The 101,564-nt window shown below is 41.6% G+C and overlaps 3 protein-coding genes across 8 annotated transcripts; 2 read left to right on the top strand and 1 right to left on the bottom strand.

Annotated features, from left to right (window-relative positions):
- Positions 1-1,874: 1,874 nt before the first annotated feature.
- Positions 1,875-19,387, top strand: ZNF483 (zinc finger protein 483). Of its 2 annotated transcripts, XM_032635481.1 has the most exons (6): positions 1,875-1,959; positions 3,621-4,155; positions 4,626-4,714; positions 6,589-6,715; positions 7,089-7,184; positions 14,962-19,387. In XM_032635481.1, the coding sequence occupies exons 2-6, from the start codon at positions 3,768-3,770 to the stop codon at positions 14,967-14,969; spliced, it is 708 nt and encodes a 235-aa protein (XP_032491372.1). In that variant the 5' UTR covers positions 1,875-1,959; positions 3,621-3,767; the 3' UTR covers positions 14,970-19,387. The 2 variants fall into 2 exon arrangements, with proteins under 2 accessions (XP_032491372.1, XP_032491373.1); XM_032635482.1 differs by lacking the exons at positions 1,875-1,959; positions 14,962-19,387 and adding an exon at positions 10,647-12,171 and having other exon boundaries at positions 3,685-4,155.
- A 21,042-nt stretch (positions 19,388-40,429) lies between these two features.
- On the bottom strand, positions 40,430-61,779 carry PTGR1 (prostaglandin reductase 1). Of its 5 annotated transcripts, none has more exons than XR_004350428.1 (8): positions 61,188-61,779; positions 60,466-60,581; positions 59,036-59,081; positions 56,482-56,649; positions 52,901-53,018; positions 50,069-50,224; positions 45,306-47,160; positions 41,730-41,864 (listed from the first exon to the last, which is right to left on the bottom strand). XR_004350428.1 is itself a non-coding variant. In XM_032635479.1 (8 exons), exons 1-8 carry the CDS (start codon positions 61,493-61,495, stop codon positions 41,860-41,862), a joined length of 1,032 nt encoding a protein of 343 aa, XP_032491370.1. In that variant the 5' UTR covers positions 61,496-61,779; the 3' UTR covers positions 41,730-41,859. The 5 variants fall into 5 exon arrangements, 2 of the variants coding, with proteins under 2 accessions (XP_032491371.1, XP_032491370.1); XR_004350429.1 differs by having other exon boundaries at positions 52,901-52,982; XR_004350430.1 differs by lacking the exon at positions 61,188-61,779 and adding an exon at positions 60,944-61,038.
- A 20,771-nt stretch (positions 61,780-82,550) lies between these two features.
- DNAJC25 (DnaJ heat shock protein family (Hsp40) member C25) lies at positions 82,551-100,717 on the top strand. Its single transcript, XM_032634958.1, is given in 7 exon segments — positions 82,551-82,708; positions 82,710-82,814; positions 82,816-82,864; positions 82,867-82,946; positions 95,454-95,606; positions 97,650-98,120; positions 99,502-100,717. Coding segments are annotated over 7 exon segments (1,077 nt in total). The 5' UTR covers positions 82,551-82,612; the 3' UTR covers positions 99,625-100,717.
- The last annotated feature ends 847 nt before the right edge of the window (positions 100,718-101,564 follow it).

The raw sequence follows: 101,564 nt of genomic DNA, 5'->3' as shown, positions 1-101,564 counted from the left end.
CTCTGGGAATCCAAAGTACTCTGTTGGTCTAGCATCTCAACAATAGAAGAGATAATTAGAAAAATTTGCATTCTGATGACTAGAGGAGCACAAAGAATAAGAGATTAACTCTTAAAGGGGTAAAGGCCATGTTTAAATTTCCAACCTACACATTCTCTATTTCTTTTTATTATGATATAGTTCTTTAATAAGAGGTTCCTGTCTTAAGCAATTGAATTTTCTTTTTCTTTTTTTGGCTGCATTAGGTCTTCATTGCTCTGCGTGGGCTTTCTCTAGTTGTGGTGAGCAGGGACTACTCTTCGTTGCGGTGCGCGGTCTCTAGGCGCGCAGGCTTCAGTAGTTGTGGCACACGGGCTTAGTCGTGGCTCGCGGGCTCTAGTGTGCAGGCTCAGTAGTTGTGGTGCACGGGCTTCATTGCTCCACGCGCGGCATTTGGGACCTTCCTGGACCAGGGTTCGAACCCGTGTCACCTGCATTGACAGGCAGATTCTTAACCACAGCGCCACCAGGGAAGCCCCCTCCAGCTTCTCCGTGATGTCCTCTCCATTTTCAGCCAGTCAAGGGGAGGTGGTAGAGGAGAAGAATACGCATTCAGACCTGGGACTGGACAACTTCTTGACTTCGGGCAGCCCCGTTTCCTCGGCTTGCCTTGCTGTCTGTGAGATGAGTGCAGGGGTTCACTTAGTTGAGCTTGTTCTGTTCCTTTAAAGTCTCAGAGCCTTGACTCACCCTGCTCCTTCAGTCTAGAATGCTTTTCTCTCCCAAGGGCACCGCTCCAAAAGTCACTTATTATAGGACACTCCCCGACAATCCTTCTGGAATTCGTCAGCCCTTTTTGCTATTCCCCCAGTAATCCCTGCAAGTACCATTCACATATTCAACAAATATCTGTTGAGCACCTACTACATGCCAGGGCCTGGAGAGTGTATTTCCATGGAACAAACCAGATAAAAATCCTTATCCTTGTGGAATTGATAGTCTAGTGAAAAAAACAGACAATAAGCAGTAATCAAGTAAGAAAATGATATGATATGTTGAAAGGGGAAATAGGAGTGGCGATGGGATTCCACTTTAAGCAGAGAAGTGACAGAGCTTCACTGAGAAGATATGAAAGGATGGGAACGTGAGCCATACAGGATACCTAGGCAGGCAGCAAGTCAGCCATACGTGCCAGGCAGGTTGGAGGGAGAGGGAGAGCAAGGAGACCACTGTGACTAGAGCAGGGAAATGGGGGTAGAAGGTCAGGAAGGTTATGAGTGGCCAGATTCCATCGGCCTTGTAGCCCACTGTAAAAATTAGAATTTCTACCCTCGGTGAAATGGGAAGGCTTTAGCGGGTTTTCAGTAGAGGAAGTCCATAATGTGTTTTTCGTTTTTTAATCATCTCTCTGGCTGCAACGTGAAGAGACAAGAAAAGAAAAGTGAAATCAAGAAGCTATTGCAATAATCCAGGCGAGACACGATGGTGGTTTGAACCATTATGGTGGCAGGTGTGTAAGCCATAAAATTAATATTTGTTTAATTCAAGTTGCGGCATTAATTATGGCTTGCAGTGAATGCATCACTAATATGCTTCTGCGGTGGGTTTTTGCAGCCTGGATTTCGGAGAAGGGTAAGGAAGAGGGGAGGAACGGTTTGAGGTTACCAAGGTAACAGAACATCACAGATCTGAAAACCTGAGACGGCTCTAGGCCTTGAGGCCTCTGGCGCAGCAATAATTCCGCAGCTGAGACCACCAGCGCTTCCCAAAGACCATGCGCAACAGGCCGGGCTGGTAGCCTATGGAAAGCACGGGACTTTCGCAAAGCGGGACAGGCGCATCCCGGGAATCGTAGTTCTGCGCCCCTGCGCAGGCGCAGTGAGCCCCCCGCCGGTGGGGCTTGCGCGCGCAGCTCCTGCAGGACCAGTTTCTAGAAGCTTGTTGCAGTGGCGTGGGTCATGGCTGCGGGTCCTGACGCAGGTAGTGGTAGCCCCGGGCCCTTAATTTGGGGGCTGCGGCCAGGTCGCCGGCTCCGAGGGCGCACCTTGGGCAGGGTGGGGGCCGAGGGCAGTCTCGCTGTGCACACCCAACGGCGCAGCTTCTGCGGGAGGTGGGCGCGCTGCTGGATGGAGCTTTCTTCCATCGCTTCCCTGCGCCCATGGTCTTGCAACTTCGCTACTTTGGTATTTTGGGCGGGAAAATTCATTATGTGAGCATGGGGATAGGGGACTGTCCCGTGTATTACGGGTTGTTAAGCAGCCTTTCTGGCTCCACTCATTAGGTACCCGTAGCATCCCTCCTCCTTAGTCGTGATAGCCAAAATGTCTTCAGACATTGCCAAACGTCCCCTGCGGGGCAAATTCCCCCCCGCACCCCCGTCGTTTGAGAACTTCTTTTTGCCTGCGTCACATTTTCGCAGAGCCTTTATTGTAAGCTCCCTGGAGATCGTGACAGGTGCCTTTCTTAGCCACTGCAGAGTCTCAGGTGTCCAGCGCGGCGCCAGGTACGTGGTGGGCGCCTAATATTTGGCGGAGGAATAAATGACGTCATGCATACTGTGTGGCGGCCTTTGTGCTCGGAGGTGGGTAATTATTGGTATGATAGTTGCAGTTGGAGGACACTGTCCTCACTTGCTGGAGTGAAGCACATCTCAGACTGTATTGTCATTTCTTGGGTGCTCTGTGAGGGTGGGGGCCCTGTCTGACCGCCCATGCCTGTCTCCTTTGTGTCCCGCTCTCAGGTCATTGTATATGGTCAGTTATTTGTGGAATGAGAAAATGCGTGCAACACAGGCTCTGTGTAGAAAAGTACTTGGGGATCAGAGAAAGCCTCATACAAGAGGTGACAGTGGAAAGGAGTCAAGTTTTAATGAGTAAGCTTGGTAGGAGAGGAAAAGAAGGCAGCATTCCAAGTAGAGGGAATGGCTGTAGTGCAAAGGCGGAAGGAGTTAGAGTTTCTGGAAATGGAGAGATACCTTCTTACGGCTGCAGTGTCCATCAGGGGCAGCTAGAGCTGGAGGTGAGGTCATCAGGGCAGGGTTTCTAGACCATCACTTGTAGCTTCAGTGTTTTTTATCTTGAGGCAGTTGGGGAGTGATAGGACCATATCTTGCATATTAGAAGGAATCCTTAGGCTTTGGGGTGAGACTGAATTGAAGAAGGCTGTACTTAGGTAGTTTCAGTAGGAGAGAATGGAGAGGTTCTTATGAAATAAAGCCACCAGAACTTGGTTATTGATTTTGTGAGAACTTTGAGAGTCAAATATGAAGTCAGGTTTCTCAGTTGAGCAGCTGGTGGGAAATTGTGTGGCCATTCATTGAGAGAGGGCAGGAGTGGAATAGGTTTGGATCCTCTTGTAGCAGTGAGCCTTTTCTGATATGTATTGCTGATGAGGAATATTTAGTCTGAAGAAACTGTTTTCTTGAAGGGTACCTTTAATTACCCTCAAGTAACTTCTCAGCTTTTCACCTACAGAGAAAATTATTCTTTTAATATAGTAGGGCAGTTCTAGGCCTCTGAGAATGTGTTTGTGTGTGTGTGTGTGTTTGTGTTTGTGTGTGTGTATCAGAACCAAACTAAGAACAGTGTTTTTTAGGAGTCACAATTTGTTTCATTTATTTCATAACTTATATTTCTTGACAGTTTCTGCAAGACCATAAAGTGGATCCTTGGAACACTTGATATTTTGCTGGAGAGTGCCTTTTGGTGGCCTGTGTTGACACTCAAAGTCTAAAGGGGACTGAATTCCTCCTGGTGATACACATTGCAAGCCGGAGTAGCCTGAACGAGATGACAGCCATCTCCCCAGATCCTCACACTTTGGTCTCAAGTGAACAAAACAAGGTGCTAAGAATGGAGACCTCTGGGGATCAAGAAGCTCTCCTAAGAGGAGACACTGCTGACCCAGAGTTTTTCAGACGGAGGTTCAGGTGGTTTTGTTACTCCGAAGAGGCTGGACCCAGAAAAGCCCTGAATCAACTGTGGGAGCTCTGCATTCAGTGGCTGAGACCAGACATCCACACGAAACAACAGATTCTCGAGCTTTTGGTGTTTGAGCAATTCCTGACCGTTTTGCCAGGGGAGATTAAGGTTTGGGTCAGGTCACAACATCCTGAGAGTAGTGAGGAAGTGGTGACCCTAGTGGAGGAGTTGACCCAAGTGCTTGAAGAAAAGGAAGGTGAGATTAATAGATGGAGGGAGGAAGTGGGAGAGATCTCCTCAAGATATGAAACTAAACTCCCTAAAAGAGCACTTTCATTTAATAAGTGATTCTTGCTCAAGCCACTGTGCAAGGACTATGAAGAACACACATTACTACATAAAACAGATGTGTATTTCATCTTAATATACCTTATAAATATTTCAAAGATTATTATGAAAACTAAATACATTGAAACAGTGGGTATATGGAATGAATGAAATCAGATTTTGTGAGCTTATAAATTGAAAGGATATTTTATGAGGTGGGGGGGAAGCTTGGATTTTAATAGGAAACTGTATCTTTGGCTGTCCTCTGTGTCTTCAAAGCGTAGGGAAAACTTTTTTTCTGTTTTTTCTGACCTTTTTCTCCAGAGTGACATATATAATAATTTCTAGTCTGAGGAGCTCATTTAAAAGGTTGGACTGTTTTTCTTCCCCCCTTCCTAGATATGATCTCTCAAGATTCTGTTATTTCCCAAGAGGAGAACCCTGAAGAAGATAAAACAGTTTCTGTTCCTCCAAATACTGAGTCCCAGGTAAGCTTCCTTTCACTGGTTTTCATTCATTCATTTTTTTTTAACCGTAAATTTTCATTCTTTTTAAGTTAATTTGTTAATTGAGGTCTGATTGACTTACAACATTGTATTAGTTTCAGGTATACGATGTAATGATTCGATATTTGTATATATTGTGAAATAATCACCACAGTAAGTCTAGTTAACATACGTCACCATATATGGTTACAGGTTTTCATTCTTAAGTAGATACTCACTGAGTTCCTCCTGGCTGGTATAAAGATGCTGGAATAATTAAGACAGTCTCCTTTTTCTCACAGTCTTCACGTTCTTAGAGCTCATTCTTCATATGCTATTTTACTTCAGTTACCAGAATTGATCATGTCTGACTCTAATTAAAAACAAAAATATTTATTAAAATTCAACAGTTATTCCTGATAAAATTGGTCAGGTGGAAATAGAATTATATTTCATGAACACGGTAAGAAAATTCTCCAGGTGGATAATGTTGGAAAATTAAAAGCAGTCCTCACAATAAAAAGTAAGAAGATAAGGATGTCTTACCTTACTGCTATTAATGAGTATTTTCTGAGTATTCTAGCCAATACAGTGCTAGAAGAAGGAAATGAGGTAAGTACAGATATGAAAGAAGCAAGTGTATATTACTTACAGATAATGTAGTCTTTTTGGAAAACCTCAGAGAATCAACTGAACATGTACTGAAACTCATACAATAGCTGAGAAAAGTAGCTGGTTACAAATCAGTAAGTTTCCTGTATACCAATAATTATCAGTCAGGAAAAAAAATTCTTATTCACAATGGTAAATGATAGTGCTCTGGTAGGCTGATAATGGCCCCCTGAAATATGTCCACTTCCTAATCCCTGGAACCTGAGAATGTTACTTTATTTGGAAGAAAGGTCTTTGCAGATGTGATAAAATAGGGATTTGAAATGAGGAAATAACTCTGGATTATATGGGTGGGCCCTAAATGCCATCACAAGTGTACTTAGACAGAGAGAGCTTGAACACAGGAACAGGAGAAAGGGACATGGCGATTGGAGTGATAAGGCCGCAAACCAAGGAACACCACGGAATGCTGACAGCCAAGGAAGCTGGAAGAGGCAAGGAATGGACTCTCCCTCAGAGCCTCTGAAGGGCGTGCAGTTCCCACAACACCTGGATTTCAGACTTCTGGCCTCCAGAATTTGGGAGGATAAATTTCTGTTGTCTTAAGCCACCAGAGTTGTGGTAACTTGTTATAGGAGCCACAGGAAGCTTCTCCAAGTGGTAATAGTCGCTCTGCTGTACTGCCTCTCAAAATGTCATGCTGTAGAGGATGCTATGGAAAGTGTGTTTTAATGATTAATTGTGCTCATTTGTAATTTGGAGTAATTGTAAGTGTGAGTTTGTCATCGAATACAGATCCTTGTTTGATTGTGATAGAAAATAATTGCTACTTAGAGCCAGCTAGAAATTACAGTTTAGAATATAGTCACTGATGTTACTCTTACATGTTTAATTATTGCCTGTAGAGCTTACATAAATTCTGCAGATTCTGGGTTTGGGAATGTAATTTGTATCGTTCATTTAATATTTTCTGTTAATCCTAGAAATCAGTGTGTTAGGGTGAATTTGATCAGTGTTAGACATTCCAGAGAATCCTTGTACAGCATTTCACACCAGGAACTAAATGGCAAAGGCAGGGATTGTTTCATAATCTTGTTTTGTGTCACTTGTAATAGATGTATAACAGCCACCTTGAAGTTTGCTTTGGAATTCTCAAAAACTTGAATACCATCAAAACTAGTACTTTATATCCTAACTACTTCTCTGAATTCTTAGGATCTGTTTGGGAATAACCCAATGCAAAAAGGCTGTCTTTGGTGTTCTAGGAATCCATGACACTCAAGGATGTAGCTGTGACCTTTTCCAGAGGAGAGTGGAGGGCACTGGAGCCTTCTCAGAAGGAGATATATAAAGAAGTGCTGCTGGAGAACTATAGGAACCTAGAATTTCTGGGTAAAGACATCTTCTCATAATCTAGCATCTAAGTTGGGTATCTTTTTGTCCATTCTTATTGAAAGATAAGTGCTATTAACTGTTTTGGCTGGGCTTACAGGGGTGATGTGACTAATCCTAAAAATGGGTCCTAAAAATGTACTTTTCTACAGTGTTTTCTCCAAGAAAGAGTCTTTGCTTCATTGAGCTAAAAATGTTGAGCATCATTTTGCTGTTGCCAAGGCCATACCTTCCCTGATGTTCTCCTCAAATGCCAGTATTGAAGTCTCTTTGGCAGCATCTTTTCTTCCCTGGAGAACCAGAAGCTGTGAATGTTGGAATGTCTTTGTTCTAGGCAAAAACAGCCATTTTCTATTCTTTTCTCTATGAGCAGGCTTTCCAGTTTCCAAGTTAGATTTGATTTCCCAGCTAAAGTGGGCTGGACTACCACGGCTGCTGCAAAAACAAGCCTCAAGAGGCTCCAGACCAGGTGAGTTGGTGAAAAGTGGAGGAGGAAGTTGAAGTAGTTGCTTTACCAAACCATTTGGAAGAATTTTGGAAATGTTGGGTGGGCTAGGTGCTAACATAGAAAGATGATTAGAATATCCACCTTGCCTTCCTGGAATGTTCATTTTAACAGGGGAGGCTGTTAGTTTGGGTCCTCGAGAAGCAGGTGCCCAGATACGATTAGCCAGGTCAGAGACTTACTGGGGAGAATTCCAGGGAAGGAAAGCAGGGAGGGGACTGGAAGAGGCTGGGACTGCTGTTCAGAGCATGATGCAGGTCTGACACCTGTGACGAGAGAGGGAAGGAGGGAAGGCTGGGTAGGACGAGTCTTAGAATGAAGTGCAGGTTGAGGAAGTCTTGGCAAAGCCAAAAAAGAGTCTTCCCGCCAAGAGTTACCTATCACAGTCATATGCCTCACGGAAATGGGCCTAGTATCCCTGCCATACTTGTCATTGACTGGGAGCACCCGTGGGAAAGTGACCTTGGTGTGATGCTGTGGTGGTCATTGAGCAGCAGCGGGGGGCTGTTGGGTAAGCACCCCAGAGGAGGAGCTCTTGAGAGGCACGTTCCCATGGATGCCATAGATGCAGACATCAGAACTAAACGTGTTGGTAATGGCATGTATGTCATAACGATGGCATGTCTAAGGAGCAGTGGGAAGATACAGGAGCAAGGGCTTAATTAACAATTGAATTGAGTCTTGGAGAAGAAAGAGTTCATTCAATGGACGGCATGTATAGTATAATCAATTTGTTAAAAGGAAAAAAATGTACACATACATGTATATGTTTAAATGTATAGACACATATGGGATTTACTTTCTGGAGAACATGTTAACCCTGGTTATCATTGAGGGATTACATTTTTTCTTTATTCTTCTCTTCCTTACACTTTAATAATAAACATATTAAGTTTGTATTTTTAAAAATTAAATTATTACTTATATATCAATACCTTGGTTTAAGGAAAAAACCAATAATTTACTTTGCTCTATTCCATCTTATTAACCATTCGTTTTAGTCAACCTATTGGCTGTTTCCAGCATAGTTACACAAATAAAGGACGGCAGTTGTCTTTCTATGTTTAAGTACATTGGGGAGAGTTATTTTGAAAATGGATTCTAAAAATGTTTTGAGTAAAATCTAGCAGCATTGGTATAAATACTGCCTCTCCCCGCAAGATGCTTATGTAAAAGAAGCATCATTTAGATGTACAACTTACTTTAAAAGTCATTTACAACGGAATGGAGAAAAAGGTTTTGACAAAGCCAGAATCAAGGGCTATGATTTATAAAAAGCTCGTGCAAATCAGTAAGGAACACTGAGTATGTTAGAAAAATGATCAAGGAACTTCAGCAGATAGCAAACCAAAATAACTGACAAAAATAAAATTTAAATAGCTGTTAACATGAAAAAAGTATTCCAAATCACTGGTCAACAATGTAACTTACATTTAAGGAACAGTACTATTTATTATGAATCAAATTTGCAAAGGTTTAGAGAAAAAGCATTTGACCATAGATGAGTAGTCAGGTACTTATCATCATGTATTATGTGGTGATAGAATTCTTCTACCCTTTGGTTCAGTGATTCCACTTTTATGACTCAGTTCTGAGGAAATATTAATCATTTGATAAACATGCCATAAAGAAATAACGAAATAGTAATATATTGATATGAGGGATTATTATGTGATTAAAATCGTGAAGAATTAACCAATGAGATGGGAATGGATTATGAATTAAAAAAAGTAACCCTACATATTATACATAGATATTCTATTCTGCAATGTACAGAAAAATTTCCAGAAGAAAAAACACAATTTTTAATAATGGTTAACTTCTGGGTAATAGGATTTCATGTCTTATTTTATTTCTTTATTTTTTGAAAAGCACTCGTTAGCATTTAATGAACCTCCCTCCATGTAGCTTCAGGCTGCCAGGACAGTGCCCCCTCCCACCCCCGCTCCCTGCCAATCTTCTCAGCTCTTCTGCTGAAGAATTTGGCCTTCAGAATGACAGGCTGCTTTAGGAGCTCTCTCTTCCCCAGAACTTTGTAGTAGCCCGATTGCTCCACATTAGTGATAGGAGCAGCTCCAGTCTTGTTTTTGGCAGCATTTAGCGTATCTGCTCACTGACCAAGGTCCACAGTTTATCCAGGTTGACATTGGGGCAGAAGCTCTAGTTCCTTGCTAAGTGGTAATGCCTCGTACCAACTTTCCCAGAGTAACCCTGGGTGATATTTGTTGAAATTGACCCTGTGGTGACATGTGCCACCAGCATTACCCTGGCCTCCCAGATGCGTCTGGTGTTTGCTGATGCGGTCATGACTGTGGCTCATGTGGCCCCCTAAGCTTCCAGGTCTTCCTTAGTCTGGATGGAATGTTGGTGACTGTCAAGTCTTGAGAGCCATCCAGGGTTTCGTATTTTATAGTTATCTGGTTAAAAAAACGGTCTTATGAAAGTGACACTAGAATCTCATAACTAAGAGCCAGGATGAATGATGTGGTTAATAAAGGAATTCAGGGTTCTGAGAGGAGCACATATCTCAAGAGGGTGGTGTTGGAGATTGTGGGACTCGTACCCTAGGCCCTATCAGATTTCTGTGTTTGTGATAGTGAAGGTGCACAGAGATTGAATTCTAGGCAGTATGAAGTATTAAGATGCGGTCGTGTAGTAGGGACACTAAATGGATGCCTGGTTAGAGTATTCATAAAGTTGGTAGGGCCAGATTGTTGTAACCTTTGAAAGTCTAGCATAGGTGTTGTTGAATATCTGTGATGTGATTAACATTGTCTATAAACTTAGTGCTATTTGGCTGCTTTGAGGAGAGGCAGTATGGTATAAGGGTCAAAAGTGTGGGCTTTGGTGTCAGACTGGGTTAAAAGTCTGGCTCTACCACTTATAGTACATGTGACCTTGGGAAAGCTGCTTACACTCTTTGTGCCTAGTTGTCACATCCATAAAACAGGGATAATAATAGGACCTACTTCATAGGGTTATTGTGAAAATTCAGTGAAATACAAGTAAAGTGTTTGGTATGGGACCTGGCATTTGGTAATTATTCAATAAATGATTGCACTATCATTATTATTTGGAAGGAGAATAGATTGGATGGTAAGAGGAATAAGTTTGAACCTATTATAGAAATTTGAAATGAGGGTGAGAACTTGCATCTCTAACTATAAAGCACAAACCTTTCATCTTCCTCAGTATTTTTCCTAAGCTCTAAGTTTCCCCAGTTCCCTCATGTCACTTTTCCCTTCCCTGTTTTATGAGACTCTGAGAATTGTCCATGCCCTGTTCCTTACAGTCTCTACTGTCTCTATTCCTATTTTAGTCCCAAATGCAGCAGCTTCCTTTATTGCAAACAGGAAATATTCTATTTGTTATTTCTTTTAGAGTGTGAACTTAGCGGTGAATTGAAGGAATCTGGTGGAAATCAAGATGTTCTTATGGAAGAATCGACTTTAGATAAAATAATAGAAAGGTATCTAATGAGTGGTGATTGTGACTTGACAGGAGAATCCTGGAAACATGGCAGACTAGAGGAGTGTCGTAGTGATAGGGAACATTCACAAGTAGCAATCACACAAAAGAAAACTCATGGGAGAGGCAATAAGGGTGAGGAATTTGACTCAGAAAAGAGCCCTTTTGGAAATAACTTCAAACCACCTTCAGACCTAATTAAACATCTCAGAGTCTACTTAAGGAAGAAATCTCGGAGGTATAACGAAGGCAAGAAACCCTTCAGTTTTCATTCAGACCTTGTCCCAAACCGCAAGGAACACAGTGGAGAAAAACCACGAAAATGTAATGAAGGCAGGAAAGCCTTAAGTCACTCTTCATCTCTGACTGAACATCAGAAACATCAGAAAATCCACTTGGGGGAAAAGTCCCAGAAGTGCAGTAACTGTGGGGTAGCCTTTACTCAAAACTCATCCCTTAGTAAGAGAAAAAACTCCTCTGCATGCGAAAAATGTTGGAAAGATTTAGGTCAAGATGCAGCCGTAGATAAAGACGAGGGAACTGAGACTGGAGAAAAAACCCATAAATGCAGCAAATGTGGAAAAGCCTTTGGCTATAGCGCCTCACTGACCAAACATAGGAGAATTCACACTGGGGAGAAACCATATATGTGCAATGAGTGTGGAAAAGCCTTCAGTGACAGCTCATCACTCACACCACACCACCGAACCCACAGTGGAGAAAAGCCCTTTAAGTGTGATGATTGTGGAAAATCTTTCACCCTGAGTGCCCACCTCATTAAACATCAGAGAGTCCACACTGGAGAGAAACCCTATAAATGTAAAGAATGTGGGAGGCCCTTCAGTGACAGTTCATCTCTTATTCAGCATCAGCGAATTCATACTGGAGAAAAACCCTACACGTGTAACAACTGTGGAAAATCCTTCAGTCATAGCTCATCCCTTTCCAAACATCAGAGAATTCATACCGGAGAGAAACCCTATAAGTGTGGTGAGTGTGGGAAAGCCTTCAGACAGAATTCTTGCCTTACCCGACATCAGAGGATTCATACTGGAGAAAAGCCGTATTTGTGTAATGATTGCGGGATGACTTTTAGCCATTTTACGTCTGTGATTTATCATCAGAGACTTCATTCAGGAGAAAAACCTTACAAGTGTACCCAGTGTGAGAAAGCCTTCCCTACCCATTCGCTCCTTAGCCGTCATCAGAGAATTCATACGGGCGTAAAGCCTTATAAATGTAAGGACTGTGGGAAATCCTTTAGTCAGAGTTCATCTCTTAACGAACATCATCGAATTCATACTGGAGAGAAACCCTATGAATGTAACTACTGTGGAGCAACCTTTAGTCGAAGCTCAATCCTTGTAGAACACCTGAAAATTCATACCGGAAGGAGAGAATACGAATGCAACGAATGCGAGAAGACGTTCAAAAGTAATTCTGGCCTCATCAGGCATCGGGGATTTCATTCTGCAGAGTAACTCTTGGAAGTATAGTAAGGTGGGGGGGTGGGATTTAGTCACAGTTGTCCCTTATCAAAAACCTGGGGTGTAAACTACCACAACATTGATTACTAGGAAATTTAGTCACAATTGTCCCTTATTAAAAACCGGGGGTGTAAACTACCACAGCATTGGTTAGTAGGAAATTTAGTCACATTAGTCCCTCATTAAAAACCTGGGGTGTAAACTGGTGCAGCATTGATTAGTAGCTGCAACTTTGATGGGTTGGCAGCTAGGAAAAAGATACTTTTTGTCATTCACCCCTCTTTGCAAGGATGTCAACTTTCAGTAGATAGTGATTTGGGTTGGTTAAGTCACATGAAAAGAGAAAAAAGTACTATGAAATGTGAAATGATTCTGAAAAGCCAAATGTGAATTTAAAAAGCAGGAGAGGGGTGCACAGGGCCCATCTTAACTAACCTCTTCAGATTTTCTTCTCTCCTAGCTTCTGATTTCACTACCATCTAGTTTTATAGAAAGAGGACCTGACTGTAGTCAGGTAATCTGGGTTCTGTCCCAATTTGCTGACCAACTTCCTATATAACCTTGGAGAAATCATTTGACCTTTCTGAATTTTAGTTTCTTTACTGGTAAAGTGAAGGGGTGGGACTAATGATTTCTGAGGTTTCTTTCTTTGGTACTTCTTGTACCTTCTGAAGCTGTGGGAACAAGTTAAACATTTTTGACTCTTTGGCATTTTCAAGTTTCCCTAGTAGAAAATAACTCATTTAAGCTACTGAATTTCTGGCTTAGTGACAACACAGTATGCTTTTTGAATACTCGATGCCAAAATTGCTCAAATGCTGTGAACAGGAACAAGTCAATAGAGCTCAAACAAGTTTGCCTTCAGGGAATGTTTTGATTGGACAAAGCACCCCAACCTGTTTTTCCTCTAGACTTTGGCCATGGGGATTGGGAATCTCTGTGGCATGCTCCTGGGCCATCTCAGCCATGAGAGTAACAGTCCTAGAAAATAGGTGAGGGGTTGGGGCGGGGGTAAACGGGTACTGAAAACAGCTATTTTGGATGAATTGTCTTTTGCAAAATAGAATTCTATTTTTTAAAAAGTTTGCCTATACTAAGTACAGCTTCTTATAATCTAAGTGCAAACATTCTGTATGGCAAAGGTCACAAGCTAAGATTGGGCCCTTTTACATGTTTTAGTTGGCCTGTATGGTAAGGTGGTTGTGTGTGTGTGTATGTGTGTAATTAGTTGTCATCATTTAAAAATTAGGAAATTTCATACCCAACCCAAAAAGAGTCTTGTTTTGAAAAATTATAAGGGCTGACAGTACTGGGCCCATATTTCAGTGGGGCAGTCAGCTGGTTTCGGGTGTCAGCTTTTATCGGGTAGCAGCTGCTACCATTAGATGGGGAATCTATTCTTGTACTTGCAAAGTTATCTCATTTATGTAGCTTGACTTGCCCACCGTAGGAAACTGACATTATGATCCCCTACCATCTGGAGAATACATATCCTAAAATCTAAAGGGACTCCACTGATAGTAAACTTCAAGAAAATAATGTAGAAATGATACAGAATAAATTTTCAGTTAAGTTTTCTGTTATGAAATTAGACCTCACAGGAATAGACTATACAGATGTTAGTGGGTTGTGTCTTATGAATGTCGGTGGAGTCTGAATAATAATTTCTGTGAAAAAGGAACTGAAAACCCTGGGTCAGTTAGGTTTGGGTCTCAGGTCATAGGGTTCTAGAGGAGCCCCACTGACTCAGCAGTGATGCAAAGTTCCTAAAGTTGAAATTTGAGGCAGCTCTTACCGAAAGAGAACGAAACGGGTAAACTTTCGGCTTCCGGAAGTGAAGAGATGCTTAATGCTCATCTGAGATTCAGCAATATTTGCTGTGATTTAATGGGTTTAGTTCGCAATGCTACTTCTGGATGATGTTTTTGGCTTCTTCCTTGTGCACCACCCCACAGTAGTTCAGGTGTTGCTGTGGGATAAATTAGTCTGTAGTTATTGCTAAGTGGACCAGCCGGAGACATTCTAGTCATGAAAGGAATATGGCTTATCAGAATTATTCACCCTGGCTTAGGTTTTTTTCTGAAAGGTTAGAAACCTTAGTATTTTTTCTGGAAAGATATAATCTATAGAGAGAATTAAATACGTAAAAATCTTGAGAAGAGGCTTGTTCCAGGATGTTTACTTGTTACATTCTCCAGCATTCACAAGAGGAAGTTTTATATAAATACCAGTTGGGAATCTGGAACATAACCCCCCCCCCCCTTTTTCTTTACTGTGTTATTGAGGTATAAATTATACATTGTAAAAGTCATTAAAATGTATAATTCAGTGAGTTTTAGCCAACTCACTGAGTTGTACAGTTGGCGCCACAATCTGATTTTAGAATATTTTATCATCTTGATAAGATCCCTCACACCCATTTAGAGTAATCCCATCCCCACCCTGATCCTAGGCAACCATTAATCAGTCTACTCTGTCTCCTTACGGTTGCTATTTCTGGACATTTTATTTAAATGTAAACATATGTGGTCGTCTTCAGTTTTTTCATTAACTTGTTTCTGAGTTCATCCATGTGGTTTTCTGAATTCATCTGTGAGGTAGCATATTGGTACTTTAATCCTTTTTATTGTCAAATATTATCTGATTGTATGGATGTGCCATATTTTGTCCATTCACCAGTTGAAGGACATTTGGGTTGTTTCCATTTTCTGGCTGTGAAAAATAATGCTGCTTTGAACATTAGTGTGCAAGTCTTTGTGTGGACATAATGTTTTCATTTTTCCTAGATGCCTGAGTGGAGTTGCTGGGTTATATGGTGAATTTTAGTTCAACTTTTTAAGACGTTGCCAAGTTGTTTTCCAAAGTGACTGTCATTTTACATTCTGAACTTGAGTGTATGAGGGTTCCTGATGAAATTACATCCTCACCAACCCTCGTTATTGTTTGTATTTTTTATTATAGCTAACCTAGTGATTGAAGTGGTATCTCTTTGTGGTTAATGATATTGAGAATCTTTTCATGTGTTCTTTAGCTATTGATGTACCTCCTTTGGTGAAATGTGTTGTCCACACGTTATTTTTATTATTAACTTGCAGTTCTTTTTATTCTACCTATAAGTCCTTTATCCAGTATGAACTTTCTAAATACCATGTACTAACCACAGAAGACAACCTCAAATCCTGCTGTACAATATTCATCAAAAGTTTGGTTTCAGTAACTGCTTACATAAAATTGCCTAAAGGATATTTAGCCTGGCCTATTATCTAAATATTTAAATTCATTTTTGGGGTTATATCAGACCATCAAAAGGTTTTATACTTCTTTGGATTCCTTATAGAATTGCTTTTATTAACCTGTTTTACTTTATGCTCTTTATCTATGACACATTTTACTTGAAAATGAAGAACTTGCATTTAAAAATGTTTCCACTTAATGAGTTTCTATTGAAGAAATTTCTTTTCAGTCTCAGGACAAGACAAGGCTTCTCCTGTGAGTTAATTCACTTTTATTTACTTATTTTAGAGTTCATTTTAAAATTTATTTTTTATTTATTTTTGGCTGCATTGGGTCTTTGTTGCTGCGTGTGGGCTTTCTCTAGTTGTGGCGAGCGGGGGCTACTCTTTGTTGTAGTGCACGGGCTTCTCATTGTGGTGGCTTCTCTTGCTGCAGAGCACGGGCTCTAGGCACATGGGCTTCAGTAGTTGTGGCTTGCAGGCTCTAGAGCACAGGCTCAGTAGTTGTAGCGCACGGGCTTAGTTGCTCTGCAGCATGTGGGATCTTCCCGGACCAGGGCTCGAACCTGTGTCCCCTACGTTCACGGGTGGATTCTTAACCACTCTGCCACCAGGGAAGTCCCTAGAGTTCTTTTTTAATGTGGTAGAATATACATAACATAAAATTGACCATTTTAATTCTTTTTGGGTGTACACTTCAGTGGCATTAAGTACATTCACATTGTTGTGCAATCATTCCCACTATTCATCTCCAGAACTTCTTTTTTTGGCCACACCGCGTGGCATGCGGGATCTTAGTTCCCTGACCAGGGATCGAACCCATGGCCCCTGCAGTGGAAGAATGGAGTCTTAACCACTGGACCGCCAGGGAAGTCCCTCCAGAACTTTTCCATCATTCCTAATTGAAACTTAGTCGTTAACCATTAACTCCCCATTCTTTCCTCCCCCAAGCCCCTGGTAACCACTATTTGACTTTTTTTTCATTCGTCTATGATTTTGACTATTTTAGGCACTAACTATAAATGGAATCATTCAGTACTTGTCCTTTTGTGTCTGGCTTGTTTGACTTAGCATGGTGTTTTTAAGGTTCATGTTGTATCGTGTCAGAATTTCATTTTTTTCATTATTTTAATGCTGAGTAATATTCTGTTGTAAGTATGTACCACATGATTTGTGCATTCATTTTTCAATGGGCGTTTAGGTTATTGCCATCATTTTGGCTCTTGTTAATAACATTGCTATGAACAGTGGTGTGCAAATACTGTTTGAATCCCTGTGTTCAGTTCTTTGAGATACATACCTAGAAGTGGAATTGCTGGATGCCCTCAAGGTTCATCCATGTCATGGCGTACAACAGGATTTCCTTCTTTTTTAAGGATGAATAATATTCTACTGTATGTAGATACCACATTTTCTTTATCCATTCATCCATCAATACACATTTAGGTTGCTTCCATCTTGGCTATTGTGAAAAATGCTGCAGTGAACATGGGTGTGCAAATATATCTTCAAGATCTATTTTCAGTCTTCTGTGTATATACTCAGAAGCAAGATTGCTGAATCATGATAATTCTATTTTTAATTTTGTAAGGAACTTCCATGCTGTTTTCTACTGCAGCTGCACCCATTTCACATTCCTACCAGCGGTGCTTAAAGGGTTCCTGTTTCTCCACATCCTTGCAACACTTAACTATTTTCTGTGTTTTGATAGTGGCCATCCTAACGGGTATGAGATGATATCTTGTGGTTTTGCTTGCATTCCCCTGATGATTAGTGATGTTGAACATTTTTTCATATATTCATTAGACATTTGTATGCCTTCTCTAGAGACATGTCTGTTCAAGTCTTTTGCCTCTTCTTTTAATGAAAAATTACATTTCTTATTCCATTCCTTTTCACTGCTTTGAGTTTCTTTGCTATGTAGAAGTTTTTGTGTTTGATGTAGTCCTATTTGCCTGTTTTTGCTTTGTTTTGCTTGCGTTTTTGGTGTCATAGACAAGAAATCATTGCCAGATCCTATGTCATGAAGTTTTCCTCCTATATTTTCTTTCAGGAATTTTATCGCTTCAGGTCTTAATATTTAGGTCTTTAATCCATTTTGAGTTAATTGTTGTGTGTGGTATATGGGTCCATCTTCATTCTTTTGTCTGTGGGTGTCAAGTTTTCCATGTACCGTTTGTTGAGGAGATTATCCTTTCCACATTGTGTAGTCTTTGTACCCTTGTTGAAAATCATTTGGCCATATGCACTGGTGTGTTTCTGTTCCATTGGTTTGTATGTCTTTATGCCAGTACCATGCTGTTTTAATTACTGTAGCTTTGTAATATGTTTTGAAATCAGGACATGTGAGGCCTCCAGCGTTTTTCTTCTTTCTTGAGATTGTTTTGGCTATTTGGTGTCCTTTAAGATTCCATATGAATTTGGGGATGGTTGCTTGTGTTTCTGCGAAAGACCACTTGGGGTAGTATAAATATTTTAACAATATTAAGTTTTCAAGTCTGTAAACATGGGATGTCTTTCCATTCATTTGTGTCAACTTTTCTTTCAGCAGTGTTTTGTAGTTTCCAGTGTACAAGTCTTTTACTTCTTTGGTTAAGTTTATTCCTAAGTAATTTATTCTTTTTGATGATGGTGTAAATAGAATTGTTTTCTTAATTTCCTTTCTGGATCATTCACTGTTAGGGTTTAGAAATGCAACTGATTTTTGAATTTTGATTTTATATTGTAAAATTTGCTTATTAGTTCAACAGGTTTTTTTTGTGTGTGTATGTGTGTGTGTAATGTTTAGGGTTTTCAACACATAAGATCATGTCATCTGTGAAAAGAGATAATATTACTTCTTTCTTCCTAAGCTGGATGGCTTTTAATTCTTTATCTTGTGTGATTGCTCTGGCTAGGACCCAAGTACTGTGTTGAATAGAAGTGACTAAAGTGGGTATCCTTGTCTTATTCTTGATACTGGAGGAAAAGGTTTCAGTTTTTCACTGTTGAGTATGATGTTAGCTGTGATCTTTTCATTAATGAACTTTATTATGATAAACAGATTTGCTAGATATAGAATCCTCAACCAGCAGTTTTTTTTTCTTTATGCACTTTGAATAAATCAACCCACAGACTTCTGGTCTCCAAGGTCTCTGAGAAGAAATAAGATAGTTTCATTGAGGATCCCTTTTATACGATGAGTTACTTCCTCTTGTTGCTTTCAAGGTTCTTTGTCTTTGGATTTTGACAATTTGATTATAGTTTGTCTAGATTTGTGTATCTTTGTGTTTACAGGCATACCTTGGATATATTGTGGGTTTACTTCCAGACCGCTGCAGTAAAACAAATGTTGCCTAAATTGGATTGCACAAATTTTTTGGTTTCCCAGTGCATATAAAAGTTATGTTCAGGGCTTCCCTGGTGGCGCAGTGGTTGAGAGTCCGCCTTCCGATGCAGGGGACACGGGTTCGTGCCCTGGTCCGGGAAGATCCCACATGCCGCGGAGCTGCTGCGCCCATGAGCCATGGCCGCTGAGCCTGCGCATCCGGAGCCTGTTGCTCCACAATGGGAGAGCCCACAACAGTGAGAGGCCCGTGTACCGCAAAAAAAAAAAGTTATGTTCACACTCTACTGTAGCCTGTTAATTGTGCAATACCATTATGTCTAAAAAACCGATGTGCATACCTTAATTAAAAAATAGTTTATTGCTAAAAAAAAAGCATCTGAGCCTTTAGCAAGTCACAGTCCTTTTGCTGGTGGAGGGTCTTGCCTCATTAATGGCTGCTGACTGATCAGGGTGGTGGTTGCTGAGTTGGGGTGGCTGGGGCGATTTCTTAAAATGAGACAACATTGAAGTTTGCTGTATTGGTTGACTCTTCTTTTCATGAACAATTTCTCAGTAGCTCTCAGTGCTGTTTGATAACATTTTACTCACACCAGAACTTCTTTCAAAATTGGAGGGACTTTCCTGGTGGCGCAGAGGTTAAGAATCGGCCTGCCAAGGCAGGGGAGGCGGGTTTGAGCCCTGGTCTGGGAGGATCCCACATGCCACGGAGCAACTAAGCCCGTGTGCCACAACTACTGAGCCTGTGCTCTAGAGTCCGTGTGCCACAACTACTGAGCCTGCTCGCCTAGAGTCCGTGCTGTGCAACAAGGGAAGCCACTGCAATGAGAAGCCTGCACACCGCAACAAAGAGTAGCCCCCGCTCGCCGCAACTGGAGAAAGCCCGTGCACGGCAACAAAGACCCAACACAGCCCATAATAAATAAATAAATAATAAAAAAATTTGGAATCAGTCCTTTCAAACCCCACTGCTGCTTTAGCCAAGTAAGTTGATGTATGTAATATTCTAAATCCTTTGTTGTCATTTCAGCATTCTTCACCAGGAGTAGATTCCATCTCAAGAAACCACTTTTTTTGCTCATCCAAAAGAAGCATTCCTCATTCCTTAAAAATTTTATTATGAAATTGCAGCAATTGAGTCATATCTTTAAGCTCCACTTGTAATTCTAGTTCTCTTGCTATTTCCACCACACCTGCAGTTACTTCCTCCACTCAAGTCTTAAACTCCTCAAAGTCACCCATGAGGGTTGAAATCAACTTCTTCCAAACTCTTGTTCATGTTGGTATTTTGACCTTGTCCCATGAATCACGAATGTTCTTAGTGGTGTCTAGAATGGTGAATCCTTTCCAGAAGGTTTCAATTCACTGTACCCAGATCCATCAGAAGCACCCATCTCCATCAAGTCATCTTTTCATTCTGTTAGCTCTTAAGTTTCTCCAGGATCCTGTTTTGAAACCCTTCACCACCGCCCCCGCCACTTTTCTGCCATATCCACAATCTCTTTAATCATTTCCTTGGTTGGCTCTGTTGTAAGTTCCATGGAGTCATGCACATCTGGACACAGTTTTCTCTGGCAGGAATTTATTGTTTCAGGCTTGATGGCTTTCATGGCTTTTTCTTTTAACAACGATGGTGTCTTTAATGATGTAATCGTTTCAGACTGTAATGATGTCCTCTCTGTCTAAGTTCTCTTCCATAGCACTGACAGTCCTTTCCGTAGAGTACCATGTGGAATGAGCCTTAAAGGTCCTATGACCCCCTGCTGCAGGGGCTGAATTAGAGATGTTATGGTGGGGACAAGTAGATCACTTTGACTCCTTCATTGTTGAACTCATGGGGTTCTGGGTGGCCAGGGGCATTGTCCAATATCAAAAGAACTTTAAAAGGCGGCCCCTTGTTGGCAGGTTACTTCCTGACTTCAGGGACAAAGCACTGATGGAACCAGTGCAGAAAGTGTTCTTGTCCCGGCTGGTGTTTATCTTTTCCCTTCAAGGTTCCGTGTCAGCAGTTTCATAGTTGAGGGCAGCCCTGATCATAAACTCCACTGCATTTGCACAAAACAGAGTTATCCCGTCCCTTCCTGCCTTAAATCCTGGTGCTTGCTTCTTGTTGTTACTAATAAATGTCCTTTGTGGCATTTTTTCCCATAATACGGCACTTAAACATTTGCATTAAAAACCTGTTTAGGCAGATATTCTTTCTCAACAATTTTCTTAGTGGCATCTGGGGAAGTCTGCTGCCTCTTGGTCAGAAGAAGCTATTTCTGCTGTTACCTTGACATTTTTTTAGGCCAAACCTCTTTCTAAAATTATCAAACCATCCTTTGCAGGTATTAAACTCTCCATCTTTCCATCTTTCAACTTTGTAAGTTGTCACCTGATGACTTTGCTTTTTCTTGAATCATTAAAGTCCATAGATACGCCTGCCTTAAAGCAACCTTGCATCCACATAAAAGCTGCATTTAAGGCTAAAAAGGGGGACTTCCCTGGTGATCCAGTGGTTAAGACTCCGTGCTCCCAATGTGGGGGGCCCGGGTTCGATCCCTGGTCCCACATACTGCAACTAAGCCCGTGCACCACAACGAAGAGCCCGTGCGCCGCAACGAAGAGCCCATGTGCCGCAAGAAAGACCCAGCACAGCCAAAATAAAAATTTTAAAAGGGATTAAAAGGTATGTATTTTGTAAAAAGAGCAAGGTTGAGTGAATATGGTTATGGATTGAGAAAGATTGAAACAGGTATGGGAACATCTAGTTGTTATAGCCTAACCCAGTAGGTAACATCCATAGGCTGTTATTATTGTAGATATAATTGGCAGTGACATGGGATTAAAGAGAAACTGGTTACAGATAAGACCAAAGGGTCTCAGCCATCGTGAACAGACTGGAGTTTCTGGTGACAGATCCAACAGAAAGGTTTTCCCCTTCTGCAACGGATTGGGAGATGTGGACAAGAGTATTGCCTTTCCAAGAAAGGGGGAAAATAAGGTAAGAAACAAGAGCAAGAAAAGGGTATACAGGCCTGGTCTCATCATTTTGGGAAAGCTGTCTCCTTTGGCTGTCGTCTGCTTCAGTTCTTGGAAATCTTCAGGGTGAGGTCACCAGTTGGTGTGCAGGTCCCATAAGGGTTTGAGGCTTCCTTTAGATGAGACACGTGGGTCCAGGAGTCAACTCCTTGGAGTTTGGTGGCACAAGGATTGGTCAGTTACGCTTGATAAAGGCCTTTCCAGCATGGTTGAATAAAGTGTTTTGTGGAGATGTCTTTTCCAATAAAGAAATCTCCAGGCTGCGAAGTGTGGCGTTTGACGTCTTCATCTTTAAAAGGATTGCTCTATTAAAGCATGGTTATTTTTAATAGATGTAATTAGACCTATGCAACATTGCAGTATATCTCATTTCATTAGTTGTAGATGAAAGAGGCAGGAGCTCGATGCATGGGGTGCCCAGCAGTTAGCTCAAAGGGTGAGAGTTTATGAGTTCCAAAGTGAGTGGACTTGAGATTGAGAAGGACCAGAGGCAGTGCTTTTGGCCAAAGTCTTTGGAGGATTTCCACAAAATTTGACTATTGAGGGGGTTTTTTTGTTTTTTTGTTTTTAATTGGGTATAGTTGCTTTACAGTATTGTGTTTCTGCTGTAAATTGAAGTGAATCAGCTATATGTATCCATATATCCCCTCTTTTTTGGATTTCCTTCCCGTTTAGTTCATCAGAGCATTGAGTAGAGTTAGCTGTGCTATACAGCAGGTTCTCATTAGTTGTCTCTTTTACACATAATGGTGTGTATATGTCAATCCCAATCTCGCAATTCATCCCACACCCCTTTCCCCCTTGGTGTCCATACGTTTGTTCTCTGTGTCTCTATTTCTGCTTTGCAAATAGGTTCATCTGTACTTTCCAGATTCCACATACATGCGTTAATACACGATACTTGTTTTTCTCCTGGCTTACTTCACTCTGTATGACAGTCTCTAGGTCCATCCACGTCTCTACAAATGATCCAATTTCGTTCCCTTTTATGGTTGAGTAATATTCCATTATGTATATATACCACATCTTTATCCATTCGTCTGTCGACGGACATTTAGGTTGCTTCCATGTCTTGGCTATTGTAAATAGTGCTGCACTGAACATTGGGGTGCATGTGTCATTTTGAATTATGGTTTTCTCAGGGTATATGCCCCGTAGTGGGATTGCTGGGTCATATGGTAGTTTTATTTTTATATTTTTAAGGAACCTCCATACTGTTCTCCATAGTGGCTTTTTCAATTTACATTCCCACCAACAATTCAAGAGAGTTCCCTTTTCTCTGCACCCTGTTTAGCATTTATTGTTTGTAGATTTTTTTAATGATGGCCATTCTGACCGGTGTGAGGTGATACCTCATTGTAGTTTTTTTTATTTCTTGCGGTATGCGGGCCTCTCACTGTTGTGGCCTCTCCCGTTGCGGAGCACAGGCTCCGGACGCGCAGGCTCAGCAGCCGTGGCTCATGGGCCTAGCTGCTGTGCGGCATGTGGGATCTTCCTGGACTGGGGCATGAACCCGTGCCCCCTGCATTGGCAGGTGGACTCTCAACCACTGCGCCACCAGGGAAGCCCCATCATTGTAGTTTTAATTTGCATTTCTCCAATAATTAGGTTGAACATCTTTTCATGTACCTCTTGGCCATCTGTATGTCTTCTTTGCTGAAAGGCTATTTAGGTCTTCTGCCTAAATAGGATTTTGGATTTTCTTTTTTGTTATTGAGGTGCGTGACCTGTTTGTGTATTGTGGAGATTAATCCCTTGTCAGTTGCTTCATTTGCAAATATTTTCTCGCATTCTGGGGGTTGTCTTTTCGTCTTGTTTATGGTTTGCTTTGCTGTGCAAAAGCTTTTAAGTTTAATTAGGTCCTATTTATTTATTTTTGATTTTATTTTCATTACTTTAGGAGGTAGGTCAAAAAAGATCTTGCTGTAATTTATGTCAAAGAATGTTTTTCCTATGTTTTCCTCTAAGAGTTATGTGAAAGAGTGTTTTTCCTATGTTTTCCTCTAAGAGTTTTGTAGTGTCCGGTCTTAAATTTAGATCCTTAATGCATTTTGAGTTTATGTTTGTGTATGGTGTTAGGGAGTGTTCTAATTTCATTCTTTTACATGTAGCTGTCCAGTTTTCCCAGCACCACTAACTGAAGAGACTGTCTTTTCTCCATTGTATATTCTTGCCTCCTCTGTCATAGATTAGGTGACCCTAGGTGCATGGGTTTATCTCTGGGCTTTCCATCATGTTCCATTGATCTATATTTCTGTTTTTGTGCCAGTACCATATTGTGTTCATTACTGTAGCTTTGTAGTATAGTCTGGAGTCAGGGAGCCTGATTTCCTCCATTCTTCCAGCTCTATTTTTCTTAAGATTGCTTTGGCTATTCGGGGTTTTTTGTGCTTCAATACAAATTGTAAAATCTTTTGTTCTAATTCTATGAAAAATGCCATTGGTAATTTGATAGGGATTATGTTGAGTCTGTAGATAGTCATTTTCACAATATTGATTTTTCCAATCTAAGAACATGGTATATCTCTCCATCTGTTTGTGTCGTCTTTTATTTCTTTCATCAATATCTTAAAGTTTTCTGTATACAGGTCTTTTGCCTCCTTAGGTAGGTTTATTCCCAGGTATTTTATTCTTTTTGTTGCAATGGAAAATAGGATTGTTTCCTTAATTTCTCTTTCTGATCTTTCGTTATTAGGGTATAGGAATGCAAGAGATTTCTGTGCATTAATTTTGTATCCAGCAACTTCACCAGATTCACTGATTAGCTGTAGTAGTTTTCTGGTGGCATCTTAGGATTTTCTGTGTATAGTATTATGTCATTTGCAAACACTGACAGTTTTACTTCTTTTCCAATTTGTGTTCCTTTTATTTCTCTTTCTTCTCTGATTGCTGTGGCTAGGATTTCCAATACTGTGTTGAATAATAGTGGCAAGAGTGGACACCCTTGTTTTGTTCCTGATCTTAGAGGAAATGCTTTCAGTTTTACACCATTGAGAATGATGTTTGCTGTGGGTTTGTCATATGTGGCCTTTATTATGTTGAGGTAGGTTCCCTCTGTGCCCACTTTCTGGAGAGATTTTATCATAAATGGGTGTTGGATTTTGTCAAAAGCTTTTTCTGCATCTATTGAGATGATCATATGGTTTTTATCCTTTAATTTGTTAATATGCTGTATCACATGGATTGTGTTGTGTATACTGAAGAATCCTTGCAACCCTGGGATAAATTCCACTTGATTATGGTGTTTGATCTTTTTAATGTGTTGTTGGATTCTGTATGCTAGTACTTTGTTAAGGATTTTTGTGTCTATGTTCATCAGTGATATTGGTCTGTAATTTTCTTTTTTTGTGATATCTCTGTCTGGTTTTGGTATCAGGGTGATGGTGGCCTTGTAGAACGTGTTTGGGAGTGTTCCTCCCTCTGCAATTTTTTGGAGGAGATTGAGAAGGATAGATGTTAACTCTTCTCTAAGTGTTTGATAGAATTCGCCTGTGAAACCATCTGGTCCTGGAGTTTTGTTTGTTGAAAAAATTTTTTTATCACAGTTTGAATTTCATTATTTGTGATTGGTTTGTTTATATTTTCGAATTCTTCCTGGTTCAGTCTTGGAAAGTTGTACCTTTCCAAGAACTTGTCCATTTCTTCTGGGTTGTCCATTTTATTGGCATGTAGTTGCTTGTGGTAGTCTCTCATGATCCTTTGTATTTCTGCAGTGTCACTTGTAATTTCTCCTTTTTCATTTCTAATTTTATTGATTTGAATCCTCTACCTTTTTTTCTTGATGAGTCTGGCTAAAGGTTTATCAATTTTGTTTATCTTCTCAAAGAACCAACTTTTAGTTTTATTGATCTTTGCTATTGTTTTCTTCATTTCTATTTTATTTATTTCTGTTCTGATCTTTATGATTTCTTTCCTTCTACTAACTTCAGGTTTTCTTTGTTCTTTTTCTAGTTGCTTTAGTTGTAAGGTTAGATTGTTTATTTGAGATTTTTCTTGTTTCTTGAGGTAGGATTGTATTCCTGTAAAACTCTCTCTTAGAACCACTTTTGCTATGTCCCATAGGTTTTTTTTTTTTTTGCTGCATTGGGTCTTTGTTGCTGTGTGTGGGCTTTCTCTGGTTGTGGCGTGCGGGCTTCTCATTGCAGTGGCCTCTCTGGTGCGGGACACGGGCTCCAGGTGCACGGGCTTCAGTAGTTTTGGCACATGGGCTCAGTAGTTGTGGCACGTGGGCTCAGTAGTTGAGGCACGCGAGCTTAGTTGTGGCATGCAAGTTCTAGAGTGCAGGCTCAGTAGCTGTGGTGCACGGGCTTTTGCTCCGAAGCATGTGGGATCTTCCTGGGCCAGGGCTCGAACTCGTGTCCCCTGAATTGGCAGGCGGTTTCTTAATCACTGCGCCACCAGGGAAGCCCATGCATCCCATAGGTTTTGGATTGTCATGTTTTCATTGTCATTTGTTTGTAGGTATTTTTAAATTTTTTCTTTGATTTTTTTCAGTGATCTCTTGGTTATTCAGCAATGTACTGTTTAGCCTCCATGTGTTTCTGTTTTTTACAGTTTTTTTTCTATAATTGGTTTCTAATCTCATAGCATTGTGGTCAGAAAGGCGGCTTGATACAATCTCAATTTTCTTAAATTTTCCAAGGCTTGATTTGTGACCCAAGATGTGAGCTATTCTAGAGAGCATTCCATGTGCACTTGAGAAGAATGTGTATTCTTCTGCTTTGATGTGGAATGTCCTGTAAATAATCAATTAAGTGTGTCTGGTCTGTTGTGTCATTTAAAGCTTGTGTTTCCTTATTTATTTTCTGTCTGCATGATCTGTCTATTGGTGTAAGTGGGGTGTTAAAGTCCCCCACTATTATTGTGTTACTGTTGATTTCTCCTTTTATGGCTGTTAGCATTTGTCTTATGTATTGAGGTGCTCCTATGTTGGGTGCATAAATATTTATAATTGTTATGTTTCCTTCTTGGATTGATCCCTTGATCATTATGTAGTGTCCTTTCTTTTCTCTTGTAACAGTCTTTAAAGTCTATTTTGTCTGATATGAGTATTGCTACTCAAGCTTTCTTTTGATTTCCATTTACATGGAATGTCTTTTTTCATCCCCTCACTTTCAGTCTGTATGTGTCCCTAGGTCTCAAGTGGGCCTCTTGTAGACAGCATATATACGGGTCTTGTTTTTTATCCATTCAGCCAGTCTGTGTCTTTTGGTTGGAGCATTTAATCCATTTACATTCAAGGTGATTTTCGATATGTATGTTCCTGTTACCATTTTCTTAATTGATTTGGGTTTGTTTTTGTGGGTTTTTTCTTCTCTTGTTTCCTGCTTAGAGAAGTTCCTTCATCATTTTTCATAATGCTCTTTGGTGATGCTGAATTCTCTTAGCTTTTGCTTGTCTGTAAAGCTTTTGATTTCTCTGTCAAATCTGAATGAGATCCTTGCTGCATAGAGTAATCTTGGTTATAGGTTTTTCCCTGTCATCATTTTAAATGTATCCTGCCACTCCCTTCTGGCCTGAAGAGCTTCTGCTGAAAAATCAGCTGATAACCTTATGGTGTTTCCCTCATATGTTGTTTTTTGCTTTTCCCTTGCTGCTTTTAATATTTTTTCTTTGAATTTAATTTTTGTTATTTTGATTAATATGTGTCTTGGCATGTTTCTCCTTGGGTTTATCCTGTATGGGACTCGGGACTCTCTGTGCTTCCTGGACTTGGGTGGCTATTTCCTTTCCCATGTTAGGGAAGTTTTCGACTCTGATCTCTTCAAATATTTTTTCAGACCCTTTCTCTTTCTCTTCTTCTGGGACCCCTATAATTTGAATGTTGGTGCTTTAATATTGTCCCAAAGGTCTCTGAGACTGTCCTTGATTCTTTTCATTCTTTTTTCTCTTTTTTTTTTTTTTTTAAGATGTTGGGCATAGGAGTTTATTAATTTATTTATTTTTGCTGTGTTGAGTCTTCGTTTCTGTGCGAGGGCTTTCTCTAGTTGTGGCAAGCAGGGGCCACTCTTCATCGCAGTGTGCGGGCCTCTCACTTTCGCGGCCTCTCTTGTTGCAGAGCACAGGCTCCAGACGCGCAGGCTCAGTAGTTGTGGCTCACGGGCCTAGTTGCTCCACGGCATGTGGGATCTTCCCAGACCAGGGCTCGAACCCACGTCCCCTGCATTAGCAGGCAGATTCTCAACCACTGCGCCACCAGGGAAGCCCCATTCTTTTTTCTTTATTCTGCTCCTCGGCAGTTATTTCCAGCATTCTATCTTCCAGCTCACTTATTCGTTCTTCTGTCTCAGTTATTCTACTATTGATTCCTCCTAGTGTATTTTTCATTTCAGTTATTTGTTGTTCCTCACTGTTTGTTCTTTAGTTCTTGTAGGTCTTTGTTAAACATTTCCTGTATTTTCCTGATCCATACCTCCATTCTGTTTCTGAGATTTTGGATCATATTTACTATTTCTTTGAATTCTGAGGTAGATTGCCTATTTCCTCTCTATATTTTGTTTTGTAGGTTTTTACCTTGCTTCTTCATCTGTAACATATTTTTTTGTCATCTCATTTTTTTTGATGGGTGGGGCTGTGTTCTTGTCTTGCTGGTTGTTCGGCCTGAGGTGTCCAGCACTGGAGTTTGCATGCAGTTTGGTGGAGCCGGGTCTTGGTGCTGAGATGATGACCTCCAGGAGAGCTCACACTGATTAATATTCTCTGGGGCCTAAGGTTCTCTGTTAGTCTAGTGTCTTGGACTCAGTGCTCCCACCACAGGGACTCAGGCCTGAACCCCAGTCTGGTTGTGCAGTGATTCCTCCCATCCCCTTAGGTGTCCAGGGTCCCCCACTAGCACCCAGTAGGTGCTCTGCAAGGATTGCTGCAATGCGTTCTTTTTTTAAATTATTTGTTTATTTATTTAATTTATTTATGGCTGCATTGGGTCCTCATTGCTGCACACAGGCTTTGTTTTAGTTGCTGCGAGTGGGGGCTACTCTTAGTTGCGGTGCATGGGCTTCTTATTGCAGTGGTTTCTCTTGTTGCACAGCACGGGCTCTAGGCACACGGACTTCAGTAGTTGTGGCTCATGGGCTCTAGAGCCCAGGCTCAGTAGTTGTGGCGCATGGGCTTAGTTGCTCTGCGGCATGTGGGATCTTCCCCGATCAGGGCTCAAACCCATGTCCCCTGCATTGGCAGGAGGATTCTTAACTACTCTGCCACCAGGGAAGCCCCTCGATGCATTCCTGTACTTGTGAGGAGATACGAACTCCATGTCCTCCTACTCTGCCATCTTGACTCTGCCGCCCCCCCATTAAGTTTTTTTTTTGAACTCTAGTTTTTGTGTTTCTTAAAAAAAAAATTAATTTACTTATTTATTTTTGGCTGTGTTGGATCTTCGTCGCTGCAGATGGGCCATCTGTAGTTGCGGTGAGCGGGGGCTACTCTTTGTTGCCATGCACGGGCTTCTCATTGCAGTGGCTTCTCTTGTTGAGAAGCACAGGCTCTAGGCGTGCTGACTTCAGTAGTTGTGGCACGTGGGCTCAGTAGTTGTTGCTCGCGGGCTCTAGAGCGCAGGCTCAGTAGTTGTGACACGTGGGCTCAGTTGCTCCTCAGCATGGAGGAGCAAACCCGTTTCCCCTGCATTGGCAGGTGTATTCTTTTTTTTTAAAGGGAACCCTCTGACACTGTTGTTGGGAATGTAAATTGGTGCGGCCACTATGAATTTATTTATTTATTTATTTATTTATTTATTTATTTATGGTTGTGTTGGGTTTTCGCTTCTTGCGAGGGCTTTCTCTAGTTGTGGCAAGCGGGGGCCACTCTTCATCACGGTGCGCAGGCCTCTCACTGTCGTGGCCTCTTGTTGTGGAGCACAGGCTCCAGACGCACAGGCTCAGTAGTTGTGGCTCACGGGCCCAGTTGCTCCGCGGCATGTGGGATCTTCCCGGACCAGGGCTCGAACCCGTATCCCCTGCATTGGCAGGCAGATTCTCAATCACTGCGCCACCTGGGAAGTCCCCCCCCACCCCATTGAGTTTTGATGACACTTAGTTCATTTGATTAGTCCTGAAGCCTGGTGATGATGTGTACAGTGAAAGTACTGAAGATTTGGCCGAACAACACATACTTGCTGTAATATTTGACCAGTAAAACAGGTCCCTTGGTTGCTGTGGAGCTCAAGAGGGGTTCATCAGGTAGGGATATTTTTTTCCAGTAAGTTTTAGCTACTGAAGAAGCAATAGTTTGTCTACGTGGGAAAGCTTGAGTCCAGTGGGAAAACATACAAATCATTACCAAGACATATTTGTATCCATGGGGTGAGGATAGCTGAATAAAGTCCCTTTTCCAACTCTAATGGCAATTTAAAGTGTTTGGGGGCAGTGTGGACAGGTTTCCCCGGATTATATGTTGAACAGGTGGGGCTTCTGTAGGGGGTACAGAGATAATTAGAGGGGATCCCATGATTATTTTTTTGGTGGCCTTAACTAAAAGGACAGTAGCAGGAATGACTCTAAGGCAAAAGGGGTATCGTCGTGCCCAGGGTCCAGCTGCCAACTCTAGTACCCTATGGGGTGATGGTGATCCCCATGCTTTTGGGTAAGTGCTTCTCTCCTTCTCTTGTATGAAGAGGAAAAAGGGAAGTTGATCAACAGTAGGGAGATTTATCAAGCTTTCCTTTAATGTATTAAAAGCTAGATCATTTGATTCATCCAGTTGGCTGTTTTGGTTGCTGCTATCAAGTTCTAGATTTATTGTCTCCTTTTGGCAGAAATGCCAGTATGACATTTTTTCTAAGGAATCTTGGCCCAATAAATGAACAGGGATAGAGGAACTAAAGAGAAAAGGGTAGCTATCTCTTAGCCTAAACCAAAGGAGATAGGTTAACAGATAGGAACCTGGGGAGGTTTATTTTGAGACCCCCCCCCCCCCCACTGAACCATTTTAATCCTCTGAGTCAGGGGCTTTTGAGTAACAGGTTGAGCCCCAAGACTGTAGCTCTGGTGTCAGTGAGGATGGAGGGACTCATTCCCAAGCTGGAGAGTGGTTTCTCTAAGTTGATTGAGGGGAAGGATTGGGGAAAAACCCTGTAATTCCCTGGGAATTGGGGAAGCTGGTTAGAGGATTGAGGGTGCCTGGTGCACTTAAGCTTGTGACAGTCTTTCCTTGAGTGTCCTGGCTTTTTGCACTAATGGCAAAGACCAGGAGGGTTTGTGTTTCATTTAGGGGCCTCTACTTGGTGGAGTTGAAAATTGAGGATATTTTAGTGGTCGGTCTTTTAGTTGAGTCATCTGTGGTGCTGGTGAGCTGATTTGCTGAATTAAATAAATCTGGAGTGGAAATAATTTCCCATTCCATCCTGGTCCTTTTAACTAGAAGAGAAAGATCCCTATTCAACCCATTAATGAACATAGAGTTAAAGGCTACCCCAGGGGCCAGCAAAATTGAGTTTGTTTGGGAATAACAGAGAAATTACAATTTGGGACATGCAAACTATGGTAAACTTATGGACATGTCTGGAGAAGGAAGGTCAGGAGTGTTCTTTTTACAGCGGAATGGAGGAAGTTGGGAGGGGCTGTTTTGAATGAAAGTTCATTGGAGGAGAATGAGAATTCAGGGTTGTGGTGGCTTCTCATTGGCTGAGTTGCAGTGGTTTCTCGTTGGCTGGGCTGTTGGCGAGGGAGAAGTCTTTCTTCCTGCTGAGGAATGTAGAGTAAGCTGGTATGTGCTTGAGAGCTCTCCCTTCAGGGCTTCCAGTCTTCATTTTGCATGAGGTTTTTCTTTTATTTGTTTTCACAACTTCTAAGATTATTTCAGGCTGGAGTCCTTAGGTGTCTCTCCCTATAGAGTGGTTCTGATAACTTACAGCTTTGCTAAATCTACCTGTAGCTCTTCTGGGGCTTTTTCCCATTGATATTCAAGATGTTTACGGGTTTGTTTTTTTTGTAAAGTGCGACCAAGGAGAGCATTCCTTTTTAAATTAATCATTAATGGATACATATTCCCCAGTTTTTGTCTGCTTTGAAGAATCTTCCTCATTTTCTCTCTTGATCTGCCAACACGTTCAGAACCTTCCTTTAGCTCTTTGAGCATATTTGACAGTTATTTTAAAGTCTTTGTCTAGTAGGTCTGAGTTCCTCAGGTATATCTCCTGTTTCTCTGTATGCCTTGTGATTTTTTTTGTTGAAAACTGGACATGTGAATCTTATATAGTCACCCCCCTTATGTGCAGGGGATACGTTCCAAGACCCCCAGTGGATGACTGAACCTGCCGATAGTACTGAACTCGTGTATATACCATGTTTTTTCCTTTGCATACACACCTGTGATAAAGTTTAATTTATAAATTAGTCCCAATAAAATATTAACAATAATAATAAAGTGGAGGGCTTCCCTGGTGGCACAGCGGTTGAGAGTCCGCCTGCCGATGCAGGGGGCACGGGTTCGTGCCCCGGTCCGGGAAGATCCCACATGCCGCGGAGCGGCTAGGCCCGTGTGCCATGGCCGCTGAGCCTGCGCGTCCGGAGCCTGTGCTCCGCAACGGGAGAGGCCACAACAGTGAGAGGCCCGCGTACTGCAAATAATAATAATAATAAAGTGGAATTATAATAACATAGTGTAATAAACTTGTGAATGTGGTTTCTCTCACAAAATATCTTATTCTGCTGTGCATTCTTGTGATGATGATGTGAGATGATAAAATGCCTGTGTAATGAAGTGAGGTGAATGACAGGCAGTGTGACATAGCATTAGGCTACTGCTGACCTTCTGACACTGTGTCAGAAGAAGGGTCATCTGCTTTGGGTGATCCTGGATCACTGAACATGATGTCGATGGATAGATGTTGGGAGCAGAAGATGTTTTTGGTTGGGAATACCGGGCAGGTTGGAGCGGGATGGTGTGAGATTTTATCACACTGTTCAGAATGGTGTGCAATTTAAAAGTGATGAATTGCTTATTTCTGGAATTTTCCATTTAATGTTTTCAGGCTGCAGTTGACAGCTGTTAACAAACTGTGCAGAGCCAGACCATGGATAAGGCAGGGGACTACTGTAGTGTGGTACCTCTGGAAATCAGATTCTCCTTCTCAGGTTTTTTTTTTATTGTTTGTTGTCGTCTCTCTGCCAATGATCGGTCTGTGGTGAATGCTTAGACTTTTCTCAGGTCTTTTCTGAGCCTGTCTTTCTCTGGGCAGAGGCAGAGGCTTTCTAAATTCTCCCATACATGTGGGGATGGTTCAGGTGGTAATGCGAGCGATGGGGAACGATAGATGAAGCTTCGCTGCTCGCTGCCGCTCACCTCCTGCTGTGCGGCCTGGTTCCTAAAAGGCCGTGGACTGGTACCGGTCTCTGGCCCAGGGGTTGGGGACCCCTGCTTTAAATCCCCTGGGAACCACTTTAGCCAGTGGGGGGAGTTGGAAGAATGGCCACTCACCTCTGTCTGCTCTTCCTTCTTGATCAGAAGCAACCATCCACAGTCAGGACCTGGGACCCTGGTATTTGGAGGAAAAGGTCTTTATTGCCCACCTTGGCTCCAGCAAGTCAAACTAGAAATGTTTGGACTGGCTGATGGGGAATGGGTAGCTGCTACTCTGCTAAAGGCTAAAGTCCACCACTGTTCGTTGCAGTTTACCACTTAAGATTTCCCCTGGACACTACAAGCCTTAAAATAGACTCCTGTGTTCCAAATAGTCACTTTAGGTACTTTCTGCCAGTACAGTTGTTGTCTAAGTGGAGAGATGGCTTCCTGGCGCCTCCTACTGCTCCATATTCCCTGACATCATTCCTTCCATGTCTTTGATTTTTATCCTTCTTTTTGGAAGCTGTTGTCAACTTTTATCTTCCAGCTCTACTACTAAATGTTTTGAATGTTTTTATTTTTGTTGTCATATTTATATTTCCAAGTGCATTTTCTGATTCTCTGCTTACTCCTTTTTTAAAAAAATCCTATTCTGTTTGTGTCATGGGTGAAATACTCATTTCTCTGAGGATGCTAATATGGTATCCTTTAGTGTTACCGCTCCCTTCATTATCTTTCCTCTGAGTTGTTTTTACTTGTTTTCTCTCTTTCTCCTTGGAGGCTTTCCTCAAACTTCTGGTGATCTTTGACTACTCATGTTTAAGAAGAGGGCTCTAAAACACCACTTGGAAGGTGTTTCAGTTACTGTGGCACTGTCCGTTAGGAATAGAATGTGAGCCACGTAATAATTTCAGATTTTCTAGTAGCCACTCTAAAAAGGTAAGAAGAGACAGGTGAATAATTTGTTTTACCCAGTATATCCATAATATATCAACATATAATCAGTATAAAAAATTATTGGTGAGGTATTTTATATTATTTTTTTGCACTGTCTCCAAAACCCATGTGTATTTTAGTTGCAGCACATCTCAGTTCATACACTAAATTTTTATTTGAAATACTTGAGCCATATTGAGATTAATAAAACTTAGAGTTGAAAAGTAGATTTACCTAGTTCTTCCAAATGCACTTTGTTGTTAGTCTACATATACCTAAAATTTTCAAGTATCAGAAAATTATTTTCCTTCGATATTTGCATCCACATTTACAAAGTTGTTCATCTTTTTATCGGAAGAATTGACTTGATTTTGAAACAAAAGCATATAGTTTCAAAGCAGTATCTGTTTAAATAAATTCAACTCTTCTGTCAACTCTGTTACTACCATTAAATTCAATGATGTATTGCATAAATGGAAACAAAACAATTTATCAGTATCAACCATTCTTCACATTTTTCTTGTATTTTGCAGCCAATTTATACAATGCTATTGATTACATTGAAAATTTGCATGTTGACTCGTTAGAAAAATGTGTAAAGTCATTTTTTGTTTATATTATGAAATGTTTCAATTTTAACTAATTTTTCTCACCTGAGTAGGTCACAAGTTTTTCCCACTCTAAGAAGCTTCAAATGTAGCTCACTCATATTCAGTGTGATACTGCCACTTTTTGTCTTTGATTTTCGAATACTTAGCAGTCATTCCTTTCATTTCAAGAAAATCTTGAATTGGAATTCCCAGTACAGGAAATCTTTGTAAAATTCTTTTATGATTCAACCAAGGAGTATCAGTAAAGAACACAAGATCATTAAAAACGTTATTTTCAACAGTTTCATAAACTAGCAGTGATTATATCATTTGCACACATGTACGGAAGAATTTTAACATCTGTATTCATGTCTGTCTTCTTGGAGTCTGCTTCAGAAAACTGAACAGATATTTTCAATAGTTACCATATAGTGGAACAAAGCAATGAGGGAAATACCATTCTCTTGCTTTAAAATTCCAGTATATCTGTCTTTGGACCTAACACAGCTTCAGTCTTATCTTTATGATAGAAACGAATTTTTTTCTCTAGCTGAAATTTTTTCTTTATCAGGTGGAAAATTGTCAAAAATATCTGTCATGAGTTTGAGTTTTTAGACAATGAATTGACATTTCTTTATAAATTTCCATGTTCTTTGAGACAGAATGTACTCAAAGTTTTCAGTTGGCAGTGTCTTATATCTTATATTACACACCTAAAGCTAAGTAAGTACTTGAAATTTTTCGAATTTTGAACCAACTGATCTTTGATATTACAAGAAATTTCTTGTCTTCTGTGAGCAAAATTAGGTTAATTTTCAATTTTTATGTGTCTTTTTAAGGCTTCCTCATAATTTTCTAACTAGATTACCATAATTAAAATGGTCATTTCTTTTATCATCTCTCCATCGAAGATTCTTGTGTGTGTGTGTGTGTGTGTGTGTGTGTGCGCGCGCGCACACATGCAAGAATTCAAACCATTTTATAGCTGGCCAAGTATAAGCTTGAAATCCTGTTAAAAATTGTTTAAATTTTTTGTTGGAAATGTAATTCTCGTTTCATAGGACTTATTTCGTGGATTCTTTTTTGACTATTGGGAGAATACTTATCACTGAACTGTTGCTGAAAAAATGAAATAACTATTAGCTGCTGTCTTAAATATTGTCTACTGTATTGAACACTTGTGTACAACAAACAGCCTTCTAATTTTTCTGTGCCTGCAGTGAGTTGCATTTGCTACTCATCATCGAATGTGCCCTGTACCCTCTTGCACTCTTTTTTCTTTGCTGTACTCGTTGTGGTACTAGCTTCTGTATTGCACTGAATTCTGCCTCATTAATATGCCTTCATTAAAAATCTAAATATTTTTCCATATTTTTAATCTAGATAATTTTATTATATTACAGTTAAAATAATAAGTGTCTCAATTTATGATTATGGTTTACATATAGGTGTCACTGTAATTTGTGCTGTCTGCATAGGTGTTCTTTAACTTGTACTATCTACATAAAATATCCAAGTAGACACATTGTGATGTTACTTCAGTGCATAGAAAAAAATCATCTGAACTGAATCAGTCTGTTGATACTGACTAGATTGGTGAAGTGTTTATCTGTAATACTAGAAGTCATGCACGTTCCTGTACAAGCATTACAATACAACAGCAACGTCCTGTGCCGTGCAACAGTTAAAGTGAATTGTAGTTCTACCAAAACAATAAAGTTGTGTTTAATGGAAAAATATTTACTCTGCCTCAGTTTTTTAAACCTTGAAATGTGGCACTCTATCCATATTTCCAGTTCTCAGTCGCCTTAAATAGCTACCGTATTGAACAGTACAGAGTTGGAGTACGCAGTGAGCCACAGAGAACCCAACAAATCAGAGTGACGTTAACTCAGTAAAAGTTTATTTCCGTCAGACTTCCACCTTTTTCTTTCCAACATTTTGTAATCATGCCATCTGGAACATATGGCCTCCAAGGTCCCAGAGGCAAGGAAAGCAAGACCTGGAACGTTATACAATGTTTCTAAGCACTGGCCTGGAAAAGCTTAGAACCTTGGGTCCCATTTTGGTGCAAAGGTGTCCCAGGGCACTGTAGAGAATTCACAAGGGCTTCCTACGATATTTTAAGTTTTAGGGAAACAGCTCTAATTACTGGACATGGCACCAACTAATACTATTACGTTGCTTGGACCTAACTATTTAGCAAATGGAACTGTCAGGTATTTCTTTTAGCCCAGGGACGCTGTGAGAAAAGGATTGTGCTACTAAGGATGCTGTAACCAAGAAAGTTTAGGAACCTCTGGCTTAGAAATCACTTCTACTCTTCATTTGGCCAGACATCAGTCATATGAGCCTCAGCTAACTGCAAGGGAGGCTGAGAAATACAGTTTTCCCCTTGTGAGCACATCCACTGCTTCTGCCCCAGTCTGTCCTGATAACCACACCCTTTCCTTCTTCCCACACCACATGTTGTACATACTTTCCCCAAGAGAGACAGTCCAAAGTCTGATTCAATCCATGTTCCCAGCTCAAAGTCCAGGGTCTCTGGGTTGTAAGTTTGAGTCCATGGGAGCATGGACTTAGGTCAATTGGTGGGCTTCACAGAAGGGTGATGGGGGTGTTCACTTAGATTTTGCCTTTGGGACCCTAAATGTGTCTCTCAGTCCTTGGAGCAGTGTTATTTCTTCAGAAGGGTCTACAGTTTTTCTAGGGAAGGACTTAAGCTGCCAGGCGCCATAAGCCTGGCTATTTTTCTGGAACAGGTGGAAGAAAGCTGCATGGTAGTATGGGGTTGGAGTTCACCCATATACAGAATTCCACTTAATCTGTATTCAGCCTTATGTCCTCCAGGCCCAGGGTCCCCAAGTTAAAAGCCTCTCAAGTTCTCTTTGGTGAAAGATGATACCTCAGATTTCTATGGGGGTGAAATTTTCATAGGGTGATGGACAGTCCCTGACCATGAAGGGTGGGAGTGGCATCTGGGGCTTGAACCGCTCTTATGTGTGTTTTCAAGCACTTTCTCTCCTTTGAGTCCCTGATTTCCTCCACCTTGTGAATCGTCTGGATCTCATCAGTACCTTTTCGGAAGGCAGTCGTGGCTTTTTCTCCTGGTCAGTAAAATTCTTCCAAACGGTATATCTCTTCAAATATTATTGTTTGGGCTTACATATGTCTCTTAATTTTTATATCAGGTTTATTGAGATGGAATTTACATAAAATTCACTTTTCAGATTTTGTCAATCTAGTACAATTGACAAAAATGTAAGTAAAGTATATAACATGATGATTTGATATACATTGTGAAATGAGTCCACACATCCATCACCTCACATATTTACCTTTTTTTTGGCAAGAACATGTAAGTTCTACTCTCAGCAAGTTCCAGCTATACAATATAGTGTTAAAAACTGTAGTCACCATGTTATCCACTAGATCCTCTGACCTTATTCATCTTATAACTCAGTTACACCTTTTGATTAACCACTCCCTATTTTACCCAACCCTGGCAACCACTTTTCTACTTTCTACTCTATGCATTCTTTTTTTTTTGAGTCCACATGTAAGTGGTACTATACAGTGTTTTTCTCTGATTTATTTCACTTAGCATAATGTTCTCCAGGTTCATCCATGTTGCTGCAAATGACAGAAGTTCCTTCTTTTTTTAAGTCTGAATAATATTCTATTGTGTGTGTGTGTGTGTGTGTATATATATATATATATATATATATATATATATATATATATATATACACAATGCTGCAAAAAACTACCTCTTTAAATTTCACCATTTTACATTCCACCAGGAGTGTATAAGTAAATTGGTAAAATCATTGTTTCATCTTTTCACCATCACCTGTTATTTTCTGTCTTTTTTATTACAACATTCTACAGCTTCCCCTAAATTTTTCTTTAAAAATTTTTTGGGGGAGCTGCAACACGTGGTTTGTGGGATCTTATTACCCCGACCAGGGATTGAACCCGGGTCCACAGCAGTGAAAGCCCACGTCTTAACCACTGGACCGCCAGGGAATTCCCCCCAATTTTTGTTTCTTATCATCTGTATTGTTTTGGATTTTCCAGAGGAGAAGGCAGAACTCTTTACTACCTTAAAATTGGAATCCCTGTAGATCTTGCTTAACCTTTTCAGTGGGGCTGATAAAATCTGTCATTGGTGATATCCTGCCTGGTTCTTACCAGGGAATGTCTATGGAATGTTGACCACCACTTTGCTATCAAGATTTCACTGAAAAAGATTTGTACACCTGGGATATACACCAGTTCACAGAACATAAACTAAATGTCTGAGTTGTAGAATAATAGCACATGCCGGCAAAAATCATATTTTCTTGATGCAGTGAGTTGTATCAAGTCCAGTTAGCTACCTGGCAGCAGTTACGGATTTGCCATAAGCATCAGGCTAAAATATTGTGGCAAAAGTTCTAAATGCATTAATCTGAAATACTGTATTCAAAAGAGCAGTGTTTTCTTTAATACTTTATTTCAGAAATGCACAAATTGTGCCTAGATTGATAGGTGTAGTTAAAAACTGTCCAGAACTCCAGCAACAACCAATCAAAAATGTAATGGAGGGACTTCCCTGGCGGTGCAGTGGTTAAGAATCTGCCTGCCAATGGAGGGGACATGGGTTCGAGCCCTGGTCTGGGAAGATCCCACATGCTGCGGAGCAACAAAGCCCGTGTGCCACAACTACTGAAGCCCACGCGCTCTAGGGCCCACATACTGCAACGAAGGGTAGCCCCCCCTCGCTGCAACTAGAGAATGCCCGCAGGCAGCAAAAAAGACCCAACACAGCCATAAATAAATTAATTAAAAATGTAACGGAAAAAACGAACAGATGAGTCTAGATGTGGAACCATGTTATTAATAGATTGTAAAGGAAAGATGGAATATTCCGTAAGTGGTGTATGAAAAACTAGCTTGTCTCTTGGAAAAAGTTACCTATCTTACTGTTGGGCCCAAAATAAATTCTGGAAAGAGATTTAGATGGGCATGGGGGAAACACGAAGATCTTTGTCCTTCCTGTCTCCTCTTAAGGTGAAATATATCAGTGCCCACTTGGGAGGCTTCCCTACAAAGAATGTAACGTGTGATTGTGGATCTTACAGATGTTGGCCTTTCTTTGGCTGTTTATTGTACTTCTTTCTCCCTACAAGTAAGCCAGGAGTCCATAGCACTTTGGTAGCAAGGAAGCTCCTGTCTTGTGGCCTAAATTTTGTACTGGACCTATTTTTCTTCTTTTTAAAAGTTAACTTTATTGACGTATAACTTATATACAATAAGATGCATGCATTTAAATGTACTGTTTAATGAGTTTTGACACACGTCCACCCTTATGCCATCCCTATCCAAACAGAACATTGAAATCACCCCAGAAAATTCTCTTTTGCCCTTTGCAGTCAATCCCAATCCCCTATTCCCTGCTCCATCACAGATCTAACATAAATGCTAAAAGGATAAAACTTACAGAATAAAAATATGGGAGAAAAATTTCATGACCTACAGATAGGCAAATATTTCTTAGGTGAAAGACTAAAAGCACTTAACCATCAAAGAAAAAATGGTAAGTATTGTCAAAATTTTAAATATATCCTCTTGGGAATTCACTGGCAGTCCAGTGGTTAGGACTCTGCACTTTCACTGCCAGGGCATGGGTTCAATCCCTGGTCGAGGAACTAAGATCCAGCAAGCCACACAGGGAGGCCAAAAAAAAAAAACAAAACTAATATATATATATTTATAATATATATATGTGTATATACGTATATAGATACGTACATGCTCTTGACTTCTGGTTTCTGGTCCAGCATGTATTGCGCTTGGGTGTCATCAGTCTGTCCTAACAAAAAGAAAAACATTGAGCATAAAAAAATCAACAACTCTTGAGATCCAGCAGAGACCTTAGGTCACAGGGTAAACCACTGCCCCCAGAGTGGGAGAGTCAGACAGATACCGAGAGTCACAAGCTACTGGGGTAGAAGCCTTAGAACAGAACCCACCACGGGACCCAGTGCCAGGGCAGGAACTCTTCACCTGGAGCTGACACACTGCTGGAGGCTCAAACTTGTGGACAAGTTCGAGAGGTAAAAACACCAGGGGGTGCCCAGCCTTAGGGGTGACCCCACCTTTTCCTGAGTTTTTTCTCATGCATGTTATTCCCCCCATATGGGAAGGGGACACAGAAGCACAGGGACTTTAATTTTTTTAATTGAATTTGTAATAGTGAATAAATTTGTTCATTAGATTCAGAATTCAAAAAGCACAAAAGTGTAGTTTTTCTCTTATCCCCCATCTTTCAGGCACACCTCAGTTCTTGTTATTACATCTTTCCAGAGGTTTTATACACACACACACACAATCGCACTTTTTTCTCTTATTTTTTCCTTGTACTCCAATTTGATCCCTCCTCTATTTGGTAGCAGAATTGATCAACAGAACTGACATTTTCATGATACTGAATCTCCCAGTCCAAGAGCATGGTAACTTCCATATGTTCTGTCTTCTTTTGTGTTTCTTAGTCATGTTTCAAAGCTTTCTTCATAATAATCTCTCACATTTTTGTTGGCTTATAAAGATTCCCATATGTTATCTTTTTTTGTAGCTGTTGTGAGCGATAGATTCCTTCCTTGGTCTGCCACGTTAGACCTGCCCGAAGAGGACCAATGGGGGCTCCCCTGAGTCCCTGTACATCAGCAATGGTTATTTCTCCTTGTGTAACCATAAGCCATAGGGGTGGTGATCTTGACTTCAAATTCACTGATTTCTGCAGGGAGGTAGCTAACACTTACTGAGTACCTAATATATGCCACGTGTTATGCTGGTGTTTTAAATAAATGTATAATATGTATGTGAAGCAGATGTTACTGTCCTCACTTTACAGATGAAAAATCAGAAGTTCAAGGTCACAGAAGCAGTAAACTTTTGGACTCGAGAGCCATTATTTTCTACCATAACCCTGAGGGAACTAGAGCAGGCAGTAAGTTCACTTGGCCATTGTTCAATATGAAATTTTCCCTCTCTCTTGCTAATTATATTCCACTTAAATGTATTTTATTAGGTAGATCAGATGCATTACAATTAATGTTTTTTAGATCATGAAGACAGCATACCTTTTACTAAATGATTATAAAGAAACTAAGTAATCATCCAAATGATTTCTAGATTCCATGTGTCATTTTTGTTCATGCTTTCACTATTGCTTCCCCAAATTCTCTCAGCATTCCCATAAATGCAGCTGGCATGCTTTCAAATCCTTCAGTGATGTGTTCATGGTACTGGATTTTACTCTGTATCAAAACAACAACAAATATAATAGATTAATTTCATATTCTAAATTATATACTCTTCTCACTGTAGCAACAAATTTATCAGTACATCGTGGGAAACTTGGAACTAGGAAGTGGAGACCCTGTCCTCTTTGAACTTATAGTCAATTGGGGGGCATGACCCACATACACAGTGTATGTAACAGATTACAGCACACATAAGAGTTTAATAATAGGCGTCAGATCACAGCATAACAATACGAGAAATGTCACAAGGAAGCAATTAATTAATTTCTAAGTAAATTGAACAAAAAATTTAATAATGTAATGATCTCAGAAGAGGCGGAAGCAGATGGAGCAGGGGACATCCTTGCAGGGTATCATCTGTGTTCATCTTTCCAGTAGCCCAATGCTGTAGCATCATTACCTCTATTTGACCCCTGAAGAGGCAGAACCTGTTCAGGAAATGTAAATACAATGGCAGTCTAAAAATATGTCTTCCCTTCAAGCCAAGATTTGTTCAGTAGGTGTTTAACATTCATTTAGGAGTGTGGGAGGGAAGAGTTCATTTAGTGAAGAAGGATTTTCATTTCTCTTTTTTCTACAAGGCACAGTCTACTAAATAGAACTAATTCACATTCTCACATTATTTTAAAGAGGTCTTATGTGGAGACCTAAGTCACCTTATACTATTTTTCCCTAATGTATCCAGTGATGGTTTAGCATCCTTTATGGATTTATGGAGGGACTATTTATTTGCTTGAGCTCACTCAACTAGTATGTAGGGAAGCTGGGATTTGAACACATAACTATCAATAGAAAGCCCCAGCTCATTCCTGTGCTTGAAGAGGCCAAGAACCTGGAAAGGGTCAAAAGCTATAATCAAAAGTTTAGAGGTTAAAAGTAGAGGGTGAATACTAATATAAAATGTTAATAATATGGGAAATTAGGATATAATAGAATACAGGGTATATGGGAACTCTCTACTCTCAGGAATTTTTCTGTAACTCTAAAACTATTCTAAAATAAAAAGTGTATTAAAAAAGGGGGGAGGGCTTCCCTGGTGGCGCAGTGGTTGCGAGTCCGCCTGCCGATGCAGGGGACACGGGTTCGTGCCCCAGTCTGGGAAGATACCACATGCTGCGGAGCGGCTGGGCCCGTGAGCCATGGCCACTGAGCCTGCGCGTCCAGAGCCTGTGCTCCGCAATGGGAGAGGCCACAACAGTGAGAGGCCCACGTACCGCAAAAAAAAAAAAAAAAAAGGGGGGGGAGGGGGCTTCCCTGGTGGCGCAGTGGTTGAGAGTCCACCTGCTGATGCAGGGGACACGGGTTCGTGCCCCGGTCCGGAAAGATCCCACATGCCGCGGAGCGGCTGGGCCTGTGCGTCCGGAGCCTGTGCTCTGCAAGGGGAGAGGCCACAACAGTGAGAGGCCCGTGTATCACAAAGAAAAAAAAAAAAAAAAAAGAAAGGGGGAGGGATGAGAACGAAATAAGTAGAAGAGAGAGAAATTAAACCAATTCACTAGTTACTTAAAACAAAATTATAATTAGGTTCACTTTGTAGGAAGAAAGCATTTGGGACACCAGCACAGTGGTGCCTGCTGTCAGCTGTGATCATGTTTGATTTCACCAACAGGGACAAAGAGGCTACACACTGGGAACTCTAAACGCATCCCACTCTTCCCAGCTCCCTGGAAAGAGCCCAGCCCAGCACTTGGAGAGTGTTAGACTGGGAAAAACGCCAAGCTCCAGGGGATGCCAGGGGAGCCATCTATGTCTTTGAATTTGGAAATGATCAGGAAGCCAGGAGTTAGGAAGTATGGTACCACTTTTCTCCTGGGAAATGAAAATAATGCCACCTTGGTTATTCAGATTTCTGTTGACTAAAACTCCACATGGTGTAAGGTGGGAAAATGATCACAGCTCAGGACAAAGCGATTGGATTCTTCCTCTGGATCTATAAGGCATGGCTATAAGACGACTCCACTCTAGGACCTGGAAGAGCCATGGCAAAATATACGCCCCTCTAACACTCATTCGTCTGGACAATGTTCATCTAGTGCCTATTCAGACTATCCTGGGTGGTGTGGATACATCAGCAAACAAAATGCGTGAATACTGCTGCCCTCGGGGAGGTTACATTCTCATGCGAGGGAGACAGACAATTAAGTGAATTATAGTGTATATTATGTTAAAAGATGATAATTGCTATGGATCAAAGTAAGATAAGGAGGCTCAACCAGTGAAGGGGGATTGCAATATAAAATAGGGTCATGTTCAAAGCTTCCTCATTCAGAAGGCAGTTTTCAGCAAAAACTTGAAGGAGGGGGTGAGAATTAGGTAAGCAATTACGGAGAAGTGGAGGGGTGTGGGGAGAGACAGTAAGCAATGAAACTAGAGAGGTAACGGAGGCCAGATAGTGTCCAGCCTCGCAGGGTTTATTCTAAGTGAAATGGGGAGCTTTGCAGGGTTTTGAGCGTAAGATGACTTGGTGTGATTTATGCTTTAAAAGATCACTCTGGCTGCTGTGTTGGGAATTGTCTGTAGGGGTGAAAAAGTGGGAGAGCAGCTTAGAGGCCACCACAACATCCAGGCCAGACAAGATGGTGGCCTAGACCAGGATGGTGGCAGTGAAGGAGGGGAAACAGGGCAGATTCTGAATGTATCTCCGAGGTTGGGCCACCAGAATTTGCCGACAGATTAGACATGGATATGAGAGAAAGAAAGGAATCAAAGATAATTTCAACGTTTTTGAATTGAGCAACTAAAAAGGTTGTCATAACTGAGACGGTGCGGTCTATATATAGAGCAAGTTTGGCAGGAAAGATCAAGACATTTTCGGTTTTTAACACTTTAAGACAGAGATGGAGAAGCGTATTGCACATCCAAGCACAGCTGCTGAACAGTCTAGAGCTCAGGGGAGAGATCTAGGCTGGAGACAGACAGTTGGGAGCTGTCAGCATACTGATGATATTTAAAAGCAAGAGCGTGGGGCTTCCCTGGTGGCGCAGTGGTTGAGAGTCCGCCTGCCGATGCAGGGGACACGGTTTCGCGCCCCGGTCCGGGAAGATCCCACGTGCCGCAGAGCAACTAAGCCTGTGCGCCACAACTACTGAGTCTGCACTCTAGAGCCTGCAAGCCACAACTACTGAGCCCGCACACTGCAACTACTGAAGCCTGCGTGCCTAGAGCCCATGCTCCGTAACAAGAGAATCCACCGCAATGAGAAGCCCACGCACCGCAAAGAAGAGTAGCCCCCGCTCACCACAACTAGAGAAAGCCCACCTGCAGCAATGAAGACCCAAAGAAGCCAAAAAAAAAAAAAAAAAGAGAGATAAAGAAGGAAAAGTAGGGCTTTGTCCTGAAGCAAAAGAAACTGATGCAAGATGAGCGAGACACGAGAGGGGAACATCCAAATGCTAGATTAGCCTTGCAGAAAGAGTGCTTCTGCGGACGACTCACCCCAGCCATATTTCTCTTGGGTTAAGAAGTGGAGTCCTCATTTTCTCATCTTGGAAGATGATGAAATACTGTTTCTGGGATTGTGCATGCTGATGGGGATGTGGTCTCTTTATTGCGAGTAGAAAACAAATGTGGCATGAGAGCTGGGAGAAACAAGTACTTGCCTCCGAGCTCTCCTAACAGTGAAATATGTTAGAATTTCTGGAGATCAGAGGCAGAGCAGAATCTCACTTGATTAAAATGGAATGGACAAGGCCAGCTTGTCCACAAGGCCAGATAGGTCTCAAAGACCTGAGCCCTGAGCCGCTGAACTTGTAAAGACTAATTGCTTAAAAGCCTAGATCAAGTTACTGTATCCAAAATATTTGGCTGTCGTCAGGAAAATGCATCCTGGACCTCTGCTCAATTGGCAGGAAGATTTCCCAGGACGCTAGCTTAGCATCAATTAGAAAAATATGGGGGGAAAAAGTCCCTAATAAGATTGCCAGGTGCACCTGGAGTATCCTTCTTGGAGAAAGTAGCGTCTTTGATTTTTCACAACCCAACAGGGAATCTACAAGTGGGCCTTCCTCAGCCTCTTCCACTCCCACCCACCTGTCTCAGTGTAGCCGAGGTGTTGTTAACTAGCAGGGTTATAAGGTTTCATTCCCATGAGTGAAGCCCATCATAGAACAAATAACCCATTTATTTGTGGTTGCCTGGATCCTGATGGTAATCTGGAAGATTCCTTTTTGTTCTTTCTCCTTTTTTTTTTTTTTTTTGCGGCATGTGGGATCTTCCCGGACCAGGGTATGAACCCGTGTCCCCTGCATCGGCAGGTGGACTCTCAACCACTGCGCCACCAGGGAAGCCCTTTCTCCTTTTTTTAATTTTTAGACCGCAGGTAAATCTGTAATCTCACCAACAGCACAGAATCATTTGTAGCAGAAACGACTCTGTATGAGGAGTTCAGAAGATCTGCTTTTATTTTGAGTCTGTCGCTAATAGGATTGAAGGAGTCTCTGGTCCTTTTGGCCATCCATCTCCCCATCTGTAAAATAAGAGGCCTATAGGACATCTCTTAGAAAATTGAGATTTAATGAACATAGTTCTCTAGTTGATACTGCTTTTAGACTTATTTGGGCATGGAGGTGGGAGGGGAAGGTCTCAGCATAAGAGAGTGGAGAAGCGGGGGATGGAGGGCCTGGCAGGGCACAGGAGAAGTGAAACAAGGACGTTCTAGGGATGGAGAGAAAACGCATGCCCCTTTCCCTTGTAGTGGAAATTGTCAGTTTGGTGCTGCTGTAGGAAACTCTGCCCACTACTGTCTGAAGGAAATGGCAGCCTGTTTTCCCTTCACCCACATTAAGCCACTGTCTACCCACCCCCAAACCTCCAGCACATCCCGAATATCCTGAAGAACCCTCATTTTTTCCCAGCCAGGACAACGTGTTCTATTTCTAAATCGAATCATGGCTTTTCACAACTTTGCAGAAAACAGTAGGTAAAAAACTAAAACTTTTAATAACTCTGTTTCTTCCATATTTTCAGCGCCTGTTATTTCTCTATGTCAAAATCCAATAAAAGCTGATTTAGCACAAATATACACAATTCTATATTTTTAGTTTAATAAACACTATTTCATCAAGAATATTAGGAAATCTGTTAAATACTTTGATAGTCACTGGCCTACACCATATCTGTGAATCTCCTCCTTGTCCCGTCTTTCTATACCTGTGATCATGTGCGTGAGCTCATTACCTGGGGGAAAGGGGCCGGTTCTGTTATATGTCGAGATGGGCCCACGTATAGCAATAGCAAGTCTTCCAAATTTCTTAATCTGGGGGATAACAACGTTGGAAAACTCTACACCCACCTAAACAGACAGGGAAACAAAAAACCAAAACCTTTAAATAATCTAAACCCTAGAAGACTCAGGAGAATCATTAACTCACAACGATCATTTCACAATACTTGTTTTAGCAGCAATAACACTGATTAAATTAGCACTGCAGGGCAGAAAATTGCAGTTGGAAAGAGACATTAGAAACTAGGCATTTTCATTTGACTGTAGAAATACACCTTATATAACTTGTAAATTTTACTTCATTATCATTTGGGGTTTTCTGACCAGTTCAGTAATCTCATTGCTTTATCTAAAAGTATGGAAAAATAACTCAGAAGCCATATATCAAGAACAAAGTTGGAGGACTCACAGTTTCCGATCTCAAAACTTACTATGAAGCTACATCAATCAAGACAGTGTGAGAACGGAAATATAGATCAATAGTACTAAATTGAGAGTCCAGAATAAGTCCTTACATTTATAGTCAATTGATTTTTGACAAGAGTGCCAAAACAATTCAACAGGGGAAAAAACAGTCTTTTTAACAAATGGTACAGAACAACTGACATCCACATGGAAAAGAATGAAATAGGACTCCTCCCTTACACGATACACAAAAATTAACTTAAAACATGTCATAGGGCTTCTCTGGTGGCACAGTGGTTGACAGTCCGCCTGCCGATGCAGGGGACACGGGTTCGTGCCCCGGTCCGGGAAGATCCCACGTGCCGCGGAGTGGCTGGGCCCGTGAGCCACGGCCGCTGAGCCCGCGTGTCCGGAGCCTGTGCTCCGCAACGGGAGAGGCCACAACAGTGAGAGGCCCGTGTACCGAAACAAACAAACAAACAAACAAAACGTGTCATAGACCTAAATGTAAGAGCTAAAACGATAAAACTCTTAGGAAAAAACCATAGGAGTAAACCTTTGCGACCTTGGATAAGGCGAAGGCTTCTTAGACATGACATCAAAAGCCTAAGCAACAAAAGAAAAAATAAATTGGACTTCATCAAAAATTTAAAACTTTTGTGTTTCAAAGGACACCATCAAGAAAGTGGAAGAAAAAAACAGAAAGTGAAAGCAACTCGCAGAATGAGAGAAAATGTTTGCAAACCCTATACAGGAGATATTATTACTAATGATCCTCACTGTAAGTATATTCCATAATTGAGAACTGGACTACTTGCTAAAATTTATTTATAACCTCAATACTCATAGAGCTTTCCCTGGTCATCTGCAGACATACACAGAGTGGCGAGTGGCAAAAGAGACACAAAGTTCCCAGCTGAGGTCAAAAAAGGCCAAGGGTCTGCCTTCTTTTTTTAGCTCTCATACCGAGATTACCAGAGGATGAAGACAGTAGTGGGCAGTGCAGAGTGGTTCAAGAAGCTCCAGCTCTGGGGCCAGCTGAATGGAGTATGAATCCCAACTGTGGGAGGATTAGTCCTGGGGCAGCCTCAGACAAGTTACTTAACACTTTTAAACAAAAATTTTCTCTTTTAAAATAAAAGAGAAGTTATAGGAAGGACTAAAGATTGTAATCTATGTAAGATATGTGCATGTGTGTGCACCCTTCCAGTAGGAGCAATGGTTCAGTGTTTGTGGTGACTTTATAGAACATAAAGTTCTATAGGAACTTATAGAACAGGAATACTGAGAATTGACTGTATCTGATAAGGGACTTGGGTCCAGAATATATAAAGAACTCTGACAACTCAACAAATAACACAACTGAAAATGGTCAAAGGATTTGAGCAAACATTTCTCCAAAGAAGACATACAAATGGCCAATAAGCGCATGAAAAGATGCTCAACATCACTAGCCATTGGAGAAATGCAAATCAAAACCACAACAAAATATCACTTCAAACTCACTAGGATAGCCACAATCAAAATGACAGATAATAAACGCTGCTGAAGATTTGGAGAAATTGGAACCCTTACAGATTGCTGATGACAATGTAAAATAGTGCAGCCATTTTGCAAAATAGTATGACAGTTCCTCAAAATATTAAACGTGGAGTTACCATATGACCCAACAATTCTGATTGTAGTCAAGAGAAATGAACACATATATCCACACAAACACTTGTACATGAATGGTCATAGCCAGCATTATACATAATAGCCGAGAAGTGTGAATGACTCAATTGCCCATCAACCGATGGATGGATGAATAAAATGTGATATATCCATACAATGGAATATTATTTGGCCATAAAAACAAATGAGGGACTTCCCTGGTGGTGCAGTGGTTCAGAATCTGCCTGCCAATGCAGGGGACACGGGTTCGATCCCTGGTCCGGGAAGATCCCACATGCCGCGGAGCAAATAAGCCCACGTGCCACAACTACTGAGCCTGTGCATCTAGAGCCTGTGCCACCGCAATGAGAAGCCCACGCACCACAACGAAGAGTAGCCCCTGCTCACCGCAACTAGAGAAAGCCTGCTCGCAGCAACAAAGACCCAATGCAGCCAAAATAAATAAATAAATAAATTTATTTTTAAAAATAGAAAATGAAGTAACATTGTAAATCAACTATATTTCAATAAAAATTTTTTTAAAAAAGGAATGAAAAAATGATACATGCTACAATATGGATGGACCTTGAAAACATGCTAAATGTAAGAAGCCAGTCACAAAATATCACTTTTGGGGGGACAAAGGGGAGTGACTGCTAATGAACACAAGCATTTCTTTTCAGGGTGATGAAAATGTTCTAAAGTTGTGGCAAGGGTTGTACAATTCTGTGAATACACTAAAAATTACTGAGTTCTATGCTTTAAACAGGTAAATTATATCTCAATAAAGCTGTTTTTTAAAAAAGGCATATGTGCTTTCCTCATATATTTTTAGATGGAAACTCTAGAAGTAGATTCCCTCATATAGTACTTCATTGCTTTGCTAGTAAATCAGATATTAAGTCCAATTTGTACTTACATTATCAAAATCACAATCATAACTCTCAGGAGAGGCTTTTTGCAAAGTTTCTTCCAAAGACTTCACTGTTTTGTAGTTAAAGGCAACATCAGATCCATACTTTTCAAGGCAGGCAACCCTTTTGTCAGACCCTGCTGCTCCAACAACTTTGAAGCCCTAAATGGGGAGAAAAATGGAAACCATTTATAAACCACAGGCATGGGCCAAGTCTATCCTCCTAGTCTAGAATGGCCAGGTTCCTCCAGAACACCCTCCTAGGTGCTGAGCCACATATATAATGGGCCAACACACCCCCTAGGCGAAATTCATCCCTAAACTAGCCTATGATACAACCCAATCATAACTTCAGCCTGCCTCTGACCACCCCACCGAACCCTCCTATGTTTAGGTGGTTTGCAGCTCATTTCAACCTGCTGGCTTGACTCTCCTGTTTCTTTATGTTGGGGCTTCTTCTCCCTTGCAATGACTTGCATGCTATCTCCTGGTGCAGTGACTCTTTAGACTATAATTTTGGCTCTGCCCTGGGACTCTCATATCAAAGACGGCCCTCCTGGCAACTGCCCCGTGTTCTGTGATTTGGCCCAAAGCATTGGACTAGGTGCGGCCTAATCATAGAGGAACTGGAGTGCATTCTGAGAAGCACTTTCAGGTTGAGACTAGAGATTATATTGGTACATAGAGAGTAGATCTTCAGAAAGCTCTCTTCTATTCTGAAACTATCGTGAAGACCAGAATATCGGCCTCTGTTCACTCTCAATTGGGGAAAGGCCTTTGGGTTCGTACATGTATCTGTACAAACAACTGCCATATACTTTTTCCATTCCTACACGATTCAAGAAAAAACAATTTTGCAAAATCTCTTATCCTTGGTCCTTTTGCCTTCTAACCTTATACTCTCATAAGATGATCTCATTTACTCTTATGACCTCACTACCACCTTCATGCAGATGATTCCCTTGTTTATTAACTCCAGCCATGCCTCTCTCCTGAGTTCCCAATCAGTATTTCCAACAACCTATAACAATCTTCACTTGGAGAGCCTAAGGGGCCTCATAATCAATGTGTCTAAAATGGAATCTTTTTTTTCCCTTGCTTCTTACCTGTTGTTCCTCCTCTATTCTCTATTGTAGTGGGTGATACCACGCAGTTATCCAAACCTGAAACATGTGGGTCAAAGGAGATGCTTTCCTTTCTCTTGTTAGCCACATCCAATCACCAGGTGTTTGTTCTTTTTCAACAAATATCCTTAAAAGCTGCCTCTGACGTCCCATCTTCACTGTCAGGGCATCATAATTTTCATCTGAATTATTGTAAGAGCATCCTAATCTGACTTCTTGTTTCTAGTATTGTGTCCCTATGAACTGTTCACCTCCCAGGGTCAAAAAGATTTCTCTAAAATGCAGAATTAATCATGTCATTCCTCCAAGGATTAAGCACAAACTTCTTAGCATGGCAGTCTCTAATGGAGTTTATAAAAGAATAGGTTTAAGAATGAGTCCTATCAGGACTTCCCTGGTGGTCCAGTGGTTAAGACTCTGTGCTTCCATGGCAGGGGGCATGGGTTTGATCCCTGGTTGGGGAACGAAGATCCCACATGCTGCATGGCATCAGCCAGAAAAAAGAAAAAGATAAGAAAAGGGAGAAAGACGGCTCTTCCCTAATTAAAAAATATGTCCTATCAAATTTTTGAAATAAAAATCCCTTGAAGTTTTAATAAAACATTTAAAATTTGAATTTTGGAAGTATTACTAATTCATTTTGTAAGTTTTAATAAAACATTTAAAATTTGAATTTTAGAAGTATTACTAATTCATTTTGTTAAGTCTAGCATAACCCAAAGCTAAACACTGATAAGTTCCAAACAAAAAACTTTAAACCAAACTCACCTATGAATATAGATGCAAAAATTCTATATAAAATGTTATTAAATCAAATCCAAAAGTATAAATTCATAATACACCATTGGTAAATAACAATTATTTCAGAATGCTATTATGCTTTAACATTAGAAAACTAATGTAATTCCTTAACTGCAAAATTTGCAACCTGTATGACAGCCTCATCTCTTTATTTGTATTCCAAGCTCCCATTAGCACTGGAGACCAGCCCAAACCCTTGGCTGCTGGTTGTAGTCCTGTACTCATCTGTATTCTCCCTAACTCTTTCCCTGGAAACCAGATCCTGCATCCAACATCCAGCCTCTGGCAAAGGATAAGCCAAACCAGATCACCTTGGAACATTTCCACTATGTGATACATACATCCTGACCATGTGTGAGCTGCCTGATGTCTTGTACCCCTACCATCAAATCAGATCTCTTGAGCACAGACACCTGTCCAGATCAGAGGCAATGTTTCCATGCCCTGCGTGCCTCCCATGAGTTAGTTCCCAAGCTGAGGCCCCACCGCTCTGGGCTGACTGCAGTAGCCTTTGCAATAGGGCTGTGTGGGTGATGACTCTTGGTTGGCTGATCTCAAGTCCCTCTTTTAATTGTTAGGGGCAATCATGAAGAAAGGAGATTAAGTTGTAATAAGAAAAGTTCAGTAAAAACTATGAAAATAGTTACTGCTTACAAATTCACTACTCTAGCAGAGGCCATTCCTGACTTGAGACCTGCAGTGTATCAAATTACAATGTTCAGGTCATCTTTGCTGCGCCATTTTCCCCATTCCCCCCACGTTTCTCAATCATTCCCCATCTCCAGCTTCTCAACGAAATCGACTAGTAGACCAAACTCCCTGAGACGACAAAAGGTCTGGTGTGTTCACCTCTGCATTCCCAGGGCACGCTGTGGGCTCTGAGTAAATGTTTGTTACGGAGGAAGACACTTACCTTGAGCTTAGCGATCTGCCCCACAACGGAGCCCATTGCTCCTGTGGCCACGTTAACCAGCACTGTTTCTCCACCCTGCACACCGGAGATGTCAAGCAGACCAGAGTAGGCTGTTAGGCTAAGGGAAGAAAAGTAAGGCTATGGGGATAAATTTGTTTCTTTCTGTATCTCATTTATATATACCCTGAAGGCCTTCTCAGCAGCTCAGTGCCATGGGTCCAGGTAAAAGACAGAAAATATAGGAAATGGATATTACTAGCCACTAATGGTCCACCTCCTCCTTCCTTACCTCCAGGAGAGGAAAAAAGATGATGGGAACTAGGGAGGGAACAGAGAGGTGGCTGGAAGGGGAAAGCATCCTGTCCACCCCCAGGACAAGTTTCAGGGGTGAAAGAAAATAGATCCCCTTAAACTGTAGGGATCCAAGAACAGAGAGCTTATGCCTCATTCCTATGTAAGTTCTAGGGAGATGGAGAGCTTCATGGGGAAAGCCTCCATGACATCATAAACAGATATAACGGTATATGGTGTCTAGGCCTGAGAGGGTCAGGAAGAAACACCTTGAACTTCCCATGGCTCCAGAGTGGTATGAAAGAACATCTGCAGTCTCCCCACCTCATCCCTAGTGAGATGCCGAAGTTAGCTTGCAGGGAAACGACTAGTGGGCCTGCAAAGATGCAGCTCACATAGCACCAATGGGGATTATTAGGTCAAGAAACCACCACACTTCAGTGGATTTCCAGCTTGGAAGGGGATGTGGCTGAGGACTCAATGAGAAAAGTTACACTTTTTTTTTTTTTTTTTTTTTTTTTGCGGTACGCGGGCCTCTCACCGCCGCAGCCTCTCCCGTTGCGGAGCACAGGCTCCTCCGGACGCGCAGGCTCAGCGGCCATGGCTCACGGGCCCAGCCGCTCCGCGGCATGTGGGATCCTCCCGGACCGGGGCATGAACCCTCGTCCCCTGCATCGGCAGGCGGACTCTCAACCACTGCACCACCAGGGAAGCCCGAGAAAAGTTACACTTTGAGAGGGGGGGACCAACGCACAAGTAAGATCAAAAGCAAGAAGTTGTCCCCCCTCTACTGGGTTTGTGTTAGCCCTGTGAGCTTTGCATCAACCCTACGGAGAAGACAAAGGAAATTATGAGTTTTAAACCTGAAATGATGGGAGAAATCACTGGCTTAACAGAGGTTTTATTTTATTACACCAGTTTGAGATAGAAATGAAGTACAGGAGTAGAAAAATTTTAAGTTCTATTTTCTCACCCCTGAGTCTGAGCCCATGAAATCTGTACCCATTACGGTGATTGTTAAGCCACTGGCAAAATTTCAGACAATTCACATAAAGTCATTTCTGGGTAAAACAAACTACACGTTGGCGTGACTTAAGCTTATTCAGCCGTGACTACATGTGAGGGCTCGTTAGAATTGGGCATTGAAGGGAAAGCAGTGAAAGGCAAACAGCACTTCTTCTGAGGATCCAAATATCTAATATTCCCTTAACCCACTGTTTTCAAAAGATGGATGGAACACCACTTGTCTCAGAATCACCTGGAGCTTTATTAAAAATTTAGATTCCCAGACCCTGCCTCAAACCCACTGATTCAAAAATACTGGGATGTGGATATATGAATTTGAATAGGACTCTAGGTGATTCTTATGAATGCAAGCAACTGAGAACCACCGCCTTAATGAATGCTGATATCCGAGTACGCTAGGCAAGTTAGCCTAACTCCCAAAGAGAAGCAGAAGGTACATTTTCAGATTGGGTCATTCCACCCATGACAGCCCGTACACCCCCTCCCCCAGTCTCCCGTCTAGATGGTTGCAAAATCAGCTTTCAGTTAGACATACTGACCTAAGATGTACAAGGTCTTTCCCAAACATCACCTCCTTTTAAAAGTAAAATGGAGATAGGATGAAGAAGTCAGCAGTAAAGAAATCCTAGAGGGAAAATGAAAGGTATGCTTTGGACGAAGGGGGACTGGATAGAATCAACAGGTTAGAGAGCAAAACACTTGAACTCTTCCAGCTTAACAAGAAGACAGAGATCCTATAGAAGGAAATAATGCAATACTTTGGGAGGATGTTAAATCTTTGGAGCCTGGACAGCTGAAAGACCCTAGGTTTCAAAGTTCAACTTCTTTTATAGTTTATAGTAGAAGTTCCAGCATTCTGGAAGGGTTGACCCATCCCACTGGTAAGGGCGCATAATGGCAGGAATTGTCAAAGAATTGGTGTGCTGCTCATGGAGGCTAGAAACATGGCATATGTAACCCCACCCCCTCAGTCTTTGAGAACCACTGGTATAAGCTGATTACCTGGAGTAGAAGCATACTCCTTAGGGGCTTGAAATGGGTGAATGAGAAATATACCCACAAATGAATACATTATCCTCTGTTTTTAGAATTCAAATCTCCTAATGTTTTACCAATTATTTTCTCTCCAGCTAAGTCACGGGAGACTGGCTCCTTGGTTTCCTCATGTCCACCTTCATCCCCATGCTCCTACCCCCAGCTCACCATTTAGAGAAGGATGGGTGGGATAACAAGGTGGGAGAGGAAGAGCTCTCACTAGTAGAGGGTACAGGCAGGCAGGACAGACCGGAAAGGGCCGTCATTCTGTTTAATGCCTTAAGCATCCTCTAATTTCACAATGTTGTCTCTTGGCTGTGGCAATTCTGAGGAGCTCAAATCCTGTGTGTTATATGAACTTGGGGGGTATGGGACTGGTTTTGCTGGAGGCTGATCATTTGGGGATATATATATTTCCCTTTCATTCTTTAGAAGTCCTTCAAAGGGTGAAAAGAAAGAGGGAGGAAGGGTGGGAAGAAGGAATGAAGAAAGAAAAGGATCACACAACCTGGAGAAATTACTTAGAGAAACTTTCAAGGCTAGGAAAATTTGGGGGACTTCAAAGGGAATTCAGGTGACCTTGCTTCTCCAGGACATGAGAGGAAAACTTGAGGTGCAAAGTGCAGCTGGGCCCTGGAGGGCAGACACAGGATGAACTGACCAGGAGTCTTCCTGAGGGATAAGGCCAAGAGACACTTGAGTGTTTTAAATCTGCACCACACTGACTGTACAACTATACTGGGATTCATCTCGGTTATTTAAACTTCAGATCCCCTGACACCTCTGGAAACTCAGATGTGGAAAGGAGGTGAGGTATCAGAGACAGTACAGAAAGGCCAAGGTACACTGAACTCTTTTTCCCTTTTTAGACTCTGAAATGGAAGCAGACATGAGTGAGGGGTGAAGCCAAGACCTTTCCAGGGACAGAAGGAGCTGGTTTCTTTGTGTCATACCGTTTACAGAGGCTTGAGAGGGACTGTGCTTCCTCTCCCTCCCATGCTGCCCCTCACCGGCACTTTCTCTTTGTACCTGATTTCCCCTCTCTCTCCTTCAGTCCCAAGGCTAACTCTAGCCCCTTTCTTCCCTTCTTAGTCCCATCATCCTTTCTAATCAGCCCCTGAGCCTAGAACGTCTCGAGTCTCTTCTCGTTGATCAAGTTCTGGACCAACCATTTTGGAAAACCAGGATATCAGGTATTCAAATGAGTGAAATAAACCCATGAAACTCACCTGGGCATGCCAACCATTCCCAGAGCCAAAGACAGTGGTAACGTGTCTGGCCACTCTGCAAGCAGCTTTTCCAGGTCTTTCCCATCAGAAATGGAGTGCGCCGTCCAGCCGGAAGGAGCCACTACAGTTGTTCCTATTGGGAAGGCTGAGTTTTTACTTTCCACAACCCTGAAAGAGACAGCACATTCAGACACGGGAAACCCCTTTCCTTTCAAGGGAGTCCGATGCTGCATGGTTAGTGGTCACAAAGGGGTATTGAGTTTCATGTTCCATGATTTAACACCCTACCACATCTCTCCATCTGAATTCTTAGCCATTGGTGCCTCCTCCTCAAGGAAAAATATGGGCCCTCAGAGAGGAATTCTCAACTGGTCCAGCATCTGTCCCTGTCATCACTCACTCTTCTCTCTAAGCAAGAGGTGTTCATCCTCTGTCTCAAGGTGACCTGGACATCAGCCTCTTCTCTTCTTCAGAGGCTACCCTCCATTTCTTAGCCCTTCCTCTCTTTTGAATCCTCAACATTCTCCTCTCTTACTGTCCCTATCTTACAATCTCATCCTATCTCTACCTCGTCTCTCTCTCTCCTTTTTTTTTTTTGTTTGTTTGCATTACACGGGCCTCTCACTGCTGTGGCCTCTCCCGCTGCGGAGCACAGGCTCCGGACACGCCGACCCAGCGGCCGTGGCTCACGGGCCCAGCCGCTCCGCGGCATGTGGGATCCTCCCGGACCGGGGCACAAACCCTCGTCCCCTGCATCGGCAGGCGGACTCTCAACCACTGCACCACCAGGGAAGCCCCTCCCTCTTCTTTTAACAGCCAAATCTCTTCACTTCCCATTCACTTGATAACCCAATGCAACCTGCCTTCCACCCCCACTGTTGGAAGCAACCTAAATGTCCATCAAGAGAGGAATGGATAAAGAAGATGTGGTACATATTTACAATGGAATATTGCTCAACCATAAAAAGGAACAAAACTGGGTCATTTGTAGAGATGTGGATGGACCTAGAGAGTGTCATACAGAGTGAAGTAAGTCAGAAAGAGAAAAATAAATATCGTATATTAACGCATATATGTGGAATCTAGAAAAATGGTATAGATGACCTTATTTGAAAAGCAGAAATAGAGACACAGATGTAGAGAACAAATGTATGGATACCAAGGGGGAAAGCGGGGGGGTGGGAGGAATTAGGATATTGGGATTGACACATACATACTATTGATACTATGTATAAAAGAGACAACTGATGGGAACATACTGTATAGCACAGGGAACTGTACTTAATGCACTGTGGTGTCCTAAATGGGAGGGAAACCCAAAAGGGAGGGGGTATATGTATATGTATGGCTGATTCGTTTTGCTGTGCAGTAGAAGCTAACACAACATTGTAAAGCAACTATACTCCAATAAAAATTAATAAAAAAACAAAACAAAAAAACATAAGCCAGGTACCACTGGGTACTTGTTACCCAAAACACTAGATACACAAAAAGGGATGCTAGTTAACATTTGGAAACATATTTTTTTCACTTTAGATTTTTTTTTTTTTTTTTGTGGTACCCGGGCCTCTCACTGTTTTGGCCTCTCCTGTTGCGGGGCACAGGCTCTGGACGCGCAAGCTCAGCAGCCATGGCTCATGGGCCTAGCCGCTCCGCGGCATGTGGGATCTTCCCGGACCGGGGCACGAACCCGTGTCCCCTGCCTCAGCAGGCGGACTCTCAACCACTGAGCCACCAGGGAAGCCCTCACTTTAGATTTTAATCTCTACCAATCAGCTATGAAAAAAATTATTTAAAAGAATGATGGCTGCATTGTTTACCTAGGCAAAAAGTTACTGAGTCAGTGGCCAGTGAAAGCGTTTATTCTCTCCTCTCCCTGAACTGTTTACTGAGTACACACGTTTGAGTCGACTGCAGATTACCTAAATTAAAAGAATATAGATAGGGCTTCCCTGGTGGCGCAGTGGTTGAGAGTCCGCCTGCCGATGCAGGGGACATGGGTTCGTGCCCCGGTCCAGGAAGATCCCACATGCCACGGAGCGGCTGGTCCCATGAGCCATGGCCACTGAGCCTGCGCTTCCGGAGCCTGTGCTCCACAACGGGAGAGGCACAACAGTGAGAGGCCTGCGTACCGCAAAAAAAAAAAAAAAAAAAAAAAAAAGAATATAGATAAAGGAAAGGCAAGAAAACCTAATTTTAGTCTTAGCGTCTTTCTCTACCCAAATTATTTGCCAGTAGTGAAATGGAGAAATTCGAGCTTGGCTTCTTTCTTCTTTTAAGTTTTTGGGAAGGAATTCTGGTGAACAATGAGAGGTAAATTGTGCACATGAAGATAGGGGATGGTTGTAAAGTAAAGGGGCCAGTGTAATCCCTCACTGCTCTGCTCAGACTTTCGCCTGAAAAAGATGAGCATCCGTGAATCCCATCACTGACATCCTTCTAGGAGAAACGGGGAAGCCATAGCATTTTGAATCAGCTGGATATTTTAAAAGATTGACCACATCAAACTAGAGTCCAGTGCACAACATAAGAATTTTCTGGAGGAAAATAATACCTCATATAAGGATCCACAGTGAAGAACAAAGCTTCCAGCAGGACCTCTACAAAATAAAGCATTCCACAGGCAATTAGAAACCCTGGCCTGATGCCTTGTCTCTGGCCTTCTAAATAAACACAGACAATCTCTCTGCTTCAGGGTTGCCCTCTCATCTGTGCTTTCTACTGAAGAGCCAAAAAGAGCTCTCACCTTGGGCTCAGTCCAGTTAATAAAAGTAAAAATTATTTTTTAAATTTTTAAATAAAATTTAAAATTATGTTTATTTACTCAGCACTCACTCCATGCTTTACATAGATTATTTCATATGATGTTCTGAACAATTATTGTTTCCATTTTATTTAAGCTTAGGTTAAGTATCTTGACCAGGGCCACATTTGTAACCACTGTGTTACAGGGCTCACATAGGGTTTTATTACCAGCCTCAGTTAGTATTAAAAAATACATGCATTTTGCTGGAGTGACCCTCATGCACCCATCCTCTGGAATTTTGGTTCTGAGTTCTAGGTTATCCCAACCTAGATGGGATCGATAACTTTGCCATGCTACTTGATTGCATGCCCTTTTCTCAAAGCTTACCTACCTGAAAATAGCCCTTAAAGACACCCTTTAGCAAGTGCTCTGCAAAGCTTATCTCCAAACATGTGATGGGATGTGTCGCCATTTCTCTCCCTTCAATTACTGCAGGGATATTGTCTGCTCACAGGGATAGTCTGAGGTCTTCACACTGCTGCTAGGCAGTTCTTACCCTACTGTCATCGTGGGGCTCACTGGGACAGAGAGGAAATACTCCCCATGGGCTAGCGAAAGTCAGGAGGAACAATGCACCCAAGCATGCGTTTCAGTTACCAAGGGAAGTAGAGGGATCTTCTAACATGACATTGAGGCTTCACACACACAGCCTTGAAAAGGTCTCTGCGGCCGTTTGCAAAAGGGCCACAGATACCACCCATCCCTGTGTGTGGGCTTCTTTGCTGTCCTCCCATCAAGAAGTCTACTGCCACACCTTGAATCTGGGCTTGCTTTGATGAACATCATATTAGCAAAGATGATATAAGTAGAGGTTTGAAAAGTGCTTGCATATTGGATCTTGCCAATTCTTGCTGCTCTAGATTTATGAAATCACAGTGAAAACAAAGAGCTCAAACCAGCCAGCTAGAGAGGCCACATAGAGGAGAAGTGAGGCGTGCACCTGAGCAGAAAGCCGGCTAACATGACATGTGAGTGATGACCATCCTAAGTTAACCGTTTAGCCCAGATGAGACCTACACAAGGCCCACAACTTAATCCAGCCCAAACTGCCAACCCACAGAATTGTGAACTAATAAATGATTGTTGTTTGAAGTCAATAAATGTGGAGGTAGTTTGTTACCCAGCAAAGGCAAACTGATATAGTCTCTTCCAACTTAAATCTAATGAGTATGACTTACCTCTATTTTTTAAGGGTGGGAGTTCGACCGTCTTCAATTCAAAGTCACTATTAGTAGGGTGGCCTACGAAGTGTTTCTTCAGGGTCCAGCTCTTAGCATGAACCATCCTGAAGCTCCTAGAACACAGTAAACATGTAGTCAATGCCATGAAGTGACTGGATTCTTATGGTTCCCTAAGTGTTGCACTGAGGCCGCACAGCAGGGTCTACCCGTCATCAACTTTATCATTATCATTTAATGTCAATCACGTTTATTTAGTAGTATTCACTGTTTCTATTGGTGTGTTAAGCACGTCATACTTATCATCTCAGTTTACCCTCGTAATTTCCCTATAAGATAGGTATTATCATTGCCAGTGCACAGTTGTGCAGAAGAGGAAACTGAGGCTACCTTAGAAATCTCCAAGGCAAGGAACAATGTTAACCCACAAATTCTTCCTAGCCACTGCTAAGGTTTCGCTAGGGCGCTGAACAACTACCTGGAGTGCAAATATTCCATTTCTCTCCTCATATGAAGCGAATTCTAAGGAAAAGCATCAAACACAAAGAACCGACGTCCATGCACATCTTTTCCCAGGGCCAGAGCGCTGCGTTCTAAGGCAAGCAGTCTCAGGAACACCTGACAACCGCCGGGTGGCGCTGCGCTCAGCCCCATTTTCAGGCGCGAGTTTTCTTTGGCACCAACGGGGAAATCAATTTGGGTCTGTTTCGGTTTAAACTTGCCTGCAGACAAGGCCAAGAGAAGATGATTCAGGCGGCCCTGAGCTCTCAGGGCATTTTCCTTGGAGCGATCGAGGTCGTTCGACCCGAAACCTTCCTGTTCCTACTTGTCTTTTTTTCCCAAAAAAGGCAGCCGCTGAGAATTCTGGACTCGCCATAAGTCCAGAAGCACCCGTGGAAAGGGCGCGACTGCAGAGGCAGGCGAGGATCAGGACGAGCCCCCCTCTCCGCCCCGCTAGAGGAAGGGGGCCAGGTGTGATGCCCGGCCCAGGCGCACTCGCCCCCGGATCCCACCTCCTCGCCGCGCCCATACCCGTCCGTTAAATGAATTCCGACCCCTGCCTTTCTTCTCCTTCCACACTTGTCCCACTTTTGTAGTCCCGCACGTTCCTTCGCCAGCCCCCTCCCAGGTGCAGGCAGCTATGCCAGGCACCCAAAATACTGCCAGGCCACGCCCTTCCCTCCGGCAGCCGTCTCCGATCTCTCCAAGAACCTGCACGGGCCAGGAAGCATCGGCCCGGGCATCCTGCTTCCAGGTTTCTTCCGAGGGCAAGACGCAGAGGTTACTCAGCACTAGGAGAGGGCGAGCAGCACGCAAACGCTCCGCCACAGGGGAGTCTAGATTCTAAAACTGTGGGGTGGGGATATTTACTTACCAACGTCCGCAGGCTCCATTATCTGAAGCAGGGAGTTGGGACTGCGCAGCGGAACTCCGGAAGTCGGGATTTACGGCCGGTCGGGGCCCGGGGAGGGTCAGGAGGGAAACCCAGGGATCGAGGGGTGTGTGTGTGTGTGTGTCTCCAGGGATCGAGGGGTGTGTGTGTGTGTGTGTGTGTGTGTGTCCAGGGATCGAGGGGTGTGTGTGTGTGTGTGTGTGTCCAGGGATCGAGGGGTGTGTGTGTGTGTGTGTGTGTGTCCAGGGATCGAGGGGTGTGTGTGTGTGTGTGTGTGTGTGTGTGTGTGTGTCCAGGGATCGAGGGGTGTGTGTGTGTGTGTGTGTGTGTGTGTACCTGGGGAGCACGGGGACGAAGGCGGGTTCCCCCAGCGGCCGCGGCCGGGGGGCTCCTCCTCAGTCCCGCAGCTTGCCCGGCGTCCCCGCCCCGACCCTGGCACTCGGGTGCTGGCCCGGTGCCCGCCTGCCCCCCAGTCTCCCTGATGAACACCTCTTTACCCTGCAAGAGCCAATTCAAGGCTCACCTACTCAGTGAGTCTCAGACTCTCCCGGGCAGGAGTTAGCGCCCCTGCAGCTAGGGCGCCCTACCCCGCCGCAGCCCTGCAACACCCAGCCCTGGGTAGGGCCTTTCCCCGCCGACTCCTGGAGGAAAGGTGGATCCAGGGAGGCGGTGTGCTTAAGGCAAAGGTGCCCGGGCTCGGTTCCAAGCCTGCGGCCACCACTTCCTAACGGTGCAGCTCTGAATGAGCTACTTAACCCCTTCCTGCCTAATTGACCCATCTGCAAGATAGGGATAAGAGTAGTGCTTTATGAAAATTAAGTCTTTTTAAAGAATAAAATGAGTTAACACCAAGTGCTTAGACTAGTACTGGCGCGTGGTAAGCTCAATAAACACTAGATCCCGGTAACAATCTTTTGACTTCCCCACTGGCCCTGAGTCAGTCCCAGGCACCCCACACTGCATCATTCAATCGTATACCCCCAACTCCGAGCCCAATCCTGGTCGGTCATATAAACAGTGAAATAATGCAAAGATGTTTAAAGAACACTGCCCCTTCTCCTGCATTACCCTCTCCGAAAGGTAACAGATGTTACCAGTCCAGTGTTGACCCTTTCCCTCTCTTCTCCACAGTCGTTCAGACATATACACTTAGAAGGTTCCCCGCCCCCCGCCCCGTTTTCACAAACACGTGATCATTCTAAAGCTGGTACTCTGCATCTTATTTTTTATTTTCCCAGACTGAAAATCTTAGGCCTGGGTTATCTAAATCAGAGATAGGATTCTTTTTAACAAGGCACTGAGTGACAGATTCAGAACTCCAAGAGGATAGCGTTAAGTAATATCAGATGTTAGCTATACAGTATTGCCAGATTCGCAGGAAAGACTGTTTGCTGGCTTCAAAAACTTTCCACAAGAGTTGAAAGAAATGTGGATGTCTCTGAAAGAGTGTATATTGGATTGCTAGGGCTGCCATAACAAAATACCATAGACTCGGTGGCTTAAACAACAGACGTTTATTTCCTCATGGCTATGGAGGCTGGAAGTCCAAGATCAAAGTGTTGGCAGGTTTGGTTTTTCCTGAACCCTTGCTCCTTGGCTTGCAGATGGCGGCCTTCTTTCTGTGTCTTCACATGGCCTTTTCTCAGTGCACATACATCCCAGGTGTCTCTCTCTCTTCTTTAAGGACACCAATCATATTGGATTATAACCTTACCTAACAGTCTCAGTTGGATTTAATCATCTCTTTGAAAGCCCTGTCTCCAGGGACTTCCCTGGTGGCGCAGTGGTTAAGAATCCGCCTGCCAATGCAGGGGACGTGGGTTCGAGCCCTGGTCCAGGAAGATCCCACATGCTGCAGAGCAACTAAGCCCGTGTGCCACAACTACTGAGCATGTGCTCTAGGGCCCGCGAGCCACAACTACTGAAGCCCGCGTGCCTAGAGCCCGTGCTCTGCCACAAACAGAAGCCACCGCAATGAGAAGCCCACACACTGCAACGAAGAGTAGCCCCCGCTCGCCTTCCTGTAGCAATGAAGACCTAAAGCAGCCAAAAATAAATAAATTAAAAAAAAAAGCCCTGTCTCCAGATACATGGATTAGAGCCCACTCATATGATCTCGCTTAAACTTAATTACCTCATTAAATTCCTATCTCCAAAAATGATTATATTCTGAGGTTCTAGGTTTGGGGTTTCAACACGTGAATTTTGGGAGAACATAATTCAGCTCATAACAGAGTGTATGGGTAAAGTGTGGTGGATGTACACTGGGAGGTATTACACAGCTATCAGAAGCACTGGGCTAGATGGACATAAAGCAACCTGGATGGATCCTAAAAACACAATGCTGCATGAGAAAAGAAAGGAACAGAAAGAAGTGTATGACCCGATATCACTTCTATAAACTAAAAGTATGAGCCCTCAGTGAACATTATGCAAGAACATTTACAAAAAATACAAACTACATATTAAATACATCACAATAGTTGCCTATGGTATCAGGAGGAGAAGAGTAGGGAATGGGGATTGCTTTTTAAAGGCACATAAATTAATGAGAGACAGAGGGAGAGAGAGAATTTGGCAGACCAGTGGTGATAATACACTGTAAACTCTGATGAGTATGAAGAACTCAACCCTCTGGCCCTCAGTCCAAAATGAAATATGCGCAGTGAGGAAATCAAGACACCCCTCCCCCATCTTCTTAGCAGAGGGTAGAGAGAGGTTTTGCTACAGTCCAGTGCCATGGACACAAGACAACCTGCTTCCCTCTTTTTATCTGAGACATTGGCCCAAGTGGTGACATCCAGTTGCAACATATGCTTTCCCATTTGTGGCTCAGAAAATGTATGGTTTCCTCTATTCTCTAAGAAATATTGCAAAGTAACCAAAGTAATAAGTATGTACACTTAATGGCAGAGAGCCAGATATAAAAAGATTTCATGCCTGGTATATCCAGTGGCAGACCATGTTGGCTGCCTGTCCAATATCCAATATCCTCTTTGTCCTTCCTACATACATACCCTAATTTTGTTTAGGGTAGCCGTGTACCCAGTTAAAGAACTCTGCTTCCAGGCTCCTTTGTGGCTGGGATTTTGACATAGTTCTGGTCAATGAGACAAGCAGAAATCTAATGGGTAGGGCTTTTAGGAAACATATTGTTTCCCAGTTAAAATAAAAAGGGAGAAACTCAATAGACATGCATCTTTTGTCCTTTGTCTTTCTTCCTGCCTGAAATGTGGAGATGCTGCCCAGTGGTGCAACAAACATTTTGTGACCATGGAGCCACTCACGACAGGTGGCAGTAGAGAAAGGGAAAAGATGTCTGGTTTCCTAAGTAGTTGCATGAGCCCTGGACTTCCTTCTTTGGACTCCTTGTTACATGAAAACAAAAAGTGCTTTTTAAGCCACTGTAGTTTGGGTTTCTGGAACCACTGAATCCAGCCCTGACCCCCTGCAAATGGAGCAGGTGAGCCTGTGCCTCCCTGGTTCCCTGGTGAGAATTGATGAAGTCCATCCTTCTTCCAGATGAAGAGAGGAATATCATGGCAATTGGTCAGGAAGTCCCCTCTGCCTGTGAGGTGTGTTTCCAAAGCTTACCTGGCGTATGTGGCATATGTGGAGTGGATTTTAGGGAAACATCTGTCACGTCCACTACACTATTAAACAGGATTGTTGTAAAGATTGTGTGACATGGGACATAAAGGACTGGCGAGTAGCAAGCCCCCTAAACACCTTCCTTCCTCTCTTCTCTATCATGACTTTTTAAAAATTAAATATTTAAAAATATTGAGCTGTGAACAAAGCATGTTTCAGGTATATCAGAGAATCAGAGATGAGAAAGACACTCTTTGTTACTGGACACTGGCAGTGTTAACAAAATCACTGGTGTGAAGAGTCTTTGGAAAGCAATAAGAATTATAGCAATAAAGTGCCTGGAACAAAGTATCCCTCAAACATTTACTCACTTTTTGTTTTTTTTTTTAAAAAAAACATTTACTCACTTGATTTCAAATAGAAGGTATGGATAAGATTTGGCCACACCAGGTCAAACAGGATCCCAGTCATTGTGACTCTGTCAGGCTTAATCACTGAAATTTGCCAAGTCATGGTGATTAAGCTAAGTCATGGTGGTTAAGTCATCACAGACAGAATTAGAATGTGGGGAAAAGGTCAAGGGAGAGCATTTTCCCTTACTTTGCTCTGAGACAAAACCAAATTCAGTTCAGCCCTCCAGCCTTAGGGTTCTGAGAGCTCTGATCTAGCTAGCTGAGGGAACAATTCACTGTCAAATACAATCACAGAAGTAATAAGAGAATGCATCTTGTCAAATAATTCAGACAATACAGATGCCTACAGTGTAAGAAGCAAAAGTCCTTGTTCTCTGTTTGGGGAGGATTCCTTCTGACGTTTTTCTATGGCAACGCACTTTCAGAATAGACACTCATCTCCTCTTCCTTCTATACAACTTCCATTGCATTGGCCTGGTAAGATAATGCTTGGGAAATAATTATAAAACTGGGTAGTAATATTATTCTCATGATTGAAAGAGCCCCTTAATACATGTAAGACACTGCATTTCAGGAGAGGATGATTATGCCTCTTCCCACAGTACTAGGAGATACATTGGTGCAGCACCATCTGTGAGCCTTATCCTAGAGAAGAGCTTGGTACCTAGTATTTCTTGTCCTTATAACACTTCAGGGAAGCACTTGTTCTTATTATCTTCCTCAGAGCCTAAGGAAACTGAAGTTCTAAGAAGTAAAATAACTTAGACACAATCACATAGCTAGTCAGTCGCAGGGTTGAGATTTGAATCTGAGTTAACAAGCTCCAAAGCCCCATACTTTTCACTGTTCTGTCTTACTTTCCAGTACAGGCAAGACGGATTCCTCTAATAGGTAAGAGCAAATTTAGGAAAGGTCATACTTATGGGATATCTGTAAACTATGATTAGTAATGTTATTTTATTCTTTTTCCTTTTTAAAATATTTATTTATTTTGGCTGTGCCAGCTCTTAGTTGCAGCACGTGGGATCTTTTAGTTGCAGCATGTGGACTTCTCGGTTGTGGCATGCAGACTTCTTAGTTGCGGCATGCAAACTCTTAGCTGCGGCAGGCATGTGGGATCAGTTCCCTGACCGGGGTTTAAACCTGGGGCCCCTGCATTGGGAGAGCAGAGTCTTACTCACTGGACCACCAGGGAAGTCCCAAATAATGTTATTTTATTTTATTTATTTTTTAATTTTTTTAAATTTTTTGTGGCACGTGGGCCTCTCACTGCTGTGGCCTCTCCCGCTGCAGAGCACAGGCTCCGGACGCGCAGGCTCAGCGGCCATGGCTCACAGGCCCAGCTGCCCCACAGCATGTGGGATCTTCCCGAACCAGGGCACGAACCCACGTCCCCTGCATCGGCAGGCGGACTCTCAACCACTGCGCCACCAGGGAAGCCCAATAATGTTATTTGAGACGTGCAAATATGTTACCAAACTCAGGTTCGGCTGCTTGCCGATCAAAAGCCAATACTCAAGAGGCAACTGTTGGTAGAAAGGAAAGTTGCTTTAATTAGAAAACTGGGCAATCTGGGGAGAAGGTGGGCTCATGTCCCAAAACCAACTCTGAAGATTCTGCTTGGCCATGAAAGTGTCTAAAGGGAAAAAGGGAAGTAATCTCAGTCACTGAGACAGGGGATCAGACTCATAGCCATCTCCCACTGCATGCAGGCTTGTTGCCTCCTTGTGATCTCTCTTTTTATGCTATCTTGTTCACACAGTTTGTTTGTGAGATTACTGAAGGTAAAGCTGGGGAAGAGAGCTGGTCATCTGTTAATTACTTATTATTCACTTCTACTTCTTTGATCTATGGAAAGAAAGTTTGGCAAGGTATAATGTGATCAAAAGATTTGAAAGGTGTGCTTGGGCTGGAGATGAGTAGAGCATGGGGTGACTGGTTAAAGGTTAGCTACAATATAGTTTTGCTAAAGAGACAAGACAAAAGGGGCCTCCTGCAGGGAGCTCTTTCCTGCCAAAAGCTGCTTACAAATCCCCACTTGTCAGAACATGATTCCATTTCTACAGGATTATGGGCAAAGGTCCGTCTTCTGTAACTTCTTCATGCTGACATAGGGCACTGTATTCTTAGAGTGGAAAATGTTGACGTGGGTCCGTAGCATCCCTTTGCTGACAATTTTAGTTGCCCGCTTACATATATGGGCAGAACAAGCCACAATTACTTTGATGCCCACAAAGATATAGATTATTATGAGCAGTAGTGTTAATCCCATTCTCTTAAGGCCAGTTCTTGGAATTGTGCTAGCCATACATTCAGTACTGCTCAAGATGGAACAGCTTATGTCATGGCTGCAGTCTGGTCATCATGCAGTTAGCTTTTCCCCTCCGGTGGCAGTTATAGTATCTGTAAAATGACTCCGGAATGTGCACCAGACACTGAAGAATTCTGTGATTCTATTGTCCTCATCATTAACTGTTTTTGAGCCTGCTCATTTAGGACTCAGGGAGGCCTGGGAGATTTCAGCTTTTCTACAAACAAGAGGCAGGGGACACAGAGGGGCCTTTGTACTTGGGAGGGTCCCTGCAGGGTTCTGCTCGCTTCCAAAGACACTGAACATCTTGGAATGTCACTCTCTCATCCTGGCTTCCCCTCTTAGTCCCTCTGCATTCCTCCTATCCACTTGGCTAGGGTCTGATGCAATTCTATGGCAGTCTTCTTTCTGCCTCATGATGGCAGGTGCTGGGGCTGGGGCAGAGAAAATAAAAGATGAACCTGAAACATCATTTTGTACAAGTAAGAAAGTATGTAAAATATGATGGGGACACAAAAGGATAGGGGTCATGTCAAAAGGACATAGAAACCCTCTTAAAGGAGTTGCAATAGGCCAAATCTAAGACAAGTTGAACATCAAAACAAATTCAAAGAATGACTAAACAACAGGGTCCTACTGTATAGCACAGGGAACTATAGTCAATATCCTGTGATAAACCATAATGGAAAAGAACATTAAAAAAGAATGTATGTGTATAACTGAGTCACTTTGCTGTACAGCTGAGGTTGGCACAACTTTGTAAATCAACTATATGTTAATTTAAAAAATAAATAAAAATTAAAAACCCCACAAACGTTATTATGGGCAAAAAAAAGTATATCCTCCCCCCAAATTTAAAATTAACATATTAGCACCCATATGATTAACAATAACAATTATATGTTAATGTAATTAACATATTTTATCACCCATAAAATAAGTTACCATGAGTTCATAAATGTAGAGATAAGGAAAAGATCTTCCTTACAATAGAATACCAACTAATAAATGTGGGTGGAAAGATGGAATTAGAATGTCACCATTTTGCAACCACTATTAATAATTGATTCAGGCAAAAATCATGGAAGCTAGATAAGCAAGTGAAAGTTTGAGGAGGAATAGAATAAGTCTAAAAGTATCTCTTCACAAGTTATTTATTAAAGGGGAAAAGGTCACTTTACAGTAGAATAACAGGACAGATAACGGTTCAAAGTCAACATCAGTGTTGAGGCAAATGGACATTATCTGTGCTTTCTGTTGTGTGTCGAGCACACAACATCATTTCTGTGGTATCCTGATAGAAATGCGTAACATGGATTTCATTATGAGGAAATATCAGACCAACTCCAATTGTAGGACCTCCTATAAAATAACTAGCTGGTAATCTTCAAAAGTGTCCAGGTTGAAGTCAAGGGAAAACTGAGGAATTGATTTTCTGGATTATAGGAGACTAAAGAGACATGAAAATTAAATGCAGTGCAGGAAACTGGATTGGGCTGGGGGCAAAAGGATAGCTATAAAGGGCATGATTGAAACAACTGTGAAATTTGAATATGCCCTACAATTTAGATCAAGAGTTGGCAAAGTACATATGGCCCTCTGGTCAAATCCAGCCTACTGTTTTTGCTTCTTTGGCTGCACTGTGAAGCATGCGGGATCTTAGTTCCCTGACCAGGGATTGAACCCGTGCCCCCTGCAGTGGAAGCGGGGAGTCTTAACAACTGGACCACCAGGGAAGTCCCCCAGCCTACTATTTTTGTATGGTTTGCAAGCTAAGAATGTTTTTTACATTTTAAAAATTTGCTGTGAAAAATGTAACAAAATTTACTATTCTAACAATTTTTAAGTGTATAGTTCACATTACTGTGTAACAGATCTCTAGGACTTTTTCATCTTGGAAAACTGAAACTCTGTACCCACTGAACAACTCCCCATTCCCCTCTCCCCCACCCCCAAACCCTGGCATCCACAATTCTATTGTCTATTTCTATGAGTTTGACTGCTTGAGATGGCTTATACAAGTGACATCATACAGTATTTGTCTTTTTGTGACTAGCTTACTTCACTTAAGAGTAATGTTCTCAAGGTTTATCCATGTTGTATTATGTAACAGGATTTCTTTTTTTAAGGTTGAATAATATTTCATTGTATGTATTTAACACTTTTTTTTTAGTTTGTGTATTACTTTTTTTTTAGTTTTTTGAAATTTTATATTGGAGTATAGTTGATTTACAATGTTGTGTTAGTTTCAGGTGTACAGGAAAGTGATTCAGTTATACATATATATATATATATATATTTTTTTTTTCAGATTCTTTTCCCATATAGGTTATTACAGAGTATTGAGTAGAGTTCCTTGTGCCGTATAGTAGGTCCTTGTTGATTATCTATTTTATATATAGTAGTGTGCATATGTTAATCCCAACCTCCTAATTTATCCCTCCTCCCACCCCACCATTCCCCTTTGGTAACCATAAGTTTGTCTTCTGTGAGTCTGTTTCTGTTTTGTAAATAAGTTCACTTGTATCATTTTTTTTAGATTCCACATGTAAGTGATATCATATATTTGTCTTTCTCTGTCTGACTTCACTTAGTATGATAATCTCTAGGTCCATCCATGTTGCTGCAAATGGCATTATTTCATTCTTTTTTGTGGCTGAGTAACATTCTATTGTATATATGAACCACATCTTCTTTATCCATTCATCTGTCAATGGACCTTTAGGTTGCTTCCATGTCTTGGCTATTGTAAATAGTGGTGCGATGAACATTGGGGTGCATGAATCTTTTCAAATTATTGTGTTCTCTGGATATATGCCCAGGAGTGGGACTACTGGATCATATGGTAGCTCTATTTTTAGTTTTTTAAGGAACCTCCATACTGTTCTCCATAGTGGCTGCACCAATTTACATTCCTACCAACAGTGTAGGAGGGTTCCTTTAAGGCAGTTTTAACCGCCAAGGATTAGAACACTCCCCAGAAGAAAACACAGACAAATGGATAAAGAGATTCAAGAGGGAAGTGTGAGAGCAACAGGACGACAGCAAACCTGTTTCAAATTTTCATTCAAATAACTAGAAAATACAGATTATAGACTGTTACTATTATATAGATTACTACAGATCACCTTTCAGTGGGACCCTTTGATGTATGCACCTGAAACACAGGAAAACTTATTTCCCAGAGTAGATATAAGGAAGGAAGGAAGGAAGGAAGGGAGAAGGGAGGTAGAGAGGGATGGAAGGAAGGAGGGATGGAAGAAAGGAGTCAAAAAGAGGAAGGAAAAAAGAAAAGAAATTCCCCCAAATTTTGGAAGGCAAGGAGGCAGGATTCAGAGACATTTCAAATCTGCCCTAGCTTCTCATTATCATAGAATAAAATCTGTCCCAAAGCTTTTTAAATTTGTTTAAACCAAAAGAACTTTGGGTGAAGGCAAATTATTTTTAGACTGCTCTTGTTATTCAGGTTGAAGTTACTAATGATACAGAACTCATAAATTATACAGTAACAATTTGTTTTCTTATTATAACATTAAAAATAACATAAACCAGTGCAGTATTTTTGTGAATTTGTTGAATGAAAGAAAGATAATTTAAATTGGGAGCCTCCATGCAGTTCTAGTCAAGTTCGAGCAGAAACTCTCTGTATCAGTCTCTGACATGGCAATTTTCTAGGAAAGAAATTCATTTAGGGAATCAATCAGGAATTCATTCGTTATTGTTTGGTTAATATTAACTAAAGATTTAAAAAAAAATCACCCTTGTCTTCTTCATTTGCTTATTTTAAGTGGTGAGTATATGAAAACAATGTTTACTTTTCTTATTGAAGACTGTGCAGAAAGACCCACAGGTATTTGTCTCTGGGTGGGAAGAGCAGAAGATCTGGATCTGAAGGCTGGCCTGGCCTCTTAACTGCTTTGTACCTTTGGGTAAGTCACATCTCTTCTCAGGATCATACATACATATTCATACCCCTGACAGAGTTGTGACACAAGGTACATGGAAACAATCTCCAACTTCAAAGGGCTGTATAAATAATTGTTTATAATTATTAATATAGGGACCAAATTGCTTTGTGATAGGAATAAGCGTCAAAAACACCCACTTTGGGGACTTCCCTGGTGGTGCAGTGGTTAAGAATCTGTCTGCCAATGCAGGGGACATGGGTTCGAGCCCTGGTCTGGGAAGACCCCACATGCTGCGGAGCAACTAAGTCCGTGCGCCACAACCACTGAGCCTGCGCTCTAGAGCCCGTGAGCCACAACTACTGAGCCTATGTGCCACAACTACTGAAGCCTGTGTGCCTAGAGCCCGTGCTTCGCAACAAGAGAAGCCACGGCAATGAGAAGCCCACGCACCACAATGAAGAGTAGCCCCCGCTTGCTGCAACTAGAGAAAGACCGCGTGCAGCAACGAAGACCCAACACAGCCAAAAATAAATAAATACATTTATTAAAAAAATAAAAAGACAACAAAAAACACCCACTTTCAAGGAGAGGCAGGAAGAGCTGACCCTATTTGGATTTTCTCCATTTGCCTTCCAGATCCACTCTCCACCCTGCTTCTCACAAATCCAGCCCCCTTCCCTAAGCTTCTGCTTGGTTTGGGCCGGTCTGGTGTTGATTCTCCCTATAGGTTACTTCGGACTGGCTGTGTCCTTCTAACAAAAGCCACAGCTCCTTCAGGCAGCCCCTGGCACACCTCCCCCCCCTGACCCCTTTGGGCCCAAGGGGTCTTCCCAGGCCCTGTTGGTTTCCTTTTTCCCTGCACACTGCCCTTTGGGTGGGTGTGCCATCTGACTTCTGCTAGGAGGAGGCTGCTCAGTCTAATTAACTTGTGTAATTATTGTAAAAAATATGAAAGTACATTGACTTTGAAAGAAAAAATAAGTAAAAACAGGTAGTTTAGACAAATGTGTGCTCGGCCCCGGGCGTCCCCGGGAGTCCCGACCAGCAGGACAAATCCTTGTGAGTCCGAGGAGGAACCTGTAGGGGTTGAAAAGAGAAGAAGGGGCAGGAGACGCGAAAGAATGGAGGCAAGACAAAATCCTGATCAAGCCTCAAACTTTTATTGCTGCAGTAGCTGTATTTATACAGTACAGAGAAAGGGGGGCGGGATCCAGAATAAGGGAAGTATTTGGCAAATTATCATTGGTGCTGCGTGCGCGGGCTTTCGTTGGAAGCGCGGGCTTTCGTTTTTAGGCGCGGGCTTTTATCTCATTAAGCAGGAAGAGAAGCAGGATGTCGGCCATCTTCTAATGGCGAAAACTTCTTGGCTCCCAACACAAATGGTTTAAATTAACGAAACTGGGAAAAGGAACCCTTCCCAAAGATATATGGATGCAAATGACACCTTGCCACATTACCATTGTGGGGAAATATGCACACCACATTTCTCAATCCAGTAAAGAAAGCTCTGAACTGTAAACAAACAAGCAAACAAAAACCCAGAGTCATCACCCTGCAAACTTCTTTTTTACCTTGCATACTTTTAGTGCCAAAATAAATGAACCTTGAATTTTTCCTGTAAGTTATATACTTACTCCCTGACATAAATCCATCCGTAGCATTTTCAATGCTGACCTTTTGCAGATTTGCAACATTCGGGGCTATCACAATCATGTGAGAAAATATATTTTTCCACTAAGAACATACTGAGTGTAAACTTGGGAATGTTGGCAATCTTGTGATTTTCTTTTCATTTAAATACATGTTGTGTTTGCTAATATAGTGAGCCAGTCCTTTCAAAGCCTGTACTTTCTTTAAACATTTTTATTGCAAACAATCTATGCTTTTTTCCTTTTTGATTCTGTCTTCCTTACACAGTAAGAACTCCAAATCCTATGTTTTAAATAAAAGGAAATAAAATTCTTGGCTTTATTAGGTAAGCATAAATAGAGAGAAGAGTAAAATGTTTTGTTAAATAGTGAATGGAATTAAAAAGGTGATGCTTATCTTTTAAATTAATGATTCTTAAGGTTTGGTGTCTATCAGAATAATCTTTGGGACTTGTTAAAAATAAACATCATGCCCTTTCCATGACTGTCTAGCATTCTGTATCATTATAAAATTCAGTGTTCTCATCTGTGAAATGAGGATAACCTCACAGAGTTATTGTGAGGATTAAGTGGGATAATGTATATAAAGCACCAAAGCACTTAGAACTGCTCTTAATGCACAGTAAGCTATAGGAGTGTAGCTACTATTATTTTTGTTGGGAGACAATTCTCCATGTTTCTGCATGTCCTGGGAACAGAGGCACTGACCACCTTTGTTCTGGACTATTTTCTCCAAGATGTTTGTATAGCAAACAGCCTTGGAAGATACAGGGTCTCCCTCCAGAGCAGGGGGCAGTTTTGTTTTCTTTCTAGTGTAATAATGTCTCCCTTTGGTGGAAATGTCTATTATCAAGATTTGGGCTCCCTGAGCTCAGAGCTCCTCAGCTGTGATGCAAATCCTCGGCAAGCACGGCATTCACATGGGCCCCTCTGTCTTTCCCCTGTGAACTTAGGGGTGGCAAGAGGAAACCAACATGAACATGAACCTCATGCTGCTTGCTGTGCCGTAAGTAATAAAGTCCTTTGTCTCTGACCCAGGAGTTTTGAGTCTTCTACCAGCATCTGTGTGGCAGGCAAAAGGAAGGTTAAAAATCTCAGCCCCTTCACAGTTCTTGACAATTACAGGGTTCAGAAGCATGCAGTCATGTTTAAAGAAGTGCAATTTGTCAACCAAAAGTAATTTAATTAAAGTAATTAAAAAGTAATTTCAGGGAATTCCCTGGTGGTCCAGTAGTTAGGACTCTGTGCTTTCATTGCCAAGGGCCCGGGTTCCATCCCTGGTCAGGGAACTAAGACCCCATGAGCCACGTGGCCAAAAGAAAAAGTAATTTCATTTTTCACTCCCATCTCTAAATGAATATTTGAAAGGATCCAATTCATAGTTTTCTTATTGCACAACCTCGGTACCATCCAGCCGCTCCCACATGCAACCATGGTCCCTGTCTTATCTTCTGGTTTAAAGGGTACTATTAATGACCTTTGGAATCTAAATCCACCTGGCCATTATTCAAAACCACTAATCAGTGGCCAAATGGTAGAGCTGCAGAAGGTTTGAAGAGAATTTGCATTTCTGAACTTCCCCCAGGATCTCAGTTGACCCCTTCCTCACCGTTCCAGCATACAATGCACAATTCCCAGTGTCTTCCTCCAAAACACCTTATTTCATAGCAACTATAGTTTTGCCCCTGTTACTTCCTCAACCCACTCAGCACCACTGACATCTTGATGACTGACTCATTCCTAAGAGAATATAGGCCACCAAGAAGGGAGACCCTCTGGAGGGGCAAACACTATTAGAAGAATGATGACTGGTACTAGCTCCAGAGAGAAAATCCAAGTGGTGGACACTGCCTGGTTCTCCCACCGCAATTTACACATGAGCAAGTCTAAAGCTGGAGGACAGCTACTTGGGTTCTTTCAAAGGATGCAAGTCATCAGGCCAAGGCCCTTTGGACCCAGTGTATCTACTCTGTCTTTTACCATTCTTTGGCATGCCAAATTCAATGAGGGCACACAACAGATAACAAGAGAATGTTATTCAAGAGAAGCTGGACTCATGGTAAATCCCAGCACACAGAGGAATGGTTGTGGGAATGGGTCACCATTAAGAGTACTGGAGCCTTGGGCTTCCCTGGTGGCGCAGTGGTTGAGAGTCTGCCTGCCGATGCAGGGGACACAGGTTCGTGTCCCGGTCTGGGAAGATCCCATATGCCGCGGAGCGGCTGGGCCCATGAGCCATGGCCGCTGAGCCTGTGCGTCTGGAGCCTGTGCTCCTCAACGGGAGAGGCCACAGCAGTGAGAGGCCCACGTACCGCAAAAAAAAAAAAAAATTATCTATTGAATGCTAAGGCATTATGGCCTTAGTGTTTATTTACAGACAAGTTTTGAGAGCAGTTTTAGGTTCACAACAAAATTGAGGGGGGGAAGGTACAGCGAGTTCCCATACACCCCTTTCCCCCACATGCACAGCCTCCCTCATTATCAACATCCCCTCACCAGAGTGGGACATTTGTTACAACTGATGAATCTACACTGACACAACCCGAAATCACCCAAAGTCCATAGTTTACACTAGGGCTCATTCATTCCTGTATAACATTCTATTTGTTTGGACAAATGTATAATGACATGTATCCATCATTATAATATCATACAGAGTATTTTCACTGCCCTAAAAATCCTCTGTTCTTTGTCTATTCATCCCTCCCTCTCCCAACCCTTGACAACCACTGATTTTTTTTTTGCTGTCTCCATAGTTTTGCCTTTTCCAGAATGTCATATAGTTGGAATCATACAGTATGCAGCCTTTGCAAATTGGTTTCTTTCACTCAGTAATATGCATTTAAGCTTCCTTCATGTCTTTTCATGGCTTGATAGCTCACTTCTTTTTAACCCTGAATATTATTCCATCACCTGGATGTACCACATTTATCCATTCACTTACTGAAGGACAAACTTAGTGCTTCCAAGTTTTGGCAGTTATGAATAAAGCTGCTATAAGCATCCACATGCAAGTTTTTGTGTGGACACATTTTGAACTCCTCTGGGTAATACCAGGGAGTGCAACTGCTGGACTGTAAGGTAAGAGTATGTTTAGTTTTATAAGAAAATGCCAAGCTGCCTTCCAGAGTGACTGCACCTTTTCGTGCTTCCGCCAGCAGTGAGCGAGAGCTCCCACTGCTGCACACGCCCCTCAGCGTTTGGTGTTGTCGGTGCTCCGGATTTTAGCCATTCTAGTAGGTGTGTAGTGGTATCTCGTTGTTTCAATTTGCATTTCGCTGATGACATATGATGTGGAACATCTTTTCATATGTTTATTTGCCACCTGTATATCTTCCTTGTTGAGGTGTCTCTTAAGCTTTTTGGCCCATCTTTTAATCAGGTCTTTCATTTTCTCATTGTTGAGTTTTAAGAGTTCTCTGTATATTTTGGCTAACAGTTCTTTATCAGATGCGTCTTTTGCAAATATTTTCTCCCAGTTTGTGGCTTGTCTTCTCATTCTCTCAACACTGTCTTTCACAAAGCAGAAGTTTTAAAATTTTAATGAAGTCCAACTTATCAATCATGTCTTTCATGGATTGTGCTTTTGGTGTTGTATTGGTAAAGTCACCAACATACTCAAGTTGAGATAGCTTTTGAATCTGTGATTTTATTTTTAAATTATATATGCATTGAGCATTTTTCTTCTTCATTTGGAAAAGAAAGATTTTGAGACTTCCTGCAATGTGTGTGAATTAGTTGCGAGTGCACTTGCAAATCTGCAAATGTTACTGTTAATAGAGACTTCTATTTTGGAGTAAGTATGTGTGCTTAGTCTGTGACAAGTTAACGTCAAATGAAATAAAATTAAGTTTATGGAAGTTTCAAGTCCATATTGATACTAGAAAATTAATTGTATTCCATATGACTTTCCAATACTGTTTATCAAAACTTAGAAATGCTGTAGAGGTCAATCTCAGTTACCAGAATCCAAAATTCAGCTGTCATCAAGTTGCTAATCATGAACTCTGTTTTAGGCTATAAGTCTTCTAACTCATTGAGGTCATTTGACTAGAGATTGTCTGTGAGGAAATCACTGTTTACTATGCTATCATTTCTCCTTTTATAAAGAAATCCAAGGAAGAGATAAATAAGGAATAGAATGTATAGGTTACATCTCAAAATCCCGTGTTTGCTCATCTAATCTTGAAATTTGGACTAAAATAGAGCCAAAGGCCAGAGATTAGATAATAAGGATGTTTTGGTTTCAGACGTTATTGCTTAAATAATTTAATATTGGTCAACACAACCCTAACTGTGTTAGGGTTTTGTTGATTTATTGAATGTGTTTTTACCTAAGCAGTTGAGCCACAGGAGGTAATAGCTCTTAAACCCCATTCCCCGGGTTCTAGTATGAAATGAACCAATGATTGACAAGCCTCCCTGCTTCTTCTAGTAGAGCCTTGGGAAAGAAAGTCAGGAAAGAAGAAGTTCTGCTCTGTGGACAACGGTTGTGGGGAAAGGGACTTCCCTGGAGGCGCAGTGGTTAAGACTCCGCACTCCCAATGCAGGGGGCCTGGGTTCGATCCCTGGTCAGGGAACTGGATCCCACATGCATGCTGCAACTAAGAGTTCACATGCCACAACTAAGGAGCCCTCAAGACACAACTAAGGAGCCGGCAAGCCACAACTAAGGAGCCCGTGAGCCACAAGGAAGGAGCCCATCTGCTGCAACTAAGACCCAGCACAACCAAATTTAAAAAAAAAAGGGTTGTGGGGAAAACATGACAAATGGGATAGCCCTGTGGTTGCAGTTAGTAGTACATCCATTCCTATTGGATCAAGATGTAGGGCTTTTTACAAATACTGTTGGATTCAATTAGCTGTCATTATTTTCTTGTTTTACCCTTATCTGGTTTTGGAATCTACATTACACTAACTTCATAAAATGAGTAGGCAGGTTTTGAAAGTTGTCTATTTTTTTTGTAACAATTTGTTCTTTTCAGGAGAACAGTCTGATGACTTTTTCAGTCATCAACAGTCTGATGACAGTCTGATGACTTTTTCAGTTTCCTTAATGTTTATACAAGCACCACTTTTGGCATTTTATATATTTCTAGGAACTTTTGCATCCCATCCATGTTTTCAACTTACTATCTATTTGGTGGTTTTCCTAATATTTTATTCTAGATTCTGTTTCATGGAGTTTTCTACAATGAGAGAGATGAAATGAAACCTGAGCAGGTCAGCACTTTTCAAACACATCGTCCACCTCTCTGAGTAGGGTAATTCTGTCCAGGATGTAGCACCCCCATGACTAGTCTATCATCTGACTCTTACCAGGCCTGGCCCTTCTGTGGTCCTCCCTGGTTGCCATCTAGTTTGTCTTACCTTCTCTCAGAGTTCTAACCCCAGCTTAGGCATCCTCCTTGATGATGCCTCATGGTTAATAACCAAAAGGGGTAAAAGAGAACTCTAAGGGGTATAGAGGAAAGAAGTAGTAAATGCGTGCTTTATAGGTACAGGATTTCCTTCTGGAGTGATGAAAGTTTCTGAAACTAGATTGTGGTGATGGTTGCACCACTTTGTGAAAGTACTTCATGCCTCTAGATTGTACACTCACTTTAAAATGGTATGCCTGAAACTAATATAATACTGCATGTCAATTACACATCAGCATAAATACATACATACATACACTGGTTCAGATGGTAAATTTTGTTATGTATATTTTTCTACAATAAAAAAAATAATCTCAGACTTGGGGCAAGAGCCTCCTCTGCATTTCTTAGTTCCCTATTTATTTCCATTTCCCTCAGTCGCAGGGGTAGTGGCTACCCTTTGTATTTACTATTTTTAAAATTTTCTGTTATGTGTAAACATAAAATCTACCACCTTAGCCATTTTAAAGTGTACACACACTTTTGTTTCACAGTTCTAGAGATTATAAGTCTGAAATCAAGGTGTTGGCAGGGTTGGGTCCTCTTGGGACCTCTGAGGGAGAATCTCTTCCACGCTTCTCTCCTAGGGTTTAGTGGTTGCTGGCAATCCTCGGTGCTCCCTGCCTTGTGGGAGCATAACTCCAATTTCTGCTTCTGGCTTCACATGGTTGTCTTCCCTGTGCGCACGTCTCTGTTTTCTCCTCTTATCAGGTCGCTGGATTCAGTGACTTCATTTTAACTGATTACATCTGCAAAGACCCTGTTTCCAAATAAAGTCATATTCACTGGTACCAGAGGTTAGGACTTGAACATATCTTTTTGGGGAGACACAATTCGACCCACAACAGGAGTCATCATCAATGTGGTGGCAAAGAAAACTGATGCCACACAGAGAAATCTGCACATAGACCTGTTTACTTGAGGAAAAAAAAAAGTCCCCGTTTCCTTTTCCAGCCTTGCAGTGTGCTTCAAGCACCCTCTACTGGCAGAGTTTAACATCCAGCCAGCTGGCAACAGGCAAACGCAGTCTGCAGAGTGCTGCTGTTCCCTGGGGCAAGGGATGATGGGCTTTGCAGCTCAGAGACAATAAATTCATAACAGCCACAGACTAAAGTTCTGTCTGCTTTGAAGTGAGCCTTCCCTACGTTAGTTTTAGCTTGACTACGGAGCTCTAAATCGGCTCTGGGACTAAAACCTGGGAAGGGAAGAGTCCAAAGAGAGGAGATGCTTAGGCTAGGTCTGGTGGGTTATAGGAGGTTGGAAGACCTTGAAGTGGGAAAGGGATGATATTTTACGGAGAGGGACCAGTATGGGCAGAAGCAAAGCATGGGAGACCCTACGTTGTTATGGAATTCTGAAAGCCACGTTAAGGTATTTGAACTCTAATCTGAGGGTGAAGTTGGGTAAGAGTAACATGACCAAATTTGTAATGTAGAAAATTTCCTTTATCTCCAGGCAGCATGGGAACTCCTTCTGTTTGGGAAGGAGAGCCCTGAACAGGCAGCAATGAGCTTCTATAGGAGGAGTGTGCACAAAGGAAGTGGACTGGGAAACCTGCATAGCTGAAGAACCTCATGGGAGACAAGGTTCAATGAGAATCGTCAAATGTTTCAAGTATGGAAACAACATGATCTGATGTGGAGATGGCTGGCATCTCAAAACACAACACGTATCAATGAATGCATCATCTTACACTGTAAGTTTGTGTTCCTTATTTCAGGAATGGCACCTGATTTCCTAATCTAGAAACCTTAGCGTCATCAGGACTCAGTGCTCTCCTTCACTCCTCCACAACCAATGATTAAATACTACCCATTTTGCTTCATAAATGTGTCTCAACTTTTCTCCATTCTCAATGCTACTACCTTGAAACACGCCTGTAGCATCTCTTACTTGGACTCTTATAACTGTCTCATACGGTCTTCCTGATATCTCCCAGCTCGTTTTCTCAGGCAGGGTAATTGTTCTGAAATGCAAATCTTAAGGTGTCACTTTATTACTTAAAAACTCTACGCTGGCTCTCCATTGCTCTTAGGATAAATAGCAATTTCTTCAACATGGAACAAAATGACCCCTCATAATCTGGCTTTTTCCAGTTTCATCCCCTCCACTCCTCATCCCCCAGCCCCACCCCCAGCCCAGCCATATGGATTGTCTTTTTTTTTTTTTTTTTTTGCTGTACGTGGGCCTCTCACTGTTGTGGCCTCTCCCGTTGCGGAGCACAGGCTCCGGACGCGCAGGCCCAGTGGCCATGGCTCACGGGCCCAGCCGCTCTGCGGCACGTGGGATCTTCCCAGACCGGGGCACAAACCGTGTCCCCTGCATCGGCAGGTGGACTCTCAACCACTGCGCCACCAGGGAAGCCCCATACTATAGTTTTAACTTTATTTTGTTCCATTTTCTTAAAAGAATTTATTATTTCTTAAAGTTTATTTGCTTGTTTATTGTCTGTCATCCTCCACCAGAATATATGCTCCTTGAGATTAAGAACCTTGTCTACCTTGCTCACCACTATGTCCTCAGAGCCTACAACAGTGTCTAGTTCATAGTAAAGACTCAAGAAATATTTACTGAGTGAATGATAGAAAACAACTTTTTTGAGGTAAAGTTCTTCATGTTGCTATAGAGTCCCATGCAATATTTTGGACATAATATACTAAAAAAATGTTTATCTGAAATTCAGATTTAACTGAGCGACCTGCATCTTTTCTGGCAGCCGTACCCCCAGAACACATTTGAGAATACGTGGATACATTTTTGATTGTCACGACTGAGGTGGTGGTACTACTGGCATCTAGTGTGTAGAGGCCAGAGATGCTGTTAAACATCGTACAATGCATAGGACAGTCCCTACAAGGAAAGGAATTATCCAGGCCAAATGTCAATAATGCGGAGGCTAAGAAACCCGGAACTAGATGGCCATGAACTTTAAGGCAGAGAGCGCCTAGAATCTCTAAGTTAAATTTCCTTTTGGAAAGGGAGAATGGAGTTAGTGAGACGGAGTCGGGGCTGAGACCCAGCTTTAAAACCCAGGGCACACATCTTGAGGCTGATAACCAGAGGGCAAGAGGGCCAGACTACCAACCAATGGCAGCAAACGAAGTCATGATGCCTAAAAGACTGCCTGGGAAGGGCACTGTGGACAGTAAAGCACTCTGCATACACTGGTTAAGTGCACCTCAGACACAGAGACATCCTTTAGGTCCGTCCACCTGAGGACAAATCCTCTGGCCGCTGGGACTAGGAACGCGTTCACAGACATAGCGGAAGCAGCCGAGCGGCTGAGGCGTCCCGCTGCTTCCCCTAGCAACGGTCGTGACGGAAGTGGCTGAAGCAGCCGCGCCCTGTGCGCCTGCGTGGGAGGCGCCGCGTGCTGACGTGGATCTGGGTCCAGCAGCCCAGCCGGGCGCGCGGTGGAGTGCCGGGGTGCGGCTGGGCTAGTGGAGCCGTGGCCCAGCCGGGATGGCGACGCCGATCGCTCCGCGCCGGGGAGCCGGCGCTACCGGCCGGGGCTGGTTGGTGCTGCTGCCGCCCCTGCTGCTGGCGGTGCTGCTTGCCGCGGCCCGCGGCGGCCCTGGTGGAAGGGCTCTACTGCGGCACGCGGGACTGCTACGAGGTGCTGGGGGTGAGCCGCACGGCAGGCAAGGCGGAGATCGCGCGGGCTCTACCGCCAGCTGGCTCGGCGCTACCACCCCGACCGCTACCGGCCAGAGCCGGCGACGAGGGCCCCGGACGGACGCCGCAGAGCGCTGAGGCGGCCTTCCTGCGGTGGCCACCGCCTACGAGGACTCTTAAGGTAGCCTGGGGGCGCGGATGGGCTGCGAGGACCCGCTGGCGAAGGGAGCGGCGTGGCCCCTTCGGCCTCTGGCCCGTGGAGCGAGGCTCCCTGTGACTCCGGCGCCGGGCGCGACCACCGCCACCACCCTTAGGATGCTCGCGCTTCCCCACGTGAGAGAGCGCATACGGCCCACTGACAAAGATGGGAACCCCCTCGGTCTTGGAGGGCAGCCAGCCCCCTCCTTTTTGTTACAGTCTTTTTTATGCAAAGCTTTGGGTTTCTTACGATTTAGTGAAAATGTTTTAATAACGTGCAGCTCACTCTCGGAAAGCAGGGTGATTATTATTACCAAGATCTGTGATAGAACACAGGAAAGGGCTCCAGTGACAGTGAGATCGCCCGAATTTGAGTTGACAGAAACTTGGTTTCTGGGGATGGTATTAATTGTGACATTTAGCTTGGGTTTAAGGATGTAGAAAAATACTAAGAACACCGGATGTTTGACTCCGGCTCTGAACACCCCTGTATGACCTTGGATAGTGACTTAATAGGTCAGAGTACCTGTTTCTTCGCAGACACAATTAAGGCCATGATGCCTGCTCCACGGGTTGTTATGAGGTTAAATGATGAATGAGTAACCCCCTATACAGGACCTGCAAATAGGTGCTTAATGACTTGGGTTTCAAGACTGAGAATTTCTAGTAGGAAATATTTGTGAGTATATGTGTAGTCATTTGCCAAAGGTTTTATTGAGTCTTGTGGGGATGGGGAGATTTAGCTTGATCCTGTTTTCTTCTACTGCTGGGAAAAGCAAACCATAAGAAATCACTAAGTACAAAACATATTTGGTGGAAGTGTTACTGCTTCAAGGGCCCCATCATGCTAATGCAACAGCAGTTGCAGTTGTAGGGTACTTTTTTCTAGCTTTTTCTTTTCTTTTTGAGGCAGAGTTTTCCATGTTGCTGTATCGTCTGCTTTTAGTGACTACTTTGAGTGGGTATGCTATAATTTAAGCATGGATTATTTTTCCAGGTTAGATTTCCAGAGCTGAAAACACTGAGTCAGGGAGTTAATGGCTTACTTTCCAGAGCAGTTTGGATAATATGGAGTCATAAAATTCACTAAATCCTCACCAGCATTGGTGAGATTGTAATTTTTATTGGCAGTTAACTGAGGAATGGGGGGTTTGGGAAAGTGCTGAGGCCAGAGGGCTTGGTTGCCTATTATTTGGGATAGGGAGTGATTGAGGGAAAGACCTTCAGAAAGATGGGAAAGAACTTCATTCAGGGCAGCCCCAGCATGTGAAGCTCCAGTCTGCTTTTCTGCAGTGAGGAAAGATAGTGGATCCAGACGGCCATCCAGAAGGCCTGCCACTGGTCCTCCAAAGCCCTCGTGGCACAAGAGGGAGCACTGGGCAGGTGGAGAACTTCCAGAAAAGAGGCAGCAGAAACAGTGGCAACTGTTCCCTTCTGCTGGGGGTTGGAGATGGGGAGATTTGGCATGAAAATGGTGAGCAATGATAGTAATACAGACTATAGAAAATCTGGCCGGGAGGAATCCCAGGACTCTAAATATTCTTGCCATTTTCTCGAAGAGACAAATTCAGAGGCTGATCTGGCTGTAATGGTTGCCTCTAAATGCTGCTACGAGTTTAGCACTGATTTGTCCAGCTAATAAAAAGCTCAATAAATAATGTGTCCACTCAAGAACAAGGAACTTTGAAGCAGTTAAAAACTAGTATGTCTGGAGAAAGTAACACTTACTCTTGATTGGGACAGGTTTGTGGTAGCTGCAAATGCCTCCAAACAGGAAACTAGAATTGTAGTTGCACTGATGGAGGGTGGGAGAGAGTGTTCTATAGCTTCCCCAACCCCACTCATTATTACTGCAGGAGAATGGAAATTATCTGTGAGAGAAAAGGGGTGTCTGGGCTTGGTTTGGACCCATGGAAATCAGACTTAGTTGGGCTCTATGAAAACTCCCATGTTAAATTTATAGAGATAGACAGGGGTTCCACTTCCAAGTGGAACACCTTCAGAAACTTTTTAAAAAACTTCATTGAAGATGCTCTCTCCTGGAATAAGGAAGAGGACTTTGACTTGCCATGTGTGGAAGAAGTTATTAAAAACAAACAGGGTGGTCTGATTTTATTGCTGTCATAATGGAGAATTGTGAGAAGGTTGCCGGAAGATATCATTTCTGGGTAGTGCAGAGATATGATAAACTGGGGTCATCCCCTTGAGGCAACAGGGATGCAACCACTGTTTTGCTTGGATTATATCCACAGACTGGAAAGAGGGCTTGTGAGGGATAAGAGGTCCACCTGGCCTTTACTACGAGCAGGTCAGATAGAATAGTGGGAGAAGCTGGTAAGTTCCAGTGGCTCTGGAATGAAGACGAGCCACAGAAGCCTACCTGAAATTCCATATATCATCTCATGGGGGCAGCAACTGCAGACCTGGGACCGCATTTCATTTCTATTTGCTCTTTTTGTTATACACTATATATTGCTCCATAAAGAATAGCAATAAACCCTGTGAGAGCTGAAAAGGAGGGAGGGCCTTGGGAAGACTGTGTCCTCCTTCACAGCCATGTTCAGTTATTGCTGGCATATGAAGGGAAAAGTTGATTCTATATTTGCTTTGTAGAATGCCCAGGTAGATTCCATCTCTGGAACAGTGTATCTAACAGAAATTGTTTCTTTTGTGAAATCTGAAATAAATTAGTTGTAAATTCATTGGAGCCAGGAGCTTTTTTCTCTCCCCATAATTTTTTGATAACCTTCTTAATTTCTTATTCTTGGTGTGTTCAAGTCTCTTAGCATTTTTAACATGTATGATATAAAAAGCTATATTATATCCTCATTATAATCTTACAATGGTGTTCCATCAAAACTTATAACAACCAAGCATCTCTGAATAACCAAAATGAGAATTATATTTTTTTTTTTTTTTTTTTTTTTTTTTTTTTGGCGCTATGCGGGCCTCTCACTGCTGCGGCCTCTCCCGTTGCGGAGCACAGGCTCCGGACGCGCAGGCTCAGCAGCCATGGGTCACGGGCCAGCCACTCCGCGGCATGTGGGATCTTCCCGGACTGGGGCACGAACCTGCGTCCCCTGCATCGGCAGGCGGACTCCCAACCACTGCGCCACCAGGGAAGCCCGAGAATTATATTTGTGTAAGATATAGTGGATTTATGACTCTGAAGTTGTCTTGGTTAAATAAATGCGCTTTGAGAGAGAGTTTTTTTTAGATGGAAATTGTTAAAAAATAAGGATACTGACATAATTTAAATGCAGTTGGTCAGACAAGGAGATATTATCACAGTTGGTCATTGTTTCATAGCAACAGAGATTCTACCTGTGAATAGAGAGATTGAGAAAAACCAGAAAAGAAGGATGGGTAATAATGGAAGGCAAAGGGACCTGTCAGATGCTTTTACCAAGTCATGCTTAGTTCATGTCTGAAATAACTTAAACCTCTAGATCTCAGCAGGACTTGAAACCATTATGATTTCAACACTGCTTTATATTGTTTCATAATATGAGTTAAGCGGTGAAATAACTATTTAGTGTATTTGACTACTGGGGATTCAGGGACACATGGACTTTGGAAGTTAAGTAAACAGACTCTCACTCGCTGTGTCAACATTGGATCTTTTTATGTGGATATAGCACTTATCACACTGCACTGTAAATCCTGAGTAGCCCTTCTCCCTCTCCACTAAACTTCATTTTTGCATGTATATCCATGGCACCTAGCACAGTGTCTGGCACATAGATAATGAATGCTTGTAAAATAAAAACTCCTATCTGGAGATAGATTCAGATAGGATGGAAATCGAAAGTGGATTTCTGGCGTTTTGACATTGTTATGTGAAGCCTACTTTGGCATTTTACCCCAAATTAATTGTAGTCTTAAAGAGTGGTACAGATAAAGTAGATTGGATGGGTATGAATGAAAAATTCCTGCATGAGAGAAAAATTATACTTCTGTTTTTAAGGAGAAATTATTTTCTCAGGGTTTTTGAGAACATTAATTATTTTTGATATAGATACAAACTGGATGAATTAGATAAAATGAGAAGGATGGCATAGAAATAAGCAGATGAGGAAACAGGTGGTAAGGACGCACTTAGAAAAAACTGCAATTGGTAGAAATGGTAGAGTTGACAGCATTTTGCAAGATCATGAGAGAAGAACATAGAAAAAGGTCTGGAGGTATTACTGGCGTGCAGGTTATCTGATAAATTGAACGGATGTGTAGAGAGAGCCTTGTGCTCCTCCAGCCTTGTCTTGGCAAGAAAGTCACAGGAACACATCAATTTCTTTTTGCCAGTCTGGTTGATGTAGCAGGGCTTTAGCACTTAAGAATGATTTGACAAAAAGGGGATTATGAACTTCCTGCCCTGTTATGGTTACTGTTTATTGTTCTCCCTTTGTATATTCGCTTAACCCTTTCTCTCACTGGTACTGACATAGGTGCTGGGGGAGGAGACCATAACAATGAAAAAGGCACAGTTCCTGCCTTTAAGCTTTTAATATAAGAAGGATACAGATACTTATTGTTTGGTTATTATTTATCTAAGTTATATAATAAAAACGTGTAGATTATATTGCAGCACTGAGAGAACACAATTATTTCTTCTCAGGGGATTGGAGAAGAATGCACTCTTTGATCTGGATCTAGAACAATCCCCAAGGATTGTGGAGGGACATTTCTGATAGAGAAAAGTCTTGATCCACGAAAACATAGAGTCATGAGTGTGCAAGGCTGGTTCCAGGAATGAGATATAGGATCACTTCTATTATGCTTTTCCCTGGAACTCTTCGTTCTGGAGGAAAAAAATTAACTGCACTTATTGCTATTACTATTTTTCTTTTCCAGCATCGATCCAGATTTTAATCATTCATTCATAATAATTGGGTATTCATAAAACTAATAGAAATGACGTAAATTTCTATCACAGTTGTGAGGCTGATACACAGCCAAGTTAAGTCAGCTTGATGGCAGATAATTTTCATTTCATGTGCCAACTGTAACTGGTCTCGACTCCATGTAACACTTGTAAATTTGGGGGCCTTGTCTGGGTTTAGTGGAAAAGATGACATGTTAAACTGTTCTCCCATGGGCCCAGAAGAAGGGTGTGGTACCTTATGTGCCACATGTGCTATTTCTGCTATGAACCCATAAGTGTTTTTCATTTTTTACTCATCCCTTAAAATTTCACCTGTTATTCCCTACTTATGGCCAAGGTTGATTATACCTAGTGCTTTGTTTAAATCTAGTGCTGTGACTACCTGACACATGATGGTATCAACAACCCATCAGAGCTTTTTTGAGTAACACAAAAACGACTGAGTTGATATAATTCTAGCCAGAAACTAAGCACTTGACGTTTTAATTTTGCTTGTGCGAATTTATCATGGGTAAAAAGAATATTCTGAGATAGTCACAGCACAAAGACCCTTACTGTATTTTTAGAGACTGTAGGGGATCTACTGTTTCTAGGTTAGAAGCCAGTCAGGTGCATGGTAGGGAGAATGTTTCAGGAGACTGGAAATAGTTTGGGATCGACCCTTTAAGCTGTGTTCAGGCATGTGAACCTGATGTATTGAAGAGTTACCACAGGTTTTAAAGTGCATAAGTAACACAATCTGATGTCTGTTTCAGAAAGAAAGTTCTGGGAACGATATGGAAGATGGGTTGGGGGAAGGCAGGAAGGTATTCTTGGCTGAACTCATTTTATTTCCATCTTAGTCTTCTGGAATCTCATCATTCCTCTTTGGTAACTTAAGAATCTCTTATTTGGTTCATTTCTCATTCCTTAATTTTGCTTCTTTTAAAGCTATGGTCACATTTTTCTTCTTTCCTCATTGTTGGCTATCCTTACTTCCTCGTCCCCCTTTCATTTAAACTGTCATAGACTGACATGTGCATCAGCACACGTTCTGGAGCTGTTCTTCCTAAGATGAACAGTGATGCTCTAAGCATCAGATCAGAGGGCTGCTCTTCCTTTTGGAACTATTTGTGGCATTTGATGTTGACTACGTAGTTCTTTAAGCTGTTCTCCCTTGACTCCCTTCATGTAATTCTCTCCCCTTTCTCCAAGCTTTCTAGCCATTTCTTTTAGTCTGTATTTCTTTTCCTCTGCCTTCACTGTAAACATTGCATTTCTTTAGAGTCCTGTCCTTTGGGTACTCTTCTTTTTATTTTCTAAGCTCGTCCTGATGAAACTCAACTACATCCTTGACAACCCTGAAATCCGTGTATTCTCTAGGTTCATATTTTTCAATTGTCTCTCATTTGTAGCACAGGTACCCAAAATTACACATGAAACTAATCCTGTTTTCTTTGTTAAAGCATACATTTTAAAAGAGCTTGACTCTTGTACAAATACAAAATAAACACGTGTCAAAGATTTTATTTAACTCATTAATTAATGAGGGAACCAGTAAGATATTAAAACTGGTTCAAAAGAGAAAAAGTGCCACACAGTTTACAGTCAAGACAAGGAGTGCTGAAATGCCTGTAATACTGGTCAATATGACAAGGCAGTTGTCAGTTGCCTTAATTCCACTGGTCACAATTTGTCTTTTTGTGACTAAGAATTATTTGCATTACTTCTAGTTTTCCACAAGTTACTTCTTTCTCTACAAAGTTAAAATAGACTTTTCAAAGACAAATAAAGGCACACCCCTCCTACAGGAAAAGATAATCCTTGGAGGCTCCAGACACTGAAAAGCTATCCAGTAATTTTCTTTCCTCCCCACTTCAAAATCTTCCACAATTTTCCCTTGCATCTTCTCCACACTTGCTGTCCTCTTCCTTTATTCTTAGAATAACATGGTTCACACAGTGACTATAATTAGAAACATCAGTATCATGCTTAACATGATTGATTCCTGTACCCCTTTAATCACTAAGTCCTATTTGTTCTACTTCTTAGTCTCTAAAATCTGTTTCTCCCTCATTCCTTTCTTTACAATACTATCAGAGTTATCATCCAAAAATATATACTTCTACTCAATGCTATTTATTTTTCTCATACTTGAAAACACGTTATGTTTGAATAGCACAGACAGTAACACCCTAACACTTTAGCATGGCATATAAGATCCCCTCTGGTTCTTATCCAAACTTATCTTCCTGGCCACATTTACTGCTCCTTTCTTCCCTAAACTTCCCCAGTGCTTAAGCTTCACTGAATCTGTTCTATACACTGATGCTTCTGTACCTTAACACTTGCTGTTCCCCTTGCCTGGAACAAATTTTACCACATCTTACTTGCTTTTAGGATCTAGCACTCATTTCATGTCTTCTGTGAATCCCATTACCAGTGGTCTCAGGCACAGTTAGTCCTTAGTACATTGAATTGTGCTCTTCTTGCCTGCTAGATTCTTCTTGTAGATGGGAGAGTTACTGAGGCTAGGTCCTTAATTTATTTGTTTTTTTAATCCTCCTTTGTGCTCGGCACATGGCTTAAGGCCCTGCATAACTATTTTCTGAACTTTAAATGATTAAAGCTCAGGTAACCAAGTAGATGGCAATACCGTTAACTGAGACACAGGAGCAGATGTGGGTTTTGAGCATGTTGAATTTGAGATATTTATGTTACACTTAGGAAATGTTCAGGAGGTATCTGAAAATAGTAGGAGCAGGGAGAACAGATCTGAGTGTCACTCGTATATGATATATAGGTGATACTGCAAATGATGGAAGTTGCTATAACCACGTGTAGACTGAGAATAGAAGACGTAGAAGATAGTTGCACGAGTGGCTGGTGGGTAGGGAACAGGAAGAGAAATGAAAACTCAGAGCAGTTAACTTTCTTCCTCTTTAGTAGGGTGTAATGGCCTGGAAAGAAATTTAGGGGAACAGATGTTATTTTTTTAAAGGATCATTTGTATGTGTATTTCTCTTAAAAACAGGATTACTATATATATTTAAGAATGAACAAACTATTACTATATTTTCATATATTATTGATTCTTGGCCTTTGCCATTCTAAATGGTTTCTATTATTTGTATAATCAAAGATTTTTAATGTGAACCTGGCTGCAATATCTAATTATTGCAATTTATGTTTATTGAAATCAAACAATTCATTATTTCTTTCAAGGACAAGAACATAATATATTTTTGCCTCTGGGGAGGGGGGAATGATCATTTTCATAAGAGAAGGAAGGATTCAGTGCTTTCTTTGCTTGTGGGTTTCCTCTTGTTCACTTTTGATCTAGATATTGGTGGTTATGTTCCAGTCCTCCTGCATATGCCCAAGAGGATTGGGAGTGGAGTGGACACCAGCAGAAGCACCATTTTTTCCTGTAGAGATTAGAAACAAGGAGCTTATTGCCCTGCTTGTCAAGGCTCAGGACAGAGAGGAGGAAGAAACAAGTATAAAGGTTTTGGTTTTGGAAAGAAGTTGGAATCTCCTGACCCTGGGACCTTAAGATCCACAAAATTGCTGAAAGAAAAAGTACTACCTTATTGAAAGGTAAGATATTACACTGTTTTAAGGTTTAAGCTATTTTAGCCACATTAGCGTATCTTCATAAGCTATGAAATCAAGCAGTCATTTCTGCCAAGCCCAAGTTTTTGTGGCCTAATCACCCGTCTCGCCTTCCTGGTGAGATGGAGACCTGTGTGGCTGGAGAGATGTCTAGAGTGAGGGAGAGCCTTTACAAAATTTCCTTCAGTTTTGAAATGATATTTATTGAATGCCAGGCACTGTGCTAGGCCTTGGATATACAGAGATTAAGGAATCACCCTACCTGCCTTCTAGAAGTTCTCATTCAAGGAAAAGAAAAAAACTGATGATTACAATGTGATAAGTGCTATAATAAATAAGTAATAAGTGTAATAAGAGTGGTCTAAATCTGTCTACTAATGTTTACGTTCTAAAGGATTAATAGGAGCGCATGAGGTTGGAAGAAAGGCATGGGCATTTGAGTTAAAGTGAATTATCTGTTCAGTCATAGATATAAAAGAGCATGCTGTACTTGAAGAACACACCAAATTCCAGAAATTGCTATCTGAATGTTTGCTATGGGCAAAAGAAGGGAGAGTGATAAGATGTTTCTTAAGTAGGTAAGTTTGGGTCAGTTATGGAGGCCTTGTTGCATGACAAGGAAAATTGAACTTACCTTACTAGACAGTGGGAAGCATTGGACAGAACAAACAAAAAAACTGTGAGGCTACTTTAGTCCCAAGATGGGTAGGAAAAAAAAAATATATGGTATTAAAAATAAAAATATGTAAGAATGTACATGAAACTCTCTAATTGGGTCCCAGTCTGTCTTTTCTTTTTTGCTAATATTCCTGGTATCCTGTGTTCTTATTAGGTTGATTCTAAACTTAGTAGGCTACTGAAGAGTAGGACTTTGACTTAGATTGTTGAGAATCCCTAACTCTTCAATTTGTGCCAACCTTGAACAACCTTGTAAAGTGTATTATGCATGCCTAAGCCTAAAATCCATTTTCTTCATTCTGGAGAGAAAGCTTTAAACACATTAAAGAAAGAAGACTATGGCTGAATAAACGCTGTAACAAGGAGATCGCAGACCTTCTTGTCTCTAATCATGACCAAAACAGGGTCATGAAATTATGGTGGCCCCAAGGAAAAGAAAACCATTCTAAGAGAAGTCAGACTTGACCCTGAAACCTTTTACAGGGATGAGGTAGTTTGAGGACTCATTACAGAGGGCCCTGAATAGACCCTACAGGCTCTGGTTACAGTAGAGAGGATAGACATAAGGTATAAATTTTGGAGTTGCTGGTACTGGAGCATTAGCTGACCATCCTGTTAAATGAAGCTCTGTCACAAATCTAGGGACCAGTGAGAAGATGGTGACTCTGGGGGAAGATATGGGTGAAAAGCTTGAAGAAGGATATCTGCATTCTGTGGACTGTGACCTTCACTAAGATAAGAGAACAAAGGAGAGAACAGCCACTAGACGCATGACATTCACAGAGCAGATTTCAGTGACACTCACAGATCTTGCTGTATACTTCAACCAGGAGGAGTACAGACAGAATGGGCAATGGACTGTGCAGAGATAGTGATGCTGGAGGACTGTAGGAATCTCATCTCAGGGGGGCAGTTAGTTTCAAAACTACTTGTAATCTAGTTGGAGCAAGGAGAAGAATCGTGTTTGAAGAAATACATTTCAAAAAGCATCTGCCAAGATTGGGAGGCTGAGTATAAAAGGCAACGAATTCAGGCCAGAAGCAGAGCATATCTATAAAATTAGCCAAAAGGGCAAAAAAATGGAGGGAGAATGGAAAAATTCTCAAAGGATGTCTTGAAGTACTCAGAATGAAATACATCAAGGGACATAGGCTTTAGTCTTCAGAGCTATCTGTATGACCTGTAACATTTTACCCTCTTTCGGTTAGAAACTCTAGAATATGATGATGGCTTATAGGAGGAATGGATTGACAGTTGAGGCGTGTGGCATGCAGCTTGCGGGATCTCAGTTCCCCTACCAGGGATTGAACCCAGGCCACGGCAGTGAAAGGCTGGAATCCTAACCAGTAGGCCACCAGGGAACTCCCGAGAAAGTCTTTTCTAATGGAAGAGAACATACAAGGAGTGAATTTGAAAATAATATCAGCCTGAGCTCAGCTTTCCTTATATAATAGATGATTCGCATATTGGCCCTCCATACAGTGCCATGGAATAGACTTTAAATATATTTACATCTAATTATACTAGATACTACTTCATCTAGCTTCAAATTCTAGTCAGAGGTAAAAAATATTTTGAATGTAATGAGCGTAAGAAATGTTACTGAGGGCTTCCCTGGTGGCGCAGTGGTTAAGAATCCGCCTGCCAATGCAGGGGACACGGGTTCGAGCCCTGGTCCGGGAAGATCCCACATGCCGCGGAGCAACTAAGCCTGTGTGCCACAACTACTGAGCCTGTGAGCCACAACTACCGAAGCCCACATGCCACAACTACTGAAGCCTGCGCACCGAGAGCCCATGCTCTGCAACAAGAGAAGCCACCGCGATGAGAAGCCTGCGCACTGCAACGAAGAATAGCCCCCGCTCGCCATAACTAGAGAAAGCCTGCGCGCAGCAACAAAGACCCAACGAAGCCAAAAATAAAATAAAATTAAAAATAAATAAATTTATTTTTTTAAAAAAAGAACTGTTACTGAGAATGTGCTCATTCAAATTCAGAATTCTTAATAGAAAATATATAATGATATTAATGGGTACAGGAAAGATTTATCATTAGCAAACTTCTTATTTTAAATCTAAGAAACAGCATATTGGAGGACTCGGGAGGAGGCCCTGAACAGACCCCAGCGCCTCTGTGGTAACAAAGCACTAAGTGCAGATTTTGAAATGTTGAGCCAATAATCTGCAACTTTATGTATGTTGAATAATTAATTTATCATAGAAAGAAGTCATCTAGGTTAAAGAAAGTTTTTTTTCATAACGGTTTATGTTGTATTCACTTATAGAGAGTAAAGAATTTGCTGTAGTTTCAGTCTTTAACATTTTTTTGGAAACAAGACAAGCTGAAAAATAGGTTTCCTGTGGGCTTAAAAAAAAAAAAGCAAATCATAACCTAGTTTGGTAGCTTTTCAACCTATGTAGCTCAGTAAAAGATTACCTTTTAGTAACTGGTTAAAATTAGAGAAGGTTTTAAGAAATGCTTTATTTGTGATCATTTGAGCAGCATTTCAGAATGCTATAATTTTTTCGACATGTTTGCATGATTAAGAAAGAGCTATATATTACCTTATTTATGAACTGGGCTGTGAAAATGTGTTATAATAGTGAATACTACATATTTTTAACCTGTTTTTGTATACTGTATGTCATCTGATATACAAAATAACCCTGTAAAATTAGTAGGGCAGCTATTAATATCTCTAATTTACAAGTGAAGAAGAGTGAGGCTCAGAGAGGCTAAAATTTTTGCCTGATATCACAAAGCTAGACTTTGACCATTACACTGCATCGATGTCTCAATGTTTCCTTGGGATGAGCATAATTCAATTTTGAGGGCATAGACTGGTTTTGTCTACTTTTTTGTTGTTTTAATCATTGCTTTCAAAAGAAAACCTTCTATACAAGGTTGGGAAATGATTGTGAATATATACAACAGAGATAAACATTCTTTTTTTTTTCTATCAACAGTTACTGAGAGTAGGTGTCAACATGCTCTTAAATTATAAGAACACGGCGACATCCTTATTAGCACCACAGCACTGGCTAAAAAGGCATGGTTCATTGCTACTGAAGTGTTTTTATTTTTTCCAGGAGGACTAATACTCCTCAAGAATTTGAGGAAATTTTTTTATTATGCTTTATACCTAGTATTAAAGTTCTGGAAACAAATTTGTGTGTCCCTTTGAGGAATTATGGGAAATTTTTTGATTTTAACAGTTTGTTCTTTTATTCAGATTGATTACATAATTACAAAATTCTAGATTTGACTTTAACAGATTATTAACTAAGACCATTTTATGAGCTGTCCTATGAAACTGGATCTCTTGTTATTTTACAGGATGAAGAAACTCGAAAAGATTATGATTACATGCTGGATCACCCAGAAGAGTACTACAGCCATTACTACCACTACTACAGCAGGCGCTTAGCCCCTAAAGTGGATGTGAGAGTTGTGATCTTGGTCAGTGTGTGTGCTATTTCAGTGTTTCAGGTGTGTATTGATGGATGTGTTTATCTATGTGCATGTGCAGGAGTGCACATTGGCTAGTGCTAGTCGTTAAAACTGAACTAGAAGTACCTTTTTATAGAATTTTACTTCCAGGTGAGATTAATGTTTTATATTAGAAAAATATTTATTTAACCAATTGATAACATTGGAATCTTTATTGGCAGGCAATCTAAGAAATCATGAATGTCATTATATAACTGTCAAAACCAAACAAACAAAAAAGTCAGATATTTTTCTCTTTTCCCCCTCTAGAGTATTTTCCATATAACAGCCAGAGTGAATGCCAACTAGACCATATCATTTACAGGTGACCCTTGAACAACATGGGTTGGAACTGCAGTGGTCCACTTACACACGGATTCTTTTCACTAACTGCAGTGCTGACCCGCAGCAGTGCACCTTCTGAGGTTGGCTGAATTGGAGGATAGGGAGGAGCCGTGCATACGGACGGCCAACCATACGCTGCACTCAGACTCTGAACAGGGTGGTGCCCCCCCACATTGTTCGAGGACCAAACTACCTTCATAGGACTTTTCAATGATTTCCCATTAAACTTGGGGAAAATTCCAGGCTCCTTAATATGGCCTAACAAGTCCTGGCACCTACCCACCAAATGCCAGGAGTGTAGAGCTTGCCATCACTGTAACAAACAAAAATGTCTCACACATTTCCACATGACGGCTAAGGGCACTCCTGCTCAGTATGAGAACCACTGAAATAGACTAAAAGTGCTACAGTAACTTTTTATGTTGTTTTAAAATATCACAGAAATACAAGTTTAGCCTGAAATGAGTTTTCCCTACTATTATTCCTCAACTAACCACACCTATCATATCCTCCTCTAGAAGAAAAAAGAAAGTCAAGTGACTAGAATGAAGCAATTTACTAGTTTCAGAATTACTTCTCCAGTTTAATTCCCAGAAATGAAATTCAATTGATATGACAAAAGAATTCCTATTGAAAACTAAAGCTGTGTATATATATATATATTTTTTCTTTTGGCCGTACACGGGCCTCTCACCGCTGTGGCCTCTCCCGCTGCGGAGCACAGGCTCCGGACGCACAGGCCCAGCGGCCACGGCTCACGGGCCCAGCCGCTCCGCGGCACATGGGATCCTCCCAGACCGGGGCATGAACCCGTGCTCCCCGCATCGGCAGGCGGACTCTCAACCACTACACCACCAGGGAAGCCCTAAAGCTGTATATTTTAAACGTATCAGCTTTTGTAGTGTTTCCTTTTCAACAGGGAGAGGAAGGGCAACTTTACTTTTCTGTTTTAGATAATGTAATACCTAATCACTTTTTTTTTTTGCTATTCCTAATAGATTGCTACTATAATATTTCAGGATATTATTGGTACAACTGCTGTATTTATTCAGTAAAATAGCTGAAATGTGTGGAGGTACTATGTGAGGAGTAGGACTTTTTCTGATAATAAAACCCTTTGTGGTTGAATATATTTATGAAGTGACTTAATGTCTTCCTGTCCAAATAAGTAAAGAGTTCAAACATATTTGAATCTTTCAGTTCAGAATGTGACGAGCGTTACTGTGGTATGTGCAGATGGTTTAGAGTTGCCCGAGTCTATACCCAGGGATTTTTTGAAAGAAACTCCTCACCAGCTAGTTTTACCATTCGATTCTTCCTCCAGTAAGTAGACTGCAACCTTAAAAAAAAAATAGAAGAAAAGGGATTTCTTAATTGTGATCTAGGGAAGAGTCAAATGGTAAAGATGTGAAATGAACAGGTGTGATGTGATTCCACCGATCCATCCTCTGATCCTGGGTGTCTCCTGTGGAGAATCAGTGGCTTTTTGGCTCAGCTCAGGGCTTATCTGACTTATCAGGCCTGGAGATCCCATGTCCACATGGGCATTATTCAACTGTATCTTCAACTTACAGAGTAAGATTTTTGAGGTCCCTGTTTTTAATCAGAATAGGTTTTGGCAGCGGGGTGGGGGGGTTGTGTTCACCAAGATGAATTTTGTAATAAAAATTACCCAGGTTTTTTTGTTAAATATTCTAGTTTTTCAGCTGGTGGAACAGCTACAACAAGGCAATCAGCTACCTGGCCACGGTGCCCAAGTACCGTATCCAAGCCATGGAGATTGCCAAGCAGCAGGGATTGCTGAGAAAAGCCAAAGAGAAGGGCAGGAACAAAAAGTCCAAAGAGGAAATTCGCGACGAGGAGGAGAACATCATAAAGAACATTATAAAAAGTAAAATAGATATAAAGGGAGGCTATCAGAAACCCCAGTTCCGTGACCTTCTCCTGTTTCAAATTCTCTTAGCTCCCTTTCACCTGTGCTCATATATAGTCTGGTATTGCCGGTGGATCTATAATTTTAACATCAAAGGCAAAGAATATGGGGAAGAAGAAAGACTATATATCATACGTAAATCTATGAAGATGTCAAAGTCTCAGTTTGATAGTCTAGAAGATCATCAGAAAGAAACTTTTCTTAAACGGGAGCTTTGGATAAAGGAGAATTATGAGGTGAGTAATTACTGTAACCTTCCTTACCAACTTAAAACTAGGTATGTGATGAGATCACAGAAGTGTGCTCAAATTTCTGAAATCGAAGAGTTAAATATAGAAAGATCTTACTTTTGTTGACTGTATGACTATATTTAGTAGTGGAACAGTGGGTTTTTAACCTATCATTTGTCTTTTTAAAAGATGAACTTCAGGGGCTTCCCTGGTGGCACAGTGGTTGAGAGTCCGCCTGCCGATGCAGGGGACCACGGGTTCGTGCCCCGGTCCGGGAAGATCCCACAGGCCACGGAGCAGCTGGGCCCGTGAGCCATGGCCGCTGGGCCTGCGCGTCCGGAGCCTGTGCTCCGCAACGGGAGAGGCCACGGCAGTGAGAGGCCCGCGTACCACACACACACACAAAAAAACAAAAGATGAACTTCAAATACTTTAATTTACTAATGCTAAAAATTTACAGTATGGTCTAATTTGTTGTGTTAAACTGTACTATGAATTGCCAGAATGATTTGGCAAGTAGATATATTCAGCCTACTTATAAAGAACATAAAAATGGAAGGTAACATGGTAGCTCCTAAATTATTTGATAAGTTTTCACTTTTAAGTAGTTGAAGCTGCCCACTATACAGTAAACTCTGTCTGTCATAGAGTGCTATCCTGGGCTGAATTATCACGGCATTACATGAGGTTATCTTAGTTGTTACTTCCTGAAATTTGGAAGTAAAATAATTTCTTTCTGAAATTTGATATGGCTGTGAAATTGGTTATGAAAACTTGTCCATTTAGCTTCAACTGATATACATGAAAGGTTATAGAAATGAAAGATGTTCTTTGTTCTTAACCTCTGTGGTTTATTTAACCTTCTTTGGGAACTTTAAAAATATTCTGAAAAACCAATAATTATCATTGAAGATAAAATTAGTTGTAAGTTCAATTTGGAGACAACTGTATTTATAAGGTCACTTTGTTCCTTGGTTAGGATCAACAAAACTGAAAGTCATCTATTAAATTTACAGAGTACCATGTTAGAAAAATAAACTGTTGACTCTTTAATATTGGACATTAGTCGTAGAGAGGAAATGTTTAAACCCTTTAAACTCAGCTTATATATGATTTCAAGGAGGAAAAGAATGTATTTCCAGGTTACAGAAGTCAGTGAAAAAAATTACGAGTTCTTGCACAAGTTATTCTTTTTTATTTAACACTGAACATTAAAGTGCTTAATTGCTTAGTAATCTTAGGTGCGTGGTCTTCAGAAGACAAACCAATACATTCATTGGAAACTTTTACCTAAAGTTATATTTGAAAAATATAAACATGCCATAAAGCTAATGACAAATGTTTCTCTTTGGATTGTCAAGTTAGTTTATGTTATTTATACTTACAGGTCTACAAACAGGAACAAGAAGAGGAACTAAAGAAAAGATTAGCAAATGATCCTAGATGGAAGAGATATAGGAGGTGGATGAAGAATGAAGGGCCTGGACGGTTAATGTTTGTGGATGACTGAAGATTGCTGGAATGCTACTATGCCAAACCTTCATTGTGATACTATTTTCATAACTGAATTATTTTAGAAATGTACTGACTGTTCCTCAGCAGTAACTAAAACTCCTCAAGTATTTGATGAAACAGTATAATGTAGAAATTTAAACTTTCCCTTCAAACTTTATACATAAGACATTTATGATTGTTCAATTTTTATAATCAATTTGTGGATTTTGTTAAAAGATTTGACATGAAGATTTATTAGTTGCCATTTAAAAATTTTATATGTTTGGTTAAAAAATTTGACATGAAAATTTATTAGATACCATTTAAAAATTTTATGTGTTAAGTGTTTATTCTTCAAAAGTGTTTCCTTATTTTGTTATAGTGCTACATTTTTCTGCTTTCGTGGCCTCTATTAGTTTCACAAAACATAAAAATTATAACAGCGTTTAATTACATTTTTGAGTGTCTTTCTAGACACAGACTTCTTCAGCAAAATGATTCAACTATCATGTCATCTTTATGACAGTCATTATAGGTTTGATTTATGTTCAAAATATCTCTCTAGGAGAGTCTTCTGCTGGACTGTCTTTATAATATCTCCCCCCCAGTCATAATATTCTTACTAAGATCAGAAACTCTCCAGGAGAGTGAATCTACCTTCATGTCCTTGTAGGATGATCTTGATTACAGTCATTATAGGACTATAACTGTATTCTCAAACACTTCTCCAGAAAGAGCCTTGTAAGAAGGTCTTTTGTACCACAGTATTGTTTTACCCCCCTTCAATTAAAAAAAAAAAGAGCAGAAATAGTGTCATGAAAAGTTCATATATTATGAAGTCCCTGAGTGGTGAAAAATACATTTTATGTGAGCATATTTACATGCATATAAACCAGAAAGAAGGGGTGCATGGCTGTGTGCTGGTCTATCAAACAATGAAATGTAAATGTTTTATACGTGTGAAAGTGAAAGTAATTCACACATAATTTGACTGAATCAAGTATGATACTGCAGCAAAGTATCGAAACACATTCATGGTAGTGAATCAATACTCCTGTTAAAAGACATATCCCAGTCCATCATATTAATAAAACGGTTGCAATATATCACAAGTTTGTTGGTATGACATTTTAAGTCAAAGATTAACATATTGCTTTTGCATTATATAACTGTAAAAGACATAGCATAAAAGTGTAGCATAGTAGCTATGCAGAATCTGTTTCTATTCAAAGTAAACTAGTCCTTTCAAGAGCTCAGCCCAAATATGTGACACACACAGAGATGCAGGAGGGAAGAGTTCCATCCTTGCTAATATAGCAAAAGGCCTGAGGTGGGTTATTTAGCCTGTGAGTGAAGGCCTCAATTCCTCATTAGAAAATTAGGGGAGGAGTTTGATCAGATTATCACTAAGGCCTTTTGCAGCTGAAATTATATAATATTTATATTTTTGTAAACTTCAGATGAAAGTGTTTTATGCATTCATTCTTTTTTGGGAGGGTGGAGAAATTACAGTGCTAAATTGCAGGAAGCTGTGCTTCAAACCCCAAATGCCCAACTCTAAACCATAGGTAAATGCCTTTGAAAAGTGCTGTGGTTGCAGTCAGTAACCCCTGTCCCAGTGAAGATGTTACCACACCCGTGCCACACAACAGCATTATCATCTAAGATTAGACGTGGGTACCATATGTTATGCAGAACAGAAAGAAATGGAGGCTCTTGCCCTTCTGTTAAAATTTCAAATAAATTTATGATTAACTGTATTTCAAAAAAACCTAGTGATAAGGAAAAATAGGAGGACTGAATATGTTAGCATTCATAAAGGTTGGCTGATAAAAACTATGTATCTTTGGATATTATTTTGCATATATGCTAGATTGCTGTATTTCTTTCTGTCTTTATATAGAAGTCTTATTTCTGGAATTGTTCCTGGCAGCCTGCTCACTTGGTAAAAGTTTG

Source organism: Phocoena sinus, chromosome 6 (genome assembly GCF_008692025.1).
Source record: "Phocoena sinus isolate mPhoSin1 chromosome 6, mPhoSin1.pri, whole genome shotgun sequence".
NCBI lineage: Eukaryota > Metazoa > Chordata > Mammalia > Artiodactyla > Phocoenidae > Phocoena > Phocoena sinus.
Note: the sequence above shows the minus strand (reverse complement) of the source record. Positions and strands in the feature narration are given on the sequence as shown.

Excerpts from the sequence above, each read along its gene's own strand:
- ZNF483 (XM_032635482.1), top strand. The coding sequence starts at position 3,768 with ATGACAGCCATCTCCCCAGATCCTCACACTTTGGTCTCAAGTGAACAA. Across the intron at positions 4,156-4,625 it reads AGTGCTTGAAGAAAAGGAAG|ATATGATCTCTCAAGATTCT; the intron begins GTGAGATTAATA and ends CCCCCTTCCTAG. Across the intron at positions 6,716-7,088 it reads TAGGAACCTAGAATTTCTGG|GCTTTCCAGTTTCCAAGTTA; the intron begins GTAAAGACATCT and ends CTCTATGAGCAG.
- PTGR1 (XM_032635479.1), bottom strand. The coding sequence starts at position 61,495 with ATGGGCGCGGCGAGGAGGTGGGATCCGGGGGCGAGTGCGCCTGGGCCG. Across the intron at positions 60,582-61,187 it reads TCTCTTGGCCTTGTCTGCAG|GAGCTTCAGGATGGTTCATG; the intron begins GCAAGTTTAAAC and ends ACTGTGTTCTAG. Across the intron at positions 47,161-50,068 it reads ATGATTGTGATTTTGATAAT|GTGGGTGTAGAGTTTTCCAA; the intron begins GTAAGTACAAAT and ends CTGTCTGTTTAG.